This window comes from Podarcis vaucheri (genome assembly GCF_965113315.1).
Source record: "Podarcis vaucheri genome assembly, chromosome: 2".
NCBI lineage: Eukaryota > Metazoa > Chordata > Lepidosauria > Squamata > Lacertidae > Podarcis > Podarcis vaucheri.
The window spans coordinates 89803081-89947259 of record NC_138760.1 but is presented as its reverse complement, the minus strand read 5'-3'; the positions used below and the strand labels follow the sequence as shown (position 1 = coordinate 89947259).

General features: G+C 44.6%; 2 long non-coding RNA genes across 2 annotated transcripts; both read left to right on the top strand.

Annotated features, from left to right (window-relative positions):
- The first annotated feature begins 46489 nt into the window (after positions 1 to 46489).
- LOC309525356 lies at positions 46490 to 73490 on the top strand. Its single transcript, XR_014216161.1, has 5 exons — positions 46490 to 46504; positions 46876 to 47464; positions 59332 to 59425; positions 72199 to 72481; positions 73267 to 73490. It is a non-coding gene; the product is annotated as an uncharacterized lncRNA (long non-coding RNA).
- Positions 73491 to 84225: 10735 nt separating this feature from the next.
- On the top strand, positions 84226 to 140821 carry LOC309525465. The gene is made up of 4 exons (XR_014216314.1): positions 84226 to 84299; positions 84792 to 84888; positions 136892 to 138748; positions 140210 to 140821. It is a non-coding gene; the product is annotated as an uncharacterized lncRNA (long non-coding RNA).
- The last annotated feature ends 3358 nt before the right edge of the window (positions 140822 to 144179 follow it).

Genomic DNA, 144179 nt, shown 5'->3' with positions numbered 1-144179 from the left:
CCGATTATTTCCCAACTTTTGCCCTCATCTCCCTCCCTCCCTGTGCCAAACCACTCCTGGAGGTCTATGCTATCTGCCCCTTCCTCCTCTCTAGGTGATGCCTGGGGTGGCGGTCTCCACCATTCTTCTACATCTGCCCAGTCCCTGACAGCACCACTTGGTTTAGGAGGCCAGAGTGAACAAGCCAACATGGGGCCGTCCTGCAGTTGTGCGTGTGTTTACGCAGGTTATGCGCAGCTGGATCAGGGAGCCACCTAGTCCTCCCCATCTCACCTTCCCGCTGATATGCCCAGTGGCTACCCAAACCCACTGGAGCACTTTATCTTGCGCTCGCTGCTGCTGCTTTCTTTATTTATAGGCCTCAGGTCCCGATTGCTTTCCCAACAGCTCCCTTGCACTAGGTAGAGCCAGGCAAGAAAAGCGAGCGAGCGAGAACGAGCAACTGCGGCAGAAAGTGATTAAAAAGAATAATTAGCATTTGCCCTCGATAAATGAGCAAAGGCATTAATTAGACTGATTTACTCTTGGCTTTTTCGTTCCTCCCCCCTTCTCTCCTCCCCCCATTTCCACTTGCAGTATCCCCCCTCCCCTTCTTTATCAAATGGCAGCCTGTGACTGCCCCTTTGGTACGTTTTCATCAGCTTTCAGTGGTTGTCAGAGCTTAACACCCTCCTTTCCTGGAGCCCAGGCAGTCTGCTGGTGCTAATGGATATGGAATGCAGCCAGAGCTGATAGCTGCTAGATCTCCACTGGCTTACAGGTGTTTCCATCCTTGCTGCCATATTATCTGCCACCGTGTTCCCTTCTTTCCCTTCTCCTCCTCTTTTCTTTCATTCCCTTTCTTCTTCCCCTCACCCCCTTCTTCTTGCAGCCTTCCAGAAGTAATTACCTTTTTTTTTTTTACCCTGGCAGTTTTCTCCTCTCCTTCCCCCCACCCCTTTTTTCCAATTTTGTTTTATTTTATTTTGTGCGATGTCCCGGTGATCAAATCAAAAAATTTTTGGCATGGTGACAAGCAGCGATGCTGCTGCTGTTGCCTGTTTGAATGTAATTACTAGGATGAAAGGGAGAATTTTAATTAAGATAATTCCCCCCCCCAACACACACACACAAACCTATTTTTGTCCCTGTATTACAGTGAAGAACAGTAGGCTGCATTTTTTTTGTTATTTATTACTTAGGGATATTTGCATTATATCACATTATTTTCCAGCCCAAATGGAGGCAGAATCAAGGGGGTATGAAATTTTATTTCTGGACTTGCAAATGTGGGCTTAAATGCTTCACCGATGCAACTTGGGGAAAGGGTGCAGATTTGTTAAATGGACACATTGCTCTCTAAATATTGTGGGTGAAGCCAGTTGGAAGCACCCATGCTCCATTTTCATCCAGCTTTCTTGAGTATTCCTGTCTGAATGTGAAAAAGGTAGCTGTAGGCAGTAGGGGTGGAAGGCCCTGTCAGTTTCAGTTCTCTCACTTTCCTGTTTCCCCAGTCTTAAATTCAGTTCTTGACATTTTGCAACCATTTGTTGATTTACAGAAAGTCATGAAAATTTGTCAGCACTTTCATACAAATTTCTCCTAATGAACATATATTTACCGGTATATGCAGTTTTGACGAACATACACATTTTTGCAAACAATTTCCTAACATAATTTTTGGTGTCATTTTTGCCAGTGTGTTCTTTCTGTTTATGCCCCGAATATATGATTTTTTGTAAAGGTTGCTAGGCAAAGCAGCAAAATTCTTATAAGGGCAAATTTCAAAAGATGGCGCTGTTTCAGTTTGCATATCTTTTTGGAAAGTGCAAATTTGATGGATTTAGCTTCAAATCAGACCTGAATCAAACTTCATGCTCAACCCCAGCAGATAGTGCTGATTAGCCAGTGCCTATGATATCGCCATTACATAACAGTCTCTGTGGCAATTTTGCAACTATGTTTTTTTTATTTAAAAAAAGATATATGGATGGAATAAGAGGAGATGATAGTGCATAAAGACTTAGTAATACTGTTACTTGAAGCAGTCAAAGCAGAAGTCCTCCAATGCTGGAACACATCAAAGACACTCACTGCAAATGCCTTCATGGTTGGAGTGCGGCAGTTGACTTTACATGAGAAACTTAAAAAGGTAAAGGTAAAGGACCCCTGACAGTTAAATCCAGTCGCAGATGACTCTGGGGTTGCGGTGCTCATCTCGCTTTACAGGCTGAGGGAGCTGGCGTTTGTCTGCAGACAGTTTTTCCGGGTCATGTGGCCAGCATGACTAAGCCGCTTCTGGTGCAATGGAGCACCAAAACCAGAGCAATGCACGGAAACACCGTTTACCTTCCTGCCAGATCGGTACCTATTTATCTACTTGCACTTTTTTGGCGTGCTTTTGAACTGCTAGTTTGGCAGGAGCTGGGACTGAGCAACGGGATTCTAGTGTTGTGGGGATTCGAACCACCAACCTTCTGGTCGGCAAGCCCAAGAGGCTCAGTGGTTTAGACCACAGCACCACCCGCGTCCCTGTGAGAAACTTACTCATTTGTTATAGAGCTAGCAAAGGGCAAACATAGCAGGATGGGTTTGTGGACATGTGAGTGCCATTCCTACTGTGTTATAGGTAAGGGGTCCTATGGGATTGTGCCTCTCAGCCACCGTATTTGTTTCTGGACTGATCTATTCCCGCAACTGAGGGAGGGACCATAGGTTTCAAAGTCAGTATTACATTGTAACTTGGAGTGGTGACATGAGTGTGAAGACACTGTATTCTTCAGTGTACAGCGTTTGGACTTAGTTATTTTTTAAAATTCTAATCTCGATTTTGATTTGCATAGATCAAGAAACAATTAACTTTTTAAAAAGACTTTAGAATTTGCTTTTATAGGATATGGTGGTGGCAAACAACTTAGATGGCTTTAAAAAAGGGATTAGACAAATCCACAGATGGACTGTGGGAGTTTTAGTCTAGCAACATAACGTCAATCCTGGCCCAGCTGGACTGGCTGCCAATTAGTTTCTGGGCCCTGTCCAAGTGCTGGTCTTGACCTATAAAGCCTTACGTGGCTCAGGACTGCAATACCTCAAGGACCACCTCTCCCCATAGGAACCAACCCAGACCCTGCAATCATCATCTGAGACCCTTCATAGTGTCCCCCTCCATGAGAGGTCTGGAATGTGACAACACGAGAACAGGCCTTTTCTGTGGTGGCTCCCCATTTGTGGAATGCTCTCCCCAGTGCTATTTTTTTTTTTAGAAAAAGAGGTACTAGAACTCACCGTGGCTGCCTCTGTTGTTCTTCTATAATGACAATGGTGCCCACATGGGAGCTGCTGGGAACTGAGATCTGGCTGGAAAAAAGCCCTGGCTCTCCCCAGGAAGACTCGCATGAGGCAAAAACATTTCTCTCCTCCCAGGCCTTTGGCTAATTAAACAATCTATGGCGTTTCAAACTGTGTGGTGTGGTGTGGGTGGTGTTATTGTTTCTGTTTGTTATTATTATGGTATGTGTGCTTTCATGCATCCCTGTGATCTTCAGATGAAGGATGGTGTAGAAATTTAATAAATATTAATAGCAATATCTGGAGGGCTGCAGGTTCCCCAGTCCCTGCCCTGGGGATACAGAGGGCCACTGTGTGAAATAGGATGCTGGCCTAGATAGGCCTTTGATATGACCCAGCAGTGTTCTTCTTACATTATGAACATAGGAAGCTGCCTTATACTGAGTCAGGCCCCTGGTCCATCTATCTCAATATTGCCTACTGACTGGCTGCAGCTCTCTGGGATTTCAGAGAAATTCTCTCTCAGCTTTACCTGGAGAATCCAGGGATTGAAACGGAGACCTTCTGCGTGTAAAGCGATGTTCTACCACAGAGCTATGGCTCTTCCCAAAACTATGGAATAGTTTAGGAACCACTAAATCTTTAAAAGCTACTTTGAAGAGTAGATGACAGATATACCTTGGTTTTTGAATGTACCGTATTTTTTGCCCTATAGGACACACTTTTCCCCCTCCAAAAATGAAGGGGAAATGTGTGTGCGTCCTATGGGGCGAATGCAGGCTTTCGCTGAAGCCTGGAGAGCGAGAGGGGTCGGTGCGCACCGACCCCTCTTGCTCTCCAGGCTTCAGGAAGCTATCAGCAAGCCTTGCGAGCCCGGCAGGAGTTCCCGCTGGGCTCACAAGGCTTGCAGGCAGCAGCCTGCCGCTTGAAGCTCAGGGCGCGCTCCAGAGCACGCCCCGGGCTTCGAGCAGATGTCTGCAAGCCTTGCGAGCCCGGCGGAAGTTCCTGCCAGGCTCGCAAGGCTTGCGGATAGCAGCCTGTTCTGGGGGCTGGGGTCAGGGGAAGCTCAGGCTTCCTCCGCCCCAGCCCTGTGGCTGGGGGGGGGAAAATAATTTTTTTTATTCCCCCCCCCAAAAAAATAGGTGTGCCCTATGGGCCAGTGTGCCCTATAGGGCGAAAAATACGGTAATCTGTTCTGGAAGACCGTCTGACTTCTGAAACGTTAAAAAATCAAAGCATGCATTTCCGGAAGCATTTACGCCTGGAAAACTCAATACGGAAGCATTCGAAAACTGAAGCAGTTACTTCTGAGTTTTCAGCATTCGAAAGCCGAAACGTTCGACTTCTGAGACGTTCGAAAACTGAGGTACCACTGTATATCACATTTGTAAAACAACAACAACAGCAATTTAATAATAAGTCTCGCAGGCAGGGAGGGTGCAGAGTCTCATTACAAGACTTAAATCAGAAGTGCCTGAGACTAAAATTCATGGCTGGACTAGACCAGTGCTATTTTTCTAGAAAAAGAGGTGCCGGAATTCACCATGAACGCCTCCCTCATTCTCTTATAATGGCAATGGTGCCCACCTGAGAGGTGCTGGAACTGAGTCCCAGTGAGTTCCGGCTGAAAAAAAGCCCTGCATTGGACATGGTAAATTCCCGTTGAAAAGGATTTGTAAGGAGTCTTCTTGGATTTGCTTGTAATGGCTGGCCACAACTAAAAACAACTTTTTCTGTATATAAAAAAAACCACCACCCAGTAATTAAAACCAGACCCAGCTCTGTCCTTGCGCTGTGCAGGCGTGCAAGTCTAAAGCATTCATGACACAAGTTCAGGTCAGGAGGGGAGACGGAGAGAGGATGGGTAGGAGTGACAGCAAGACAGTCTCTCCCAGTTCCACAGTTAGTCTCGTAAACATCTTGGTTATTTCTCTTAACTTTTATTATCCATCCTCCCTTGCGTGTCTCGGAGAGCAGATGGCATGAGTATTAGGAAGCATCTAAATGCAGTTCAGACAAATAGCCTAGGGGAAAGTGTGGTCTGAAAGTCACGAGCTGCATTGCAGAAAGCTTCTGGAGAAGATTCCAGAGTTGGTGCCGCAAGCACAGTGGGGGAATGGATGTAGTTAGGATGTTCTGCCTGGGTGGCACCACCTGATGCTAGGGCTTTGCTGCAGCAGGGAAGGAAACCTGGGCAGGAGGTCATCATCCTGATCTGGCTGCCCAGCACATGGTTGATATGAGCCAAATGTTCAGTGGCAATACCCTTTGTTGCCCCTCAATGCAGGAATGTTGCAAAATAAAAGAGTTCTCACTAATAGCATATGTCTCCCCATTCAGGCACCCCATCACTATGGGGCACCCTTGAGTAGCTGCCAGGGATCTAGTGATCCAGCAAATCCCTCCGACTTAATGTTGGGCAGCACCATTTATATTTTCCACAATGCCTTCGGCATTAAAACGGCACCACTTAGCCTTCTGCTTCAAGAGACTTGCTGCCATCAGGGCCCACCAAGGAGTGAAGGGGGCAACCAGAAGGCATTTTGTTGAGTTTCTCTCAAAGTTGGAGCCATGCTGGCTGGGACCGAGTAGAATTGTAGTTCAAAACACCTGGAGGAAACCAGATTCTCCTCCACATTGTCTGCACAGTTGCTTTTGCACCGTGCCTGGGAAAAGCCATGTCTGGACGTATCTTCCTTGAAGCTAAGCAGGCCTCTGAGCCAAGTAGGTTAGAAAGATAGGAGAAGTAGTCCAGGCAAGAGGTGTAGAGCCATGCATAAAGTGGCAGAGCAGAGTGAACCAGCTTCTTTGTAGCGCTCTTGGGCTATTCCCATTCATTTCAATGACATTTGCACAGAAGAATGTCCTTTTGGACTGATGCTGCATAAACACCATACATTTGAAGCACATTTCCTCCTCCACCCCAAGAGTCATGGGAACTGCAGTTTGCTATGGGTGCTGGGAATTGTAACTCTTTGAGGGGTAAACCTTGGGGTGGAGGAGGAAATGTGCTCTAAATGTGTGGTCTGTATGGAGCCTGGGACACATCTGTAGATAGCTTTTCCTCCCTTACTTAGCTACCTTCTCTCTCCCCCATCCCACCCCATCCCCTGCCTATGGTAATTGTCTGTATGAAACATATATTTAAAAATAGTTGGGCAGGATCTAGATGATCACCTTTATCTAACTGATTAATGGTAGGCTAAGATGCCAAGTTGGCCTTGGTGACAGATCTTTAAGGCTAAGGCTGCATTCCTTAACACACTTCATAGGAAACAAGTAGGCATTTACTTCTGAGTAAGCATTCTCAGCATCACTCTTAGAACCTTTTCGGTGCGACACAGTTACCACTTTTGCAATGTACACTTATGAATTTATTTGATGGAAATGATAGATTGCCTTTTGTTCCTTCCGAGAGAGATGGAAATTCTTCCCCATGGGCTGCGGAAGGAGGAACAAGCAACACAGAGCAAACGAGACAGCCATTTTATTTGAATCTATAAGAATAAATTTAGATTCATGCAAGACTCTTTATCAGACTGCAGGTTTGGGGGAAGTGATACATTTTGCTGCTGTGTCAGGTTCTGTTTACTCACTAATCCCATGATTCAGCACAATCCTGAGTTCTGCCAAATATTCAGCCTCTCTTAGAGTCCTGTGTGATTCAAAAGTTTGCTTCTAGCATTTTTAGTACAGGATGATACAAAAGTTTGCTTTGTTCTGCTTGTTCCTCTTTCTACAGGTTATGTGGAAAGGCGACTTTTAAGATGCTCAGTAAGAAACAAACTTGAGTGACGGCATCTACGCTGGGTGCAAAAAAACAAAAAACCCCAAAACTACCCGAGTAAAATACAGTGACCCGATGCAAGTTCTCAGAATGTAAATTTTGCCAGGAGAGGCCCTTGGACCAGAAGCAGCGAGCTCTGTATTTAAATGGACAAGGTGGTTTCCTTAATCTTGGTGGGAGGTCAGGCTGTGGACAAACCAGTGAGACACAAAGGAAATCTCACAGAGGCCACAGCATTACACTCGAAAGCCCTTGGGGTCTCTCAAGCTAGCGAAGGAAACAGATTTGAGAGCTGGCAGCCATCCACGGCTCCTCGGGGGCACAAAAAAACCAAAACCTACCGTCTGTTTAGCAGGAGCATCTCAGCTTAGCATTTGAGGCAGCCTTTGAGAAGGGAAATGGCCGTTTCCCCAGCCCATGAGCTTTGCGTACCTGCGCTGGCTGGGTGGCTGGGGCCGGTGTGCTTGTGAGCGGGTGACAGGAACAAATCCCGGCTGTGTTAACGTTTTCTGCACATGTTCACCTTCCTCTGTCCCCGGCCTGGTTGGGTCTCACCAAGGTAGGCTCTGTGCCCGAGGTGAATGCGCTGGGAAGAATTTACGGGAAATGTTTCACGTTTTAAACAAATAAATCAGTGGGTATTCCTTTCATGCCTGCTGTCCTGCTCTTCCCATCCTGTTAAGCTAAATATTTGCACAGTAGTATTCGCGCAAATGTGGGGGTGGGCAGGGAGCTGAGCGAGGAACGAGTGCAGTTCATTTGGAGCCTTGTATATTGCCATCAGCTGCGCTCTCTCTCTTTCTCTCTCTCTCTCTCTCTCCGTCTGTGTGTTTTTCTAAGCGAGGTCAAGACGAGTTTCGCAGTCCGAACGGTTCACTGCAATTCTCTACAGGATATCCTCGTTTTACTTTAATGGGGAGGAAATTAATGAAACATACAGGCCCTGGGGCTTTGAATACTATACATTAATATTATCCCAACTCATTGTGGTATGCACTCTGTCTCAGACTAAACTTTACACTGGACGGAGGAAGCTGTGATCAGATTCAGGTGCCTGTGAAATTTAAGTTGGGGGGCTGGGAAGTGTGGGAGGAGGAGGCATGGAATGGGGGGGGGAGGGCGGCCTGGGGGGGGAGAAAAGCAGGACTTAAAGTTGTTTCCTTCCGTTTCAACTCTCATCAGTGTGAGAAGCAGGGAGGGCCGGTTGAGATCAAGTCAGTGCACAGCAGACAGGGACGTTTTGTTCCTTGCATAAGGGCCTTTGAGTACCAGATGCTTGGGGCAAACAATGGGGGGGGGGGCTTTAGAAAGGGATTCATCAAAATTAATGGAGGATGCGTCTAACAAGAGCTATTAGTTCTGATACCTAAGTGGAGCTTCCATTTGCAGGGGCAGTCTACCTCTGAATACCAGATGCTGGAAGACCAACAATATGGGAGGACTGTTGCGTTCATGCTAGGGACATCAGAGAACTTCATCAAAAATTCCTGCAATTCAGAAGTTCGTCAAAGGTCAGGAATGGAAATCACACAAGCGAATACAAGCAATATTCACTAATGATGGGTTTTTTTTTTGTTTTGTTCACGAACATTATATAACTACATTAGTTGTTGGCATCATTGTTTTTGACATTGTTTTGAAACACATGGTATTAATCACGTAGATTTCGATTATAGTGGATAGTGAAACAAATAATGTAGGATTTTGGCAGAAGCCTAGCATGAGTCCCGTGGAGATGTCCTGGAAAGGCTGGTCAGGTCAGGAAGGAGTGTGAGAGGAGCTCAAGGAGCTGGAGTCGGATGATCCCGGGAAGGTACCTTGCAGGTTGTCTTGTCCCCAGGAGGTCTCAGAGTTGTCAAAGCTGGAGATTTTGGGCACAGAGCCAGACCCCAGAGAGGAACCTAGTGGGTTGTTGGGATGGGGAGAAGCCCACTCAGGAGCTGCCAGATGCTCCTGATCAGCTCCCTTTCCCACTAGAACCTCCTCACCTTCTCTTGTAAATGAGTCTCCACCTGCAAGGGAGGTGTCTGAGCACAGGTCTGGTTCTGAGCCAGCACAGTCTCCTCCCCTGTTTCCTACAACACACAGACATCACTATGATAAGACCGCTCAGACCCAACCCACTCAAAGAAGTGTCCAAATCTGCCTAGTCCAAAGATGCTGTGCATGCCCCAGGGGGCGGGTCAATCGTTGGATCAATGTCTCAGCACGTCTAAGGCATGCAATACAACTGCTGCACCTTTACCCCTTGCCTTGGCTATGCACCGTAGTGATTTGTGCATTAAAGACTAAAAAGATTAAAGATTTTGGCAGAAGCAACAATCCAGATTTGATCTCTTCATTTAGCGAGAGCCAGGAGAAAGCTGAACTGCAGCAAAATGGAAACAGCGCAGATTGCAAGAGACCCAGGACCAGATGGAAATTTCTGCCTCCTTGTAAGAACGTAAAAACATAAGAGCCTGCTGGTCAGGCCCATCTTGTCCGGCATCCTGTTCTCACAGTGGCCAGAGGCCTGTGGGAAATCTACAAGCAGAACCTGAGCACAGCTGCAGTCTGCAAACCAGAATATCCCGATGATTGGTGTTCAGAGGCATAGCGCTCTGATACTGGAGGCAGAACATGGGCTTGGTGGCTAGCAGCTGTTGGTAGCTTTGTCCTCCTTTAATCTGTCTAATCCTCTTTTAAAGCCATCCAGGTTGGTGGCCATCACTGCCTCCTGTGGGAGCTCGTTCCATAGTTTAACTATGCACTGCATGAAGAAATATACAAGAGCATCCCTGTTTTCATTTGTGAAACAATTTGCTTTTTTATGCGTCTGTTGAAGGTGCAGGAGCTCTCTCCTTTCCTGCATCTGTTCTCCTTAGAGGGTATGCAGAGAAAACTTAAGATATTTGCAGAATGTCTATGGCATTTGTACAGCTGGGTTCCACACAGCATAATAACAGAGGACATGGAAGAGGAGAAATGTGGTTCACCACATTTCCCCTCAAGAACGATTGTGGATTGATTCCTAGGGAAATGCGATATTCTCCCAATAGAAGTGCAGCCATGAGAAAACTTTTCTGGACCACTCATAACAACAGGTCATTTATTGCATTAGAACAAGTAGATTGTGTAGCAAGGCCCTCAGGCACCTACCTATTTGTTTAATATATTTGTATAATAGAATTTCTGATATGCAAGTTCTAGAGGCATGTGCCCAATCCTGTTCCTAGCTAAGGTAAAGGGTAAAGGGACCCCTGACCATTAGGTCCAGTCGTGGCCGACTCTGGGGTTGTGGCGCTCATCTCGCTTTACTGGCCAAGGGAGCCGGCGTACAGCTTCCGGGTCATGTGGCCTGCATGACTAAGCCGCTTCTGGCGAACCAGAGCAGCGCACGGAAATGCCATTTACCTTCCCGCCGGAGCGGTACCTATTTATCTACTTGCACTTTGATATGCTTTCGAACTGCTAGGTTGGCAGGAGCAGGGACCAAGCAATGGGAGCTCACCCCGTCACGGGGATTCGAACCGCCAAACTTCTGATTGGCAAGTCCTAGGCTCTGTGGTTTAACCACAGCGCTACCCATGTCCTTATAAGTAATTCCGACTGTGTTCAGTGGAGCTAGGAAAAATGTGCCCAGTCAACCCCAACACATTATTGAGCAGGCCAATCCCATGCAGTGACCCACAGGCTCAGGAAGATGGCCTGATGCAAAAGTGGACAGGGCTATTCCCCCCTTAATAGAAGAGGGAATGTTGCAATTATGCCTTCTACACAGTTATTAAAGGTGCAGAAGCTACAGACAGGAGAATCTGGTGGGCTTCATTTCCAAAGCAAACTTATCTGATCCAATCCCCCAGGCCAATTTGCAAATTGGATCAGGGGTCCACCAGTGTCAGCACATTGCCAGATTCCTAGATTTCTTACGGATTTCCATTGTGAGTGGTCCAAGGGCTGCCTCTTTGACTCATTATTTGTTTTTTAAAACAAATTACTGTCACCTAGCAAGTGACTAGCTAGCGCGTTTGGATTCTGTCACCTTGTGCACTGAAAACCATTTAATCATATCCCTAGGAGTGGCAGGAGTTGATGACATGCTGCTGTTCTCAGTAAGATTTGTATAGAGCCGAGCTTTCCAAACTGTGTGTCGCGACCTGTTAGTGTGTTGGCTGCAGTGTTTCGCATGAATGCTCCCTGCACTCCTTCCAAGGTTGGAAAGGGGTGAGTTTAACCTCCAGTTTGCTAGTAAAACTAAATTACTGTATCACAAAATGGTGCATGTCTAAAAAAGTGTGCCACCAGCATGGAAAGTTTGGAAAGCTCTGGTATAGAGGGGAAAGGAAACATGGCTGCCCCCACAGAAACAGGACATTTGAGCCCTTTGCGAAACTGGGATGTAACTGATTTGAATGAAGCGTCCATCTCCAGAAGAGGGTCTGTCCTCTTCTCCACCTGTCCACTCTAATGTGAACTCAATGGGGAATAATCTTAAGTAACTGTAGCTTGGATTGCTAAGTGCAGAACAACCACATGCGTGATAACGTGAAAGAAAGTCACCCTGAGTTCATTGTGCTTTGCTCACCAATAGATGTGCATGGGATTGCGGCCTCACCCTCATTCATGGGCTGCCTCTCATATTACGATGTTGTGGCACAGAAGTACTCCCAGAATTTATTTCTCTGACAAAAAAGAATTAAAATAAAAAATTCCTTCCAGTAGCACCTTAGAGACCAACTAAGTTAGTTCTTGGTATGAGCTTTCGTGTGCATGCACACTTCTTCATAATTAGTAAGGGAAATATAAAGATTATTAATAAGCATTATGACCTCTGAGGAAGAGATTGTTATTCCTGAGCTGAGCAGCATAGCTAAGTCTTCCTATGGTTCCCCCTGCCCTTTTTAATGGAAGAGGTGGTAACCATAGTCACCTCAGGTCACACAGGAAGTTAATTGGCAGCCTAAGATCTTACTAGGATTTCCATTTACTAGCTATTTAAAAACGTCATGTTTAAAGGTTGCTTCCATTTCTCTGACTAGAGATCTTCAGTGTATAACTGTATCAGGCCCAGACCTGGCAATAGTGCTTTCAGTAATTGTTTTCTTTATCTTCTCTCCCCCCTCCCCCCGCCTTGGTGGTGCAAACCGACTCAGATTACAGTATTTGGTACTATCCTTCCATCAAAAGGGAACAAAATCCTTCACGTTTTTGACTGGGAGTTAGAGGAAGAAAGCTTGTTTGGAGAAATCAAGAAGAAAGAAACTGAAAGGTCGCCATGGCTTCTCTCTCTCTCAGGAATTATTGCACCATTTCCCTCCTCCAACTCAAATGTTCAAATGCTGGACATTTTCTATAGGCCTAAGAAAAGCAAAGGAGGGAAAATCACTCCTGAATCATAAGGTTCCCTCCATTTGATTTTAAACATTACTGATCTGTTTGCCTTGTGGAGAAGGGAGGGGGGAACCCACAACTTGAATATTACCACATTTCACAAACTGAAGGCTCTGCCTTGGGATACAGGGACAATTTATTAGTGGAAATATCTTTAATTAATTTGTGCACAAGTTCGTGTTTTTCTTTAATTCTTCTCCCCAGGCTCTTGACCCATAGTAATGAAATCTGAGAGCCCTTTTCAGAAAATGACTTTCTCAGCATTTTTGTTCCTTTTAAAGTTAAGTGTATCGCATAATGACCATGAAATGTTATCCTTTATTAGGAACACACTTTTCACTGAGAGTCTTCAAATAGACTTTATTACCAAGAGCTCTGCGCTAAGCTGCCATCCGCTTCCTTTGCCAGATTTGAAGAAGCCACTTCGTGTGTCCTAAAGCCTGTTGAGAGGATTTGCTGGACATCCCAGACGCCAACTTCGGGAAGTAATCAGGCAGCTCAGAGCTTCAGGGGCCCAGAGGCAGGCAGTGCAGTCAAGGTGTGCAGGCTGACTGAGGACACTGCTCTGCTGGTGCACAAGCCAGTGGCCAACAGTCACAGGTGCTTGAGATCACTGGACTGGTCTTCCACCAGCCAGATGAAGGTCAAGGAAGGTGCTCTATTAGTAGAGGTTCAGGGGATGCAACTAGGGTGCGCAGATGCAAAAGAGGGCAGGGAAACAACCCCAAAGAATAATAAAATGTCAAACATTTAAAAACTTCCCGATACAGGGCTGCCTTCAGGTGTCTTCTAAAAGTTGTGTAGTTCATTAACTCCTTGACATCTGATGGGAGGGTGTTCCACAGGGCGGGTGCCACTACTGAGAAAGCCATCTGCTTGGTTCCCTGTAACTTCACTTCTTGCAGTGAGGTAACTGCCAGAAGGCCCTCGGAGCTGGACCTCAGTGTCAGGACTGAACAATTGGGGTGGAGATGCTCCTTCTGGTATAAAGGGCCAAGGCTGTTTAGGTCTTTAAAGGTCAGACCAACACTTTGAATTGTGTTTGGAAATGTACGGAGAGCCAATGTAGATCCTTTAGGACTGGTGTTATATGGTCCCGGTGGCCACTCCCAGTCACCAGTCTAAACAAAATTTGCTTGACTGATTAAAAGGGGGGGGGGAGATTGACTGATTGATTGAACAACATCTGCTAAAAATGCTTCTTCTGTGCAACAATTAAAAGGTACTGAAGCTGTGTCCTCTTTTGCATCTGGTCCTCCTGGCTGGGACAGTTTTAGGGTCATCTGTGTTGAAACTTACTTCACTTCTGCATATCATACATTCAAGATGAATGATTAGATGAAATACTCAGTTTTTGAACAACTTGAGCTAATCCCAAATACCAGTTAAGCAGGATTCAGAATTGTTAGACCGTTGTCTCCAGTAGCGCACATCAGGGATAGCCAGATGTTGTTGGGCTCCAACTCTCATCAGCCTCAGCCAACCAAGGATGATGCAAGTTGGACTCTAGCATCTGGAAGGCATCACATTGGTTACCCCTGATGTAGATTTTTTCCACTGGCCTCTGTGTAGCTAGATTACTTCCTTTAAGGAGAATAGGGACAAGAGCTAATTTGAATCCTGTTTTTAGTTCTGTGGGGTGAGGGCTTCTATTGTAAGCCTTTTCCAAGTGTTCTAGGCAAGTAAAATGAGCTTTGGTGGGTGGGTAACACCATCACAAGAGTAGATTTCTCCCCCCTAGCCTACACATGCTCCTTGGAACATGCAGGGATATTTTCTAAGCCTGGAAGGCACGTCTAAACTTTTTCTAACAAACACATGGGGTGGGGTGGGGTGGAAAGAGAGCATGCTCTGCTACATGCTCTCACTGTACTTTGTTCAAATGCTGGAAAGGAGCTCCAAAACAGATTAGACAGAACCCTGAAAGATGGGTGTATCAGCGGCTATTCATTGTGATAGCCAAGCATTGAGGTGACTTGCTCAGAAACAATATACTTGCGATCACTACAGAGCAAACAACATTGGGATAGTTATCTCCATCATACGTTGTTTATGGGCTTCCCACAAATGTCCAACTGGCTGCCTTTCGTCTTATTTGAAGAACCCGGGGTTTCAGTGTTTATAGGCGATTAATCAGTTGGGTTCATCTATTAAAAAGATTTTAATTTGCTAAAGAAAAATAATGCTGTAAATGGCTTTTAAAAATGAAATGGACAAATTCATGGGGGATAGGGTTATCACTGGCTAGTAGCCATGATTCTAGCTGTATGCAGCCTCCATGTTCTGAGAAGCAGTATACGGCACTGAGTACCAGTTGCTGGAAGCAAGAGCAGAAGAGGCCTTTGAACTTCATTGCCCTCCCTACTAGCGAGCTTACCAGAGGCAGCTGGACGGCCACTGTGAGAAGCAGGACCTTTCATCTGATCCAGCAGGATTCGCCTTTGGTTTTGTGCCTCAAATTAATCAGCCAGCAACCTTCTTTCTTTTTTACATTTACTAATCCTTATGAAAACTGTTAATGGCAGGAACCACTTGCTTCACAGCATCCCTCTCTTATTCAAGTGCAATTTGAAAGGAAAGAAGGAAAGCAATTGGGTGTGAATGTGGGTGGGGACCAAAAACTTGCATTTCGTAAAAAGCTAAGCTGGAGTTTTGAGCCTGAGCATCACTCCATGTTTGCCTTGTCTTCCTTGTCAGATCACAGGCTGGGTGTGCAAACAATTTGTGTTGCTTTTGACAATCGACCACAGGATCATTGACTGCATGTGCTTTTCGTTTGGATGTTTCGTTCAGCAGCTGTTCTCATTGACATAACCCTGTTATGGCGGTCTGTGTTTCCGTTTGATTTTCTCTTGCCCGATGTTTTGTACCAGTCAGCTCTCATTGCCAACTCCTCTCTCTCTCTCTCTCTCTCTCTCTCTCTCTCTCTCTCAAAACCTCCTACACCGTTCACCCCCAACTGCCACCCCTTGACCTATTTGTTATTTCAACCTCCACGATTAAACTGGGACCCCAATTGTTATCAGGAAGATTCAGGAAGGTGGGTGAAAAAGGAAACATAATCTTATCTGAAAATAGAAAATATGATAAGGGCCCCCTATCTTGGAGCTGCAGTGTCCCTCGTGGTGGGGCTGCAGCAGTTCCTTTGAACATAATCGCTGACACCATCTCTGCTAAATCACCTTTCACACAGCTCGAGCCTTTGATACAAAGGCCTCTGGCAAAATTAGAGCAGGATTCTATTAGACCCCACAGCAAAAAAGTATTTAATACTTAGCTGATCAGAATTATACGGGGGCAACCAACTATAATTGCTATAATGGGAGAGGGGGGTTGTAGGGGCAGCATCAAGGTGGAGGGGGTTTGCATGCCTACTTTCTAGATGTACAAAGTGTGGCAAGGAGGTGGTTTGGCAGCAAGCAGAAGAAAATTACGTGGGCTGGTGCATATAAAGGATGCTTCAAAGGCTATCTCCCAGAACTGGGCAAAACTGTAACTGGAGTATAACCCATACGCAATCAGATTTTCTAACTTGCCATCTTTGGGGCGGACGTTCTTTTTTACTCCACTGTAAGAAAGTCAGTTATGTCACATCTTTATTTTGTTTAATCTCAGTCAGAATGGATGTAATTGTCGTGTATCCACACAGATGCCAGCCCTTTTCACACTTTCCCCTGCCAGTTTTGAAAAGTCAACAGTTTGGCAAGCTTAGAATCATAGGATTGTAGAGCTGGAAAGGACCACAAGGTTCGTGCAGGGGTCTTTTGCCCAGCTTGGGCTTCTTCTTGAACAGAATCTGGAACTATAAAGTGAATACATTTTGAGCAGGTTTTAGGACCAGAAGTGTTATATATAGGGAGTGTATTCCTGGAAGTATCCTTGAATGGAAATAGAGATATACTGTAGGATGGAGCAGGGATGGGGGCCTGTGGCCTTTCAGCTGTTGGACAACTCCCATCATCCCTGACCATTGTCCATACTGGCAGGGGCATCTGGGATTGGAATGCAACAATGTATGGCAGGGCACAAGTTCCCTACACACACACACACACACGGTTTCCCAGTGCTTTATCTGTTTTTCTTTATAACATAATGCGGTGGACTCCATATTCCCATAGATCCCCTGGTAACTAGGTGGAGATATGCTTCACTCATTTTGCCACTGTCTGTAAACTCAACAGGCAACTGCAGCCCATTATGAGTCTATGGCGAGTGTGCCTCTCTGACACATGTGTTTTCAAATGTTTGACACATTCACAGTATACATTTGTTGGTGGAGGTGTACCCTGGTAATGTGTGAACTGGCCCTGCATTTTCTTTACAGCGCTAGACCTATGAACCAGCTGCAAGATGCAACAAATTATTAATGTGCAGATCTGAGCAAGTAAACATGAGGACTGGGCTCTCAGGGACTTTTTATATGCTAAGAACATGAGAAGCATATACTGTAAGGAGAGTCCTGCTAGCTCATACTAGAGGTCTATTGAGTCCTGCATTCTGCTTCCAGCAGCAGCCACCCAAATACCTCTGGTGTTAGGAGCAAGCTAGCAATAAATTACATGGAGTAAGTGAAGTTAACTCTTACTTAGAAGAAACAGGATCTGTTCAGGAGTGCCAGGCCTAATGAGCACAGCAACTCTTCTTTGCTAGATCTTGCCCCTATGAGGCAGTTGTGGAGACTGAAGAGCTTTGCCTTCTCACAGCTACCTAAGCTGCCTCCTCTCCCAGATCTTTGCCAAGCAATCTGAGACTAAACTTGCCTTTGCTTCTCCCACTTCATGTCTCTCCTGGTCCTGGGAGACAAGCAGGGAGGGGAGCTTGTTGCAGCAGGAGAGGGAGACACCTGTACCTCTTCACCAGCATAACTCACCTCTGCCCTCCTGCTTCTGCTTCTGGACTTCTTTAGGCCACAGACTCTCCGTCCTTACTAAACCCTGTTGACTCTTCAGTTTCTGACACCTCCTTCTCCCAATCTTCTCCCTCTGACTACTCAGACCACTCCTTGGGGGTTGCTCAGCTGGTGCCTCCCACCATTCCTCTGTGTCCAGCCAGCCCATGACATCTGGTAAGTCCACAGGCATGACTTGAAGACAACAGGTTCCCCCCAATGTTTCTCCCCACCAGCCAGACGTAGTGCCATACTGCCTCTGAATCAAGCAGTTTCATGTAGCCATCATGGCTGATAGCTATTCATATCCTTATCCCCCACAATTTTGTCAGATGGTCTTTTAACACCACCTGACTCATGGCTATCGCCACATCCTGTGATGACAAATTCCATAAATGAACAACAGAGTGTCCAGTCACGGTTCCTAATTAAAGCCTCGTTTTTAAAATGGCTGTTCTTCCTGCTCAATTTAACCCAAACTATTTTCGTGTCTTCTGGGAACAATTTTGTTGTGGAGAGATGAAGGCACTGCAATGGCATTATAGTATGTCATGCTAATTTCATTTTTGAAGCCAGAAGTATTGTTATTTTAGAACATTTATAGAGCTTTCAAATGCTTTTTTTATGTCTTCAATTCATCCTCGCAACAGCTCTGTGCAGTGAAAGCACAGAGCTTCATCCTCATTAGGTACACAAACTGAAGCCTACTTCTGAACACATCCCCTTGCTGGGATGGGATGGTGTGGGGAGAATCTTTGCAAGGGGGGGAACCCCCAAGTTTCAGGTGCTTTAGATATATTGTTAGAGAACTGCAGTTGCTTTGAATTCATCTCCCCTAAAAGGTCCATTAGAAGTCACTATTTTGGCTTCAACAGGCAGCTAGTATAGACCTTGCCTGTCTAGTATAGACCTTTCAAAGCGTGTGGTGCACTCAGTTCTTATATAGGTAATTTGCAGCACCTATGGCTTTTGTTTCCTTTCTATAGCTTCCTGTGGCTGCAAAGACACTTTTTCTGTTTTCTTCTTAAGGGTCAATGGAAACCATTGTTCAGGAGCGCAATATACAAGAGGGACATCATCCAATTAAGTGCAATCTTTTCTCAAAAGTAACTCTCCTGTGAACCCACGTTGGTCTTTCTCTGGTGTGGCCAACCCACTGTCCAGAATCCCTTACATCTCCTACGTAAACAGGTAAGAGGAGGTCCATGGAAGTTGTGCCTGTGCACCATCAGTGTTGTAGGAATTAGAAACTCTGAGTCAGGTACCCATTGAGGAGGAATAGCTCTAAATGTTCGTGCATTGTTCATAGCGCTGGTTCATGCATTGGACTGGATACATTGGATTTTTTTCACCTTTGATCAATGGCAACTCAATGGCAACTCAATGTGTCAACTGCCTCCATTGAACACCATAATATTTGAGCTGATCTGAAGCAATGTGAAAGTGATGTTTGATCTAGAGTGGTTTAACCCATGATCACCCGTTTACACATGCAGGTTATCGCTTGATGAACATGCATGTGTAAACCAACCACAACGCATATGTGTATTTTGTAATTTGGATATCCAAATCAGAGTGCATAAAGAAATCTCTTCAGAACCAGCTCTAATTCCAAGACCAGCTTTTGAAGTCTCCTCCTGTAGTTTCAAATAAGAAACTGTCATTGACTGATGGTAATTTTCCTTACTGCTGTTAGTGAAGACTGGTGTCAGGAATCCCTGGAACTGTGAAGCCTGGCATTTTAAATCTCCCGTATAGTTAGCTGGAATAGCAGATTCCAGATCCGTAGACAGCTGGATCGAGGCGGGTCGGGGCTGCTGATTCTTCTAGATCTGTCAGCAGCTTTCGACATGGTCGATCACGAACTTTTGGACCACCGCCTCGCCGACGTGGGGATCCAGGGCGCAGTCCTTCAATGGCTGCGCTCGTTTCTCTCTGGTCGGGGACAGAGGGTGGCGCTTGGGGGGGAACTGTCATCCCGCCACTCCTTGGTGTGTGGAGTGCCTCAGGGTGCGATTCTCTCCCCGATGCTTTTTAACATCTTTATGCGCCCCCTCGCCCAGCTTGTCCGGAGTTTTGGGCTGGGCTGCCATCAGTATGCCGATGACACCCAACTCTATCTGTTGATGGATGGCCATCCTGACTCGGCCCCAGACACACTGATCAGATGCTTGGAAGCTGTGGCTGGATGGTTACGTGGGAGCCGGTTGAAGTTAAATCCTTCGAAGACAGAGTTCCTCTGGCTGGGACGGGACGATATGGGATTGAGGGGGCAACTCCCATCTCTTGCGGGGGTGCAATTAGTGCCAGCACCGTCCGTTAAGAGTTTGGGTGTAATCTTCGATACCTCCCTCTCTATGGAGGCGCAGATTGCAGCTATAACAAAGGCGGCATTTTTTCATCTCCGCCAAGCTAAGCAGTTGGCCCCTTACCTCTCTCGCCCTGACCTAGCCACTGTGATCCACACGACGGTCACCTCCAGACTGGATTATTGTAACTCGCTCTACGTGGGGCTGCCCTTGAGACTGACCCAGAAACTCCAGCGGGTGCAGAATGCCGCAGCGAGACTCCTTACGGGGTCTTCGCTGCGGGATCACATTCATCCGGTGCTATACCAGCTGCACTGGCTCCCAGTGGAGTACAGGATCAGGTTTAAGGTGCTGGTTTTAACCTTTAAAGCCCTATACGGCCTAGGACCCTCGTATCTACGGGACCGCCTCTCCTGGTATGCCCCACAGAGGAACTTACGGTCCTCTAATAAAAACATCTTGAAGGTCCCAGGCCACAGAGAGGTTAGGCTGGCCTCAACTAGAGCCAGGGCTTTTTCGGCTGCGGCTCCAACCTGGTGGAATGCTCTGTCACAAGAGACAAGGGCCCTGCAGGACTTGACATCTTTCCGCAGGGCCTGCAAGACAGAGCTGTTCCACCAGGCCTTTGGTTAGGGCACAGCCTGACTCCCTCCTTCAGCAATCTTTACAATACTTTAGTTTATGGTTGCCATTAATTTTGATTTTAATTAATTCTTATGATGTTTTTATATTGTTGCACTTTTTTAGTGTTGTTAGCCGCCCTGAGCCCGGCTTCGGCTGGGGAGGGCGGGATATAAATAAAAATTTATTATTATTATTATTATTATGATCCCCTGCCAGTCACATGCCAAACCAGCATCCCTTGGTCTCCACATTGCTGTCAGGTAGGAACAGCCTTTCTCCTAATTCTCACCTTATGGGAGGAACTGCTGGTGTTAATTGCCTCTTCCTCCAACATCCCCTGCCTACGGGGGACCCTCCACATTGGTCAATTGCCCTTCTGTCAATCACGATCATTTCAATTATACAGCATCATCCTTCCATTGCTTTGTCACACATCTTTCAACCATCTCCAGAGGCTACTGATGACAAAGTGACCCTAGGCAGAAGTCTGCTGCAACAAGGTGGTGCACCTGAAATGTCTAGACTGCAGGGATTAGAAATACATATTCAGTGTTCTGAATTTCTCGATATGAAACCTCCTGGATGAGTCCTTAGTCAATGCTGGTGAGGTCTGAACACTTTGTTAGATTGATTATGTGTAGGTTCGTGCATGCCTTCACACGTTATTTGTGTGACTGCAGTATCATGTGCAGACTTCCTGGTGTGAAATTGCCATGGCGGTTCAAACACCACCAATGGACCTTTTCTATTGTCACCAGTCAACTGAAATGCAACCCTTGCCAATGACGTCAGTTCACATATTCACCATGAGTCATCAAGTGATGAGCCATCAAGTCAGGTACATGCATTTGTGAATCAGCCCTAAGGCGATTCCCCAATGCGACAGAATTTGAGGAACCTCTTAATGTGGCACCTCTGGAACCCAGGCACCAAGAACCCAGGGAATTTCACTAGAAGCTGCATGGAATGTTGACTCATGAAGCCTGAAATGCAAATCCACACAAAATGATTCAGAGTAAACAGGGGGAAATAAAATCTTGCCTTGGAACAACATTAGTAGCAAAAGAGGGAGAACTTCTGAATTTATTTTAACACCCCCCCATAGGATCCTTTTCATGTTAGGATGAGAGTGGAACAAGTGAGTCTTGAAACACAGGCTGCGCTTCCGCTGCCCAGTCTCCCACCCTACAGGCTCTCTTACCAGAGGGGATCGCAGGGCGGTTGCTCAGCCAGTAACCTTCGTCTGCTTCCTGCCGAGCTTTCTCTCAAATTATTTTTTTTATCAAAAAGGCCCAGAAATTTGATAGGAGAGATGAGGAGATGGGCAACTACCAGGAAGGATAATAAAGAAGAACTGTCACTTCTCTAGCAGGAGCTTTGTTGGGCCTGCTGGTTTCTGCGATAAAGACACAGCAGCTGTTTTGGGTTCTATATCAAAAGGTTGATTGGGCTGCTTGATTATATACGAAGCATAGATTTTGAAGCTCAGCTTAGCATTCCCCGAAAGCGAATCAGTTGCGGGGTAGGAGCTTGACATGTTTGTTACAATCACCACAGAGCTTTGCTGAGCTGGTTGTGGCTCGAGGGGCGTTTGGAAGTACTTTGGGTTTGGTTTATTAAAAGCCACGTTGGATTGAAAGAGCTGATTTCATAACATTACTAAGGATTAATATTTTGATTACTCAAGGCTTTTGAGGCAACGTTTGAGTTTACCCTTTCATCACCCCGTGCTGCTGATTTAGAAAGAAAACAGGGGAAGGATACATGTAACTGCCTATCGTGTTGGGCTGCTGGCACGACAGTTTCCTTTTCTTCAGGGCTGTAGTTCGGTGGCAGGGCATCTGCCTTGAATGCAGAAAGTCCCATGTTTATTCCCTGGCATCTCCCAGTAGGGCTAGGAATGTCTCCTGTCTGAAACCCTGGAGAGTCATTGGCAGTCAGGGCACACAATACTGAGCTCAATGGCCTGCCTCATTCTAAGGCAACTTCCAGCGCTCCTGTGTTTCCACTGCTTCACACAACCAGGGAGTGAAGTGGTTTGTTGCTGTTGTTGTTTAATAGCCAGAGTCCATTATGTGAAACAGTCCAGCACTTAAAAGTGGAATGCCACCTGTGATGATGTCTGAATGGAACTCGGTTGCCAATAGTTGAACACATGAGGGCTGTTCACATCTGCAGAGAGGTGGGATGAGTAAGGCCACGTATCCCCAAACTCGGCCCTCCAGCTGTTTTGGGACTACAACTCCCATCATCCCTAGCTAACAGGACCAGGGGTCAGGGATGATGGGAACTGTAGTCCCAAAACAGCTGGAAGGCCTAGTTTGGGGATGCCTGAGTAAGGCCATGCCTACCAAGCCCTGCTGTTGGTGTGTCTGCGTTCTCAAAGCCCACACCCCTGCCGCTCTGCCCCTGGTGCCCATGCCCCTGACAACTACATGCCTGCTGCCTCCACCCTGAGGTGTGGACATCAGCACAGCAACAGTAAGGAAAGGGAAGCTGTACGTATCTACGTTTTCCATCCAGCTAGGAATCCTGAGCTTATGTTCCCATTTAGCTGAATGGGATGGTGTAGTGGGCTGGGTCACTGAGCCATAGAATCATAGAATTGTAGAGTTGAAAGGCTCTGGGGGGTCATCTAGTCCAACCCCCTGCAATGCAGGAATCTCAGCTAAAGCATCCAAGACAGATGGCCATCCAACCTCTGCTTGAAAACCTCCCAGGAAGGAGAACCCACAATCTCCCGAGGGAGACCATCCCACTGTCGAACACCTCTTACTGTCAGAAAGTTCTTCCTGGTGTTTAGTTGGAATCTCCTTTCTTGTAACACGAAGCCACTGGTTTGAGTCCTACCCTCCAGAGCAAGAGAAAACAAGCTTGCTCCATCTTCAGTGTGATAACCCTTAAGATATTTGAAGACAGCTGACGTATCTTGGGTGTGCAGTTGTCATGGGCGAGGGGTTTCCTTTATTCACCATCCTGCTCTCCCGTAGATGCATGGAGGGTAATAAATGATAAATCATCTACATGTGATCAGAAACCAAGAGTTCTGTTCAAGTCTTGTAGTCTTATGTTGGTAGCTAAGGGTTGGATCCTGACACCATAATTCTACCTCCTGTCTAGATGCATTCAGTCTACCTAGAATGAATGCCAGGGTGGGGGGAGAGGCTTCAGCTGGTTCCCCCTCTTTTTTCTACTAAGAAGCTTCCCCCACCCCCAAACATAGTTTTACTGAAGTTTTCAATACAGGAAAGAGTAATAAGCATGGCAACATGCCATTCAAATAGGCAAAAATGGTCCTGTAATAAGTTGTGGCACATATAAAGAATAACTTTCTCTCTATACATATACAATGAAACAGAATGGAGCATACATGCGTTTGCAAAAGCAATTACAGAAAGCAAATCATTTGAATTAAGAAAGTAATAGAAGGTGTTTCAGTAGCAAACAAACACAAGATGATGCTATGAAGGGTACATTAAGTAATCAAACAGGATAAAGACAATACAGAATAGAACAATTAGCCACAAAGAGCTCCCCACAAAGGCTTTGGTTGTTAAGTCAGTGCTTTTGTGTGCCTACTCTTCCCCAGACTTGCTTTGAGGAAGCTGTCCAAGGAAGTCATTCCTGCAACTGGGGCTCCAAGTTGGTAGGCTGATAGACTTCTTGGCCTTAAAAACCTGCATGTAAATACATTATTGTGATCTGCCTCTGAGAGAGCCTAAGTGCTTCCAGGGGAAAGAATTGCAAAGAAAATTGATTTATTTTTTAAAACATTATTTATTTAAAAAGGTATGCATTGCCTTTTAGGGGAATTTGTCCATACAAAGCTTACGGTTTCCAACAAAAAAAACTCTACCTAGCTATAAAAATGCAAACTACAGCGCGAGAACAATAAACCTGCATCAAAAGTGAAGTACAAAAATAGAACATGAAACATAATGAAGAGCATAAAAGGGTAGGAAAACATAAAAAACCCAACAAGAATTTAAAACTGCGGAAGGAAAATGCCTTCATTGTCTTCATAATACCAGCCAGTTTGTCTGCTGGCTTCTGTGTCTTCTGGAGGATAAACCAGACTGAGTGGAGTGAGGAGGTGCCACACTCAGGTGGTGGATGAGGAAAGGCAGCAGATCAGCCCCCAGTCAGCCATTCAGCATTATTTAACACTCTGGAATACTGTCAGCCCTTTGCAACTGCAGCATGAGAACACTGGAAGAGCTCATTGGATTCAGGCCAATATCCCATCTCGTCCAGCATCCTGTTCTCACCATGACCAGCCAAATGCCTGTAGGAGGACCACAGGCTGGACAAAGGCACTCTCCCTTCCTGGGGTTTCCAGCAACTGGTGTTCAGAAGTGGTTTCCCCCCTTCTGACAGCATTTTGAGTGTGGTGGTTGCCTGCACTGCTGCCATTTTGCTCTTGGCAAATACTATTTAAAGTTCAATACAACCAAAACCATTAGGGTTTGCCTTAAAAGTTATATAGCACTTGCTGCTGCTTCTGTAGGAAAGCAAGCACTCTTTGAAGCCTCCTCACCAGCAAATACTTTGCTCTGAAGAACTGATGCACTAGTCCTTCGATCCGCTTTGATTCCGCAAGCCTAAAGTTTACTCCAGCCACTGTGGTAAGTCAGGGAGACCTGTCAAAGTGGAAGGAAGAGACGGCCGAGGGAAAAACGTGTCCCTGGTCAGCGCCAAAATGCTCCTGCAAAGTTCAGCAGCCTGTTGACAGAGCAGCCATTGTAGTGCAGCCCTTGGAGGGTTACGGAATCTAGTTGGCTTCCTGAATCCCCTGGGGCTGGATGCAAGAAACTCAAAGAAGTTTTCCTGTTGCTGCTGCCATTTCATTTTTTCCCAGCCCAAGGCAAAAGATTGGGGGAAAGCAAGAAAAAACCCAACAACAACCCAAAAACGCTGGCTGATTTGAAGTTCACTCAGTGCTGCACATTCCCATTGTTCCCTTCTTTCTCTACCAATTGTTTACATTTAAGCCCCAGATGTTGCTGTGCATGCATTTTTACTTGCCAAATGCACTGCATTGCAGGGTTTGCAGTCTTTAAAGAAAGAGTTAAGTGATCACTCTTCTCCCCCAAGTCTGTAGAAGAGGAGAGTTTGGAGGAGAAGGGCACACATATTGCAAGTGATACAGAAGGAGGTTCAACATGGAAGGGCCCGGATACTGTAAGCATAAAGACACTTTGAGAATACAACATGCTTGTTTGTGTGCGGCTGAAAATGCTTGACCACGCCCTGGATGCTTAAACGTTACAGGTATTCTGATTCGATGCAGCCATGTATTTTGATATGTACTCTGCTACTGGTGGATTTCAATAGAAATGCTAACCCAAATTCACTTTGTCCTTTTAGATAGCCATCATGAGATGTGGGGGGAGCAGGGTGGTTTGGGGAAAGAATCAATGGGACCAGATGCCTTTTTGAATAAGATTTGAAACTTCAATTATCCAATTAAAAAGGTCTTAGCTAGCAAGGCTGGGAAAGCCTGAGGCCTCGGAAAGCCACCGCCAGAGTAGACGTTACCAGCTTAGATGGATCAGTGGTCTCACTCAATATAAAGAATCTCAGATGAATGCATCCTGCTCCACTAGTGCTCATTTAAAGACCCAGGTGTCCCTGTCCTCTGACACACATGCAAACTGTCTCTTGAATTCTGAAACCATCTATGTTACGTAAAAGATGCCTTCTTTCCAGTTTGTTCCTTTGGTGCTGATGTTGTTTCCTTCTCCATGTCTAGAGAAGAGAAGAGGGGGCTTTGCAGCTTCTAGCTGCTAGCCTGAGATGCCTAAAACCACAAAGCGCTCCTTTGAAGTTCAACTCCCTCCTGAAGTTTCTCCCCCTCTTGCTTGTGAAATGCAGATTTTTTGTGCATGTTAAACAAATGACCGCCTTGAGCCAAAGGCTTTTTTAATGGAAGGTATGTGCTGAACTGACTCCTTCCAAAACCACTCTTTTACTTTATTTTAATAGCAATATCATGTGTAATGGTTTCTCTGAGCCTTGTTGTCATAGCTTCTGAACCACCCTGCTTAATTCTTGCTCGGTACGTTTGAACATGAAATTTGCTTATCATTCCAGGGCATGTGAACAACGGCAAATAACAGGGTGTAATTACCGTGTTTGTTAAACAGGATCCATTTGAAGCTATTGAGATATGTTTCTTCTCCTTTTCTTTTCCCCTCCTGTGGCTTTTAGGGCTCATCCATGCTTACCTTTTGCCCAGCTCTTTCCAGACACAGGCCTGCACTTTAAAACTCAGTGACCTAGCACTCAAGGACATGGAGCTTTAAAGCATGAACATTGGTGTGTCCGTCACCTCCGCTCTGATGGGGAACTGCCTCCCTTGCGCATGAGGGTTCCACTGCAAGCACAAGCACCGGCTCATCCTCTTCCCCGAGCTCAGTGGTGGCAGCATTTGGATGGGGGGAACGGGACGCTCTGGGATCACATCAGAATCTGGGATGGTTTCTGTAATTCTTGGAACGTCCCAGGAAAACCAGGACACCTGAAGGGTATGAGGGTTCCATAATCTCTAGGTAGGGATGGCAAAGACTTCTTTCTGGAAAACCTGGAGAGCCACAGCTAGGCAGGGCAGCTAATACCAAGCTAGATTTGACTATTTTTCTGACTCGGTATAAGGCAGCTTGCTGTGTTCCCACAGGCTTACAGAACTAGGCTTAAGTCGCATTTGGCAATTTGAGCAATTAAGGATGTGACCCTGTAGCGCTTCCCCGGGAAGTACGCTCCACTGAGCTCAAGAGGCCTTACTCTGTGACTGTGCTCTTTGATGTATAGATAGAGGAAGATGAGATACGGATATTAAAGGTTCATCCTTGACAGGAGAGTTGAACGCAACGCCTACGCTGCTGTGGCCTGTTGTGCTCTGTGTGTTGTGTAACTTAGATGCCAGATGCAGGCTCTCCCTGTAATTACTCATTTAAGCGAGAGTGGTATCAAGTGACTTTGCTGACAGCCTTGGAGCTGCTGACCTTAATGTATTTTAAAAGTTTATCGGATACTGAACCTCAGCTAACCCGTGGCTGGATCTGGCATAATAATTTCCATAATCCCCAATTCATTATCTTAAGAGGGAACGTATTGTTTTCCTAATTAAGTCCATGCACACGCTCCGCTTCTTCCCATGCAAATACACTGTTGCACAAACTAATTAAAGAGAATATACAGCTATAAGGACTCGAGCTGTCTTTTATGTAAGCTCTTTAAATGGTAGAAAATCTCTTCCTCCTGTTCCTGGCAAATAATAATATAAAAACTTGCAACGAAACAATGAAGCCATCTTGTTGGCCGGCTTGTTCAGAATCAATGCTTTGTTGCTTGCCTGAGTTTTGAAGCCCCATCTGAGATCAATATCCATTTGTACTAAGTGTTGTTTTCTGTGCAGAAAAAAGGTTGTGTGTGTCTGGTGTTTGTTGACCTGACCTGCCTCCCTTGCAGGGCTGCTGCTAGGATTACTTAGATCATGTATATGAACACTCTAAAGCTCTATATGATTTACCTTTCGGAAATTTGCTCTGTATTTCTAGATGGTGTTTTAACACATGGTTTGAAATCTCTTCAGCTCTGATTGCATGTTTGGGTTTATTGCTCCGTTGTTATATAATTATTTATTATAGTGATGGCTTTATTATATGGTCCGCCCCCCCCTCCCCGATTTGTGATCTGCTCTGGATGCCCTTTAGAGTAAGAAAATAGGAAGAGTCAAGTCTCACTAGTTGTGTATCTGTTTTGCATCCCAGATTCTATCCTGCCTCAAACCCTGGAGAGCAGCTGCCAGTCATTGCAGACTATACTGAGCTAGAGAGACCAATATTCTGACTTGGTATAAGTTAGCTTCCTATGCTTCCTAGGGATCATTACCTTCATGATACTGACCTACATAATGTGCACTGTGAGATGCGCTCATTAAGCATCTTGTCTGCACACACATGGACTGACTCAGTGCCGTTTACACTGCCACAAAAGTGGGATCAGTACATGGTCCTGCTGTCTTAAACCATTCCTAGGTAAAATGTTTATGATTCTCTTACAGGTCTTTTTCCTGCTTCTGCCAGTATATGACCAAGGGCAACCAACAGCAAAAATTAGGGGTAGCAGATTTTGTTTACTTAGGTGCCAGAAGTGTAGGTCTGTTGTGACTAGTCCTAGACATAGGTAAAAAAGGTAAATGACCCCTGTATGGTTAGGTCAAGTCAAAGGTGACTATGGGGTGTGGTGCTCATCTCGTTTCAGGCTGAGGGAGCCGGGTCATGTGGGCAGCATGACTAAACCACTTCTGGTGCAATGGGACACCGTGACGGAAGCCAGAGCGCATGGAAATGCCATTTACCTTCCCGCTGCAGTGGTACCTATTTATCTACTTGCACTGGCATGCTTTCAAACTGCTAGGTTGGCAGAAGCTGGGACAGAGCAAAGGGAGCTCACCCCATCATGCGGATTCAAACTGCCAACCTTCCAATCAGCAAGCCCAAGAGGCTCAGTGGCTTAGACCACAGTGCCACCTGCATCCTGGCCCCAGGCATACATAAGGTAATGTCAAAGGTCAGTTGTGATGAAGGCACAGATACTGGGCACAGATGACATCCATAATCTTAGGGACACATTGCTTGGCCTCTGAGATCATGGCCGTTGTGGCTGGTCAATAACTGTGATCACTAGTCTCTCATACACTGTCTACACATGCAAGCATATGGTAACAAAAAACTGAGTGCCATGGCATGCTGGTGGGTAACTGTTTATTGAGAGTTTGAAGTTGGTGGTAAATCAGGAATGCAGAACCTCTGGCCCTCCAGATGTTGTTAGACTAAATTTTTCATCAAGCCCCAGCCAGTATAGCCAATAGTGAGGGCTGATGGGAGTTGTAGTTCTAGCAACATCTGGAGAGCCACAGGTTCCTCACTCTTGTACTATATACAGAAGAGGACTGAGGTGAAAGTTGGCACCTACTGGAACATGAGTTGAGCTACAGTGGAAGATAAACCAAAGTAACAAGGTGAGAACTAAATATAACAGGAATACAGTAACAGGAACACATCCTAATAGCTGGGGTGTGAAACATAAATACAATCGCATCATCTAAACATGTGTGAGAGCATATTTTTCTTCGTGCAAATGATTAGTGGCTTGGGGGTGAGTGCAGAAATCATTTATTCTTCATGCTATTTATATTTCCTTCCTGAGCCATAGAGTTTAGGGTGAACCAATAGCACAAAATAGCTAAATGAACAACTTCATGTTCTGCATTGTATGGGCAGACATAAAACTGCACCTACTTGGGTTCAACAGATTTTTTACATGAGGATTATGGGAGTGAGTTGCATTTTGCATAGCTAATAAGTGAAGTAGTGGAAACAGATGCATCTCAGTGGTCAACATCTTGCACACACTACAAATAGTCCCAAGTGCTTTTCTTAACTGGCATCCTCTAAGCAACCATAGTTAATTTCCTTTTTTCATCTAGTAGCTAAGCCAGGATTTTGGGGGTAAATAATCAGTCATTTATAGTCTTCTGATGGCAATAAAGTTATTTGATTGGGGAAGTGTGTTGCATTGTTGCCAGATAAATCAATATTCTCAGCAGTGCACAGCTGCTTTGATCCACAAAGCAGCCCATTGCTGAAGCCCATTCAGCTGAATGGTTATAGTACTGGTGGGGTAATTTGAAGACTCATGTCTTTGGCATGTCTCCCTTACATACGAAACTGCAAACTACCAGTATGGCTCTGCAAGGGATTGTGGGTATATCATATGAGAGGTTTTAGGCTCTGTAACACACTGTCGTCAGCACTAAGATACCTTAAGGGAAGTCATGAAATTTAAACTGGTATAAATCTGGCTGATGTGCATGGATTCAATGCACCCTTAGCGTGCTTTTGATCTCCAACTTCCCATTCTCCCCAATCAGTGATGTAACTAAGGTCTTGCATAAAGGCTGGCGCAGATGTTGGCAATTGTTTGCATCCATCTGTCTCGGGAGACAATGGAGGAGTGCGCCTTTGTGGGCGAAGTCAAACCAATGGCGAGTTACAGCGTCTGCTGTGGCTGTAGAGGCCAATTTGGGAGAGACATGTTTTGTTGCAGCTGGGGCAGATGAAGGTTTCCGGTTGTGCTGATGCAGATGTTGGCAAGTCAACTTGGAAAAGAGAGGGCAGGGGAACAAGCATGAATTGTGCCAGTCATTTTTATTTATGTATCTCTTCCTTTCAAGTATAAAGTGGGGCAAGAGGTTCTAATTTTGACATCCAAAGGGGCGCAAGGGTGAGAGGAGCCGAACCATCCCTGATCTTATTTCTCCATCTCCCACTGCTTCTCCATTGTTTACTTTAGATGTGAAGGAAGGAGGCATGGCATCACCTATAAACATGGCTGACACTGTCACACCTAGTATCTGGTCCTTGGTTGAGTCAGTTGTCTCTGAACCCTGACTAAATGAGAAGAAGCACATTTCTCTATGCCAGAGACCTGTTGTGAAGCTCAGTGTTTTAAAGGATGCAGGGTGCTGAAGCATCACACACCATTAATAGGTGTTTTGTGCTAGGTATACTGATTGAGTGGTATTTTGTTTTTCTGCTATATTGAGCAATTAGCAGGCTTTTCCTCTCTCCTACATTCCATATGGTGGAATGTAGGATTTCCCTGACCGGTCCGGCTTTGTGCTTCATAGATAGGCCTTCCAAAGTGGCAGATTTCATAAGGGCGCCCCTTTGAAACTGAAAGAGCAAAATACATTTTCTCGTCTTTGTAGCAGGCGTCCATGTAGCGGGAGCAGGATGCCTTGAGGCCCCAACAACAGAGCTTCAAAACCAGAGAATGAGCAAGCATGCCATTTTCCAGTCTCCTCTTATCTGATGTAGTCTCCAGAACAGACAGACAGGACTCCAGCAGTTAGTATGAGGGGAATGTGGGAGTTGGTAAATATACTAAGGCACACAGAAAATGAAATGAGCCTTCATTTCTAGGATGCTTCCAGCTCCCTAGTCCTCAGTTGCAGCAAGTGGGAGCATCCTTGATTCCACGCTCAAGAGGAGAGATGAAAGAATGCCCCATATTTGACACTTTGCGAGTTGGCTGAACCCTACAGCATGGTCTTCATAAAAATCCGAAGTCCATAGCTTCAAAGCCTTTTCTTGACTGGTGAAAGCCCTAAAAATTCCTGGAAGGACTGCCAAAGGCCAACAGGTCTTGATTCCATCAACTGCTTTCGGTTAGAGCCGGGCTCTGTTATTTATGAGGGCCAAGGGGAGGCGAGATGATTCCAGATGGGTGGCGGAATCAAATATAGCTGTGATAAAAATCAAGGCACTCATGCGAAAGGGAAAACATGTCTGCAATGGAAGGACTGCAGCAGGCACACACATTGCAGCTCCTCTTAGGGTAGTTATGAATAGCTTGGTATCTTCTATGGAGTAGTCCCTGTGCTTTGTCACAGTGTTGCCTATGGGGGATTGTGGCTCAACCACCACAAGGTGAGGGAATAAAATGGCAGGTGTTTAATGACTGCCAACCAGCAGTTAGGAATTCTTGAAGCAGGAAGTGAGGAGCAAAAGGACTGGGTTGTTAGAATATCACTGCTGAACTGTGAGGATGGTAAAATGACAGCACCTCGGCTCTGGCAGAAAATGCCAACAATTGTTAAGTGAGGACTGAATGCCTTGTCCTTTTTGTCGTACATAGTTCTCTCCAAATGCAGTGCTGGACATTGTGGGTAGAGCTTCTTTGGCATCAAGAGGAGGTATGGGGAGAGGCAAAGAAACTCACCATCTTTGATGGGCTGGTGAAATTCAGAGAAATTTTCTGCTGCTCTACTTAGGGTCACCTATGTACCCAAAAGAACAGTAACAACAACAACAACAACAACAACAATTTTATTATGGGTGCCTCCAGACTGTCAATATTTTGCAGGAGGGATTCAAGCACATTGGAACATTAGGATTGTGCAGGTAAAGTAAATTAAAGGGCTTTGTCATCCTAGCTCACCAAATCCACTTCACACGGACACAGCATTTTTGCAGATTGGAAAGTAGCAGGGAAATGCATTGGAAAGTGTGGGGAGAACAAATGGGCCCCTGCTGAGTTTCTCAGCTTATCACAGGAATATTGTACCACTTTTGGTGACATCCATTTTGTTCCAGGTTCAGTTCAAAGTGCTGCTGTTTGACCTTTAAATGTCAGAATGCTTTGGAATCAGGATTTCTTTTCTCCTATGAGCAGGAGGAAGCCCTGCTTTATATATAGGCCCCAAGGTCTCCCCTGTGGTGGCTCCAGGATTTGGACTCTCACCTGCCACAGGAAGCACAGAAAGCCCCCTCCCCCTTATTGCTTTCTGCTGATAAGAGTAAAAGTCAGCCTTTCAAAAGGCATGAGTATCATCAGAAGCTGCCTTATACTGAGTCAGACCATTGGTTCATCTAGCTCAGTGTTGTCTGCACTGACTGGCAGAAGCTTTCCAGGATTTAAGCCAGGGGCCTCTTCTCTGCCTTGCCTGGAGATTGAATTTGGGAAAGTTCTAACACAGCTACAGCCCTTCTGGGTTAAAGAAACCTCTGGTTTTTGTCTCTTAAGGCTTTTATTATTGTCACTGCTGTTTTAGTGCTGGGTAGTTTATTGCCATTTTAATAGTTTTATATTGTTTTGTTGGATTTTTGGTTTGTTGGGGTTGTTAGACTCCTAAGAGTCCTTTTTTTGGGGGGGGAGGTATCAGACTGGTTTTCTCCTTCCATGTTTTTGCATCAGAGGCCTAAACAGCCTGTGATCTGCCAAGCTCAAGGCAATCCACTAGATCTGCATTGGGACCTGACAGGTGCTTGCCCAAGCCCAGCCCAGCCCAGCCTTCTCTCTTTTTTTTTATAGCTCTGTGCAGGCAGCAAAGCCAGGAGATCCCTGAAAGTCCCAGTGGGTCACCCACCACCCACAGTGGTGAACTGCATTGTTCAGTTGTTGGGTTTCATGCTTAGGTAGTGTTTAAAAGCTACATCTAATGAATGAATGAGCACACAGTCATTTATTTCCACTGACCTTTGTTTTTGTTTCCATATGCGTTTTCCCACATCCTTAAGCTGCATCAAGCTCAGAAACTTAATTTTTAAAATAAATCCTGGTTGGAATCAGAAGGACCCTGAGGGGTGGATAGGTGTTTCTGCCAAAGCTACCCAACATGGCAAAACTGTGAATATATATATATATGTAGTTTCAATTAAGTTATCTCAGGGCCTAATTACACATCATATGCAAATGCATATAATGAAACCCTGCTAACAACCTTGGGGGGGGCAGGGAGAGAAGCTGCTTTGGGAAGTGCAATCTTATCTACTCAAAAGTAAAACCATGTAAGTGTGTGCAGGATTGCATTGTTGCAGGTAAGGAAGTGGCAAAGGGTAAAGAACCTTCTCCATACTTTCACTGTTCCTTTGCTCTAAATCAGCTTTTCTCTTGCAGAGAGAAGGGGAGGCCACCTGAGTTTTGGGGGACACATTTGTAGGCACAATTTAGTTAGGCTGTATTCTTAACCCCACTTACCGGGGAGCAAGCCCCACTGAAGTACGTAGGGCTAACTTCTGAGTGGACATGTTTAGGAACGATTATACTGTTAACCTGTTCATCAGTCCTTAATGCTACTCAGTAGTGTGTCAATAATGGTTGTTTCTACTTCAGTGTCAGCATAGAAAATACTTGGTCAATGTGTAAATTGGGGCAGGGAGTCCTGAGAAGTACTGGACGGCGGTAGTCTTCTTCATGACTTCCAGTGCCTCTGAGACTTTCATGCAATGTACACACAGGGGCATTCTGGGTAAACTAAAATGCTGGAGGATGCCACAACTGCCTCACCTGGTGCTTCTCTTCTCTGTGCCTGGCTGACCCATCCCTATGGTAGTCTGTTACCACCCACCACTTCCCATCCCCATCCATCCCTTCTGTCAACTCTGCACCCCCATTAAGCTCATTGAGAGGGACATCAGGGTATAACTCGGGGGGGGGGGGCAGGGGCTTTAAGTGTCTTTAGTAAACCATGCTGCAGCTGTTCCATGATAGCTGTCTCATTGCAGCTATCCCATGGGCACTTGCTTCCAAGGAAAGGCAAACTGCCATGAAGTTAACTCTTGGGTGATGAATGGGAAGAAAGTGCCTGATCAAGAATCCACAGAGGTGGCTTCAAAGAAGCAGTGTATACATTTCAAGTAGTGTTGGCCTTTGGGGAGAGTGGTTGGCTCAGCTTTCCTCCCCTCCTCAATTGTAACAAGAGGAGGGTCTTTTCCTCTACTGTTCAGAAAACCCACAGGACAAAAAGCATTTCTTCTTCTTTGGTGTGAACCAAGTCATAGCCCTTCAGTAAATAAGTTGTTCCAGGGGACCATGTTGTATGTGATCATAATTGCATTCATTTTTTAAAAAATAATAATAAACACTCTTGTTTTCTAAGACCCAGCAAAACTGATTTCAAACAATCAATTTAATTTGAATGGTGTGTGTGTGTGTGTGTGTGTGTGTGTGTGTGAGAGAGAGAGAGAGAGAGAGAGAGAGCATTTTGTTTGTTTAGCATCTCTCCAGCCTTATCCAAAGAGAACCAAACAATGCATTAAAAAAAATACACACACAGGAGGAAGAAGAAACAAGAATGAGGGGGAAAACATTGGAGAACTTTAAAAGACTCTAACGCTAGGAAGGTGGGATCAGCTAATTTGTCCCTCTTTTGTGTCATTTATTAAGCCTTTTGTTCTGGAACGCATGGGTTCAGTGGGAAAGCGTTTTTGATATATAATGTATTTACTTTTTGCTAATTAATTAAAGCAGTATTCATATGAAAATGTCGGCTGATAATGGCTTTCACAGCAACAACTGTGTTGTTGTTGGGGTTTTTGTTGTGCCTTTTTTTTTTAAAGTAGCAACTTTTTAATTACAAATTGACTGGCAGAAATATATAAACCCCAAATATTGTTTCGCTGATTTCCTTTTAACTGTGTTACTCTTGCTTGATTTATCGGATTAGGGCTTTTCACACATAGTGCGTACAAGATATTGTTTTTAATGAGAAATTAAAAGATTACCAACAATACCCATAAACCATTAAAAACACAAACCCTAGATGAATGGTAATTAGACGGAGTGATTTGAGACTGATAAATTGAAAGCAATTAATGTATTTGTTTAGGATTTAGGAGATATTCTGTGAGTGTTGCAAAATGCATCTAAAAGGTTCGGATTTGGAAATCGGTGACATATGGAGATGCTTTCCTTGCTCCAAACCCTTTTCTGATTTTCAGCATGTTGTGGGTATTGCTGCAGCAACATCCATCTGGGTATTCTCAGCCACGTCTCTTGCTTACTTACTAATTTTAAGTATTCAGGCCTGTTTTTCAGTATTTTGGACCCCTCTCTCTGTGTGTGTGTGTGTGCTCCCCACCACACACACATGCCATTACCTGCTGGGTTAAGCCTTGTCTGGAAAGGGAAGCCTTTACAACTTTGCAGAACAGTCTTCGCAGCAAAGGACCAAGGAAAGGGAGTTACTTTATTTTGTTGTGACCGGAGGGCATAATCAAGATGCACACCCAGTGGTGGATCTACATTTTTGGGTGCCCTGAATCTTGAACAGTCATGTGGGCTCCTTTGCAGCCAGCAATGGGGTCTGGGTAACCGCGGTTCTCTTCTTCAGTAGGGTTGCTCCATGACTGATCATCACACTTTTACAACATCTGTGCTGCTGACTCTCAAACTTGGGAATTATTGAAATATACACAACAACAAAAATGATCAATTTGAGTTGTGCTATTCACATTGGGTCTACTAGACCCATTTTTAAAAAAGCAATGTGGACTTAAGTCCCTTCTGTGGCCCCTCTGGAATTAGGGCCCCTGAAGCTTAAGCTTCATTAGTTTCATAGTAGAGCCATCCCTGTGCACACCTACATTGGAAGACATGCCGGAGAGTAACCCAGGAGTTTCTGCTTCCTTCTGAGAGAAGTACGGCAGCTTCAGGAACTGATTCCAGAGCCTTCCTTGTACACAGATCGTTTCTGTGTAATATATACCCAGATACATGCATCTGTTAATTTTCAAATTATCTTTTCATGTATCTTCATGAGTGTGGGTCTTCATAACACATTTGGCTTAAAATGAAAAACAGCTCTCATCCTATAAATACTTAAGCAAGATAGGAAGGTGACAGTGGGGAGGAAGAATCAATTGTGAGGCTGTTTGTTTCACTGCCTACCTTGAGAGCACAAACCTACCCCATGGAGGAGGTAAGGTGTCCAGGCTGTACCTCAGGGGAGGCTAACCTGTGGCCTTCCAGACGTTGTTGGACAACAACTCCCTTCAGCCACATCTGTGACGTTAACATAAGACAGAGTGCTGGAGGTAAATAGTTAAACAGGTTGCCCAGTCAGGACCTAGGGGAGTGGAGTCAGTGGGACTATAAAACCAGTTCTGGGAGGAGTTCGTTGGGAGTTGTTGGTGGGCAGTGGGTTGGCTGGTTGGGAAAGGCAGTTGGTAATAGAGAGACAGTTAGGGCAGCGGGTTCTTGAGTGTGGGGAGGTAGAAGAGATAGAGAGAGGAAAGTAAAGAGCAACAACGTTTGGAATGCCGTAAAAGTTTTGTTTGTGTCTGGAATAAAATGCACTCTTCTTTATTAATTGAGAAGCTGACTGAGACTGAAGTGATTTTACCAGGGAGGACCTGGTTGGTGGCAGCGGATTAGTGGTGTACTGGTCAATAGTCCGTGAGACGACCGGGGGCTCCGGACGAACACCACAGCATCCGGTATGGCCAATGGTTAAGGATGATGGGAATTGTAGTCCAACAACATTAGGAGATCCACAGGTTCCCCGCCAGTGGCAAAGCGCATTGCCCTGGTGCTGCGGTCTCCTTGAAAACCATGTTCCTTCTTAGCTAGTTCAAGCAGTCTTCCAAAGGGACCCTGAATAGCTCAGTCAGTAGAACATGATACTCTTAATCTCAGGGTCGCGGGTTCCAGCCCCACGTTGGGCAAAAGATCCCTGCACTGCAAGGGGATGGACTAGATGGCCCTTGTGGTCCCTTCCAACACAACAATTCTATGTTTCCCCCATTCCATCTACTCGCTATATGGCAAGCAGCCCATCAAGAGATTCAGAATGCTAGGGAATGCCTGTCTTTACCCTAAAGGTTGCTTCATCCTGCTGCACGGCAAGCCTTAGAGGACAGGCAGCATTCCCGTTTTCTTTGGGGCTTATCCTTCAATGTCTTGGCTATGGCATGTCTCCCAATTGCTGAAGAGAAACATGATTGCAAAGTTCAAAGGAACTGAGTCCCTTTATAGAAATCTTAGTAATTAGCACCTTGCTGCAGAAAAAAGAATACCAGAACATAATCTTCCAAATTAATTTGAATTAATATGCAGCCCCCCTGCTCCCCAAAACCCCCCTCTGTATTTGAAGAAGTGTTGGGCAGTTTCCGAGAATATTGTTAGCTCTTCCTAATAGCCAGAGCCTTGTTCCATAGCCAGTGAAATGAACAGAGGCAGGGACAGATACTATTGCTTTGCTAGCCTCCTTTCTGGAAAAGGTGCTTTTATGACACATGCTGCTATAGCACAATCTCTTTCTCACTCTGATTCTTACCCTATAATGTACACTATACTGTTCTTAGAAGTCCATCCCTACCTCTTTGTGAGATTGTATTGCAATCTGCTGTTCTTAGCGCTGAGGGCCGAGGGGGAGAGGCGCAAGGTAGAAGGTGGTAGAGACACTCAGTGAAGGGGGGAGGCTTCCCTGTGCCAAAGACAACAGTATGAAAGTTGCACGTTTCACATGCAATGAGCAAATGCTGTTCAGCACACCAGAAAGCTCAAGCAATGGCATTTTGCCATTTTGGAAAGGTTACCAGTTGCCTATTGAGTCGTCCTGATGTTTAGATACCCAAAGTTTTTAGCTTTTTTTTAACAGCCCCCCTTTTTTTCTTACAACAAATCATTTTGGGAAGGAGTGGTAAAACACACAAACATACTTTGATGCTTCCTGCATCTTTACCGCTCCAATGTCACCCTTAGCAGTTTCATGTTTTAAAACGGTATCGCACTGGAAGCCACCCCGGCCAGCTTCAACGCAGGGTGTGCCTTCTCTTGCCGCTGCTGGAAAAGCTGGGCAGCGACTTTTACTCAGGCTTATACGAGTTTGGCACATCTGTGCAGAAGTGTGTGCTGCAACTCATCAAGGTCTGCAATGGAATATTAGCTTCACCTAATATTTCTCCGACCCAGCGAGCATCATTTTAAGATCAAAGCCCTTTGGAAGACAGGGTTTTCCTCGACTTCCTCTCAGGATGCACTCCCGGAGCATAGCACAACTGTCTCCTGAGAGGAGGAGCCAGTTTCGTCTTCCCATCAGTGTGACTGGCCTGCTTTCTTTCTGGGGGTTTCATCAGGCTGTTGCATAGAGTTTCCTAGGGGAGGACAATTCCGGAGGGGATTCCAGGGGGCCTGGTTTTGAGCAGAGTGAAATGGCCCATGAATCCTTAAGGGCCGATTCAGGTCTAGAACACTTCTGTTCCAGGCTTACAGCACTCTGACTTGCCTCTCAGATTAGTTGACACTGCTGGCGATGTGCAAATCCTATTGTGACATCAGCTTGAGCAAATCCACAAATGTTGAGATTTTTGGAACTGCATTTAGAGATCATATCTGATTGGGTGCTGGATATTCTTGTCTCCAAACGGTAGAGGATGGGAGAAGCTGTGGCCCTCCAGCTCTTATTGGACTGAACTCCCTTTGACCCCCCCCCAATATAGTACAGCTGGTAGTCAGGTGTTATGGGAGTTTATTTATTTATTTATAGCCCATTTCTGAAAAGGCAGCCCAGAGCAACTTACAACATTAAACCCTTAAAGCACAAGAGAACCAAGGAATAAACAGCAATAAAAACCAGCAAAATTTCATTACAGCAAATTACCGGCAATGACTCATCCCAAGGCCTGGGTGAATAGGTGAGCTTTGAAAACACTTAATGGTCAGGGTCAGACCTTCTTTTAGGAATTCCATAATGGGGCTGCTTGTACAAAGAACCCTGGGTAGTCTCTGCATACCCAATTTCAGGGTGGTGCAATGCAAACCAAGAAACCATCCCCACCAGATCTCAAAGTATGGGCAGAATTATATGGAAGCAGGCATTTTGCCAGTATCTACGTCCCAAGCTGGTATGGGCTTTGTTGGTGAAGGCTGTTTTACCTAGCTGCAAAATGGCTGGTCCCAAAAGTCCCGCAATTCCTTGACAGCAGATCTGTCTTCGGGGCACTTGATGCAAGGCCTCATCTCAGCCTGCAACTTGTCGCTTGTCATTGACTCTGTGTCTGCAGCCTAGCACAGTCAAACACATTTGGTTCCTGAATATTGCTGGCGAAAGAGGAGAAAATTGGAGACATTTGACTCTAGACTTGTTTGTTTTGCACAATAGTGGCAGAAGCCAATCTAATAACAACGGTGCATAGAGTTGATGCATGAAGAAAGGAGAGGGGGTTAATGTCTATTGGTCCTGCCTCTGACCTCCACACATCCACCCAAAAGTCAGAAAAGAACCCAAATGTCTACAACATATATGAGTGTCGACTCAGTATGTTGCATGATGCAAAGTCCCTAAACAGGCAGAGAGAGCCCATGTGTCTACACATTGTAGTGCATAGGCTCTGTTCTGACCTCCAAGTGACTGTGGTGGAGGTCAGGGTGCAGGGCAGCCACGCAATACTTCTCCCTGCATTCATTGTGTAAAAAGGGCATACGTGAGCAGTGAAAAGTTGAATACCCTTTAAAAACTTGGAATACCCACGGCTACTCTTAATTCACTCCAGAGTTTACCAATCATGCTCCACCACAGAGGTCATTCCAGGGGTAACTCCTGTTTTATACTTGTAACCTCTTATCTATTACATATAATCTCCCAGATGATTTTTTTTTAAACTTGCGAAGTTCCAGATTCAGGGCAGTGGGCTGTACAGCAGGAAGCTTTTTCCTGGGCATGCAAATTATTAGTGACGTGGCATTTCCTCGCTTTGCCTGGATCCAGATGGCCATGTGTGATACAGTGGCTGCTTATAAATTCATCACAGGGTGGCATGGACAGTTATGTGCTGCTGCTGCTGCTGCATCCTGCTCCATAACGAGGCAAACAGATGTCACGTCCTCCATATTTCCATACGTTGTACAGTGTTGGCCTGGAGTTATTGGAGGCCCGTGGGCATGGTGCCCTCTGTGGATCCCCCTTCCTGAGTGAGCTCCCCATTTCCTCACTCACTTTCTACTAGGCTGTGTAACCTACATCCTGGTGCCAAGAGCAGCTGGCATGATGCAGCCCTCACCACACTGGCATTGCTGCAGCTTACCTGTATGGGACTGCAGTGGGGCAGGATGGGGTAAGGTTGGGGCTGGGAGGATGCACTGGCAAAGGGTACAGATTTGCTGCAGCAATGCACCTGCCAAACCCTGACCTTGCTGCATTCTAGCCCCATCCAGGTAAAGGGCAGTGATAACAGGTGCCCCACCACACTGGCCGCTCCTGCCTGGGTCCCATTTTCCACTGGACAAAACTATATACCTGTCTCTCTCACTATCTTCCTTCAGTCAGTCTGCTGCTGGTGCCTTTTTATCCCCTCCCACATTACGAGCCTGCTCTGGTCTGCTGCCATTTTTTGATCTGCATCGGCTGTTAGGATTAGGTGGGAATTTTATCATGGTGCTTTAAAAATCTTATTTTTAGAATTGTTTTTATATGGTTGGTTTTAGAGGATCAGGGGAGAGCGTGAATATATACAAATTAACAGCTGTCCAGTACAAAAGCTGGTATGGATCAGCCTCAAATGGTAACTGGGATTGTTACAGAATGCCTCCTTCTTAGTACTCCAAACAAGTGTACTCTAAGAAGTTAGTGCTTCTCCACTGTGTAACCTAAAAGATATTGCTTTGATTAATACCCTGACTTTATAGAAATAGGTTATCCTATTGGGATTATTTGGGAATTGGACCTGTGCCTGTGGCTCTGGAACATGTAAGGACATGAGAATGGGTGATGGCATGATGACAGTAGACCTATTCGGGTAGAACCAAGTGAGCAAAGGGACATGAGGAGTGCACAGGGCTCGCCCTGCCCCTTCGTAAGGACATAAAACAAGAGATAGACATTGTGAGACGGTGTAGAGGAAGGTGTCCCCCAGCTGATGTGGGAATACTGGGAATTGAGCTTGGAACTTTCTGCATGCAGAGTGGATGCGTAACCACTCAGCTATGACCTTTCTTGTGATTTGCATGGGGTGGAGGTGGATGAAAGGGTGCTGGGATGGGGCTGGTGGGTATGGTCTTACTTTCCCCTTCTTGGGCTCCTTTGGAAGGACAGGCTCTAAGTTTAATTATTATTACTGTAACTAATAATACTGTACACATGTGGACGGCTAGCAAGTAAGTAACAGTCAAGTGCAGTGCAATCAAAGGTGAAGCAGGCCCTAGGGTAGTAATCAGATGATTAAATAACTCACCTGTCAGATTTGTTTCCCCCTAACCTGAGTTAGGTAACATGGTGCCCTGCAAATACTGTTAGACTACCATTGGCCATTCTGGCTGTATATGGCGGAAGTTGGAGTACATGTGGTGGTGTCATGAGGAGTGGATACAAGGGAGTGGAAGGAGGCACCAGCAGGGGAAGAAGACTCAGAGCCAGGGGAGTGGTGGTAGGATGATGATGAGTGGTCAGAGGGAGCAGACTGGGAGGAGGAGGTGTCAGAAGCAGAGGAGGTAGCAGGGTTTAGTGAGCAGGAAGAGGCTGTGTCAGAGAGCAGTGCAGACTCCAAGGCTGAAGCAGAGGCTGAAGCGGAGGGCGACCAAGAGGCAGAGTTGAGACAGGCTGCTGAAGAATTCAGGGAGTCTTCCCCTCCTGTTTGTGACTGCTTGGGAAAGACCCTGGAGAGGAGGAGCCTTAGAGAGCAGTGGGAAGATGGGGGCCTTCAGTCCTCTCAACTGCCTCATTGGGGCAAGACCTACTGGGAAGAGTTGCTGGAATCACTAGGGCTGCACTGTTTTGGTTTCTTTAAGAGTTAACTTCACTGACACCATGCTTTTTATTGACGACCTTTGCTTGACTCCAGCTTCTGACAGGTGGGCACCATATTGGCTATCCCTACCCTAACCCTAAAACAAGGCAGCCCTGTTTAGGGAAGTTTTTAATGTTTGAAGTTTTATTCTGTTTTCAGTCCTCTGGAGCCGCCCAGATTGGTTGGGGAAACCCAGCCAGATGGGTGAGGTATAAATAATAAAATTGTTGTTGTTGTTGTTGTTAATTAGACAAAATATTTAGGATTGGAACATTGCCTTATGCAAGGGACCTTGGGACCCTCTGGTCCTCCAAAGAGTCACATCACAACATGCACAGTGAGAGTTCGCATAGCAGTTATCCCGTTTGGCACTTGATTTAGTTTATTGTGCAGCACTCGCCTAAAAACTAAATCCCAGTGAATTTTCCACAGTGTTATTGCAGAAGTTATCGAGAGTGATAGATGCCTGAATGTGAACACAGGCTAGCCTAGATAAACCATATCAAGCTCGGAAGATTTCATTTCACCCAGACACTGATCAGAGGCTGTAGCTGAAATAAGGGACCTGGCCACTTAACTCCTGTCTCACCCCACAGAGGCCAATATATTAAGAGAGAGAAAAGGTTGGGCAGAGGAATTGTTGAGAAACTTGTGATATGCAAACATTATCTGTCTCTAAAATATTGGTCTGTTCCACAGCAGCTAGGATTTGGTCTCCCTGTCAATGGATTAGATGCAAGGGATCTAAAACAAAATGCTCCTACAAAGAAAAATGAAAAGCTAGCCTTTTCTTTCCCAAATGCAGGCTGAGCAACCCAGCAAATTCTTTTTTTCAGGTTAATCTACACTTTTACAACCTGATAACAGGCCGGAGCTTTCTTCTAACCACCCTTGATTGAATTTGGAAGGTTTCTTCCCAAGAGGAGAACCTGTTCGGCTTTTATTTCTGTAAACATGATTTAGTGCATAGCCCGCACACTTACTTCCAGTTTTGTTTTGTTCTGAATTTTGGAATTGTGTGTGTGTGTTGGTGTTTTTATTTATTATTAAGCTAGTGGTTTTTTTATATAAAAAATAAAAATAAAAATCAATTTCAACAGCTGGAATTAATTTTCCTGTTCCTGAGTCTTCACTCGGGCCTGTCACAGAGCAGGAGGCTTTCTATTAGCATAAACATAACTGAAAGCTCTGGTATTTGCATTAATGTACTTTTAACAAGTTGACAGGCTTCTGGCACATATTCCTGAGATCTGAGAAGCAAGGGGTGGCGAGGGGGGAAGACTCCATTATACCTTACACTGGCTGGATTGTACGAAGCTGTCAGGTAAAAGAACCCAAAACCCTCAGGTTTCTTTTCCCACTACAGAAAATGTGGGGCAAAGTATCCACTCCTAAGCAGGTGCACAAATCTGACTCTCTCTCTCTCTCTCTCTCTCTCTCTCTCTCTCTCTCTCTCTCTGTGTGTGTGTGCTTGCACACTAAAACTCCTTGCAGCAAAGCTCCTCCCCCCTTGAGGAGTACTGAAGTCCTTACAACTGAGATCTTGGATGAAGGGTAGTATACAAAGTTAAATGAATGAATGAATGAAGATTTGCACATTAGGCTTGCTGGAGGCACTCCTAATACAAAAGTCTCTCCTTTTGTTTGCTGGTTAAAGGTGTGTGTGTGTGTGTGTGTGTGTGTGTGTGTGAGAGAGAGAGAGAGAGAGAGAGAGAGAGAGAGAGAGAGATACATACTATATAGATGGATAGTATACATACTATATACACAAACAAACATACATACATTCTCTCTCTCTCTCTCTCTCTCTCTCTCTCTCTCTCTCTCTCTGTGTGTGTGTGTGTGTGTGTGTGTCCCTTGCAGACCACATCGCCTGGAGACAGGCAGTCAAGTCATGTATCCATAGCAGCGACCAGAGCAGGAATATCTGCTGGGAGGAGCACAGAGAGAAGAAATGCCATGGTGCATCTGCAGCAACAGAACTGGGTGCCTTCATCTGCCCCAGCTGCAACAAAACATGTCTCTCCTACGTCAGCCACAGCAGGCGCTGCAACCTTCCAACAGCTTGATCTCACCCCCAAAGGCACACTCCTCCATTGTTTTCTGAGGCAGACCATGGCCAACATCTATCTATCTATCTATCTATCTATCTATCTATCTATCTATCTATCTATCTATCATCTATCTATCTATCTATCTATCTATCTATCTATCTATCCAGATAGAGGGGTGTAACTCGATTTCAGTAGATTTCAGAAGATATTGCAAGATATGGGGTTATTTAAAAGTTAAGCAGCATTCTTCGGTGCATTGAAAACTGGTGGTGCTATTCAGGGCAACTTTCCAGGAGCCACATGTCAGTGGTGGGCGGGGCCAGAGGCTATAGCAGGTGAAGGAGCAAATGTATTTTTTCTCTTTGTACACTAGAGTTACTTCTGTGCACTTACACACCCCCTGTCTTTCATCCAGAGAAGCAGGAGGCATTATCAGAGTTCAGGGACATATTCTAGCCAGGCAAAAAGGAAGGTGCAAAGCAAGGAAAGTGAGGAATGTGGGCCAGGAAGAGTCCCAAGGGTCAGTCAGAGAAGCTTGGAGGACCACATTTGACCCCTGGGCCTCCCACCCCTATTTTAGACCCCTAGATGTGGGCAAGGCAGAATATGGTTTTGCTTTAGTAGCTTCCATAGTTTCAGCCTCATAGTTTCACCCACAAATGCAAAGAAGGCAACACCTCAGGAAACGTTCCACTTCATGTTTCCAGTCCTTCTTTGCATCTCACATTGGTGTGTATGTTAGCCAGGGCTATGGTGCCTCTTTTACCTTCCACCTTCACCTTTCCCCATGCACTGCGAATCCAATCTGCAGGAACTGAGGCCCACTCAAGCCCTGGAATTCTGTCAAAGTACCTGAACTGTAACGTGAGGCGTCCATCCTGTTGCAGCCCTGGGATCGCCGCAGTCCTGGCTCACAAATAAGGCCTGCCCATGTGTAGGCAAACACCAACAGCTGGGCTAGATAACATGCAGATTATAAAGTTACTCTGTGGTGGCCCTAAGCCAATGGAAAGAAGGCCTTAAGCTATCAGACATGAGGCTGAAGTTGGGCTTGGCAGGAATACCCGAGATCCTCCAAGTTATTTTCATAAGGTTTGTATATGTCCCCTTTTGAACAGCTTATTTGTTGAGCGCCCGACCCAAGCATATACACAGAGTATTTTCACATTAATGCCAAGAAAAATGAAGCCTGGAAAGTGCCCTTTTAATTCTGTGGAGTATAAGCAGTAACAAGGCCTTCTGCACGGCCAGATCCATTGCAATATTTGCTAATATTTCTACTGTTGTATAAACACTTGTCCAGATTTTCTCACTGCCCTGAGAAGTCTCCAATATATATTAGGCAAGGAAATACCTTACTCATTTGTTACTGTTGTGAGCTTGAGGAGATGTACAAGTGTGTGTGAAAATGAAGAGAGCCATATTTAGGAAGAAAAATAATAATGATGAAACCTGATAAAGGCTATTTCTTACATTAATTTAGGATCAGATGGGGAAATAGTATTTTTCCCCGTGTAACAGGGCTTTATCGATAAGCACCAGCCTATGATGAAAAGTAGAGGCAAAAGCAGCCATCAATGGGAGAGAACACAGGAAATGAAATGTGAAATTTCACTGAGTAAAGTATTGATGATGCGTGAGGAGGAGGAAGCAGCAAGTCTGTACTTCTTGACAAGACTGAAGGGATTTAAAAAACAAACAAACAATGAGTTGATCCAGGAATGGGCAACCCAAGAATGGTGAAAACCCCGTAAGAGTGAAATTGGAAGACAACAAAAGCCACATTCATAGACATGGAGGGGGAACAATGGGTTCTTGATCGGTGGGGGTAGGACCTTTTCCAGACTGAGCACCACCTTCCCTTCTAGGCAACATGTCTATGGTGGGCTAGGCAATAAGCAAGTGAGGGGAGCAACAAATGTTCAATTTTTGTACAGCAGATTTATTTCTGCACACTCGTCTCTGTCCTGCATCCAAGCAAGGAAGAAGCATTGACGGAGCTCAAGGGCACATTCAAACCAGGGAAAGTGGGGCCAGTGAGGAGAGCCTTGAGGGCCAGAGAGAGAAGCCTAGAGGGCCACATTCCCCATCCCTGCTCTAGATTAAGAGCTGCAGTACTATGACAGCATACGGTAAACATAAATCAGATGGCGGTGAAAGTGAAGCTATTGTAAAATACACAGTTTTGGAGTGTTGTGAAGTAGTATGAGAGGTCAAAAAGGTGGTAAGAACGCACAGAGAGAAAAACTTACACCAAAAAACAGTTCACTTATTGGCATTCATCTGTCTCGAAAAACTATTGAGTTTATAAAGGGATTGTTACAAATAAAATAAAGTAGATGGATTTCTGCATTCTCTCAAAATGGATGGGTTTGAGGAGACCCACAGCCATGCTTACATAAGAAGGGGCTTTTTGAGCTTTTCATGTTGATTGGTTGAACATATCTAACTGCCGTATTTTAAGTAATGTTGAAAAAGATATTATCTTGAAATATGATTGCAGGGGAGGAGATACAGAATACAGCCTTTTACTTCACAGCTTGTTTTCCGTTGCTTTCAAAAGCTCCCAGATTCGCCTGCTCACTTCTTCACAAGTACAACCCAGACCCAAAAGAAAAACCAACAGGTTGTATCCAATCCTAGTCCTATACAAAGTAGGCCCAATGAAGTTAACAGATGTATCTAACTTAAGCTTCATTAATTTCAGCAGGTGTGTTCTGAGAAGAGCTTTGCTTAAGGAGAAGGGGGTTAATTACAATAAGTTTTTTTTTAAGGGCAAGCTACAAATTCAGTTGGGTGGAGCCAGCCACTGATGTCATAAAGCCAGTGGCAAGAATGTTCTAGAAGTGTGCTTGGCAGGCATCAGATCTCGTTAAGCTCTCTGCCCTCTTATCTCAAGGAGCCCTTTCAGTTCCTATTTACCTGCTTCCACAAACGGCAAGAACCAAGGGAGCCCTCCACCCCACCAAACCAGAAATAGGCAGGTGAAGAAAACTGACAAAGAAACGGGGAAGAGCCGTGAGCCCAAAAGTGATGAAGCAACAGTTTTTCTAATCGAACAAACTGAGGCCTTCATCCTGCAAACCCCAAGTGTGAGTGCTCCCCATTATCAACCTCAATCTGGACATGGGCATGAGGGTGGGTAGAGTTGGAGGGGAAAGGGGGTGTTGTTGCTGAGAAAACGATGCAGGGGAAAGGAAAGGGCTTCCGGTTTAGAGATAGTGTCTTCTGGTGCCGTGCTGATTCATGAGCTTTAATCAGATCTCTGTTTTCTTTCCCCACCCGTATCTTTTGTGGGTGTCTGTTGCTGTTTTTTTTTAAAGAATTTATCTTTCATGTCTGAGCTGGGTTTCCCCACCTTGTTGCTCTGCTGTATTGGAAGGGGGGGGGGAAATACATATTTAAAAGCAAAGTACTCTCCTATGAAGCCTGTCTTTGCTCTCTTTTCAGTGATAAGTTTCAATCTGTGCAAAATTCTCTGTCCCCAACCCCAAATTAAAGTTCCACATAGAGCCTTGTTCCCACATCAACATTTTGCATTCTTTGCCCGCCCCCTTGATTCCTTCTCGTGCCACACAGCTCTGGTGTTGTTACTCAGGGCCAACAACATTCATGGTTGAAAATAACGTGTATCGTGAGGATAACTTCCCTCAGCAGGCCAACCAAAGAGTTCATTACTTGATGGCTCTTTTCTGGTTCTTAGCTGGCATAGCCTCCAACATTTCTCCCGATGAAAATAGGGACATCGTAAGGAAAAGCAGGGCATTCCAGTATCAAATCTGAAACCGAGACGGCTTCTGTAAAATTTGGGACTGTCCTTGCAATATAGGGACACTTGGAGGGTCTGAACTGGCGGCTTGCCACATAAAGTTATGTGGCCTTGAAATGACCACTTGGGCAAGTTCTGTTTGAATTCTCCTCAGGATGCAAATATCTGACCAACTCACAAAGGCCAGACGCTTGCCCTTTATGCTCCTGCAGTCTCATCTGATCAGAATAAAACTCGTATGGACGTGAGTTGGTAGGAGTTTTGTGACCCATAGCAGCCTCTGTCGACTGCCAAGCATTCCAAGTGGAAAATGGGCTCCAGTATTAAGAATTTATTTGCTGGCTGTGGGCCCCTCTCTCTGATTCTTGTCCTACAGGCACTTTTAACAATGCAGAGGAGCTGCTTGATCATTGGGAAGTTTGTGTGCTGAAGGTGCTGAGCTGTGCACAGCTCCTTTGGCTAAGCTTCTGTGTAAACATCATCTGTTGTTAATTCAGTCCAGAATTTTTGCAAACAAAATTTTCATTTCTCTTTCCCTCTCAAGACAACCTCCCCTCCATCCACAAACCTGCCTTTTTCTTTTTCGTCTTCTCTCTCAATTATTATTTACATTCTTAGAAGGGAAGATTTTCATATGCAAATGACAAGAGTTATTTGAACAAGGTGCAAAGATTCCCTTTATGGTATAATATTATATCCTGGCAGCATATATTGGAGGAGCTCCACAATGCTGGATGTGGACATAAGAGATGCTGACCAGTCCAATAGGTACTTCAGAAAAGAAGCAAAGTGGAAAATGAGAGAGAGGGGTGGACAGCCAGGAAGTAACACTGAGCTGATTTGGATTTAACATTGCCCACCCTTTCCCATGTTATTTCATATGTGAATGTAAGGATCCAAACCTGCGTATTGTGAATTGTGGCTTGAAGCACAGCAGGGACTATTTGGACCTCAAAATAATTGTTTATAATTTGATATCTAAAGGATAGGGTGGGTGTTTGGGTTCCAAAGATGGCATGAAAGATTCCAAATGAAGGTGTGGTTGCTGGAAAAATCAGCTTCCAAAGCTAATGTACTATTTTGTTTAGCTGGTTGGATTGTATTGGTTGGATAGTATTGTTGGTTTAACAAGATAGATTTTAAAAAAGAGTTAGCACTTCCTAGTAAAACTGCCTGAATGTGATGCAAAGACGTTTGGGTCATAATTTGGAGATGTTGAACCAAGCTGAACATAATGGGTATCTAAATCAAAAGCCTACCAGTGGGCTCATCAAACCCCCTGGTTCTGCTGCATGCAAACCAGGTGGTGGTAGGTTGTCAAGGCCAAACTGGAGGACTCTCAGGAAGAATTGATGGATCACAGGTTGTATAGTGCCTGAGCTAAGCCATAACCTTTCTCTTTCCTTGATGTGCTTGGTTTCTAAAGCCAGAAAATGTATATGTGTGGGGGTGGGGAGCAGTCAAACCTAATCATACACCAGTATAGCCTGAACTAGCACACCATAGCAAGAGTTGCACCATGTGATTCTGTGGATCATGTTGCTTAGCTCTTAGAGAAGGTCCTGAGGAGTAGGACTCTTAATAAGAAAAAAATAAAACAATAAAACTTGCAAGATTTAGGAAATAACAAGCAGAATGACCGTGAGATCACATTGCCGTGTCCATCTTCTCTTCTAGAAGGGCTTTAGCATCCCTTATCAAGATATGTCAGAATTTGGACTGCAGGTTCTCCAGGGTAGGATAGAACTTATTTCTAATCAGTGCACAGCACATAACTATGGTACCCTCTAATTAGTAAAGCACTTATCTCCTTAAGCCAAATGAAATACAGTAAGCACCAGCTCTATTGGGGTTATACCATTGTGCTGCATTCCGTTATGTGTGTGAATCAGGCCAGAGTGACCTGTTGCGATGCGAGGGTTTCTGCTTATTTTTGCACTAGAGGTCTGCTGGAGCAGGCTTCAAGGTACAGAACAGGCTATAGCTTTTCAGTGACAAACTGCTCCCCAAGAAACTTAAGTGGCAGAACATTCAGGGTGGTCTGAAGAGTGTAGCTCTTCACACAACCCAATACTAATGAGTGGAGTTCACGACCACAAGGTGTGATGATGGTCACCAGTTAAATGACTAGATGGTTAGGGAAATTTGCAGAAGATAGGTCTGGTGATGACCATGACGGCTATATGGAATCTCCATGAACATAGGCAGCATGATACTGAATTCCCATTGCAGGTGGGAAGGTGGGGAACAACAGTGAAGGACAGCTATTTATTACCTTCATGCTCTGCTCAAAGACTTCCTGATAGTATCCCTACTATGGGAAGTGGGATGCTGGGCTTGATGGACATCTGACCTGGCAAAGTTGTCCCTAGTTTCTTATCCATTTAGTGCAACAGAAGCATTAGGACAGAGGCAGACAACCTGTTGTTGAGTTCCAAGTCCCATCATATCAGGCCATAGACCACAGTGGCTGGAGTTGATAGGAGCTAGAGCCTAACAGGTTAGCCACCCATGATTTAGGAGGTGGGACTTTCATTAGGCATTGACCTGCAATGGATGATATCCAGTGTTTGCTTGAAGGAGTGTTGTATCCTTGCTTTGTAGGACTGGCTGCGCACCTAAGGTCTGGAGCATCTCAGCACACCAAAGGCCAGTTTTGCACATGATCCTTCATGAGGGATCTTGCTACAGCTGGCTTTGCAAGGAAAATATAAACCTTTCACCAATCAGAATGCTCATTTGCATCACAAATGCCTGCCCCCCCTTATGCACAGTTAGGTGGCATTGGCATAAATAGGAGATGTTTCATTCTGGATTGTTTTATTTGGTGTTTTAATGTGTTGCTAAACACTTTGAGATTTTTTTCTTAAAAATATAAAACAGTATAGAAATGAAATGAATAATAAAAATAAAATAAAATAAAAAGTTGATGATTATAATAAGTTGATGATTATAGTATATAGACGGAGTCATATAGAATGGGGATTGGCCCAGAGAGCACTAGCTGATTTGTTCATTGCATTGAAACCAGAAGTCAGAGTGATCCAGAAATTCAGCAAATGTTCCAGAACCTGTTACTTGTTCCAGTTGTTGCAAAGTAATTTTTCCAAGATTTGTTGTGTGCTTTCCCAGACGTACAAAACAATACCATTGGGCAAATGACACTGTGCCCAAATAGCTCAGGAAGTGGCCGGTTTGAGCTGCGTACCTGGAAAAATGATGCAGAGGGGGGCCTCAGAAATAATTAGTTGGCGCTAATCAGTATGACAGGCCTGGGTTTTTTTTTTAACATCATATGGAAGATAAGTCTCTGATGCCTGATTCTGTTCAGTTCTCTTCCAGGCTGTGATAAGAAGGTGGTTGCTTTGTCAGGGTTACTCACTCTCTTCTGAGCAGTTTACTCAGCCCTGAGCTCGTTTAGATAAGACAAACATCTAAACGCCATTTCCGGAGATCCACGCCATGCTTTGCACTCAGGCAATGCTTAAACCTTGTGGTTGGTTACCAGAGACTGAAGCCAGTGATCTCGAAAACAGTCTTTTAAAGGCTCTGCCGTAACCCTTTCTGAATCTATATAAAAATCCTCCCTTCCAGAGAATCCCACCACCTCCGGTTCAGAGGAGCAGAAACAATTAGTGCCTGCTTTAATGTGCCTTGCATTACTGGTTCCCTGCCTCAAACACTTACACAGACTTTCTTCGGGGCAGTCTTGGGGTCTAGCAAAATACTGTGCGTCATGCAGGAATCTTCCTCTTTTTCTGTTTTAGCCAGATCTGTGCGGAACCTAAGAACATGAGTTTGTGACATTCCTGATACAGATACCATAAAAAAAATCTAAAAATAGTTTAAAGAACAGTGCAAATTAAGCATCTAAGGCAGAGAGCTTTTCATCCAGCCGGAAAATCCACTTTAATTGCCTAAGCCTAAGGTTCTGGTATGTGCTTGAATCCTTCCTGGAAAATGGCGACTGTCTGAGGGCACCCTAAGACTTAAGGAGGAGGAAGCTGACAGGCAGTGCCACCCTCTGGACTGGTTGTAAGATAGAGGGCAGGCAGGTGGGGCAGGTGGCTGATGTGGGCAGGCTGAGACCCCAATGGGCCTCCACTAAGTTCCACCATGATAGGGAGCGTTAGCACTTGCCTAGGTGCTGAAGAACGAATCTCTCTCTCTCTCTCTCTCTCTCTCTCTCTCTCTCTCTTGTCAAAGTCAGGTTGACCTAGCTGCTGCATTGCACCCACTCTCGCACAGAGCATCTACTGCCTCCGTCTCACATGAGGGAGCTGCCGTCAAATATTAAAAAGGCAGCAGGAGCATTAAATTATTCGCCAACAGAACACTGTCATCCCTCCCATAAAACTATTTTGACCTGTAGTTTTCTGTGGAGTCTATTGCTCTTAAATGTGCAATGAGAAAGGAAATTAAAAATTAATCTTTATTTCCATCTCAGCAGAAAAACCTTAATTCTCTGCATTGAAATTATACTCATAGTCCAGGACAATAAATTATACTTTTAATTGCAGCTAGTCACGGCCAGTCAAACTGGCAACCCCCACCCCTGCCTGCCTTCTCTTTCTAGATTTCACTCCTCTGTCCTAAAAAAATTCATGTAGTGATGGAGAGAGAGAAATCATGTGTACAAAAACCTAAGAAACCAGGACACCTGGCTTCAAAAGTAACTTTTTTTTAAATCCTCTCTTTTCCCCTCCTTGTCCCCCACCCCACCCCCAGGAAATTAGTCTGAGAGCTACAGGTCACAAGTTGCTCACAGTTTATTCAGTGTTGCATGCGGATATAACATATATAGGTACTACAAAAGTACAATTTAGTGTGATGTTCTGAACTCTGCTCTCAGAGAGTGTATATTGGGAGGCATCAACAAGTCCTTCTTCAGCAGCTTTCCAGCAGATAAGTGACCTAACCTCAGTGCAAATGCACCGCTTATCCAATGGTGGATACAAACCATCATTTTTCCATCCACTTAAAACTATAGTTTCATACTTGTAACAAATACTTAACCATAGTTTCCATAGCTAGATTAACCATGGTTAATGAAAACATTACAGCTGCGTAAGACCTTAGCATGGCCATTTAGATTGGTGTCAAATCTTGGATTCAGTTTTTGCTTTTTATGATAGTGGTTGCTGTTGTCTCTTCTAGGCTGTGTTGATTCTGGCATTTTGTGTGTGTTCCCCATCTTTACAGGCCCTTGCATATGCACAGCTCACAGGCAGATCCAGGGAAAGTTTCTTGTGTATTTTGTCCCACATATTGTGAAGATTTCCTCTCCTTACTCCCCACTTCTCTCTCTCTCTCCCACCCTCTCTTTCCCCCCATATCAATCATTCCCCACCTTGAAAGCTTCCTTGGTTAACTGCTTATTTCAAAATCATTATTAATGAATTTGCTCAGGGATTTTGGAATTTAATTAGCCTCTTTTGAACCGCTCTCTTACCGTGTTTGACTAGAGAAACAGAAAATCCCTCCATGACTTGTTTGCTTTCCTCCTCCTTTTTATTCTCCATCTAGAAGTGCAAAAATATAACCAGGGAGGGTGGGCTGTGTGTGTGTGTGTGTGTGTGTGATTGGTTGCTTGGAGCAGTTCACTTGGTTCGGTTTGGTGTTGCTTTTCAGGATATAAATTAGAAGGATCCCTGGAAGCAAGCTACTTGCTTTCTGAGATGAAGAGGCAAGATAACATTGCTTTTGGTAGAAGGCACAGAAACCTCATTTTGCACCTCTATATAGCATTTGTCAAGCTGATGACATGTTGCGACAGCCCCATGGTTATTATGGCAGCCATGAAGTCCCAAGCCATCCCAGAGCTAACCACTTTGGCTGCATTGGCTGAGCAAGAGGGATACTGCGGCTGCAGTCCAAGCCTGTGCCTTCGCTTAGTTGTTCCTCTTCCCACCCCACCCTACCCTCTTCGATTCCCCTTGACAAAGGTATCTGTCAGGAAGAGTCTCTTTCAAAGACAATGGACACCCTTGAAAAACAATGCACACCCTTCAGGTAGATTACCAGTGATTGCTCTTTTCAGGTGTGTTGCCTTTCCTTTAGCTTGGTGTGTAAGGAAAGTGGGTAAATGCAGGTTCTTGAGTTCTGGTGGATTTATGTTATATATCTTTGGCAGGGTACTTCCAAACAGGTGCATATTGTGAGATCAGTGCTGCTCATCCACACAAGCTTTCCATTTATTTATTGCATTTATATTTGACCTTTTCTCCAAGAAGCTCAAGGTGCTGTATATGATTCTCCCTCTCCTCACTTAAACCCCACAACAACCCTATGAAGTAGGTTAAGCCGAGAGACAGTGGCTGGCCCAAGGCCATGAGAAGAGCTTGCTGGATCAGACCAATGGCCCATTCAGTCCAGCATCCTGGACTTACACAGAGGTCAACCAGATGAGCTTCATGGCTGAGTGGGGATTTGAACCCTGGTCTCCATGGTTGGTCCTAGTCCAACACTCTGACCACTGCATAACACTGGCTCTCAGTATCCACGTAACATTGTTGGCATCAAAATGCCAACCATTTACCCATTCCCTGGAAAATCTAGTAAGTTAGGGGGGAAAACATACCAAAAGTCTCTTGCTAAGGATCTGTTCCTGTAGCCCTCTTAGTTAAAGTTTTTTTCGTATTCTGCGTTTTAGCTATTTGGGCTCTGCCCCCCAAACAGCCTGCGTACAGTTCAAATATAGTCAAAGCAAAATGAAAATCACGAGTTACAGTAATCAAAATTCAATAAATTGCAACACAGGTGTCTGCTACAGGTGCTGCTTGCAACAAAACACAGTTAGTCCATAAGTACATGGGATCAATTCCAATCTGTTACCTCCGAGGATGTGGACAGGCTGCTTGGACACTTGTCTCCTTGATCCTTGCCCATCCTAGCTGATAAAAGCGAGCCGGGAAGGGCTGGGCAATGGGCTCTGCGGGGTGGTGAATGCTTCCCTCTGTGAGGGAGCCTTCCCAGACCGGCTGAAAGAGGCACAGGTTAATTCTGTGTCCAGGGCAGCTGTCTACCAGCTCCACCTGGTACTCAGGCTAAGACCCTACCTGCCTGCGGACTGTCTTGCCAGAGTGGTGCATGCTCTAGTTATCTCCCGCTTAGACTACTGCAACGCGCTCTACGTGGGGCTACCTTTGAAGGTGACCCGGAAACTGCAATTAATCCAGAATGCGGCAGCTAGACTGGTGACTGGGAGTGGCCGCCGGGACCACATAACACCGGTTCTGAGAGATCTGCATTGGCTCCCAGTACGTTTCCGAGCACAATTCAAAGTGTTGGTGCTGACCTTTAAAGCCCTAAACGGCCTCGGTCCAGTATACCTGAAGGAGCGTCTCCACCTCCATTGTTCAGCCCGGTCACTGAGATCCAGCACCGAGGGCCTTCTGGCGGTTACCTCATTGCGAGAAGTAAGGTTACAGGGAACCAGGCAGGGGGCCTTCTCGGTAGTGGCGCCCGCCCTGTGGAACGCCCTCCCAGCAGATGTCAAAGCAATAAACAACTATTTTACTTTTAAAAGTCATCTGAAGGCAGCCCTCTTTAGGGAAGTTTTTAATGTTTGATGCTGTACTGTTTTTAATATTCAGTTGGAAGCCGCCCAGAGTGGCTGGGGAAACCCAGCCAGATGGGCAGGGTATAAATAATAAATTATTATTATTATTATTATAAGTAGCAGAATCGATGAAAAGTCCTCATTGCTTAAAACCCTTGCTGCTGTTAGATAAATAGCCTTACATATTTCCCTACAAACTTATATTACTGTAAGCCTTACAACAAAGGGAACAGTAAGAAAGGCTAGTACTGTTCCCCTAACAGTATGCAGATGCTTGTATACTAAGACTGATGGCCTTTTAAGACTGCCCACTGAGATCTCAGTGACTCAGGCTAGAGCCACTCATGGTGCAGAGGAGGGAGAAAATCTGTACTTACATGACACTGTGAGTTAGGGACAATTTCTTCCCAACTCCATATATGGCAGCAACACAAATATGATAACAAAATTAACTCACTGAGACAGTCAAGGGGAATTTTTCTTTTCTTTCTGGCCCTAGTCCACCCAAATCTGGTGTTTCGGCCCCAGTTGTAGGGCTGATACTCTACTTCCCAATCAGAAAAATTGGCAGAAGAAGCTTGTCTTTCCCCAAGAGGGGCAATGAGGTGGATTTCGCACTTAAGTGCTTCCAGGTATTTGGGTGTCAAGAGCTGTACAACCAGGAGCGCACACTGTTAATTGTTCTGCCTCATTTTGCTGAGTGGGCCGTGTGCCAGAGTGCCTGTGTGTCCCTGGTGAGTGCTTTAAATGGCACAGTGTTTACTTGGAGATTTGCCTAGGACATGCAGATTGCTTCAGCATTTGATGTCCCCATCTCTGCGGCTGCAAATTTCAGCTTCAGGTTAGGTGCTCTGCCTTCTTTGAACTGAAGCAGACGGACACCCTTTCTCACTCCAGCCCATTCCTCAACAGACACTGAAGAGCCAGAGACAAAGTGCTTGTGTGGTTGCCATTATTGTTGTCCAATTTACTTTATTGGATTATCTTTCTGACGGACGTTTATGAGTCACTGATGTTTTCCCCTGCCTCTGTAACTGAAAGGAAGACTGGCCAAGGGAAAGAAGAAAGCATAAGGGGAGGTTGATCTTAACCAAGATTTCTCTAGAAACATGCATTTGTCTTCACTGCCAGAGTCAGCACCAGGCATCAGCATTGGGGTGCACCTGCTGTTTGAGTCCCAGGCCACAGTCGGGGACCCACTGCCAATATTTGGAGCCCCTGGTTTCCTCTACTCCTCTTCCTCCACTTTGCTCTTTCCTGTTGCTGCCTGCCTGTTCACCCTCTCTAAGCAAACAAGTAGTGAAATGAGTGAAGCCTGTCCATAAGTTGCACCCTCTCCTGCAGGGAGCTAATGTGGATTGAACTCAGAGATAGAGGCAAGCAATAAGGTGGCCATGTGTTCCGCTTTACACAGGACAGTGCCCTGTTTGAAGACATCCTCAATTTGAAGGGCAGTCTGACCTAATGGTTGTATCACTGCATTCACAGAACAACTTCTGTGAGCGCAGCAGAACTGCCCCCTCTCCCCCAAGCATGTCCTGCCTCCAGATCTGCTCTGGAGGGATGGTAGGACATTCTCTTGTGGGGTGTCATTTTTTTAACAAATTCCCTGCATCTTTGGTGCTCCCTCGTCACAAGAAACAACAGTCCATGTTCCCAACTGCAGGAAATGCTAGAATGCAATGGGAGGCTATGCCAGCATGAAGAGTAAAGCTCCCGACACTGTGCAAGATTTGAAGACGGGATGCAATGGACAAAGAGAGCCGAGTGCTATGTCTATTGTGTAGAAGCATGCCTGGTCCCACAATGTAATAAATATAAATATGCATCGGCCTATAAGCTCCTCTGCCTTTAACACTGGCCACTCGCTGGGTGTGCTACGTGAAACCACAATTAATCAACCCTGCAACGGTTTCAATAGGGACTGACTTCCTCACATCAGAAATGGGTGCAGATAAAATTTTAACCGGAAACAGGATGTCACGTAGAACATGCAGCTGGTGCTTTCTATTATGCTGTTGCTTTGTTTATAAAATTTATATATCCCCTTTCTTCCATACTTCTCTCCCCACAATTTCCAAGGCAGTGTTGCCTTTATTTGGCCAGAGTTACAGATGCTGGAAGATCATTTGAAAAACACAAAACCTCAGAGTTGGAGTTTAGTGTTTAGTGCAGAAGGATGCTCTGTCAAACGTTGTGGCCGTGTCTTATGGTGCAAAACATCTGGAGTGGGATATAGAGCAAGTCAGGCAGCTGTAGTTTTACCTTTACAGTATTATTAAAAGTCCGGATGAGGATGTGCTTTTCCTGCTGACTACAAGACTTGCAACGGTGAGGTTCCTGGTATGAACAGGTCTGACCATTTGCTTTGGCTGAAAAAATGACTTATCAGCTGAAAGTGACCAGAGGAGAAATGTGGTCCATGGCATAGTTTTATAATATGCACCCAGTCAGGAGAGCATAGATGCATCTCCCACAGACACATAGCAGGCTGTAATGGTTCTAGGGGTTCCTCGTGCGTAAATCGTCGCCAGACCTGGCTGGGTTGCCCGGGTGAACCCTTTCTGTCTGGACAGCCACTCGCCCGTGGCTGTCTCAATCGCTGGCAGAATCCGTCAGTGGGCGTTTCTTGAACTTCTTCCAGCAAAGAAGCTCTTTGACGCCTAGTCTCCGCCTAGTCTCCCTGCGCGGAAGCCTTCTGCGCAGGGAGGGTGTGGGCAGCGGAGGACCCGTGCTCTCCCCGCTGGTCCCCGGTGAGGAGTCGTGGAGCCTCCTTGCCGATTCCCCCATCTTCCCCCCTTCTCCACTGGTGCTACGCTGATTTCCTTCCCCAGAAGATGTGCTGCTTCTCTCCCTCCCGGGACGCTCTCCGGAAACCCTCTGGAGCCCTCCCTCTCCCTCAGGCTCCAATGGCAGTTACCTGACACAGGCTATGGAGAGACCCACTTGGATGACTGGGAAAATGTACCACCATCACTGCCTAACTCTTGTTGCTCACTGTAATATGCAGGTGGTTTTTACAAGCCTAGTTTTGGTTTTGTTATATGTAAAAATTGGTACTTTAGAGAACTGTTTGTCACAAAGCTTTTAAATAAAATAATAATAAAGTTACTCTATACCAGGCAAAAGTGACTTAAGTTTCTTCCAAGTGCTGCGGTAAAAGCAAGATTTTGTGGCTGGGACATTTGGCTACATTTCAATGCAAAATCTTCATGGTTGTTTTAAATCCTCTGTGTTCTTCATGGATACTTCACTGTGGAGGAAAATGTTGGGAATGTTACTGAGCCTTTTACTTCTGTCACAAATTGCTTTGTGATTTTTTCAGCAGTGTCTGGAAGGAGAATCCATATAATCACAAGGATGCAAGGTTAATATCACTTGTATCCTGCTGCCCCAAGGGTAGCAGAGTGATACTGTAAAATACAAAGCAGTACGCCACTGATACACAGTATTGATTTTGTTAATACATTACATTTGTTATCAGGCAAAGGACAAGTGGTTTCTTCTAAATAATTAATATTGTGATCTAAAGCACTGGATAAAAGAGGCAAAAAATCTCTTAGAACCTCCTCCTAATGCCTTTCCTTTTTTTTTTTTTTTTTTGGCTTACTCATTTCTCCCCCCTTCAGTTCCAGTGAGGAATGGTTTAACGTTGAGGAGGAGAGGAGGAAGAAGATTATTAAACAAGAAAAAATAACTGGCCAGGAGACCATCTGAGCAAAGGTAAGGAAGGCCATTGGGACAAATGTTTCACAGAAACTGGTGCAATTTAGATATGGAACTGGGACTGACAAATCATAATTTCAAAAATGAAAGATGCTGCGGATTAGAATTTTGAGTGAGGTGTTCAGTTTTCAGAGTTCTTCGTGCTAGAAGGCTGACACAGTTTGTGAACAAGAGATGTGTAAAAATCTATAGGAACAGGATAATGAAAGGCTTAGATCTCTACTTATGATTTAATAATTGTGTTGTAATAATAATAATAATAATAATACCCCACCCATCTGGCTGAGTTTCCCCAGCCACTCTGGGCAGCTTACAACACATATAAAAACATAGTAAAACGTCAAACATTAAAAACAGGGCTGCCTTCAGATATCTTCTAAGAGTTGTGTAGAATAAGAATAATTATTTTATTATGTCTCGGAAACATAGTCATTATCCTAGCAAATGGGTGTTGAGTAATGGCTAAGGGACCTCTTAACAATGTATTAAGTAAGAAGCCACCTGGTTTGAATTGTGCCTCTGCTCTGCTCTCACTAGGTGGCCTTAGCATCTCATCCTCATCTGCAGTATTGATATTGGCTTACCTTACAAGCTTGTTGTACGGCAAGTTTTTGTATATAGTACACCTAGGACCCCTGCCTTTGGCTGCTTGAATTACAGGCAAAGAGTACGCACCACCATTACCTTTTTTTTGCCACCCATAAGAATATAAGCAGAGTCATGCTGGATCCTGTTCTCACCATGACCAACTAGATGCCCATGGGAAGCCCCCAAGCAGAACCTGAACAGCACTCTCCTCACTTTACAAATGCTCCCCAGAAACCAGTGTTCAGAGGCACACTGCCTTCAGCAGTAGAGGTAGAACTATTATGAAGGGCATACCTGGGGGTTGGCCAGGCTGGCTCCTGCCAAGGGCACAAGCCCAGGAGGGCACAAAAATTGCCTATCTCCACTCTGGCTCAGAGTGACTAGGAGCCTACCCACCCACCCACCCACTCATCCACACACTTCCCAGGCTGCTCCTCCGCTGCTCTGGGTGGCCAACATCTCCTTGCCAAGGGTGCAAGGGATGGGGAAAGGGCGATGGATTTGGATTTGATATCCCACTTTATCACTACCCGAAGGAGTCTCAAAGCAGCTAACATTCTCCTTTCCCTTCCTCCCCCACAACAAACACTCTGTGAGGTGAGTGAAGCTGAGAGACTTCAAAGAAGTGTGACTAGCCCAAGGTCACCCAGCAGCTGCATGTGGAGGAGCGGAGACGCGAACCCGGTTCCCCAGATTACAAGACTACCGCTCTTAACCACTACACCATACTGGCTCAAGAGATGAGGGTGCCAATACTTCTTCCAAGGGTGCAAGAGAGCCTAGTTATGCCTCTGGCCATTATAGCTAGTAACCCTAGGTAGCTCCATCCTCTCTGAATTTGTCTAATCCTCTTCATTTAAACCAATCCAAGTTGGTGGCCATCACTCCGTCTTGAATCCTATAGTTTAACTATGTGTTGTGTGAACAAGTGCTTTCTGGATCTTCCAAGGTTGAGCTCCATTGGATGTCCCCAAGTTCTAGTATTATGAGACAGAGAAAACCTTCTTCTCCCTATCCACTTTCTCCATACTGTGCATCATTTTATACACCTCCATCCTGCTCCCTCTTCACCCTCCTTAGCTACTGTTTTCAGGAGGCTGCAGGAGGGACTGGAGGTTAGCTTAAATAGAGGGGGAGATTCATAGTGTGAGGCTTAGCAATTTCATTAAGGGCCCACATGCCATTGCCCCCTTTACCACTGCTGCCATCCTGTGCATGCTTACTAGAAAGTAGGTCTGATTGAATTCAGTGGGGTTTACTTCTGGGGCGCAACGCATTTGCTGTCTCCCTCACCTCTTCAGTTTCCTCCCATCCACATTCCCTCCAATGACACTGCAGCTGGACACACCAGTGAGGAGTAACTCTCAGCAGGCTGTGAGTAATGAGGTGCTGAGGGGAGCTCTCATCCCACATCCCAGGTTCCTCAGCATCGGCTCCACTTCTGACCGGGCCTCTGAGTCTTTCAAAGTGGCATTGCTACCGGCAGCTCCAGCTCACTTTCCTCTGCCTACATTCTTTGCTATGAGGACACATGCTCTGCAGCCTCCAGAGCTAAAAGGGGCTGCCCGCAACCAATAACTTAATTGAAAACATCAAACGAGACCAAAAAAGAAAGAAAGGAAGAATTGCACAAGATGATGGGACACTGCTGTCGAGCTAAGCTTTAACCTTGCTGTTGTTTGCCAAGGTTTCCTCCTACCATCGTTGAAAAAACAACAGTGGCGGACGTGGGAGGCTACATAAGTACCATAAGTACAATCAGAGCAGCAGGGAGCACTTAGCATCTAGCAAACGTCAGTAGCCTCAGCATGTGTGTCTTTGACCTGTGCCTAAACAGGCTTCTAAAGGCCTTTGTTCAAGGGTAGCATTTCTCCATCAAACCCCCTCGGCAGCACAAACCCATAACACGTCCGCTCAGAATAGAAGTAAGGCCCATCAGGTTCAATGAGGAAATCAAGGCAGTCTGCAGAGACCCCTGCCTAACCACCCACAAGTCCCGCCCCCCCCGCCCCCACTCCTTGGCTTTTAATGAAATCTGTCTGATAAGGTAAAGGTAAAGGGACCCCTGACCATTAGGTCCAGTTGTGACCAACTCTGGGGTTGCGGCGCTCATCTCGCTTTACTGGCCGAGGGAGTTGGTGTACAGCTTCCGGGTCATGTGGCCAGCATGACTAAGCCGCTTTTGGCAAACCAGAGCAGCACACGGAAACACCGTTTACCTTCCCACTGGAGTGGTACCTATTTATCTACTTGCACTTTGACGTGATTTCGAACTGCTAGGTTGGCAGGAGCAGGGACCGAGCAACGGGAGCTCACCCCATTGTGGGGATTCGAACCGCCGACTTTCTGATTGGCAAGTCCTAGGCTCTGTGGTTTAACCCACAGCGCCACTACCCAAGAGTAAATACAGTTTACACCTCTTCTCCTCTCTGGGCTAAGTGCCCGTCTCTGAAGTTTTCCTATTTTGGTGACCTGCCTTGTGCTGCTCCAGGCTCTCTCCCCATTGGTGGGCTTTCTCCCAATTTACTGCCCAACATTTTGGTCAGGTGATTTTTACTAGCTTTCACCTTCATCAGAACATTGTGAAGATTTGTGTATGGTCCAGGCAAGTTGAACCTCATAATTTGCACAAATAATAACTTAACTTGTGTTTGTGGCAATGGGGATGCACATACACACAAACAAACAAACAAACAAACAAGCAAACACATACACACACTTTCATTTTTGGAGGGGAAAGGGGGGTATTTTTGCCTGCCCACATTGCCTCACTCAGCATTAGAACGAGGCCCCTGGAAGGCTGGGCAAGTTCTGAGCCTCAGGCTGATATAGGTTCCCTATCCCTGGGTAGATGCAACCAATTAAAAAAATGATTAAATGAAATGGGTGTGTGCTGTATGGTGGGTCTCAGGTCTGAAAAAGACTGACGTCTGTTGCTGCTTTACATACAGAAGGTCTCAGTTTCGATCCCTGGCTTCTTTAGCTAAAAAGTGTAAAGGTAGCAGGTGAAGGGAAAGATATCCTCTGCCTGGGAGTTGCTGCCAGTCAGAGTAGAGTAGACCATACTGGCCTGGATCAGCAAATAGTCTTACCTGGCCTATGCAGCCCATGTCTGAAACCTTAAATATACCGGTAGGTTGTGTGAACTGGCCCAGAATCAGTTATCACTTCTTTTGCTACCGCCACTTCTTTTTTTAAAAAAAGAAGAGTTTCTCTTTCTAAAGGGTTTCATTCATAGGGAGGAGACAAATATCATTCCTATCACAAATAATTAGAATGTTTTGCAATTCTATACAGCCTTCCATCAAAATATCTTAAATAGGAATGTTTCACATCTTGGAAGCATCCTCATCATTAATAGTACCATGTGCTTTCAGAAAAAAATGGGCACCTACATCAGGAGAGCTGCAGGAGTGTGTGTGTGTGTGGGGATAACTCCCTGCTGAGCTCTCTACCAGTCCATTTGTGGGTGCATCAAAACCTTGGGTTTTGTGAAAAGTTGTTAAATAAGCTCCCGGGCAAAAATAAAGGATCAAAGGGGATCTAATTAGCTGCAGTCTGCTTATGAATTGTGGATGTTCACCTAGCTTTATAAATTGACACATTTAACATTAAAACTCAAAGCAAAAAATGATGTAATTATTCCCCCCTCCTTTTTTCTGAGGCTTAGGTTTAATATCTTTATTGAAAATTGGGTGCTTCTATTGCATCTCAAGATGCTTTATTCTATGCAATCTGGAGCGAGTCATTTTTCATGTTGAATTGTAATATGGTTTAAATGATAAGGGCCTGATTCAGAAAGCTTTTGCCTCTGCTGGTAGTCTGACAAGAAAGCTCACAGCCCAGTAATAACCTGAAGATAATCTACAATTTGATTCTTTGTGCTCCTCTTCACTGTTTCGAGAGGGGTGGCGGGGTGGGAAGAAGGTGGGATTTAAGCTTGACACTGGGACATTATAAACCACAGGCTTTATTAATATTATCACTTCTTTTGCTCTTACAGCATGACAGTGCTTTACAAGCCTTTTTTATTTATTATTCCTCATTCAAAACAGTCCTGTGAGGTAGATCACTATTGTTCCCAAGCCTATGGCAGGGACAGGAGCTGAACTCAGGTCTCCAAAATGCCAAACCCAACACTCTACCCATTGGTGGGGAGGGTAGAATTGAAGCAGATATGTTTACATTAATTTTTTGTAGATATAGTTTTATTTAAAAAATAATTTTCATTTTGGAAGTTGAGGAAGCAAAATTGTTATGTAACACCGCCCACCAAGACGAGTGGGACAGCCTGCAGTGTGAATGAAGAAGGACTGAAAGAATATAGCATCAGATACAGTAATAGATGGAGATGGGATATGGGTACTATGGGCTGCTGACGTAGATTGTCTTGGTGTCTCCTCCTCAGTATGACTGGGTCGGGGGATTTTTAAGAAGTAAGCAATGGATGACCTAATATATTTTAGTTAAAAGAAGGGAGAAGAGCATTGAGGAGACAATTGTTTCAGAGATTTCTCCCATGTTTTTGTTTGCTGGACTTGGTTGTGTGTTTCATTTGTTGCTCTCTGATCATTTGCCTGCACTGTGTCTAATGGATTTTCATGGATTAAATCTTTCCTGTTGGCTGAATTTGGCACCAGAACCATGAGCAGTGCAGGGAATGCAAGAAGGAAACGTCACATTATTTTAATCCTGGTCAAGAGCAGTAGATGTTGATGATGATTTTACCCTGGAGAAGGAAATCAAATGGAATAATAGATATTCTTACTCTTCCTTCCTTCCACAAATTTTAATCCCACTTTTCCATAAGTGGCAAAATTATAGAGCAAGTAAAAAAAAGTTACATTTTTTTACAGCAGGCTAGTTTCTACATACACTCATTCCTTTTTCCCTATCTGCCACCCAAGCAAGCAAGACGCATTATCTGAGTTCAAGGAGACCCATCAGGCAAAAACCCTCAAGGAGGGAGTGAAGCAATGCCAATGAGGGGTGTGGACTGGAGAGGGGGGTTTGGCCTGGGGGGTAGTCTCAAAGGCCAGATAGAGATGTCTGGAGGATTGCATCTGGCCCCTAGGTCTAAAGTACTCTGCCATTACTTAGAACCACCCAAGGTCACCCAGGGAATTTCCTGGGGATTTGAACCCGCACCTCCCTTATCTGTGTCCAGTTCTTCCTCCATTTATCCCAGACTGGATTTCCCACGTTTGCCCATGTTTGGCACTAAGCACAGAATCATGCAAAATTCATGGTTGTCCTTGGGAGATAAATAAAAGTTTTCACATAAAGAAGGTCACTTATTATTATGGGCTTCTTGTGAATTGAACGTTTGCCCTCCTTGCTGTCAATTATTACCTTGGCTTTTCAAGGGTTCTGAAAAGTATGAGAACTTCTTAAGGCTATTCTGAAGTGATAATAATCAAGCAGAGGTCCAGAGAAGCAATTGAGTGATATTCCAGTAAGTGGCCAGACTTTCTCTCTCTCTAGAGAATACCCAGAGGTGCTGCTTAATGACCCGAGCTTAATGACTATGGGTATAATTCAACAATAAGCAGTTTTAGGTCCCATTGATTTCAGCAAGCGTACAGTTTGCATGAGCAAAGACCAAGGCTCACAAATGTTTGATGCAGCAACACCCAATTTTTCAGAGAAACATTTTAAAGCCTCAGAGAACGTAGAATGTGCTACAACAGAGATCCATGGGTTACATGGATTCCCCTATCACCCAGCATCCAGGATCTGAGAGCTATTCTGCACACCCATTTTTTGGGACAATCATTCCACTGAAACCTGAAGCAACATGAAGGAGCATGAAGGTTGCACAGGAAATTTTATTTATGCATATACTTATACACTGCCAACTCATAGAAAACATCAAGTACTATGAAATGTAAAACACCACAAAAACATTACAAAATAATCGTACAAACCACTGGCAACTCAAGAACATTATAAACATTTTGACACAAAAAGGCCTTCAAGAAGTACCTGAAAGTCAAAGGCCAAATCTCTGCTGGAAGAATGTCCCAAAGCATGAGACAAACACACTACATACCCAGCTTCTAGTTGAAGACAGCTGGGCCTCTGAAATTCAGGGGACAACTAACGGTGGTCCTCCGTATGATATTGGTGACTGAGCAGTGATGTAAGGGCTCAGATGGTTGTCAAGGTATCCTAGACCAAACGTGCTCAGGGCTTTATATATTAACACAAGAACCTTGAACCTGTTCATATGAATAGCCAGTACAGATGTTTTAGCAGAGGTGTTAGGTGCTGTCAGCCATCTGCCCCATCTGCAGCCTTACATAGATAGAGCACATCGCAGTAACCCATTACCAATGAATGGACTATAGTGGGCATGTTTTCTAGATACAGCTGTGGCTCGCACACCAGGCGAAGCTGGTAAAAGACACTCCAAGCCACAGAGGTCTCTTGGACCTCTAACAACAAAGATGTGTCCAGGAGTAGCTCTAAACTACATACATGCTCCTTTAGAGGGAATGCAACCCTAACCAGAACAGGCAATTGGTCTATCTTCCAAGCACAGAACCACTTTTGAGGATTTCCAGACCAATGAAGTTTCCTTCTCATGGTGTGATGTCTGTTTATATAGCACTCTTTTTTCCTGTATGTCCACACCTGGGTCACCATGAGTGCAAGTGAGTATAGTGATGTAACTTGTGAAGTCATTTTGCTCTGTTTTAATGTGTGTGTGTGAAGCCCATCCTGTTTTGCACGTTGCTTCCCTTTCATAATTTTGATGCTCTTTCATAAGCTTTTGGAAATATTTTCAAGAACTTTGACGTGTGTTTTGCAGCACGAATTCCAGCCATAGAATAGAATCATAGAATCATAGAGTTGGAAGAGACCACAAGGGCCATCGAGTCCAACCCCCTGCCAAGCAGGAAACACCATCAGAGCACTCCTGACATATGGTTGTCAAGCCTCTGCTTAAAGACCTCCAAAGTAGGAGACTCTACCACACTCCTTGGCAGCAAATTCCACTGTCGAACAGCTCTTACTGTCATGTAGCCCATAACACATTTTGGTTTATAAAATTTTACTACACACATACGATATATGTGTATCTGAAAAGGGGATGGAAAGTGAAACTACTGCAGCAGGATTTATTATTATGAAAAGAAAAAGTTTTTCAAAAGTATATATTTTGAAAATCGTACTGTCCCATGGTCGCAGAGTTCCAGTCAATGTATGCTTGCTATGATGAGGGCACCAAATGCCGTATTAATGTGATATTTCATAAGCAATTTCAAAACACGGGAACCTTGTTCACATCCCTAGGTGAGAGAGAAAGAAATAGACATTTTCTGGGGCTTGTTGCAGCAACACAGAAGACTTGTAATGGACTCATATTGTCCCTGTTGAGAGACATTGTGCTTGAAGTGGGGGCAGGAGAGGCAGGGAAGCCTGGCTGCAGCTGGGCTGTGAGGGCTGCCTTCAGGTAGGCATGAGTGACTTACCAATGTACATGTGTTACCAAAGGACAGCAATTTTGCAGCCTGAAAGGGCAGCTCGTTGTTCCTTGGTCACTGAGCATGACCAGTCTTCAGGGTAACTCACTGGGGGGTGGAGGAGCGGAGGTAGAGAATACGTTCTTGTCAACAGAACTACAGGGTTACTATTTAATGAACCAGATAGGCAGGTAGAACGTTAAACAGCAGTTACACATCAAAAGTGAGCAACTTGTCCTTTGTTTTCTGCAGGACGGGTGTGTGTGTGTGTAAGTAATTATTTACACTGCAGGGGCTTTGAATCAGGTAGGTTGGTAGACAGACAGATAGATATGCTTAGATTTCATTGTCAAGGCAATTGTTAGGATTCTTCCACAGCAAATAGCCCCATGCTGAAACTCTGGAAATGTTTTTTTAGACTTGCTGAGTTTTATTTTAATGGGTTCCCCACCCCCCTCATTCTAAAGCTTTATATTGCAGTGTTGTATTTTTAATTTTTAATGCACTTACGAGGCTGTTACTCATTTTTTTAAGTTACTGTGTGTGAAACACTTGAAATATTTGCCCTCTGTGTTGGCCCTGCAGTATTAAGAACTTACATTTCCCCCTTTTATGTTATTATTACATTTCTATCCCACCTTTCCTCCAAGGAACTCATGGTGGCCTACATGCCTCTCCTGCCCCCCCCCCATCATCACAACAACCCTGTGAGGTGGCTCAGGCTCAGGAAGGTTTTGGGGTGTTTCCTTACCCTTGCCATAACTGATACGCAATCCTTCTGCTTTTCTGGAGTTTTTACTCTGGTGTTTTTAATTGATGTACTGCTTGCTTGAAATCTATAATTTTCTTAGCGCTTATGGCTTGTTTGTTAGCTTCCTTGAACTATACCGTACAAGAAAAAGTGAGATATAAGGTTGAGATCCATGACGGGATTCCCTTCCTCACCTGTAGTCACCTGTCTGCTCTGGACAGTTCCCCTGCTGGATCAGGTCGATGGGTCATTCAGTCCAGAATCCTGTTCTCATAGAGGCCAACTTGATGGCCATGGGACCAGAATGCAACAGCCCTCTCCCCATTTCTGGTTCCCAGCAACTGGCAATCAGAGGCTGCCTCTGAGAGTAGAGGTAGAATATAATCATTACTGCCAGTAGCCATCAATAGCCTTATTTCCCATGAATTTGCCTGACCCTCTTTCAAAGCCAATCCAAGTTGGTGTCTATCGCTATACCTTATAGTTAGAATTTAGGGCAGAGGGGCTGCAAGGGAAAGGGGAAGATTTTTTTTATTGTTACTTCATCTTCTTCATCATCAGCATTCCTTTCAGAGTTGTATGGTTGCTGGAGATGCCCTATATAATGCAGTATGCTTTGCACACTTAAAAATGCACTCTATAAATTCCCCAACCCAGCAAAGGTTGGCTATGATGAAGGCTGCAGCTCTTTGCACACATGCCATATTTTTCCATGTGTAAGATGAGCTTTTTTGACCCAAAAATGAGGTTTGGAATTTAGGGTTGTCATATACACTGGTAGTGCTGAGGGGTGACAGGTGAATGGTTTTTTGGCGCAAGCAGTGATTGGCCGCTTGATTGGGGGGGGGGGAGATGCCAAAAATTGCTCACCCGCCGGAACGAAGCTCGAGATTGGAAGCGGCAATTGTAAGCGACGTGAGCAATTGTGTGCTGCGTTCTGGCGGGTGAGTGATTTTCAACATCCCCCCAAATAATCTTCCCCCAAAGTTTATTCCCCCATTTTCTAAATTTTGAGGCCCCCAAAATAGGGGGTGTCCCATAGACGGAAGAGTACGAATTGTGGAAGTAAGCCCCCTTGAATACAGTGGGGCTTACTTTTGAGTAAATGTGCACAGGACTGGGCTCTGTGTGAACAGCTCAAGCCATTGGTGTCAACAAGCTCTGCAGCTGAAACCTACCTATTTGTAATTGGGAGTAAGCAAGTATCACAGAGTTCAGCTGAACTTATTTCCAAGAAAAGGTGCCTAGGAAAGGGCCTTGTGTCACAGATAACGTTTGCTAGACTGGGACCAAAGCCTGAAATCCTGTGTGTTCCTCTTGAGGTGCATGTTTCACTAAACTCAGTGTGGCATTCAGCTAGATTTCACCGTATTTTTCGCCCTATAGGACGCACTTTTCCCCCTCCAAAAATGAAGGGGAAATGCGTGTGCGTCCTATGGGGCGAATGCAGGCTTTCGCTGAAGCCTGGAGAGCGAGAGGGGTCGGTGCGCATGGACCCCTCTCGCTCTCCAGGCTTCAGGAAGCTATCTGCAAGCCTTGGGAGCCTGCGGGAGTTCCCGTCGGGCTCCCTAGGCTTGCGGATAGCAGCTTGCATCTTGAAGCCTGGGGCGCACTGCACAGCGCGCCCCGGGCTTTGTGCAGATATCGGGCAGCCCCACAAGCTTGGGGGACAGCGGGGAGGCGGAGCGCCGCCATCCCACTGTTCCCCAACCTGGTTTGCGGAGTTGCCTGCATCCCGAAGAGAGATGCCTGCATCCTGAAGCCTTCGGGCAGATATCTGTAAGCCTGGGGAGACTGGTGCGACTTCCTGCGGGCTCCCTAGGCTTGCAGATAGCAGCCTCTTCTGGGGGCTGGGGTTGGGGGAAGCTCGGGCTTCCCCCGCCCCAGCCCCGCGCCTGGGGAGGAAATAAAATTCTTTTTCTTTATTTCCCCCCCAAAAAACTAGGTGCACCCTATGGGCTGGTGTGCCCTATGGGGCGAAAAATACGGTACTTGGACTAAGTTGGGCTCATTAATTACAGTGGTCTGCTCTGAATAAAACATAATACTAACAAGTGGGAATTAATTACAATTAAACATGTCATTTATTTATTTCATGGCATTTATATCCTACCTTTCCTCTGCCATGCAACAATTTGCATCAAAGTGGTTCCTATGTGGTCACCCATCCAGGCACTGACCCGAGCTGGACCTAGTTAGCTTCAGCAAGGCGGTGGCTTTCATCTGCCAGGATGGGGCTACAAGGCTGCTTGTTTTACTGTCACATCTTGCTGTTAAACAGTGAAGCATATCCTTCCCAGATACCCAGTTCCTACAGCAAACAGTACCCCCCCCCGGAAGATTCTGCACACATGGAATTGCAGAATATAAATACTCCACCCACTTTGCCCCCCTCTCTCCTGCTGTTCTCGCCCTCTGCCCAGTGGCTCTGCTCCACACTTTTATATGACAAGCACCCAGCACCATCTCTTCCTCCTTCCAGCGTGGCTCCCCTTGCATTGACATCGTTCTCTTCTGTAGTTCTCCTTGCTGACTGTTTATGTCATCACTGTTTCATAATGTGGAAAGAACAAGAATCCCCGTGTTGCTTTTTGAGTGCCTCTGAGCCATCGGTATCCTGCCCTGTTCATCACGCAGGCGTTCAGAGTGAATGCACATTGGAAGTATGACAGCACTGCAGTCGGTTTTTATTTAAGAACATTTTAACTTAAATCTTTATTTGCAAATTTAACAAAGAGGGGAAGGAAAAATAAAAGAATTAGAAATAAGAAATAAGAAATGATAGAAAATAATAATAATAATAATAATAATAATAATAAGAAGAAGAAGAAGAAGAAGAAGAAGAATTAATAATACCCGTGACAGCAGCTCACATTAATGATACAACAGCCATCAATGCATCCGTCTTCTGTTAAACATATAAGTTAATGTAAGCCCTCCAAATGTCCAGATAGTTATCCCCACAAAACTGATGTCCATAAGAAATGTGTTCAAATGTAGCCAGGGTGGTGGTTTCCTCAGACCATTACTTGATAGACATAGTGAGGGTAGCCTGCGTTTTAGCAATCCAAGAGCAGGAACCTAAAATACAACAACTGGCAGTGGCAGCTGGCAACATTGTACAAGAGACCTGTATGGAAAGAGTAGCAAAAGAAGTCCAAGTAGAATCAAAGGTGTGAGAATAGGTGGAGGAAGGAGATACAAGGGGATCAGAGGTGAAAATACAAAGTATTGCAAACTTGATATTGATTCTGAGGTGTGCTGGAAGCCAGCCTAGGGACTTGGGGGAAAATAGCACTTGGGTTTGTCTAAGGTCTACTCAAAGAAGACCCACTATAATGAATGAACCTAAGTTAGTTGTGTGTGTGACCTTTCATGGATCTACTCAAAGTAGGGCTAACATTGGATATAACCCATGGTCACTTGAAGATTGACTTGTCCTGCCCTCCCTGTCTTGGTGTCCAGAGGCTGAAACGCCCATCATCCTTCACCACTGGCCATGCTGATTGGGCTGGTGGGAGTTGGGAGTCCAGAAACATCTTATTTGTCATAAGAACGTGAGATGAGCCTGCTGGATCAGGCCAAAGGCCCATCCAGTCCAGCATCCTGTTTTCACAGCGCCAGTGGTATTAAAGCATTACCTGCAATGCATATCTATTCCATTGCTGATGAACCCACAACATCCTGAATACATTGTTCCATGGCAGGGGCATAGGAACCTTTGTTCACAGTTGTTTTCTCAGATGTGATGAGAGGGAAGGGATTTAGCTGTCCCACATGCCATCAGGGAATGTTGATTTTTCCAGCCCCCAGGCAAAGGACTTTAGGAAGCCTTCTTGGATGCCTCTACCTGGCAATCTTTACAATTAGGGGTGGTGACATATATTGCCAGAGGTTCAGAGTGACAAATGCCAGTCCAAGACTCTCAGATTCTGATAAACGGTGTGTGTGTGTGTTTATAGCTACACAACAAAGCAATCAAGAGCAGACACGGAAGCAGGAACAAAGGGAAAAGGCTGAGAAATGTCACGTGGGAAAGAAAGAACAAATGTACCCCAAAGAGAAGCAGAAGAAGCAGCTGAAGCCAAGGCCAAATTACCAGCAGTCAAACTGAAGGCATCAGAAGCCAGCACAGGGCCAAAGACAGAAACAGCAAAAGAGGCAAGGTCCGACGCAATAGCCAGAGCCGCAGAGAAGGTGGCAAGATCACAAATTGCATTGGTTTTGCAATCGGCAAAAGCAGAGGTAGAGCTTAGACCTTTATATATTATTGCTGTTGTAACTGTTGTGATTATTATGCCGCCAATGTACAAAGTGCTTTTCAGATTAACAGCAAGCAGGTTCTGCCCTTGAGAAGCTTATAATCTTAATTTCAGCAGTGGGAGTCACAAAGCAGTTACATGTACTGAGGCTGTTTTGGTTGAGGAGTGAGCAAAAGGCTCAAAGGAAAAGGTGGATTTTGAGGAGGCGTTCTCGGTGGGGGGGGGGTTGGATTAATTATGGCGAGAGGACAGAAAGAAAGAGAAACCAAAGGACTCTTGAATGGCTGGGGAAGGACTGTAGCTTAGTGGCAGAACACCTGCCAAGCATGCAGAAGGTCCCAGGTTCAATCCCCAGCATATTCAGGTAGGGCTGGGAATGTCCCTGTTTGAAACCCTGGAGAACAGCTGCCACTCAGCTGTTCCCTGGACCGTTAAGTCCAGTCAAAGGCAACTGTGGGGTGCGGCGCTCATCTCACTTCAGGCCGAGGGAGCTGGCATTTGTCCACAGACAGCTTTCTGGGTCATGTGGCTAGCATGATGTAGGCATTGCTGAGCTGGGTGGTATTAGTCTGGCAGCTCCTTACATCCCTATCTTGGCTTGGACCGTGATGTCAGTGCAATATGAGCACATACTTCAAAGCCAAACTCATTCTCCAACATCGCTGTTTTGCCTAACAAGAGTAGACCGGAGAATCTCTTAGAATACCCCAGAGCAAAGTTCTGATATTTGCATTGACAATTCTGATAAATCTGTTGCTGACTTTTTAGCTGAGGCACAGAAGAAGAAATCCAAGCTTGAGACAAAAGGATACTCTTCTGAACAACTTGGAGGAAAACGGAATAAATGAGACTGAAATGCAATGAAGGCAGAATGTGATCAGTAGATCCATGGTATGTAGTGGGAACAAGTGAACCTTCTTTGAGTAATAGCAAATCACACCTATTAATGGTGTGTCTTCCTTGGGAAACATCAATAAACATTGATCCATAAAGATGCACAGAATTCTGAAGTTTATTGTCTAAGCGTTTGGAAGGCTGGTGCCATAGTACCGTTTTCAATGCAGGGAGAACATCAGAAGGATAATGGGGCAGATGAAACAAGCTTTGGTGAAGGCAGCATGTTCCTGGATTCAGCTGGTGCACCGCAACTTTGGACTTCGGTGTTCATGTGTTTACTGCAATACCAAAACCCTTTTCGCAACTTCCCTCCACATATAGAGGAAATGCAAAGAGAGGGGAATGAGACCATACCCACTCCTTACCCCCCACCATGTTAGCAGCTGACCCAGTTCTGAACTTTGCATGTAGAGCTGAAGGCCTGGAAAGGGCCACCTGGGTGCATACGGTTGTGTGTGCATAGGTGTCATCAGGATTTGCAATTGTCTGACACATCCATGGACACCCATCTTTTATGTACCCAGGTGCATCTTTTCAGACCTCCAACTCTAGGGTGCAAGGCCAGTGGGGCACAGCAGTCTTGGGGGCATAGCCCCATTTCCTTCTCTACATTTGGAGGGAGTCTATGAACAGTGATGACTTCAGTGTTCAAAAGGACCACCACAGATTCAGTTCTGCAGGTAAATTGTTTGGATCACTTCAAACACGATGCCTTGCAGTGTAGCCTGTCCACACATTCAGCTGCCAGTCATCAAGGGTACAGTAATTTTGTAGAGAAATCAAGTGACGTACCTGTAGGTGTGATGGTCTGAAAAAAGCTGTTGTGATTTGTTATCAAGTCTGCAGCACACATTTTCCTTTACAAAGATTGTCCTCTTGTAGGAAAACTGTGATGAGGCTATCAAATGACACTCAGTGGGCAGAGACCTCAGGGTCTTGCCTGAAATCCCCAGTCAGTACTGTGTACATAGTCACACACAACCTGAGCTCATAGGGACACTTTTGAAGGAGCGTTTCACCTGCATTAAAACCTGAAATTGGATGGATTCATCTTACATCTTGACATGCTGAAAAGGTCTTGTGAATGGAGTCCATGACTGTATAACCAGGTCCTGGGGCACGTTGCAACAATAAAACACAACAATAAAAACAGTTTAAAACAACTTACAATAATAAAAACAAGGTTAGTGATTATTGTTGGAGTAGGAGTAAGGAGACCCAGGTTCAGAGCCCATCTGAACCTTGAAGCTCATTGGCTGGCTTTGGGCTAGCCGCAATCTCTCAGCCTGCCCCACTTCACAAGGATAAAATGAGTTGTGGGGGTGTACGATGTGAGCCTTGCAAACCTGTCTCTGTGTTCTGATAATCCTGACCTGCACTGGTCCTGTAAGCACTCAGAATAGCCCTGCTGGGCAGCTGCTTGAGGATACAATGGTGCCAGCGAAGTCATCTTTCTTCACTGACGTCACTGTAGGCACGGCTCTGCACTCTAACCTGTGTTCGATCAGCTTCGGTATGAGACTTGTACAACTTGTGCTGTAGCCACCATCCAACCTATTGATCTAATTCAGGGGTGGCTAATCCATAGCCCACATCCCCCCTCATAGGCACCCCCACCCCAATTTGTCATTTTTTAACTTAAAAAAATATAGTGGCTTTTTTTATTAAAAAAAGACTTCTCCCATGGGTCACCTGCTGTGATGCCATTATGGTAAAATATATTTTAATTAAATCAAACATTTTTTAAAATTAAAAGAAAAGCTAGCCCCCCTCTGCGATGTTAAGAGGTGATTTAGTTGGCACTGGAAGACCTTACCACCATTAGTCCATTTTTAAAATTTAACAAATACATTTTACTGACTACTCTTGCAGGTCCATTGCTGTGAGGCCAAAAGGTTTTTGCAAATTGACACCTTCTCAAAGTCTGTCCTTCTAAGATAAAAAAATTCCTTCTAGTAGCACCTTAAAGACCAACTAAGTTAGTTCTTGGTATGAGCTTTCGTGTGCATGCACACTTCTTCAGATACACTGAAACAGAAGTTGCCAGATCCTTCTATATAGTGAGAAGGTGGGGAGGGGTATTACTCAGAAGGGTGGTGGGAATGGGAGATTGGCAGATAGCTGAGATGAGCCTGTTGACGACTCTTAACGACTGCAATAGGTCTTACAGGAAAAGGCAAGGGGTCTTTCTAAGAGACAGAGAGAAAGAGAGGACCTGACTTTAACAATGAATATTGAACGATTTTTTAAAATCAAAAAAAGTTAAAATAGTGAAGAATAAGGCTTTTCCAAGGCAGCCTCAAGAACTGTAGTTCTCACCCCACCCGCTTTTGCAAGTATGCCTCAGGGTGTTGATCACGGGCCAGTGCTGCCCTTGGCCCCAAGAAAGTTAACCTCATGCACTGATCTAATATATTGATATGAGTTTGCGGTGGTGATAGGCTGTATGCCTGGGCCCCTTCTAATTCCTGGGTCCACCATGAATTCAATTCCTGGAACAGCCAGGCTATCTTCCTGGTGAGGTAATGGCCCTCTAAGTATGGGCCATTATGGTAACAAAGGAAGAGACTGTGTGCCCGATGGAAAATGGGTGGGCCTCCCTCCTTCAACTCGCTGATAATTAGACAAAGGCAGAGTTGGTGTGAGAGAGGTAGAAGCAAGAAACAAGGCTGCAGGCTGGGCAGCTGGGAGAGTTAACCATGCCTGATTTCTGCTGGAATCTAAGACTGTGGCTCTGGGAGAACCAAGACCTTTGTGGGGTGTTAATGCTGTAAGTGCCTCCATCATAAGCTCAGGTTGTGTATATGTGTAAATAAACCATATATCATAAAGACACCACTGTTTCTGCTGTCCCTCATTGTATGGAAGCCGAACCCTGGTTGAGTGCCTGGAACCCCCTGGAATATGAGGTTGTGGTGGTGCGAAACAGCATTGATCAGAAGCGTAACTTCTTGGCTAAGGAAGTCCAAGCCAGAGAATGACCAGAGAATATACATCCTTTTTTGTTTCAGTTTGCAGCTGCACAGAAATGGCCTCAAAGAACATTAATTACAGATTTCCTTAGGCAATGACCTAAGGCAAGTTGCCTCTTTAGAGATGGTGGGCTTGGAGCATTCCTCACCCTCCCTCCTCTTCCCTTGAGCTTCAGATAATGGAATAAAGTTCCAACCTCAATAGCATCTCCAGTAGAGGTCTCTTTCATGGATTCCCACCAAATTTAGCCCTTCAGGCCAGGCTTCCCCTGTTAAAGAAAGCCAGATGGGAAACATCAACGGAAAATCTCATTTTTTAGTAAAGTGATAATGTACTGCACTTCCCTTTCATTCGGTGCTGGATTAACACCCTTGCCTAGTGAGAGGTAATGCCTGGTGCCTTAATGACTCTGAGAGATTATTAATATGTTATGGTGTGTTGTACAAATACCCAGTGGGTATCCCTTAATGTGTGAACACTGAGAATGTGTTATGCAAATGGCAAAGGTAGGACTGTCCCAAGAATTCTGTTTGGGGCAGATATGAAACAGCTGCCCTGTTCTACCCAAGGCATGCCTCTATATTTCATTGCTGAGATCAGTTCCAACAATGTACTTGGTAAAGCAATTCAGGACTTCTTATTTTGAATAGAAAAGGAGTACAGGGCTTGCTTATAAGATGAGCTTTCCTAAACAGGATAATTTCATAATTGACTTCATTTGTTGGCTACTTTACAGCAGCCTTCTTCGACTTGGCACCCTCTTGATGCTTTGGAATATAGTTCCCATCAACCCTAGCCTGGCTGCTGTAAGTTGTAGTCCAAAATATCTGGAGGGTACCGGGTTGCCAAAGGTTGGTTTGCAGGATTAAGACGTTAGTCAAAGACTTGCCATGAGTAAATTTTGTGTAAGAGCCGCTGGATAATTAGAGGGCTCTTTGACTTTTCTGCTTCTTTTTGGGGTAAATGAGACCAGTGCATATGGCAGCCAATTCATCATTTGTAGGGGGTGCAGAGGAGCATAGGGTTCAATAATGGAAGCTATGAGGAAATGAGCCAAAAAAAGTATAGCTGATGCCTGGGCATTCTCTGCTATCCATATTGACAGTCTTCACAGTGTGAGTCCACCTCCAGCAACTAAAGCCTCTCCTACCTATAAACAAGCCTACAGACCCAGTGGTGGCTGACACCCATTGAGACTGGTAGGGCGAAAGTCAGGGAGCCCAACATTAGGTGGCGCTAGAGCCCATGACAGGCAGAGCAAACCAATTCTGGTTTTATCCCAATCCTTCCTGCTGAGTTCTGCAAGGGCAACACTGAGATTTAAGAAAGATACAACTGGCAGGCAGCGCTACCCACCAGATTAGTTGTAGGTCAGGGCTGGCTGAGGGCAGGCAGGTTGGTGGGGCAGACCCCAAAGGATTCTTACTAGCTTTATTACTGACTTAGGAAAATCTGTGTCTTTGCATACTTATGGAGCCCCTGGCTCTGTTCTTTCAGTGAAGCCCAGGTGAAGGAGAACCTTGCACTCATCTTTATAGAACCACTTTCCCAGCTGCAACTGAAGTCATTCTTCCCCTGATACCCCACCCCCTGATGTGGCCAGAGTGGGCTCTGTCTATGTTAACTGGCAGGCACGGTTGGGGGGCAAGGGAGGAAGGCGGAACAGCAGCATTTGATTAAAACTCAGCCCCTCTGGCCTTAGATCTAAGCAGACACAGCCAGTCCAACCCCCTCTTTTTTAACAAATGATTTTATTTTATTACAGAAAGGGCCAGTATTTAAAAAAAGAAAAGAAAAAAAGCAAGCTCTTGATTATGTTTTCTGTTCACCAAGACTTTTCCTGTATTTGACCTTTGGATAACCTCCAAGCCTTACAAACATTTGAAAGGAGTAAAGGAGCTCATTTTATTACGGGGCCTCAGCATACATTCTTTCCAGCCTATCTTTAACATCAGTTGACAAGAATTATATAATTGCAGTCTGTGATCCCTTTAAGGCTAAAACATATTCGTTTTCCCTCGCAGAACACTTCAGGTTTCAGACTTAGATGTATACATTTTCTCTCCAGCTAGGTCAGTATGTAAAAAGACGGTGTCCCTTGAAACCGAGCCATTCCCATTCTACAGAGATGCCCCGATTTAATCGCCCACCCCCTTTGAAGTCAGAAAGCAGAAGGGACAGCAGCACCCACCCATCTCGCTTGTGTGTCTTCATTTCCTGCGACTCTTATGAGCCACTTCACGCATGGCGTGCTCCTGCCATGAGCACCGCGGGAGGGCCTGGTTTTACCACCAAGCTTGTGCCCTTGTTTTGCTCGGTCCCTGCTCCTGCCAACCTAGCAGTTCGAAAGCACATCAAGGTGCAAGTAGATAAATAGGTACCGCTCCGGCGGGAAGGTAAACGGCGTTTCCATGTGCTGCTCTGGTTCTCCAGAAGTGGCTTAGTCATGCTGGCCACATGACCCGGAAGCTGTATGCCGGCTCCCTTGGCCAATAAAGCAAAATGAGCACCACAACCCCAGAGTCGGTCAAAACTGGACCTAATGGTCAGGGGTCCCTTTACCTTTACTACTCTGTTTAGATGGTGTCCATGTATCCCACCATGTTTTCTGCAGTGGTGGTGGCTTTGGGCTGGTCATGTGTCGTCTTGGGTTGGTTGTGTCTCATCTAGGAATGCTGGTTCACAGGGGGGGGGGAACCCACCTCCATATTAATCTGTTCATGCATCTGCTTGTGGCCCCATAATGTGATTCTTAGGCCATTAACACGTTACCAGCTTAAAACACAGCGAGGTTGTTCCATGCCCCTCCTCAAACACACCATGTCAAATTGCACTTGCGCATCCAAATCCTCCACTGTTTGCCCACTTCATCGAGTAGAAAAGGGGCAATAAAGTATCCATGGGCTTACATTTCCAAATTGGAGTGAAGCTGATTTAGGGGATACACATCCAAACATCGTATTTCTCAAGAAACTACCAGACAGATGTGGATTGTGGTTCGTGGTATGTGCGCTCTGCTTCTGAAACAAGTGGTGGGAGGACACTGGATGCAGAGTAAATGGGAAACTCTGCCAGGCTGACAGAGAAAAAACACGTTTTCTCTTCCCCTGCCAATTTCATGTGGTTCCTTTTTTAATATTTCCATTTTTATTGCATACATCAATGATGCCACAGCAACCCAATAATTTCCACAGTACAGTTTTTCTTTACTTCTGTGTCACTCCCCTGTGAACCTGCTCTGAGGTAGTGCAAGCACACTCCTTGCTCCCTTTGCTTCTATAGGCCTGGGCATGAGAATCTGCATTGTCAGGGGAGCCACCAAGACTTTCCTTTTGTCTTTGGGGAGACTGAAATAGGATACTTTATTGATTTAGAGAGGTTCTGAAGGACAATTAGAGCTCTCCAGGCCTAGTATACCTAGTTCTTGGCTATAGAAGGAGTCAGAATAGCGAAAATCACATGTTTCATGGAGCAAACATATCACCTTTTCAGGAGACAGTTCCTGGGCTCCTGCAATAATTGCTTTTAACCATCGCATTTTGGTCCATTCCACACCTAGGCTTGCCATTGAATGTACATAGATCCAGCAGGGCATGAAAACCTATCTCGAAGATACTCAGGTAAGGCCTATTTGCTACAGCATCCAGGTGGAAGCCAAATGAAGTTATTCTGCTATGATGGCCATTATCTCATGCGATATACACTGTTCACCATGCAGTTAGGCTGTCCTTGCTTACACCAACACAATCCACTTCATTTATTCCTGGCATGGAGAAAACTGCTACAGGGGCATGGCAAATGACTCAAGAATAACAGCTTACTACATTATTTAAATAATATTTCATATAGCAACTCCCAAATTTGGGCTTGGGCAATTCTGTTTTTCAGAATTGGGGAGCAATCGCACCCTTGTAGTTAAGAGGGCATAAGAAGTGTGTCGGATCAGTGGAAAGGACCAATCAGTCCAGCATCTTGTTCTCCCAGCAGCCAACCAGATGCCTATGATTCCTACCCAGCAGCTGGTACCCAGAGGCATACTGCTTTCAACAGTGGCACTGATGGCTTTATATAAAAAGGTAAAGGGGACCCTTGACCATTAGGTCCAGTCGCGGACGACTCTGGGGTTGCGGCGCTCATCTCTCTTTATTGGCCGAGGGAGCCGGTGTACAGCTTCCGGGTCATGTGGCCAGCATGACTAAGCTGCTTCTGGCGAACCAGAGCAGCGCACGGAAACACCGTTTACCTTCCCGCCGGAGCGGTGCCTATTTATCTACTTGCACTTTGATGTGCTTTCGAACTGCTAGGTTGGCAGGAGCAGAGACCGAGCAACGGGAGCTCACCCCGTCGTGGGGATTCGAACCGCCGACCTTCTGATCAGCAAGTCCTAGGCTCTGTGGTTTAACCCACAGCACCACCCGTGTCCCTTGCCACCCGTGTCCCTTGATGGCTTTATATACCCTCTATGAATTTGTCTAATCTTTTAATGCCATCCGAGTCAGCACCCATCGCTACATCGTGTACGAGTTCAACCATAGTTTAACTGTCCTACAACCTGGTGCAGAAAGGGGAAAGGTTGGGGGAAGAGGTTTGAAAGTGATACGAAACAGCTACCATGAACAGCAGTGAGGATGCATAGACACTTTTCTTTTATCCCGCTGCCACATTTGGTCAAGCAGCTTTTACAGGCTTTTAGCGTGCGACACAAAAGTACAAAGCTGGCTTACCAAATGTGGGCTGATTGTACATGCTGTTGGCAACAATGCCTCTTTCATAGCACCTTCAACTTTTCAGTCCATAGCAAGCAAGATCTAAAGGTGTATACTGTATATACACGATGCTAGGGATTGGTTGGCCGGGGGGGGGGCGGGAGAGAGGGAGACATACCAATAAGCGATTACAGTATGGCTAAAGGGAAGTTTGCTCAGCTCATTGCTTTCCTCAACAGGGTTATTTATTTATTTATTTTGCAGACAGGACACAGCTGTAATACCCTCTGCTGCTCTAAAAAAGGAAAATCTCAGGTTTGCTAAGCTCTTCCCCGCTTCCAGTGGTGTCTCTGTATCAGCCGCACACATTCTTGTTTCTGTTTCAAACCAGAGACAAGTTTACAAGGCAAGTTTCTCCTCCGCGATCGCAAGAGGCTTTCTTCCCTCTTTCTCTCTCTGCGAGACAGAGGATTAGGTCATCAGTAATACCATTTGCTTCTCTCTCTCACTTGCTCTCTTTTGGTTAATCTCCTCTCCAAGATGTCCGTGTTACAAGAGAAATAAAAGGTTTTAAGTGAGCACATGATCTCCCTCCCACCCTCCCTCACCTCAGCACTCCAGCAGAGAGGGTGGTTTTAGAAAGAAATCGCCACATGGCAATGCTTTAAAAACAGAATTTCAGGCGCTTGCGAGACAAAAGGTGGGGGAGGCAGCCGCAGTGGCTTGCTTTGGAGAAAGCTGCCATTGCCAGACCATTGGCCCATCTAGAACAGGACAGCCTCCTAGGCAGTGAGTGGCAGCTGCTCTCCAGGGTTTCAGACAGGACCCAGCATTGAACTTGTGGCCTCATAAATGAAAAGCAGATCCACTACCACTAGGCCACGACCCCTGCTCACAGCCTGGGTGTGGGGCAAGGTGCAGGAGTGATTGGCTCCTGCCTGCCACCCACCATTAATGAAGGATAATGTGTGATTCATGGATAGGCATAGACCCCCATCATATGATCCCCACACCCCTTTCGAGTGGTGGTAGGTCACTGCTCTTGAGCCTATGTCTTTGGGCTGTGCCCCACATAAAGGGGGTGAGAAGGCTTTCCCCGTTCCCTTCCTTTTCTCATTTCTCTTTGCCCTGCACTCTGTTTCTTCTGAATCCTGGTTTGATGCGGAGAATTTCTCACATTAATTCTAGAGCTGCAACATGTGCCGTTTGACACTGTGTTCAAGTCCATCAGTTCACTGGCACACAGCCACATGCTTCACTACAATACCATTGCAACACATGTGCATTGATAAAACGCAGCAAAAATAGCTGGGCAAATAAAGAAGCGGGTTTGAATAAATAATAAACAACTGCAAAGGCAATCTGGATGCGATTATACGTCGGAATCTTGGATTTTTCTCTAAAGTTGTGAGTGGCAAGAGCGGCTGTCCATTTTCATCTTGAAGTTGCTTGACTACATATGTTGTTGTCATTGCAAAAGTTATGTTGCAGTTATACCGTCGGAAGATTGGGACAAAAGCATGAGAACTGAGGCTGCAGCTCCGAGCGCATTTATCTGAATGCAACAGGACTCACTTGGCTAGGGTTGCAAGGAGACTCATACATCCCAGGGCTTTCAAGTTGCTGGTTCTCAGAGAGGGGAGGCACCACTGTTGCAGTCAGGGTTTTCGTTTTCTTAGCCATAACTCAGTTCTGGCACCTCTCAGGTGAATGCCATTGCCATTATAAGAGAAAGAGGGAGGTGTTCATGGTGAGCATCTTTTTTCCAGAAAAACAGGAACCAGGAAATCCGTGAACCAGGAAGTAGCATTTGAAGAAGAAGAAGAGTTTGGATTTGATATCCCGCCTTTCACTCCCCTTCAGGAGTCTCAAAGCGGCTAACATTCTCCTTTCCCTTCCTCCCCCACAACAAGCACTCTGTGAGGTGAGTGGGGCTGAGAGACTTCACAGAAGTGTGACTGGCCCAAGGTCACCCAGCAGCTGCAGGTGGAGGAGCGGAGACGCGAACCCGGCTCCCCAGATTATGAGACTACCGCTCTTAACCACTACACCACACTGGCTCTCACTTGCTTTTGCACTCTTGCACTTGCTTTTACCATGAACTCAGTCGGCAGGCTTGTTCCTGGGTTAAGAGACTGGAGGCTCAATCCATCCCTGAAATACCTTAAGGGTTTTATTTTTTATGTGGGGGGAGTAATTATGCAGCACTTCTATCGGGTACAATCAATCACTGTTTTATTTAAAAGGTGTTTAACAACTGAATGTGAACTAGGAGTGCTGCAGAACGCGAATACAACAGAGTTAGTGCCCAGTGGGCTTACCGACGAAGAGAGATATGTATAAAATGTAAATACCTGGCCCAAGGTCATGCACAAAGGCAGTAGTAATAAGGGTGACAAGTAGATTTTTGGTCTCCCGACGCTCAACTCTTAACTAGATACAGGGGCTGCTGCAACTGTATCTATGTATCTCCCTCCATATACACAAAAGAGCCTTTGTAGGGTATGCTGTGCACACATTATTGATGGTTATATCATATCAGTGGAAAGATAATTGTTGCTGTTCTGTCTGTCTGTGTGTACTGTACAGCTTCAATTATCTATCCATAATAGGGAGAGAGGGCAGCACTGGAGAATTTTAGGTAATCAACCTCTCCGAAAACGGAGGGGAGTTTTCAAGGCAATTACGAGGCATTGCGGGAGGTGGCCCAGTTTTTGAAAGGCAGAGAGTTTTCGCTAACCGGTCAACTGAGCTTCCTATCAAAATGTTCAGTACTTGATTTGGCTTCTTAATGTTTATAAATTGAAAATACAGATAATCTCTAAATAAACACACACACACACACACACACACAGAGAGAGAGAGAGAGAGAGAGAGAGAGAGAGAGAGGTGTTGTTCTGCATTATAGAAGCAATAACATCAGATTGGTCCTCTCCGCCTTGTCCCCCTGCATTCAGAGGCATACTTCCTCCTCTGATCATGACATGAAGCTGCCGATAGCCAGCTCCTCCATGAATGTGTCCAATCTGCTTTTTTTCTCCTGCCTTCAGCCATTTAGCTTTTAACGAGAATAAATCAACAAACATCCATTCAAAGCTAGACGACACTGATGTCAGAAACTTTATTTCTGATTCCCTTTTTCTATTTTTCTAGAAAAAGAGGTGTCAGAACCCACCATGAACACCTGCCTCGTTCCCACGTGAGAAGTGCCGGAACTGAGTTCTGGTGAGTTCTGGCTGAATAAAAGCCCTGACTAAGAAACTGACATTTCTATGCACATTGCACAGAATTGTCTGTTTGTGGTGGTCCTGAATGGCTTTTCACCAACTTCTTGGGAAATAAAGGTCAAAGCAGGAATGCTTGAATTGCTAGTTCTTGCTTGACACATGCAACCTGACTAGCCTGTCAGGTTTTAACTTGCTATATCATCTGCCAATGAGTGGCTGAGCAACTGTCTTCTAAATGGGTCTATGTAGGCAGAAGTATCAGGACTGCTGCCTATCACTGGCTTAGCTGCAGTGATGTCACAGAGAGGCGTGGCAGCCTTGCCGTAGGCAACTGAGGTTTGAGGGGGACTTAGGAGGCCATTCCTAAAGCCAATCTGTAACTTAATTTACATTTGAATTTTCTCATCATAAGCCTAACCAAAGCTAACCATGCTAAAGTCCCGTTGATTCCAGAGGAAAAGCATGAATCACACATTTGATTCTCTTGCAGAAACAGCTGAGACTAATAGGGATTGGCAGGATTGTGCCACAGCTGAAAGCAACTGACTACAAATTTTTAAAAAGAAAAACCAACGAGGAAAGGGAAGGTAAGAGAGGGGAGGGGAGAGAATAAGTAACTTAAAAATAAATAAATTAAAGGACATTAGGGATTTCAAACGGTGCCTTATTGTTGTGGGCCGAGTAGCTGAGCAGCCTGTGACTAGGAGGCCATTGGTCACAGATAGCTGACTTTTCCTTTATAGGGTGTGAAGGATTTTTGGCTTTAACATGTGATCTGAGTGTCTCTAGGTGTTAATGAGCACCATGCCCTGAACCATACAAGCAAACAAACATAAGATCTTCGCGGCTGGCCAAAACAGTTTTAATTTACAGGGATAAATCTCATTAAGCCAGATCCATTACATTCTACCTTTTTTCTATTTATTTGTCGTGAATTCAAGCAGCTATCTCAAATAGCATGACCAAACTGAAAACACATTTCACGTTGCCACTCGGGGTCCCCATCCACGTCTCAGGCTCTCGCGGCCAGCACATTACAACCCCGAGCAGAATTGCTAGAATGTGTGAAAGAGATGCAGATGTCCACGGCTGTGATTCTGGCGTGTGCTTGTGACAAGCCATCAAGGTTTATAACAGGGTCATAAAGGCAAAAGAGTTGAGAACTGTGTCTCCTTAACTTTATCTATTTTCCGAAAGTAATGAGGATCAGAGAGATTAAACTGAAGTTAAGGGGTTTGTTTTTAATTCAGGGTGTCCCCCCTTCCCTCCATGAACTTTCTTTACATCACCAATATGGCAAACTTTTGTTTTTGTGGGACAAAAACAACATCAACAAGCACCCCTCAATGTTCTTCCAACTCATAGGAACAATAGCTAAAAGGAATTGTGAACAGGAAAGATGTTCTGGAAGATGGAGCCATATTCCCTGAGCCACCATCTTCCTCTTGAAAAATCACAAAACTCTTGGGCTTCGCCAACTTTTTGCCTTGCTCCACCTCTCCCTCTATGTACTAATTGCCCACTGCCCTTTGGAGCCCATATATAAACTTCTTCCTGCTAGCAGACTTGTCTATACCACAAAGCACCTCCTGCATGGAGCTTGGCTGCAGGATGTCCCCTTATGACTACTTTGCTAGTCCCCTCCCTCCATGTTTGGCCACACCTCTGGTTCTGCAGAGAAATGTTGGATCCATCAGAAGCAGGAAATGTTTTGAATTCTGTTAGCGTTTCCCCTCAGCCCAAATAGCAGTTTTAGGCAGGGCTTTTTTTCCAGCCAGAACTCAGTTCCGACACCTCTCAGGTGGGCACCGTTGTCATTATAAGAGAACAAGGGAGGCTTTCATGGTGAGTTCTGGCACCTCTTTTTCTAGAAAAATAGCACTGGATTAAGGGCTTCTACCATTAACCTGCCTCGGTCACAGTCAGTAATATCACAAACCTTCCAGGAAGGGATTGAGTGATGGTGCCTCAAACTAGGGCGATGGGGACCATGCAACTTACTCCCCATAAATAAATAGCAAGCCTGGCTCAAACAAGTGAAAGCTACCAGCCACACGCTCTGCAGTCATGTGGATGGACTCTGAAGACAAACGGGGGCGTTTACCTTGCACAAGAAACACAGAGAACCCATGCTGCATTCAGGTTTTTAAAACTTTTTTATTTTTTATTTGCAACAAGGCCTTTCCAGCAAGCTGCCTGCAGCAATTCTGCACTGGTATTCCTGAGCTGTAACTCTTCCCATCTCTCCTTTTCCTCCCTGCTGCTCTCCTTCGGTTTCACTGAGCCCTGTATCTTTCGCCTGGCTTTTGAGCTTCTTTTGCATGAATTTCCTTCCCCGCTTCTCAGTTTCCTGGATAGGCTCTATCACTTATCTGGATCATTTCATAGCACATAAATAAAGTGGTGAGATAAAAGCACAAAGGGTTCTTGATAAAGTCCAAGTTTTGTTTAACAGTTAAGATAGTGAAAGTTTACAAGAGTTGTTCTGGGAGAGATCTGTGTTGTGAATAGAGCTATTATTGCCATTATCACATTGTTTAGACTGCTGGGCAAAAAACACAGGCATTTTCATACTTGTTTAACAGCTTCATCAGGCTGTATATTTTCATTGTCCTTTGGACTCAGTTGTCATGGGGATGAAAATGACACAATAAAAAGAATCACTGATTCCTTCATGACAACTGATAGGTCCAAGAAGTCTTTAATTAGCAGGCAGAAGAGATTAAGGATGTCAGACCCCCTCATTCTCCGTAAACTTCTCTCCAGGAGTCTGATTTTCTCCCCACAGGCCAATAGAGGGCAGTGCTATCCTGCTTCTTTTGATGCTAGATATGTGTGTGTGTGTGTGTGTGTGTGTGTGTGTGTGTGTGTGTGTGAGAGAGAGAGAGAGAGAGAGAGAGAGAGAGAGAGAGAGAATCCAAAAATAAACCTCCACTTTTGCTACACTGGCCTATAAACTGGACATATGAGGGAATAATAATATATTTTTGCACAGAAGTAATATCTTTGTATTTATAATGTATTTCTAGTTGCAATTCATACCCGATTTTCAGGATGAAATCACCACAATTCCAATTTGTTATGTCACTGAGAAAAATGAAGGCAACTTATCCCCCCCCCATGGAACATGCTACTCAACTTCTACCCAAATCACAGAGCAAATGGGTATGATGTTGTAACAGAATGATTCTTCCAGAAAGGGTTTGATTAATGAATAGAACACATAAACATAGATGTGTTCACTTAAGTCATAGAAATGGCTGTATGGGTGTGTGTGTGTGTGTGTGTGTGTGTGTGTGTGTGTGTAATTGCTGGTGTTCCCCATTGTTAAGGTAAGATATACCATCTGTTGAAGATGTTCCGATTCATTTCATATAAATGAACACGTTTAAAAATAAAAGCTCTTGTATAATTATGATTAAAATGTTGTTACACTTAGCAAACAAGTTAGTAGATGAGTTCTTGCTCCTAAGTTTTTTTTTGTTTTTTTTTTTTTAAATCCATAAACAGATATGAGAAGAGTCAAAAACTGTCAATACCAATGAGCATTTATTTGGCCAATTCCATCATTTTGCGCGCACGCATACACCTCTCACTCATTCACTCTCACACACCAATTTACTTCCTGTTATTTTTTTTAAGTAAACATCCAGGGTGGTCAGAATGAATTACTTTTAATGCTCAGTGTATAAATACACAGGAGCCTCTTCCTGTTCTTGAGTCACAATCCAAAGCAAAGGTTGGCATCTTGCTCCTTTGGATTGTTTGATTATTGTTACTATTCATGCTTTTAAACCATTCCTTCCAGAGCCAGGGGAATTTACCAGCTACCACTTTTTCAGACCATGTCGCCATTTAAAGTCTTGGGATTCTAGGAGCTATATAGCATTTTCATGGTTTGCGATTCAAGAAAAATGATTTATGTCCTAGGCTGTTTCGTTAGACCAGCATCCTAAAGAGAAACTGAAGCAGTGGAATTATACTATTTGTTTGAGTGCCGTCATGTTCATACTATTATCATGCAACAGAAACAACAATTTCAGATCTTCAAAGGTCTTGCAGGTTTTTAATCTTCTCACAGGTCATAGCTGAAGCAATCAACAAACTGGTGATAATTGTTTTGCCTACACTTGAGCTGGCTTCACATCTTTTAATATGCATATCCAGGAGAACAACTATTTACTGAATAGTAAACATGACTTGTGCTAATTCAATATGCAGCGATTGCAGACCATCCTTTTTTAAAAGTCTTAAATATCTTCCAACCTAAGGCACCTAAAATTGTAATTCACTACCTGTGCATCACTCTTCACAAGCCTTTGCTTTGTGAAGTTTGCTAGCTTTGACTTATGTGGCCAACTTTCAGCAGATACAGGTATGATGAGTCTCAACAGTACTCATTTTTACTTCACTGTGGTTTGCATTAAATCAGAATGAATTGTTCAGAATGCATTAATTTTTGAAATTTAAAAACAGGTATCTTAAAGTTTGGGGCAAACACCAGATGCTGACAACATTATGCATATGATAAGGCCTATCAGACTTGGGATTGCTCACATGAGTAAAGGAGCAGGCTCTGAGAAGAAATATTCATCCTACAGAGTTTACAATCTCATTTCTCTCTAATAAGACTATTTGGCCAATTCCTAACAGGTAGTGGTTGGGCCAAAGCTTGCAGTCTGTAGCAAGATTCCCATAAAACCAAATTCTCCTCTGATTTTTGCAGCCTCTGTGGAGTGCAAAGTTACCCCAATTAATTGCAGCCAGAATCGTAGACTCTGGGTCTGCAGGATTTGTTCTCTATTTATTTAGATGAAGGCGTTATCAGCAAAAGGAGCTGATCTTGAAGGCATGTTTACCGCCAAGATGATATATCCTGCATTACGTTATCTATAAGTATTTTTGCTATTATAGAAACTTTTCCTCCTGGCTGGAGCATTTTGCTGCAGCAAATTGCAGAGCCAAAAAAAAAGGGGGGGGGGAGGAAGGGACCTTCATTTGGCGGCACAGAAAATTTGCATAAAATATTGCTCTAAGCACTGGAGGATCTTATTACATAGGGTTTTGATGATAATCTTTGTTGAAATAATATTTAACACATGCTGCACTTTTAATTAAGTATCTGAATAATCTCAAATTAATACCAGAGGTTTAAAAATAAGTTTTCATTTTAGTGAACTGTAACATAATAGCAGGCACCATGGCCATTTCTCTCTCCCTTACCCTTTGATTTAATTAAATGCCCCTTTGTGTCTTTCTTGTCACTTCAGAAATGAGCATGAAGAAAACAGGGCCAGAAACAATTTTTAAATGCTTTTTTTTTTTTGCTTTTTGCACACGTCTCATTATGGTTGTTGTTGTTGTTGCTAATAATAATGATGGTGACGATGATGATGATACATTTTGCTTCTGGAATTCAGTGTTCTTTGATGAGGATGTTTAATTGGAATCAACTGGATTGGTGCTTTGCAATTTGCCTGCACACTCAAAGGGCAATTACAACATGTTGTTACCTTTGTGAAGATGTTTCGGTATATTGGTGCTGAGACAAAAGTCAGTGTTTGGGAGCAGCAGTCTGTGGCGGTGAAGTTGGTTCTGGTGCGCGGGTGCACACACGCACACACACACACACACACACACAACTGCAGACTGTTCAGTCTCAGCAGTTTGCACAACATAGGCATACTCTGAAGATTATTATGCTGTTGAAGTTGGAATGCAAAGTAAAAGGGAGGGCTTAATGTTTCCTGAGAGGAATCAAGCGGTTGCAAATAAATTCACGTTTATTCTATTTATTTTTTCAAATTAAAAAGCCCTGATCTGACAGATTTGTTTGCCTTCCACTTGGGCATATTTGACAATCAGTGCTTCATTATTTCATCTTAAGAAATTTCATTTGAATAAAGGTTCATGGGAGTGAGAGTTTTCTATTGCAGCCACTTTGGTCTCTCTCACGGCTCTCTCACACACAGGGAAGCACATTGTTTGCTCTGCATAAGGCGGTGGGGGCGGGTGGGGTGGGGGGAAGAATATTCACCATTTGGAACAGAGAGGATGTAATCAGACAGGCTTTGAAGGTTTTCTGTTAGATTCCCCCTTTATCCCATCCCATCTATCATTGTAAAGGAGACATATATAACTGCTGCAGTTTGTATATTGAGGGGAGCTGCCTGCTTTTTTCCCTTTGCTGAGATAATGACACTGTGGGTTGTTGACTGCTGTTATCTCTGATGACAGCCTTATCTGCATGGCTCTGATTCTAGCGCACAGAGTCGGGAGATATACAGTACTTATGAAACTGACCAGTGCTCCAATTATATGGGAGAAAAAGAAAAAAGAAAAATTCAGAACCCATTTCGACACAGCAGGAAAATGTTCATGATTTGTACCTCCTAAATTTTCATTTCCTTTTTTTAAAAAAAGGAAAATTAAATATAAAATCCTTCTGGGACATGAAGCAGCGATCAAGGCCAGACCAAAGAGAGGCGGTGGCCCCCCCATCCCAGTAACAGCAATCCACGTGTCACGTGCGGGTTACACATGCAGATCTGTTACAGCGCAGGTCAGTTGTGGGGATCAAACTTACATGTACCTCCTCCTCCTTTGGGTAAGCTGAGAGTACAAAGTGGTACCCAGATTCTGCCTGCCAGGCAAGTTAGCACCACTGCCTCCCTGATCACTCCGCTGAATCAGGACTAAATCGCTTCAGTCAATTCATTCAGCCAAAATGATCTCTCTGTTGGCCAACGCTAATGCAGCACAGTAGAGTTGTAAACAGAAATCTTCACAAGGCCCTGCCATGCTGCGCCACTTCCTTTTCTCCAGATCTCCAGGCACCTTAATAAGCAGTTATGATACAGCTTGACTCCATTCCCATGCTGGAAATCAACCACTTTGGTCTGTCTGTACATAAAATCTTTGTTTCTGATTTAATCTGATGAAGGCTTGGCGTACTTGAACCGCTTTATTTCTCATTTGTGAGGTAACATTTAAACATGGTTCGTATTGCAGCGATGAGGTGAACCAGATGATTAAGTCTAATTTGCAGTTACCTGCCTGCACAATAAGAGGCAGCTGCCTGAGACCCTGTAAACCTTACAAGTTACCAGCATGCATTAGTCCTTTCAGATAAGTAGGGTCTCAGATAACCAGGGATAACACAGGTTCGGCATTACAAAATTACAGTGTATTAGAAACATGAAGTGGCAAGCCTTGCTCCCTCTCTCAAAACTTGCTTCGTGTACAAACTTTTGTCCCCGGTACTAAGCGAAGTTCCAAAACAAGTAATGTTTGTCACTATCTGAGGGTGTGTGCTCCAAAGTCCAGAATGTCCAGATGGGCAAAAGTTAGGTACCACGGTATAAATGTACTCCAGAGACTCGTTTGCATTATCTCTGCAAGGAATTAGCATAACTTGGATGAATATAGTAAGCAGAAGATGTTGCAATGAATAAGGGCCCAAGCTTGCTATCTGTGCATGGTGATTCAGCTCCTTTCATCACAGAGATGAATTTACAGATCCTGCAAGCCAGCAACAAATACAAGACTCTTGTTATCTGCCATCCAGCCACTAAGCTTCTAAAGCAAGTGACATTCATGGTTTTGAGGTACTTGTATTGACTTACAAAGATGTATACAGCTTTGGGCCCGGATCCCTGAATGCCTTCTCTCATGCTGATGGTGCTCCAGCTTCTGGAATTTTGTCTTCTCTGAGATATGCAATGGCTGGTACTTACTCTTTAAAGCTGTTGATGCCAGCCTTTTGCTGGGGGTCAGAACTTATGTCTATTTTAATGTTGGCTGGTTAGAATTTATCTGCCCCCACCCCGGTGATTATTATTATGTTGATCTGTTTTAATAGTTACCTAGTCTAGAACTGCACTGGCAATGAAGAGTGGGTTGGAAATGTCATTCATTCGTAAATAAAGCAAGCTTATAAAATAAAGTTGCAATTAATGAAGAAAGGAAGTTGAGATTCCCAACACGAAACCGAAAACTGCAGCAACAGCAGCTTGTTTCAAGGAAGTGTGTGATGTGCAATGCTTTTCTTGACACAATCGCTGCCATTTCAGCAGGATCAACTTTGAATGCAAGTGTTATGCAGTGAAAAATTATCAGAAATGAGAGGTTGCATCCAATGTTGCAGTTTGGCTGGCACATCAGACTGCTGTGCACCCAACAGAGCTCCCTCTTCCTTTCCTGTCCCCTGTGCAGACTTAAAATCAGCACTAAGTGGTTTGGGGGCCGTCTGGAGCAGATTTTGGGTTCATGCAACAGAAGAAGCCCCACTGCACCAGCGGAACACTATACAAAAAGACACTGGTTACAACCCTAGGCTTGGGAGTATGGCCTGTATTGTACGCTATGAAAACAACAGTGTATTTTCCTGAAAATCAGAGTGTGTGAACAATCTGCAGGACACCAAAGAAGGACAGAGCCAAAGCCTCAACATCTCTTTTGACCCACTGCTTTCTTTTCGGAGCAACAGGTTTATTGTCTAGCAACTGACTGGAGCATTTCAGTTTCAAACAATAGAGCTGGGTTTGCAATGGTTATTAAGCCAGTTTTGCTGTGGGATGGAAACTTTCCCCTCTGCAGCCTCAAAACATATGCTCCCCCCCCCACTCCAGCACGTGCCCTCCCTGACCACAAATGGTCACTTTTCAGCAAAATTGCTTAGAAATGATGTCAGTAATTAAAACCATTCTCCCCTAATAGACTTCGACGTTCCTTCATGAGGGAGAAAGCTGGTCTCTCACGTCATGACGCCTCAGCCATGGTGGGGCTGCTCTTTCCTTTCGCCCGGCCTATAGGCGCTAGGAGCAGCCTGTATCTGCAGACCATGGGAGACGCTTCCATTTTGGGTTGTAAACCTAGGCAGGCAAAGTGAAGTCAGCTGTCCTTTCTGGAACAGTGAAGGAAATGTATTCCAGCAAAGGGCAGTTTGAAATGAAGCATACTAACAGCAGGCTCTAGGAAAAAACTGAAGGGAAATGGGGGGGGGGAAGGCATGGCACACAGAGGGATTGTTGTTTGGATACCAAAAACATGCAGCTACCCCAAAAATGCCCTTGTTTGTTTGCAGGCTATGAAATAGAGGCTTTCCCAGCATTTTAGTGACTTCCACACTACTCCTGCCTGATCTGGATGGTCTGTTTTCTAGTCATCAGAATGAAACTATGCAACAGGCATCTAAAGACCGTCATATACCAGAGGCATCAATGCTCGCCTACATGCTTCCAGCTACCACAAAAAACACACTACATGAGCCGTCATCTACAGCCACAGCAGCTGATGAAAGTCTCTGCCACAGGACTCGGATGACTGGAAGCAGAAGGGGTCTGGTACTGTTGCCTGAGTATGGTTTAGTTCAGACTGGAAAACAAGTCCAGAGGAGTCACACTTGTCCAGAAAAGAATGTTACTGGCCCTACCGCTTGCACATATCTCTGTCATCAGAGACCCGGATGACAAGAAGAATAAAACTCACTTGCAGCAAGCAGTTTACAGGTGTGCAATGGGCACAAATCGAAGTGCTATTTTTGACTTTAGAAACATCAGGGAAACAGAATTGCCTGCTCTTTTACTAGCATCCCTGGTGGCCCTCCTTCAGGTGGGCTTATACTTTCTACGGCCTGATGAACTCTTCATGACAAGAGGTCCAGCTGCTACCTTCCCAATTTTGTTTTAGGTGTCAGACGGTCCCATTTACCTTGGCTTTATGGAGTATTGCTCAAGCTCAGTTTGTTCCTTCTGTTTTTTTTAATTGGAGCCACTTTGATTTGGTAGATGGGCTGCTGGAGCTGTTTCAGTTTGTAGTGGCCTGCTTTTTCTGCAGCTTAGCTGGCCCATTGGATATAGAATTGGTTTGGGCTGGTTGTTTTCCTACTTATTTTTATGCTCCCCTCATAGGAACATAGGAAATTGCCTTGGACTCAGACCATTCATCCATCTAAGCTCAACATTGTCTACACTGAGTAGCAGCAAACTCTCTAGGATTTCAGGTAGGAGAAATTCCCATCTCTAACTGGAGATGGCAGGGACTGAACCTGGGAACTTCTCCAGGCAATGCAAGATGCTCTTTCACTGAACTACAGCCATTCTCTGTATGCTGTTGACACTTTATTGTGTTTTATCTGTTAATGGAGCCCACCCCCCCCTACCCACTCCCAACTGGCCTTTTTACAGTAAGCAAATGTGCTGCAAAGTGTGGGATAACAATCACCTGACATGATGTCATACAATCGCTGCAAAACAAAAGTGCAGAATGAATGGATAAACGTATAAACTTCAGACAAACTTTGTAAAAACAAATCGGGATGAATGCGCCATAAACAAGTTGTCTGGAAGAGCTTTAGGTGACCCCGGCTCTCTTAGCCTCAGCCCCCCCCCACTTGCAAAATTGGGGGGGGAATAATACTGGCTAACTTGGCTTCTTAACAACAACAACAACAACAACAACAACAACAACAACAACAACAGGGAGGTTGCAAGGAGCACTGTATAAATATAAAGTATGTGTTAGTGATGATGAAAATAATGTGATTATCCACCTTGAATGACATCCGGATAGTGAAAATAAATAAGAAAGAGAAAGACAAACTCAGGAATACTTCAAACATGGCACCAAAGGGTAGAATGGGCGTGAAGACTGCATTTCATTTTGAAGAAGTATTTTAACCAGTTTTGTACTTTGATGTCATTGTACTACGATGTCAAGCAGAAACAGTAGTGCACTTTCATCTACCTAGCCTAATACTCCTGAGCTTTGTAAAGCACTTGCCTTCCTCAGACCAAAGGTTTTAGACAGGGCAAAAAATGTATCTGTAAAGGCTATATTCTTCTGCTATAATGCCGAAACGTTCTTAAGTTCTGAAGAGATGCTCCATGTTTCCACATCCTTCTCTTGAATTTTTCCCTATGTAGAAGAATTTTGTTGCCGGTTTGAACATATAATGATGGCAATCAAAGCAAACAATGCAAACAATTTCCACAGCCAAATTTCTAGACAGAGACACAGTGAAAATAAGCAAGATACACAGGGTGCTGCTGGGGGAGGGGAAGCAAATCTGTCTGCCAGGACATATATATCCCCTTAGCAAATTATGATAAAACACTGAAAAACAGCACCTGCAAGTCCAGTAAAATTTTATGTAGGGTGCTTCCACACTGGTTTATTGTGGATTTGGTGCTGCTCATTAATTTTTTTCAGAGTTTCCAAATGGCATCTTCCTCACCAAAACATCTATACCCCCCTCCCCCCATTTAACCCAAAATTACTATCAGATTTTCTGCAGTCCTGATTAAATGGGAAAACAATATGGAGCAATATTTTGAGGTCATTGCACATAATATGAACAACGCCCCGGGGGGGTGGGTCTCGGGGGGGTGGGAGAACGACGTGGAGAAAGATCTCGGGGGGGGGGTGGGAGAACGACGTGGAGAGAGGGAGGGAGGGAGGAGAGAGGGGAGGAGAGCTTGAGGGGGGGACCAGAAAGGGAAGGAGGAGCAGAGGGTGGGGAGGAAGAGGAAGAGGGGGAGGAAGGGGAGGAGGAAGAAATCGAAGAGCAAATAGAAGAAGAACCCAACCGAATTTAAACCGGTGAAACTTAAACTGGGAATTTACTGACTTGCTAGCAGATAAAAATGACAAGGAATCTTAAAATTGTGTCTTGGAATGTAAATGGTTTGAACGAAAAAGCTAAAAGGAATAAAATTGCGAATGTGTTGAAAAAGGAAAAAATGGATGTAATCTGTATCCAAGAAACTCATGTAGCTAAAAAGCATAAACATGTCTTAACAGACAAGTATTTGGGTATGGAATTTATAAACTCTACGGAGGAGGAAAAAAAAAGGAGTGGTAATATATGTGAAGGAAAAATGGGAACCAAAATTGATATATAAAGATGAAGAGGGGAGGATACTAGGGGTTCAAATCAACTTCCAGGGAGAAAAGATCAATGTAGTTAATATATATGCTCCAAATACAAATAGACCTGAGTTTTTTAAGAAATTGGAACAAGCCCTAACAGATTTAGATGACAACAAGATGATACTACTGGGAGACTTCAACGCGGTGCCGGTTCCAGAAATTGACAGACAAACCGAAAACAGAAAACGAAATCAAGGAAAGTTGCCGAAATCGTTCCAAGACCTGGAAGAAAACCTAGACCTAATAGACATATGGAGACATCTACACCCAACAGAAAAACAGTTCACCTTTTTTTCAGAAGTGCATAAAAGTTGGGGTAGAATAGATCAAATTTGGACCTCGAGAACACTCACCCTAAGAGCAACAAGCTGTGAAATCCACCCAAGAACACTATCAGATCATAATTTGATAACTTTAGAAATTAAAGGTGCAACACAGGGAAGCTTCAGATGGAGACTAAACGAATATTTACTAGAAAATGAGGAGATCATTGAAAAGGCCAAAATTACCCTAAAAGAGTACTTTGACTTGAATCTGAACACAGGAACAAACACAGAAGTGGTATGGGACGCCAGTAAGGCGGTAGTAAGAGGCTTATTCATTCAGCAAATAACTATAAGAGGAAGATAAGACAGCAGAAGGAAGAAATACTTAAGCAACTAAGAGAGTATGAGAAAAAATTAATAGATCACCCGAAGGATGAACAAAGTATTCGAACAATAAAAATCCTACAAACACAATTTTTGATGCTGACGAATCAAGAAATTGAATGGAAAATCAAACAAATGAAGCAAAGATACTTCGAGTCAGCGAATAAAATAGGGAAATTTTTGGCCTGGCAACTGAGAAAAAGACAGAAGCAGAATACGATAAACAAAATAAAGGTAGAGGAAGATCTGATAGTAGACCCAATAAGAATACGAAAGAAGTTTCTCGAGTTCTATGAGGAATTATACAAAAAAGGGGAAGAGGATACAACACAAATAGACAGATATTTGAAGAGACATAAAGGGAAGACCATTACAGAGGAAGAAAGACTCCAACTAAATAAACCCATAAGTATAGAAGAGGTCCAGTATGCTATAAAAAAAATGAAAATAGGAAAAGCTCCAGGCCCGGATGGTCTCTCGGCTAAATATTATAAAGTCCTAGAAAGTCAATTATCACCGACACTATGTGATACCTTGAACAATATCTTAAGGGGAGGAAAAATACCTGAGTCGTGGAGGGAAGCTTTTATAACATTAATCCCAAAACCGGATACGGATAAAACGCACATTAAAAACTACAGGCCAATATCTTTATTGAACAACGATTATAAAATATATGCCGATATTATGGCAAGCAGATTAAAAAAATGCCTGATACATCTAATACACAAAGACCAAGCAGGCTTCTTACCGAATAGATTCCTGAAAGACAATGTGAGACACACCATAAATTTAATCGAATATTTGGAAATTAACAATGACATACCAGCGGCTTTGATTTTTATAGACGCAGAAAAAGCGTTTGATAATGTCTCTTGGACGTTTTTATTAAAGACCATGGAAGAAGCGGGAATAGAGGGAGAATTTCTGAAAGGAATACAGGCAATATACTCAAAACAAACGGCCAAACTGGTAATAAATAACACTCTTACAGATACATTCCAAATTGAAAAAGGAACCAGGCAGGGCTGCCCCCTCTCCCCGCTTTTATTCATTATAGTATTAGAAGTCCTGGCAAATATAATAAGATCAACATCTGACATCTGAGGAATCAAAATAGGATCAAGGGAGTTTAAACTAAAAGCCTACGCAGATGACCTGATGTTATCTTTAGAAGAACCGGAAAGGAGCACCGAGAAGGCGTTGGAAATATTAGAAGAATATGGCAGACTAGCAGGATTCAAATTGAACAGATCAAAGACCAAGATATTAACAAAGAATTTGAAAAATGAGGTAAAAGAAAAACTAGAGAGACAACATGGAATTGAAGTAACTAAGAAAATAAAATATTTAGGTATTTGGCTCACATCTAAAAATATAAATTTAATTGAAGATAATTATACAACGACCTGGAATAAAGTTAAAAAAGATTTGGATGTCTGGAATAGAGTAAACCTTTCGTGGCTCGGCAGGATGGAGGCAATAAAAATGAATATCTTATCTAAGATGTTGTTCCTTTTCCAAAATATCCCGGTTATTAGAGGGACTAAAATATTCAAAGACTGGCAGAAAGTCCTCTCAAGGTTTATATGGCAGGGAAGGAGGCCAAGGATTAGATACAAACTACTTACGGATCGAAAAGAGAGAGGAGGACTGGCGGTACCCAACCTAAGATTGTATTATGAAGCGGCCTGCTTATGCTGGGTGAAAGATTGGATAACTCTCGAAAACAAGGATCTACTGGAACTCGAAGGGGTGGAAAACAGGTTTGGCTGGCATGCCTACCTTTGGTCAAGTAAAGGAAAAGTACATAAGAGCTTTTCGAACCACATTATCAGAGGCCCGATATACGAAGTTTGGGAAAGAAACAGAAAACTGCTAGAACCCAAAACACCCTGGTGGCTGTCCCCAATAGATATTTTATCATTTAAGAAAACAAATTTGGATGAACAAAGTTTAACATATGAAGATCTACTGACAAGTTCCCATGAAGGCTGGAAATTAAGGCCGTATGAGGAGTTGAAAGAAAAATTGAAGGGTTGGCTACATTACCATCAAATTAATGCAAGATGGACGGAAGACAAGAAAGTAGGAATGAGCAAAAAGAAATCAAAATTCCAAATCGAAATAATTGAAAGTAAATCTAAGTTACTATCCAAATTGTATAATATTTTATTAGAACATGACACAAAAGATGTAGAAATTAAAGAAGTTACGGTAAAATGGGCAAGAGACTTGGGGCACAATATAGAACATGAGAAATGGTTAAAACTATGGAATGAGGGAATAAAATTTACAGCAAGTGCGGCAATTAGAGAAAACTTAGAAAAAATGATATACAGATGGTATTTAACCCCAGAAAAACTAAATATGATGTATAAGACCGGTAACAAGGCCTGCTGGAAATGCAAAACAAATGAAGGGAACTTCATACATATGTGGTGGACGTGTGAGGGAATAAAAAAATTCTGGAATCAGATATATGATGAATTGAAAAAAAATTTTAGACTCACATTTCCCAAAAAACCAGAGGCCTTTTTACTAGGGATGGTGGGAAAAGAAATACCGGAAAAAGATAAAACCCTCTTCCAATATGCAACAGCCGCAGCTAGAATGCTAATTGCCCAAAATTGGAAAAACCCAACTTTACCAACGGTGAAAGATTGGCAACTGAAACTCTATGGCTTTATAGAAATGGCAAAAATGACGCAAAGAATTAGAAATCAAAAAAATACAAAGTTAAAAGAAGATTGGAATAAATTTATGGTATATATTGAAGGTAATCTTAGTAACTTACCAACTACAGTAGGTCTGACTTAAATCTTCCAATGTTACAAACTAAAAACCTACACCAGCTGTATGATGAAATCATTAAAGGTAGAAATCCGAAATCAGGAGGGAAGGAAGTCGCTTTTAGTAAATTGTCTGTATGTATACTTTTTTCTTTCTTCTTTTTTTTCTTACTTTTCTAACTCTTTTTTCTTATTTAATGTCTTTTTAATGTATATTGGCTGTGTTTATTCTTGGAAGTGTGTGATGAAGAAAATTTAATAAAAAGCATTTTTTTAAAAAAATGAACAACGCCCCTGTGTGTGGAAACACTGTTAGCTTATTAACATTTTGTTTTATTATTTTCAGAATAATTTTAGGAAGTGGGATCAACTGGGTTAGGGAGAGATTCACATGATAGTGAGCGGGAACTTGAAATTCAAAGTATCCATTGTTCTATCCTGGAAGAAAATTCCTTAAGAAAGCAAATAGATTGGGGGGGAGGGGGATCCATCACTTGTAGTAACTGGCAATCTACTAACCCAAATAGGTTCAAATACTGTAGCTCCCCCCCTTTTTTTTAAAAAAAGTTAAGAATGTGTTTATTTTAAACGATACTTCTTTCATGGCAATTTCTAATAATTGATGCAATCAATGCAATAAAACCAACACTTTATTGGCTATTTACAACAGTGGGTCCGAATGCAGGACTTGCATGGCTTCAGACCAGCAACATTTGGCAGCAGGCGTTTTTGGAGGCCCAGGAAACCCCCCCCCAGTACTTTTCTTTGAACTTTAGGCCAGCTTTTAGCCCTGGCCTGCCTGTATTTATCTGCGCTGACAGTGAATGGGAATTGGAAAATGGAAAGGAGAGAATGGCTGCTACTTTTTAAAAAGCTAATTTAAAAGCAGGCGCAGTCTTCTGTAAAGATGATTCTGATTGTCCCCAGCTCTTTCGAAGGGACAAGGTTAAATCCATTTGTATTCAGAATGTGGGATTAGACACTCACACAAAATGAACAACATCTTCCTTATTTATTCCATATTTAAATGGCCCCCGGAAGTATAAGCCAGTCGATTCCCAGCTGTTTGGGAATGCCAAGGGATCTTCTCCGCTCCCACTCCCCCTCTTCCAAAAAACATCAGCAAAATTCCTAAAACCCCACTAACTCTTTTCTGCCCAGTCCCCCAGCACAAGGACGCACATTGTATGTCATCCCTAAAGTTACATGTAAAGTAAGTGCAGCTTTATTCCAAAGTGGTGGAGTGGAATGCAATCCAATATGGTGCATCACCCTAATACCAGATGTCCTTGCATGACCTCATTCTGTTTGTTAGAAAAGATGGATTGTATGCATTTGAGCAAATAACTACCGTTTTTTTTCGAAGCCTCTTGATTTTACAGGGCATCTTCCTGTAAAAGCACCGCTGTGGCCTGGGGGAGAAGGGTTAGAGCATTTTATAATTTTCATTTATGTCCTGCTTCTGCTCCAGCGAGCACAAGGGCAGCAGACATGGCTCTCCCCATCCCCACTTCATATTCACAACAATCCTGAGAGGTAAGCCTGGCTGAGAGATAGCAACTGGCTCAAGGTCACCCAAAGAGGTGTATGTTGAGCAGGGGATTTGAACCCTGGGTCTCCCCACTCCTGGTTCGACACTCCCAACTTCATCTTCAGAAAGTTTGCCTGCATGCATTAAGAGGCTGATTGCTACTCTGGGTTATCAATTTGATCCTGCAAAGTACAGTGGTACCTCGGGTTAAGTACTTAATTTGTTCCGGAGGTCCGTTCTTAACCTGAAACTGTTCTTAACCTGAAGCACCAATGTCAGGGAACTGACATCGGAGCCAGAGGCGGAGGCGAGGCTCTCAAACGATGCTGGAGAAGGGCCCAGCAGGGGGAGAGGCGGCTCACCAGCTGGGGAAGGAAATCAGCGTAACACCAGGGATAAAGGGGGGCAGATGGGGGAATCGGCGAGGGGGCTCCAGGACTCCTCGCCAGAGATCAGCGAGGAGAGCACGGGTCCTCCGCTACCCACGCCCTCCCTGCGCAGAAGACTTCCGCGCAGGGAGAGTAGGAGGAGACTTGGAGTCAAACAACTTTTATGCTGGAAAAGGTTTAAGAAACGCCCACTGACGGATATTCTGCTAGCGACTGAACAGCCACGAAGTGTAGGGCTGTCCAGACAGAAAAGGTTTAACAAGGCAAACTAGCCAGGAGTGGCACCAACTTGCGCACGAGTAACCCCTACATTTATTACAACCACTTTAGCTAATAGGGCCTCCAAGCAACTGCAGCCACGTAACACCTAGGTTTGCAACAGCAGCATTAGCTGGGGGGAAATGGCATCAAACTCAGCAACGAAGGATTACATTTGAGTGCTAAGAAAATGTGATTTCCCCACAATGTTCACTTTGGTGATAGCCATCTGGAAAAGTATTTTGGGTTCCCTATAGTAACCTCTGCATAAAACTGAGAATGGGAAACCTGTAGTACTCCAGATGATATTGGACTGCAGTTCTCATCATCCCTGACCACTGGCCCCACCAGCAGGGACTGATGGGACTTGGGAGTCCAACCAGAGAATCACAGATTCCCCATCCCTGGTGCAAACTCATCTCCAACCTCAATGATCTGTGTGCAACGTGTAATTCCACTTGCTCATACACATTAGGATAGGATACATGTTTTGGGCTTGTAAATGGCAGCCATTAGGAAGCCTGAGCAGCTTTTGAACTGTGGAAGGTGGGGAAGTGAAGAGTGTTTGAGGACATGCACAGGAAAACCAAAATTCTTGTTTACAAAGCTATTGAACTACCAACTTTACTGTACGCTTATGAAACATGGACCACTTATAAACACCATCTCCAACTTCTCAACTGATTCCATCAATGGTTTCTCCGAAAAAATGTACACATCACTTGGGAAGACAGGCAAACTAATATCAGTGTACTGGAAGAAGAAAAGATCACCAGTGTCAAAGCAATGATTCTTCAACATCAACTTTGTTTGACGGGTCATGTTGTTCAGATGCCTATTTACCGTCTTCCAAAGCAACTACTCTATTCCCAACTTAAGAACGGAAAGCAAAATACTGGTGGACAACAAAAGAGGTTTAAAGATTCTCTCAAGACAAACATAAAAAAATGTAGTACAGTTGTACCTTGGTTCTCAAACGGAATCTGTTCCGGAAGTCCATTCGACTTCCGAAAACATTTGAAAACCAAGGCCCGGCTTCCGATTGGCTGCAGGAGCATCCTGGACTCAATTGGAAGCCACGTCAGATGTTCGGTTTCCAAAAGACGTTCGCAAACCGGAACACTCACTTCTCACTTTGGAGCATTTGGGAGCCAAAACGTTCAAGTCGCAAGGCATTTGAGACCCAAGGTATGTCTGTATAAGCACTGATAACTGGAAAACACTGGCCTGCGAACACTCCAACTGGAGAAAAGCCTTTACCAAAGGTGTCATGGACTTTGAAGAAGCACAAACTCAGGGTGAAAAGGAAAAATGAGCTAAGAGGAAGGCACGTTTGGCAAACCCTCACCGTGATCAACTCCCACCCGGAAACCTGTATTCCCACTGTGGAAGGACATGTGGATCCAGAATTGGCCTCCAGTCACTTATGGGCTCATTGTTAAGACCATTTTCATGGAAGACAATCTTACTCAGCTAAGAGTGATCGCCAAAGAAAGACCACTTCTGCGTAACCCCTTGTATTATCCAGATTGTGCTGCCTTCACAGACAGGCAATTGCTGGGCTCTGCAGTGTGGACCCTTGCCTCCAAACAGAACATCATAAAATCTCTGGGAGAAGTGCTCAAAGCATAATTAGTTGCATTGTCAATCCTGCAAGAACTGTTCTGAGTGAATCCTCCTGAACTGAAGTAAGATTCTGTTATGCTGCTCTTGCCTCTCCCCACCCCACCAAAAAAGAAGCTGAAATCTAAATAAGCCTTCAATCCTTGTATCTTTATTTCAATTCTTTCTTGTTCCAGTCAAGCAGTAAATAAGGAAGCACGGATACTCCATGCCTACTGCAGTACAACTTGCCAATGCTTCTAAACTGCTCCTCTGAGCTCCTGCCAAAGCCCCTTATTCAGATACTATGTAAAGCCTGTTGTTTTTTCTTGGGTATATTCCAGTTGTTCGTAGGTTCTTCTCAATTCCCCCACACTGGAGTTTCAGTTCTGGGAAATCCTATCTGATTGATTAATCATCCCTGTTGCATAAGGAGAACTACCCTAGAAAACAACTGGGTCTCCAAAATGAAGCAGCTCCCTGTGACAGCAATCCTTAAACATGTACAAGCACTGCAAATACATCCTTTTAGGACGTCTCTCTTTCCAAGAGTTACAATGCATTTGGACACATTTTGGGTGGCAATGCACTGGAAACCCCACTTTGATATGACATGGTCTATGAGGCCAAAGATCTCTTACTATTGCCGTTTCTGAGTTCTTACTAGATGGAATGGTAAGAATGGAAGAATTGTAGTTATTATTATTTTACTGAATTGTATTGTTTTGATGAATTTGTTGTTTGCTTTATTTATGTTACTATGTTTGATATTATAGTGTTTATAATGGTTTGCCCCTCAACAATGCTATTGCAATTATTGTGAACTGCTTTGAGCTCAACATTTGTTGTTCACAAAGTGGAATAAAATATTAAATCAAATTGAATCAAAAGCTAACTGTACTGCTTTGACCTGGTTTTTGCTTTCTTAGGAATTATTCTGGTCATATGGAATTTTCATTTGAGTAAGTTTTAGTCTTTGTAACCCATGCATGACCTACAAGTAACATTGCTCCTCATGGAGAGAGGGTCACAGATCACCAGGCTGTATGTCTATCGCTGCATGCAACAGGGTCCGGTCTTCAAAAATAACCAAAATAGTAAGTTAAAATGGATTATAACTCATGACAGTGTCTACCTATCTGGATAGGCTTGCCTTAAGAAAGTTTTTTTTTAGCAGGGGCCAGAAAAGAGTGCAAAGTGTGGGTGCCACCCACCTTTCTTGCACTGTATAGTGCAAGAGTGCCCCTCCAGAGGGAAACCATATGGTAACACTGGAGAGGATGAAGAACAATAAATGAAGCAGGAGGATATGTGGCGGGTCCACTACAAATCCACTACTAACGTGCTATTAACTGTATGAAGTATGTATTGCGGAAAACAGCCACCATGAAATGCGCGAGTCTGAAGGGGCCCATAAACCTTTAGCCTTCGCGCAAACTTTGTGAAAACAGTAATCAGTATAAAGGTCGCCTGGGAAAGGGCGAACTGAGGGAGATTTCGCTTTGCTTTTTTGTTTTTGTTTAGGGAAACGGGCGCCGCGGCCTGCGTCTGGCACTAGCTGGCTAACGAAGCTTAAGGGGTTTTGAAGGGCCTGAATGGGAGAAAAAAACCAGTCGGGCGAGGAATTTGGGCTGAATGCTCCCACACGCTTCATTGTGCAGAGCGGGGGGGGGGCGGCGGCGAGGGCTGCAGCCTGCAAGGCAGAAGGGCCGCCCAGGCTCCCTACGCGAGGGAAGAGGCTCTGGAGCCCGCGAGCGCCTCCCGCCATGACGCGCCGAGCTGGGCCCGTCTCCTGCCCCAGACCTCCTTCCCCTTTGAAGTAAGCCACGTGCGTTGGCAGCGCCCGGCCGCCTCGGCCTGCGGGCCGCGGATCATCCAGGCATTGAAGAAGGGCAAGAAAAATGCAAAGCCCTGTCCCGAACACCATTAGCCCCTTTGCAACTTGCCTCTCCCTTGCTAATTCCTGGCCTTGTGGCTCCACGACGGCAGCCGCCGCCTTGCAAACACCTGCAGCTTTCCCTTTCTTTCTTTCTTTCTTCTAAACCGTAGGGGTATTCAAAGTCTTTTCCTTTTTTTACCCCTTCCCCTCCCTCTCTCTGGCGAACTTCGCTTGCTTCCTTTTCTTTGGCCCTTTCACTAACTAAATACAGCTGATCCAGACCCGGCCCCTCCGCACGTGCCAGATGAATAAATCGCACGCCTCGCCCCCTCCCGGGTTTAAATCTTCCCCCTGCTGCTGTGTTTGCTCATTCTCATTGCAGCTGTGGGGTTGCTAGAGAGAGAGAGAGATGACCTATGGGCTGGCTGGATTGCTATATTGCTGGTGTGCAATCCCGCAGCCCCTTTGAAAGCAAGGGTTGTAAACCCTCGCTTGCTGGCTTTTTCATGTATTGTGCTGTAGTACTTGCCTTTTGTTGCAAAGTGCAAACACAAACACGCCCGCTCTGCAAACCGGGAGGGGTGGCGAAGGAGAAGGCGCAGGAGCCCCTTTGCAATATATATTGCCCTGTCCAAAGCCTACGGGTTAAAACAAACATCAACAGTGCGTCAAATAGTTTGCCCGTAAGACTCTTTTGTTATGAAGATAAGCTTGTTATCTCTTTCATTCAGATTTTAATCTGACAGGTCATTTGCATACTGCCAGCTGACTTCAGGGTGTGCATTAGATCCACTTTGCATTTAAATCTTCTGTCACTCAGCAAAATTAAAAAGAGAGAGTAAAAAAAGCCCTTCTTTCAGTTCCATTACTTTTTGTCTGGGTGTAATCGACTAAAAGGAAGTGCCCCCGCCTCCCCAGTATCTTGAACATCTCTCTTTATTTTCATGGCAAACCCAAAATAGAGATACTAGTTAGATTTATATTTGAAATGGCTGCAGAGTGAGAAGTCTGCAAAGTGCATCTTGTCTCCAACCTCACACTTGCAGAAGCAATAGACAATAAACTAAGCATCATAGGTGCACTGAAGGTAATGCGTCATCACACTGTGGCAAAAATAAGAGCAGTCAGATATTTGGGCAGCCAGTGGAGGGAAGGTGTGCACTCCCCCTTCAGAAGTACAGCCAGAGATCATAGCTCCCCAATCTCTTGCTTTGTCATGTTTAGAGGTTCCATTGTTTGGAGGTTGAAAAATGAGCTAAACATCAAACCTACTGTCTAAAAAAGAGAGTTCTCTCCTAGATGCCTACCATTTTGCCTTGCCATGAAATTGCCTCTTCCTGGCTTCCAAACAGAGAGAACTTGCAGACAGCTGTCATTAAGCATACAAACTTCCTCAAACTTCTTGAAAAAGTGTTTCTGTCTCCATAAATTAATAGATCAGAATGTTCAAGGTCACATAAATCCAAACAAATGAAATGCATGCTGTTAAATTTGTGCTCAGTCTAGCCTCTGTGAGGAGCTTCACATAATTTATTCTTAGTTTATTTATTTTATTTTATTTCTCCAAGGAGCACATGGTTCCCACCCCCTACTCATTCAATCTCCACAACAACCCTGTGAGGTAAGTTAGGCTGAGATGCAGTAGGTGACCCAAGGTCACCCAGTGACCTTCATAGCGGCATTGCAGTTTGAACCTGAGAAACCGTTTAAACAAACACTACAAAAACCATTTCATAATAACAGCAAAACAATAACATAGTAGTACCATCTAGCTTCCCTACAAACAAATCTGGAAGCGATCGGGGACAATGCTGGTCACCATCAGACCAAACTGAAGAAGGTACTTAAGAAGATAAATGCAGTGGCCCAGTCCTGAAACATGACTTTTGTACAATGCAGGACTTGTCCACACGAGTTTACTGTGTATTTGCAGATGTTTGCATTCCCATTCAGTTTGGTTAATCTACATGATGATACCCTCAAACAACAGCCATCTTAATGCTATCTCCCCTGTAAATTCAAGCTTGCCTGATACAGTGGTGTTCTAGTAAACTGGGGAAATTGGTTCCAAACTACTCCACTCTGGGCTCTCACTAACTTTCGGTGATTTTGGGTGGGTGGATCAGTTGTCACTTTTTGCTACTCTCCTTTTTATGTTCACTGCTTCTCCAATGATTTCATTGCTTTTCCAGTTGAGATCTTGGAAGATCTTTGTTGTTGTTTGCACAAAACCAGAAAAACTGCTCAAGAAAATTTACAATTGCCTGTATGCTTTTGCACATTCGGGGGGGGGGGGTAATTTTTCTTTAAAAGTAAGGTGTACACACAGCTGTCTGCACACATACTCTGTTGGTACTTAATCAATACAGTGGTACCTCGGGTTAAGTACTTAATTAATTCCAGAGGTCTGTTCTTAACCTGAAACTGTTCTTAACCTGAAGCACCACTTTAGCTAATTGGGCCTCCTCCTGCTGCTGTGCCGCCGGAGCATGATTACTGTTCTCATCCTGAAGCAAAGTTCTTAACCCGAGGTAATATTTCTGGGTGAGCGGAGTCTGTAACCTGAAGCGTATGTAACCTGAAGCGTATGTAACCTGAAGCGTATGTAACCCGAGGTACCACTGTATAACGGAATCAACAAGTTAGAAGGCAAGGACAAACACAAAAGGGAATCTCCGCTAGTATGAACCAGGCCTGCTATATGCCAGGGAAATTCCTGACATGTCCTGGTTTTCAGGTGTAAAAATGGCGCTGGGGGAAATTTTGCTGAATTGGCAAAATGTCAGGGAAAACCCGGATGTATGTCAACATGATGGAAAAAGCAACGGAAACAGCTCCAAAAACTTAAAATCACTTTTGGGGGGAGACTTCCCAAGGTTTGTTTCCAAGAAAAGCTCAACAAATTTGCGGGTGTCAGGAATTTTACTTTTTGAAATATGGCAACCCCCCCTCGTATGAACAAGAAAGACTGAAGTTGCTCATCGTTTACACACTCAGATACATGCTGGTGTGGACTCTGCTGGTCTAATTTGAATGGGGTGGGAGAATGCATTAACGGCTGAATCATACTCAAAGCTGGACACCCTTTGCTTTCTTCTGGTTCTTCTTCCCTCCCTTGCATCTGGTCTAGCACTCCAGTTGGAAAGCAGCACCTGGACAAGTAGAGTGAAAGTGAGGGGCCGTGTCGGCACCAACCAGTTTCTGGCGCAAGGAGGGGTGAAAGGGTTTCCCCCCCCTTACTTTGTCTTTCCTTCCCTGGGCGAGTTCCTGTGCTGCTCTTTCCACATGTGCAGCCCACATGCCCAAAGCTGTAGCACAGAAATTACGTGTTAAGAGGTCTGTTGGATCACTTACTCACAAGCAGATCTACTCATAAGGAAAGGTTATATGGCCGGCTGGTAGGGCAGATGCCCATCCCTCTCAACAAACCTCTTCACAAGGAAAGCAGCTGCTATGACCAGCGATGAGAGCGGATTTCATATTTTGATGAAACTTGTATAGCATTACACTGGTATTCTAAGCTTAGTTGGTGATCGATGAGAGCAAGATGTTGTGCCTGCCAGTACAGTGGTACCTCGGGTTACATACGCTTCAGGTTACACACTCCGCTAACCCAGAAATAGTGACAGATAGGTAGCCGTGTTGGTCTGCCATAGTCAAAATAAAAAAATTCCTTCCAGTAGCACCTTAAAGACCAACTAAGTTAGTTCTTGGTGTGAGCTTTCGTGTGCATGCACACTTCTTCAGATACACTGAAACAGAAGTTGCCAGATCCTTCTATATAGTGAGAAGGTGGGGAGGGGTATTACTCAGAAGGGTGGTGGGAATGGGAGATTGGCAGATAGCTGAGATGAGCCTGTTGACGACTCTTAACAACTGTAATAGGTCTTACAGGAAAAGGCAAGGGGTGAGAAGGTGAGAAATGGCTTAGTCATGTATAATGGGATAAGAATCCAATGTCTTTGTTCAAACCAGGTCTCTCCATGGTTTTAAGTTTGGTAATGAGTTGCAATTCAGCAGCTTCTCTTTCCAGTCTATTTCTGAAATTCCTTTGTAGTAAAACAGCTACTTTGAGATCTTGTATAGAGATCCAGAAATAGTGCTTCAGGATGAGAACAGAAATGGGGCTCCGGCGGTGTGTCGGCAGCTGGAGGCCCCATTAGCTAAAGTGGTGCTTCAGGTTAAGAACAGTTTCAGGTTAAGAACAGACCTCCGGAACGAATTAAGTACTTAACCCGAGGTACCACTGTATTGCATTGGGTGTGTGTTTGTTTTAATCAAAACTCTAAAACTCTGGCTGCTTTATGTGTCCAACGACAGAACTTCCTTGTCTGGTGGTGGAAGATATGGTGAAGCTTTGGAGGAACAGCTGCAGCTTACTTAGTTGCACCAAGAAGCCCATGTTGTCTCCTCCTTGTGAGCAGGTAGAGGATGGAGCAATATCCATTGCTGTGTCTCTTCCAACCCTATGAGGAACCTTGCAGGGCAGGGATGGTGAACCCACAGCCCTCCAGGCATTGCTGGTAGACTACAACTTCCATCATCCCTGTCCATTGGACATGCTAGTTGGAGCTGGAGGGATGTGGGGTACAATGACGCTTGAAGTTCTGCAGGTTCGGGTCTATATTAAGCAGTATAGAAATTAAAGAATCAGTCACAAGAAGAGCCTGTTGGATCAGGCCAATGGTCCATCTACTCCAGCATCCTCTTCTCCCAGAGGCCACCCAGATGCCTGTAGGAATTCCTCAAGCAGGAGCCAGCTACAAGAATAGTCTCCCCTCCTGCAGTTTCCAGCAACTGGCATTGAGAAGCATTACTGCCTGTGACCGTGGATCCAGCTATCGCAATCCCAAGCAAGTCGCATAAAAGTTCATTTGTGGTGGGAGCCCGAGCAGACATAATTTTGGTGCTCGCTGGGTTACAGTTATTTCTATCACCTTTGTATTATTCAGCTTCACTCACACTGAACTCAAATTGAAATTTCTGATCCAGAGTTCCTGGCATCGCTTCTGGCTCATTCAGTGTTCATTCAGTCCTCTGGCATTTTAGGAAGCAGCCGGAATTAAGAAGAAGAAGAAGAAGAAGTAAGGCTGTTAATTTAGATGGCAAAAACTGCAACCCTCAACCACCATGTGCACTCTCAGGAACTCACAGCATGGTTTTTCCTTGCAAACACATCTATAAAAGGGGGGGGGGACTGTAGCTCTGTAAGTTTTGGCTTTCATAAGTTTTACTAAATTCATAACTATGGTATGATTATTTATCACAATAATATTTTGTTTTGTTTCTTAAAAAGGAAATAAATACTGAGCATTCCTTCTGATTTGTTTGCAGGGAAGTTCTGTGACATTTTGTCAAGCAAGTGTTATCCCACACTCTGCAGCGCATTTCCCCATCACCTTCCTGGTCTCAAAAAAGTCTGGTTTTTTTTATTTTCTTTTGCGGGTTGGAGTGCATAGATTTGCTGCTCAAGAATGCCAAATCAACTTTACCTGCTCAACCAGAATTTAGCAAAAGTCTAGAAGAGCCCTGATTCTTCAGCAGACTGTGGCACTCTTTACTCAAGGAAACAAAAATGGTCATTTCCCTGGTGAAATTTGGATGCTGGCTTAAAAGGGAATCCTTCCATTTCCTTTTGACTTAGCTGCTCTCTCTGTGTTTTTGATTGGTACTAAGTGAAACTCTCTTTGCTGTATATTAATGCCATACTACTTAGATTATGCATTTTATTTTAACTTCGGTTCGCAGCTCTAGGATTCTTGTTGTTGCAACATAATGCTGGGCTATAAATACTTTAATAAACAAACAAATATTTCCAAACTTCTAAACCTTTCTTCTATAACTAGCATAAGGGATAGAAACGTGTGTGTGCGTATTCTCAAGATATCTCTATCTATTCAATATACACACAGCACAGAACTGTTGAAGATGCACCAAATCTGTGCTGTCTAAGATAGGATGCAAATGGGAAAGGGCACTGGTAGTGTTGACTTTATAAATGATCTGATCCTAAGCCTTAGGACTCTTCTAAACATCTTTTTAATTGTGCAATCACAATTATTAGTGCTGATGATGGTATCAGGGTGGTCACGCCTGATCCTACTTCAGATACTATTTGCACCTGCAAAGATTTTGGGGCATGGGCATAGCTGAGGGCAGCTGCCTCCCCGCAATCAAGTAAATTAAAAAAATGCTTAACTAACTGACCAATTGCATCACAAATAACTCAATTCTGCCCCCCTAACAAAAGCCTGCCGCCCTAAAATAAATCCTATCTAAGCCCATGTTTTGGGGTAGTATTGCTTCTTTTCCAACCAGTACATATCCTCTAACTTCTTGCTGAAATCTCATAACTTCTGGGGGGCCTCTAGATGGGCATGTTCTGGACACGATAATAGTGCAGTAGTAGAGGATTCCTTCTGCTTTAGTTTGATCTGTGATGCTTCCATGATGCTTCTTCCTCATTGCTATCACAATACTGTTATCTGGAGGAGCTACGGGACAACAAAAGCAGAGCAAAAACAAACCGGAACATCTGTGGTACAAAAGGTTATGGGATTTAACAGGATGTTATGGGATATGCACTGATTAGAAATGAAGCAGTATGACTGGTCCAGAAATTTTGCTGGTGCAAACAGTATTGAAAGTGGGGTGTGTGACCTCCCCAATATCATCATGAGCACAAAGCATCATGAATGGACAATAAAGAGATTCCTGGAGGGACCCTTTATACCACAATTGTTCTGGAGGTTCTTGGTCCCACTTTCATTCTGCTATAGTGCCTCTGGCCCGAAATCACAGAACAACCAACTTTTATTGTGTCACAAACATGTTGCAGAATACACGTGCAACAAAACCATCCACCTGGAAGGGCCTTTGGGATGCCCCTGCTGCTTTTTCAAGCATCCTTGCTCAATGCTACAAGCTTCCTGTCCTTCATTCCCTTCCCCCTTCCTTCAGCGGCAAGGCCACCTCCGTCCTTGCTGCATTTCCACATCTGACAATTTTTATTAACACAGGAAATTGCCTCAGAATTGATACCGATTTGGTGTTCTGGGCCTAGAATGGTCATTTCAGTTGTTATCGAAAACAGTGATGGCGGAATGAGTTCCAGGGACTCTGGACTGAAAAAGACGAATTGGATTAAATTTAAAGTGGAAAGTGAGAGATTGTAGTTCACATGCAATTTACGGGGAAACAATCAAATGTGTAACTTGCAGCAACAAAATGTGTCAGCCAGAAACCACAACATCTTTGAGAAATCATTTACTCATGTGAGCGCTTTCCAGTGCTTGATGCCCTTCCAACGCGTACGCTGCAGCTGACAGAACATGAAGGAATGGTTTATGGCAGGGGGATCATTTTTTTTAACACTCATGCTAACATCTGTCCAACGGAGCCCCTCATTAATGATATGATGGAATGATTCCGTAAAGACTTGAGAAGTTTCAGCCATCATCACCAAGCTGATGATATAGTCAGCATTTTCGCTCAGCTTGGAAGAGATGGGTGATGGTATTGAAAAGGCAGTGTTAAGAATTCTATCGTGGCCACAATCTTGCCCATTGTCATATGGTGCACAGCAGGCATTGTGGTGAAGGGAAGATACCAACACAAAACCAGAAACAATACACAGCAATTTCTGAACATGTTAAACTGAAGTGCATTACAATTCCCTAAAGAGTTGCTTGTTCGCAGACTGCTGTTCTTTAGTTCATAACATACGTTCCTATAATACACAGCTGTGGAAGATACGTTTGCATCAGTCTGAGGTCTGCAACCACATTAACAAATGCTCGTGGTGGAGGCTGCAGATGCTCACAGTAGTTCTCTATTTGCTGCATTTTCCTCAGGTCGATTTGTGCACTCTGGTCCTCTGCATTTTTACACTGAAGTAAGCCTCATTGGTTTTTATTCAAATGTAACAATGAGTCATAGCAAGGTTTGGACTCATCCTGGGTGCTCCCTCTAGTTCTCTGTGGAGGCCAGTAGGAGTTTGGAAGCCCCCCCCCCCATTTTAGATTAGCTACAGTTAAGCATTATGCCCCAACCATCTGTAGTTAGTCATAACTATGGTTACTTGAAACAAGCCAACTTTAATAATAATAATAATAATAATAATAATAATAATAATAATAATAATTTATTATTTGTACCCCGCCCATCTGACTGGGTTTCCCCAGCCACTCTGGGCGGCTTCCAACAAAGATGAAAGATACACTAAAATGTCACATATTAAAAACTTCCCTGAACAGGGCTGCCTTCAGATGTCTTCTGAATGTCAGGTAGATGTTTATCGCTTTGACATCTGATGGGAGGGCGTTCCACAGGGCGGGCGCCACTACCGAGAAGGCCCTCTGCCTGGTTCCCTGTAACTTGGCCTCTCGCAGTGAGGGAACCGCCAGAAGGCCCTCGGAGCTGGACCTCAGTGTCCGGGCAGAACGATGGGGGAGGAGACGCTCCTTCAGATATACTGGACCGAGGCCGTTTAGGGCTTTAAAGGTCAGCACCAACACTTTGAATTGTGCTCGGAAACGTACTGGGAGCCAATGTAGGTCTTTCAAGACTAGTGTTATATGGTCTCGGCGGCCACTCCCAGTCACCAGTCTAGCTGCCGCATTCTGGATTAGTTGTAGTTTCTGGGTCACCTTCAAAGGTAGCCCCACGTAGAGCGCATTGCAGTAGCCCAAGCGGGAGATAACCAGAGCATGTACCACTCTGGCGAGACAGTCTGCAGGCAGATAGGGTCTCAGCCTACGTACCAGATGGAGCTGGTAAACAGCTGCCCTGGATACAGATTTGACCTGCGCCTCCGTGGACAGCTGTGAGTCCAAAATGACTCCCAGGCTGCGCACCTGGTCCTTCAGGGGCACAGTTACCCCATTCAGGACCAGGGAATCCTCCACACCTGCTCGCCTCCTGTCCCCCCCAAAACAGTACTTCTGTCTTGTCAGGATTCAACCTCAATCTGTTAGCCGCCATCCATCCTCTAACCGCTTCCAGACGCTCACACAGGACCTTCACCGCCTTCACTGGTTCTGATTTAAAAGAGAGGTAGAGCTGGGTATCATCCGCATACTGATGAACACCCAGCCCAAACCTCCTGATGATCTCTCCCAGTGGCTGCATGTAAATGTTGAAAAGCATAGGGGAGAGGACAGAACCCTGAGGCACCCACAAGTGAGAGCCCAGGGGTCTGAACACTCATCCCCCACCACCACTTTCTGAACACGGCCCAGGAGGAAGGAGCATAACCACTGTATGACAGTGCCCCCAGCTCCCAGCCCCTCAAGACGGTCCAGAAGGATGTTATGGTCGATGGTATCAAACGCCGCTGAGAGATCCAGCAGAACTAGGAAACAGCTCTCACCTTTGTCCCTAGCCCGCCGGAGATCATCAACCAGTGTGACCAAGGCAGTTTCAGTCCCATGATGAGGCCTGAATCCTGACTGGAAGGGATCCAAATGGTCTGCTTCTTCCAGGCGTGCCTGGAGTTGTTCAGCAACCACTCGCTCAGTCACCTTGCCCAAGAATGGAAGATTTGAGACTGGGCGATAATTGGCCATCGTGGCCGCATCTAAAGATGGTTTTTTAAAGAAGCGGTTTAATAACCGCCTCTTTCAGCAGGTCTGGGAAGGCTCCCTCACGGAGGGAAGCATTCACCACCCCACGAAGCCCATCGCCCAGTCCTTCCCGGTTAGCTTTTATAAGCCAGGATGGGCAAGGATCCAGGAGACAGGTGGTTGGCTTAACTCGTCCAAGCAGCCTGTCCACATCCTCGGAGGTAACAGATTGGAATTGATCCCACACAACTTGACTAGACAGGACTCTAGCACTCTCCCGCCCTGGCCCTGCTCTCACGGTGGAGTCTACTTCTTTCCGAATTTGAGCGATTTTATCTGCAAAAAACTTTGCAAAGTCATTGCAGGAGATCATGTGGCCAGTACTGGGCCCCGATGTCGCAGGTGGTTCCGCTAAATTGTGAACCACCTGAAAAAGTCTCCTGCTGCTGTTTTCTGCAGATGCAATAGAGGCATAAACCATGGTTTACGAGGTTTTGACTAGCTACGGTTAAGATTAACCACAGTTTAGGGTCCACACACAAAACTAAACTGTGGTTTGCTTTAAATCAGACGCAAATGCTTACCATTTTCTCCTTGCAGCCTTGCAAGGAGAGGCCAAGGCTCTTGAATGTAACAATATACAAATTGTTTATTGTTACATCTACTGGGTCTTTGAGTTTAGTGAGGATTACTATAAAGCAAGTGTGCATTGGATTGCAGACTACTGGCTTGATTCTGTGTATGTTTACTTGGAAGTTAGTCCCACTGAGTTCAACAGGACCTATTCCTAAATAAGATTTCAGGCTTCATTGTGCAAAGAATGTGTTCGCATGTTATATATTCATTGTTTTGGAACTCATGGCAAGAGGGCATCCTCCAGAGTAAAAGTTGTGGTGGTGCCCCCTCTAAAGACTCAGCTACTGTTCACATGGGTTTAAAGTGCCCTTTGCCTGGTAATGGAAGAACAAGTATTTCCCACCTTCCCTGTCAGGGAGGCCAGTCTGGGAGTGACTTCTTAAATAGCCAACAACTGCCACCATCCACATTTGACTTGCACTCGCAACTCTGCAGCATTTTGTGAAGAAGAAGACACCAACTGCATTCAGTAACCTTCAACTTAAGAGTTACCGACCAGATAGTTTAAACTTGATCAGCCAATCAAAGGGATGCTGTGAGGTAGCACAGTTATTCAGACAACCTCAAACTTCTAATTCAAGATTTTATGCAGTGTTTTAAGATAAGTAAGTGGGAGAAATACCCACAAAAGAAAAACAAACAATTAATTTTTAGGTAACCACACACTGACCCTATTCTTATGTTACTTTCAGAAACTTTTAATACAGCACAACAGCTTCCCCATATTTGCAGAGGTGCACAGGATGTATTTGGAAGTTGAAGAGGCAGAATTCTTCAAGGCATACAAGGTCAAAAACCATACTAAAAGCACCCCCTTTTTTATGCTACGTCCCACGAGGGGAGGACTGGGGATTGCACTCAACTGTGCTATCGAAAAAGCCCTGTGCTGGATGTTGCACGTTTCCCATTCACAAACTAAGGAAAGAGAGCTGTGAATTGGGAAGAATCTCCTCTTGGGTTCCCTCTTGGAATTAACTAAGGGGAAAACACTGTCTTGTCTTGAGTAGTTAGGCAAAGATCAGGATCTATATGTTTCCTTTGAGGCAAAGGGTGCCTCCAGACCATCACTATTTTTGAGTGGGGTTCAGGTTGCACAGCATAATGCAGGTGGTGCAATTATAGTTGATTAGGAGGTATTGTGCCACAAACCTGTTTGCATAAAAGGTCAGACTTTTGAAATGAGGAAAGTGATGGGGGAAATGCCCTGGAAAGTGTGGGATAACACTTGCTTCAACGCTATGTCATCTAACCTCACAGCAAGCAAGTCAGGATGAACGCTCACTAAACAAGTAACCTCATCTAACCTCCCCACAAACCAGCAGGAATGCTCACCAAATAGTCAACATCAAGCCATGTTATGTACCACCTGCTTTGATGCAATGTCGCCAACTTCCCATGCAAACAAATCAGAATGAATATGCAAAGCCCATCTAGAATCCTTAAAGGAACAGAAGGGCTGGACATAGCTCTCCATCACAGCTCAAGTCTTGGTTTGTGTGTGAGTGTGTCAACAGGCAGAGCCAAAGAGCCTGGCCCTTCAGCCATTCCTTAGTTTAAGATGACTGGGCAAGTAGATCCTACAGTCAGTTAAATGAACTCTGGATTAAATTGGTTTCCATTTTGGTACTTAAAAAAACAACACCTCTCTGCCTTTTATGCTGTTCTTGCACACCTACATGCTCTAGAGAAAGAATATCAGCTTCATGGTATTGCATGCCAGCAATGCTAATGCTTTCAAGATTCCTTAAAAGTTTATTTAGGCATTTCAAAGAAAGAAAGAAAGAAAAAAAGAAAGAGGTATCCCCACAGTCTTAAGTAGATGGGGTGCAGATGGGTTCCAGAACTACTGATCTGGGGCTTTGCAGTACATTGGTTTCAAGTTAAGGAAGAGGCAAAACATTAAATGCTATGATTGCAAGATGCCTAACAAACTGCAGGAAATAAGAGCTAAGTCAAGAAAAGATCTGAGTTCCATAAAAAGGGTCCCGTGGTCTGTGCAGAAGAGAATTGGGCTTCAGCCAGTGAGTTACTTAAAACATACAAGAAACAAAGACAAATGATTATGACCTTGAGATAAAACTGCATTACTCTATATCCAGAAAGTTGTCAGTCATCTGTATATGAAACATAGATTCATATGCTTACTTGCCCCACTGACGTCTGTGGTTTTCCTTCCCTTCCCTTCCTTGAATTACAATCCCTGTATGATCTTGCCACTCCGCTAAATCTCGCTTCTCTGTTGTTGTGTGTTTACAATTTTACTGAGCATTTTTTTGCTGTATGGGGAAATTGCACACTGCAGTGCTAATATTGAATTATAGGTGGGGATCTGCCTTCTCAGGGTGTTACAGTGCCTTGGGAAGGTAGGCACTATGTGGCATTCAAAGCAAAGATTGGCTCTGACAACAGTAGGTAGGAAAATGTGTCTGTACCTTGCATTTGGGCAGTGCAGAGATAAACTATCTTTTCTGCACCCTAAAAAGGCAAAAAGGCTGTGCATCTGTACACTAAAATGGCATGTCAGAATAGGGCTTACATAAAGGAAATCCAATGCATGTAGACCAAAACTGCATGGCCATCCCCACGATTTTGGCCTACACACATTGGAATACATATATATGCATAAAAATCCAATGTGCCATCCCTGTGTGGACAGCTGGTGGTTGTAGAAGCAGCCAATGTGCCAGGGAAGGGAGGGGAGTGTGTGTTCCCATTGACACCACAGGCCAGATGTGAGGGGGAAAGAGCATGTACCGGTAATCCTGCCCAATAATTTTAACAATTGCAGGGATAGGCAACTGTCAGCCCAAGGCTCCTTTTGGACATTCTTTGGACTCTTCCAAGAAATGGAACTTTTTAATCACCCTGTGATAAATGCTGAGCCCACAGCCCTGTCTCTTTAAGAATTTGTGTGTCTGCCAAAACCCCTTTCTGCCATAACAACAAAGCAGACAAACTGAGTCTCTGAGTTTTTCTGGAAGACATGAGAGACATTTTCCAGGAAATTGTCATCCTGCCTATATATTGGGCCTCAAAAAACACCAAGTATGACTGGATGCTTGCTTCTCTGTCCCTCCTGCCCCAGTCAAGCAGTGCCCCCCCAAAAAAAAACTCATCATAAAAATGGAGTAGTTTTAATATTGCCTCTGTCTCCATGCCTGAAAAAGCTCTGCCAATTACTTCAGTCTCAAATCTGGTCCTGTACATTTTTGGTGCATGCAAGAATGTTACGCCTAGTTGCCTAGTTGCTGAACTTAAGTTAGGGACTGTTACAGTGTAAGGATTAGGTAGAAACAACTGTTTATTTCCTTTTAATGCAGCTTCGTATTTCTCCTTCTCTCTTATCTTGAATCCTTTAACAAATTGTTGAATTAGACGCCTGAAGTTGACTGAGCAGCTACTGCTCCCTTGCTGAATTGGCCTAGCCCAAGTGTTGGCTGCTGGTGTCTCAAAGAGAATTAAAGATGCCTATGTCTGTGCTGCCTCTCCAAGAGATTGCCAGTCTGGGCTCCTGTGTGCTCAGACTAAGGCAACACACTTAGGCAGTGCTTCTCAGCCTGGTTTGCCTCACAAGGAAGGTAAGAGTGTGGTCTCTTCACCACATACCTCTGTGCAGATGCTTTGGGAGGTGCCTTCTTCTTCTTCCATACACAGCTGAGACACAGCCAAACGTTCCACAATGTCTCTCACCTGGCTAATAGCAACAGAGGACCCATCTGTTGGAGATGCACATAGGAAGATGTTTATCAGAGTTTCTACTGCTTTCAAACTGGGGGAGAAAGGTGGTTAAAGAATGCTGTCACTGGGAAAGAGCCAAGGCCCAGTGTTGCTGGTCTTTTTTCCTAGAGCCATTCCAAATACAATCCCCATTTGATTTTTGGTTTTGTAAAAGGTTTTTTTTTTAAAAAGCCAATCAGTTGGGTGGTACTACTGCTGCTCTTCATCAATTATTATTTACACAAGAAGAACACTACTTGTGGCTAAGGACCGGCAAACCTGCCAATTTCATTTTCTCTCATTTCCCATCTCCACATCAGTTTGTGGGTTAAAAAAAGAAGAATGAGAATTCACCAACATTTTAAGTGTGATTTTCTCCTGTTATATGCACATTTTTCTATGCATTTTTGCAAACCAATCTTTCCTAATTTAGTCCATTTTTGTTTGTTGTCTTCACTGTTACATGCATTTTGTATATATCACTTGGTTAGAGAACTACATTGCAAAATTCATAGACAAAAAATTCAAAAGTACAGCTGTGTTTCAGTTTGCGTATTGTTTTGGAAAGTGTGGATTCTATAGATGCCCCCTGAACCGAGTTGACATTTACCCCCATCGCTGCCTCTTGCACCTGGCTGCACAGCCAAAGTCCAAAACGATTTCGGGTCACCTTCCTTCCCTCCGCGTTCAGGGGAGAAACTTTGCTGCGCAGTCAAGGGAAGCCTTCCAGGATCAAACTCAGCAGAGGCAAGTTTTAACTGGACTTTAAACTGCCGAAGGAGTCAGTGGGGATTGTTTGAAGGACTGGCCAAGATGTGATCTTGCTTTGTAGGCATGAGGTGCTTCGTGTGTGCTGCTGGGCTGCTAGAAACCTGGAGGCCAGTGGGCTGTGGATTGCAACAGAGGGGCTTGACTGCTCGAGGCACAGTTTGGAAAGAAAGCTAACTGTCTGGGCGCTCACCCTGGTGGTTAAAATGAGCTTGAGCCACCTTATCTAATCTCTCTCCTGATATTTGCTGGGTGAAAGCATTTATTGCATCATGTTACTCCATGAGTACTTGCTGGCTGCCCCTGCTTTGCGAGTGTGTGTGTGCTTGCGCCTATTGATGCAGAGGGCGATAAGGAAAGGAGGCCTCCCCAATTTTATGGATCAGTCAATCCAAACTGGTCTCACTGGCAGATGGAGCCGCGCTTGTTACCTGTGGGCAGTGTGTTATCAGGGGTGTAAATCAGCAGAGCAAAGCTCTGTTTATATACAAAGCTCTGTTTATATATATTGCCCCCATCTGACAGTTTTAATACTGTCCTGACTCTTTTACCCTGAGCCAGGGGATAGACAAACGGATCGGCAGCCAAGGTATTGGGAAGCCGAGCAGCTGACTCACCGAGAGAAAGGGCCTGGCATTCTTTCAAGCCTGGACTGTGGCAGCGAGTTGACTTTTCTGCAGGCTTGACCACTGATGCATGTGTGCACCCCTGGAGGGGGAGAAAGGCTGTTGAAATAGACCAGTCAAGCAGGAAGTCATCTGTTCTCCCTCTTTGCTAAATTAGTACCTGGAGAGCCAGTGACTAGGCACAGAAATGGGGAACTGTGTCTGTTTCCCTAGGGACATGATTCCTAAACTGAAGGTTTGGTTGAGGCAAGGGCAAAAAGCAGGAGTGTGTTGCTTCATTGCAGTGAATTGTGCAACTTGGAAGTTAAATGTCTTGCCTGACTTGTCTTGTCCTCCTCCCTTTCCTTCAAGCGCTCTCCCCGCACCCCCATAAAAGCTTTGTGGTTGCCTATGTTCGCGCTGAAGGAACTTTCCAGATAGTCATTCATTCCTCTGTATTTGTTATACTTGTCGCCAAAGTGTGTATGCGTGTGCCCAAATATACTACAGTATTGGTTTGGCAAGTCCATTTTGGAGGGACTTGCATTATTCCAGCGATAATTTGCCATATTTTGTTATAGAGAATGAGATTCTGCCACACCTCATGCATCTCTTGTTATGGGTACTGCAGTTCGGCCCAGGGTAACTTCCCAGGTTCATGTTTTATCTTTCTCCAGACAAACCATGAGCTCTAACCAAAGTTTGCCCTATGGTTTAGAGGGTGTGATTGTCTGGAAGAGCTAAACAAGGAGCTCGGGTCCAGATGACACGCTCAGGTGAAACATGGCTTAGCTCAGTGCAATGTAGCAGCAGAACAACTGAGGAGGAACAAAGGAGCTGGGATCTGCCCTCTGGGAGCCAGCACATTTGCTTGTGTGCACTAAGCCATGGTTTGGCTTAGTGTTTTGTTTTCCAGTGAGGACAAAACGAAGCTTTAAACTTTGGCATTCCCCCTCCCCCACACTTTGTGCTGATTTAGTTTTGAGTATGCCTGTCGCTTGCCAGAAGGTTGACTTTTCAAACATCATGGGCATATGAACTTTGTTGTTGTCCCACATTCTCATCCAGCAAAGGGTTCAAGTGGTGGTCGTAGATTGCCCTGCAGCCACATCCTAGACAGCTCCATTACTCAGATGAAGTAAATACTGGCACTCTCTTCAGCCTTCCCCAGAACAGGTGATCAGTGCTATCAAACCACAAGCATCATTGTCGATAATCCCACCCACCCACTTCTCTGGAAGCGTGCTAACAGGTACACTGCTGCATGCTTGTAAATTACATTAGTATTCCTTATTTACTGTTGAGCAGAAATTGGAGTGGGGAAAATAGGTTTCTTTGAAAGCAAAACAGAAGAAACCTAGAAATAATTGTAATTAGAACTGAAAATTTTTGCAGCCAGCCTGACAGCCTGCTTTGACAAGTCTCCTGTTCCCTGAAATGCCCTGGATAGGGTTTTCATCTTTCCTCCAGAATATTTTGACATTTGTGCTTTCCTGGCTCTGTTTCTGAAGCCCAGTGGAACCTGCAGCCTAATGAAAATGAGGGTCATTATTTTTTTCCTTTCCTTTTGGAGGATAATAATAGCTTTGACAATATAAAAAAGAAATCAGAATTAATCTGTTTACTCTAAGCTGTCTGCTTCCTGACCTGGCTTCAGCACCTGAGGGGACAGAGGGAGAACAAATTAGGGTAAGATTTAAATAGAAAACAAGGAGAGTGTGCCGAGTGCACTCCCCTCCCCTCTTAACACACACACACACACACACACACACACACACAAATGTTCCACCCAAAAAGCACCAAGCAGAACACTCAATAATTAGTTTCCTGCATCAAGCCAAAGTTTAACAGCAGTCAGCCCAAATCAGGGCTAGCAGATCAATCAAAACCTGTTTCACTGAGGCATTTAGATTGGGCAGAGGTGTCCCTCCACCCAGAGAGGAGCCAACTCCTAGGGACTGGTATCCCTTCAGCCCCCCCTAAAATATTTGAGAGGGCTGCCCCCCAGTTGATGAGCACTGCCATTCAAATGGTGTGTGTGTACCACATATTGTGATCAGTTTTTTGAGGCAAGGCTTATCAGCTCCCCCCAATATTGTATTCAGGTTGGCACCCCTGCTGCCCAGCCCTGTCAAGTCTCCAGCAGACTCCCATTGGATGCCACTGGCATCACTTTGCCAGTGCAGAGCTCCCCCTTCTATCCAACAAATGGGTGAGTGGAAGTGCCACTGGCTGGATCCCCAGGCTCAGCCAGGCTCAGATCATTGTGGGAAATAAAATGGCTCCCTTAGTCTTGCCACTGGTGTTGCTTGGATTTCTGGGTTCAGAAATCTGTTTAAGGTGGAGGCCCAACACGTGAAGCAACTGTGGCTTCTACTAGAGTATTAGGGTTCTGCCAACCACCCAAAGTTGGAAATAATGCTATAGTTGTTTCCATTTTGTTCATTCCTGATTTTTTCTCTCTCTTTTGACTTCCTAATCAAAAGCTTCTGGTGTTGAACTTATATTATTTTGTTGTTATTGTCTGTTTTTGTTGTTCAATAAAATAATATAAAAGAGATGAATAGTGCCAATGCTGACCCTTTGACCCTGATTTCTCTTACAACGAGAAGCAGGACAATGGAGGTAGACGACCTTCCTGTTTTATGTCCTTCCACCACCCCCACCACCCAAAAAATATGGTATTGAGAGATATACTGCCTCTGTACATAATGGATCCATTTATTTATTTATAAAAATATTTATATACCACTATTCATTTAAAAAAATTGGAGTGGTTTCCAACAGCGATATAGAAAACCATACAATTAAAAATATATATGAAAAAGTTTTTTTTTAAAAAAAAGAAATAAGCACTGTATTATGGGAAGTATGCATTCTTCATTGCCTGCATGAGCCCAACGGAATAGAATAATTCTGAGCAAGTGTTTAAAAGTTGAAAGGCATATGCTGAATCTCTGTTGTCAGAGTATTCCACAAGACTAGGCTGATGACACTAAAGGCTTGGTTCCTTCTTGCTGTCAAATGAGCCTCACCATTGCGGGGAACTAACATGGCTCATAGGGGTTGAGAGTGTCAACCTCCATGAATTTGATCTAATTTAAATAACCAGCAGTTCTGTGGGTGTTGGGAGGGGAGTGGTGGGTAGTGGAAAACAGGAGAGGGAATGAAATAGGGTGACCCCTGCCAGCACTGGGTTGGCAAAGCCTGGCTTAATGTAATCCCATTACATTCTTGGAGATGTCTTGTTACCTTTTACATCTCCTCACAAAAAGGCAGCTGTACTTTTACTATTCACTGTACTTCAGCTCACCCCTCGATTCACTTCACTTTGTGTCTGGCTGAACAAAATATATGCTCCCTTAGTTCAGAACTTGCGTTGTGGGACAATTCAGGGCCTTTCAGTGATCATAAAGGGGTAAGGAACCTTTTCCAGTTCAAGGGCCACATTGCCTTCTGGGCAACCTGCCAGGGGCCATAGGCAAAAGTGGGAGGAGCAACAAGGATAAATCTTACCATCAGCTGGTTTCTATACACTCACAGCCCCTTCTCTATCCTTCACCCAGGCAAGCAAGAAATATTATCCGAGTCCCAGGGCACATTTCAGCCAGGCCAAAAGACTCATGGCAAATGCAAAGCAGGTCTGGTGAGGGGTGCAGCTGAGGAGGCTGTGTGGCTCTGTGAGAGTCCCAAGGGCCAGAGATAAAAGGCTGCAGGACTGCATTTGGCCCTCAGGGCTGACGTTCCCCACCCCAAATTAGCGCAAGAGGGAATGCAAATGCAACTTAATGGGAAGGGACCCTTTTTCTATACCATTTGTGCCATGTCTTTGGCTATCACGTCTGGGACTGAAAAGAAGTTCATATCAGAAAATGAGGTAATGAGGGAACTTGAATCCCAAGAGGCCCATTTGGCTTTTTTCTGAAGTTAACATGAAGACATTCCTTTTCCAAAGGCATTTGGAGAGGTGAGAGTTAATCTTAAGCAGTGTTGTGTAAACTTGTTTTCTTTTTTAAAAATAGTTATATTATTGTTTTCATTGTTCTACGGATTTGTAACCTACTTCTAGATAAAGGAAGGCTGGAAGTCTACCAAATAAGTAACAGAGAGGACTGGAGTCCAGCTTTTGCAGGAGAATCTCTGAGTTTGAGTTATGAACTTGACCCTGGGAAGTTTCTTGGTCTGATTATGAAATAAATGGTGGCTAGATTTGGAATTGAACTACAGGGAGCACACAACTGCCTGTGTGCAAGTCCAGTTGACTCCAGTGGGACTTAGATCTGAGTAATACAAACCTAGAAGTACACTGTCACTGTTCTTTGTGCCACCTGCCCAACCTGCCTTAGACTAATGACTAAAAGACTAAGTGCTGCTCTTTGTTTTGATACTCTGAATAAGATGCAAAGACTCCAAGGAGAGCAAGGACTCTTCACAGGAATGCGGTGGCCTCATATCTTTGGCTATACGTCTTAACTCATAAGGAGGTCCAGCTCCGAGGGCCTTCTGGTGGTTCCCTCACTGCAAGAAGTGAGGTTACAGGGAACCAGGCAGAGGGCCTTCTCGGTAGTGGCGCCCGCCTTGTGGAATGCCCTCCCATCTGATGTCAAGGAAATAAACAACTATCTCACTTTTAGAAAACATCTGAAGGCAGCCCTGTTCAGGGAAGTTTTTAATGTTTGAAGCTTTATTGTATTTTTAATATTTTGTTGGAAGCCGCCCAGAGTGGCTGGGGAAACCCAGCCAGATGGGCCGGGTAGAAATAATAAATGATGTTGTTGATGATGAATATACTAGAACCTTGCATGGTTGCTTCTTGTGCTAATCCTTACCATAAGCAGAGGACATCAACCTTCACCTAGCTTTCTGCTCCATTTAAGACAGTTAAGCTGTAATCCCACATGACTTCCCCCAAAGAATCATGGGAGCTGTAGTTTCCTCTCACAGAACTGCAGTTCCCAGCACCCTAAAGCACTGAATGTACTTTAAATGCATGGCGTGGATTTGCCGTCTTCAACCATGGATAAGATTCCCCCCTATATGGGGACCTTATGAGGATTTCTTTGTATGTGGGCACTGTGCCTGCACATGAACGGATTGTCCCACGAAAGTGCTATTTTAATGATTATTGATTAGCAATAATTACAGATGAACTGTAATTACAGTGATTGCTGATTTCCAGCTGGCTCATATACACTCCTAATCAGCTGAGGAAATAATCACTCCTTCCAACAGCAAATGCAGGTGCTGAGTGCTGCCAGGATTGAAGCCAAAATGAGAAACAAGAGGGGGAGGCATCAGCATGCTGGGGGAGAACTCTGAGAGGTCTCTCTGTTTATTTCAGAGCATTTTTTTAATGGTATAAGCAAGAAGGCAACCCCTTAAAACAACAGCCCCATGAGAACAGAGCAAGCTCACAAGCAAGAGACAGAATATTGACCTTTTATATTAAATTGAAGTAATTTGGTTTGATTTGTAATAATTTGGAAATTAATAAAAATAATAAAAAAACAGAATATTGACTGTTGGGAAATAAAAATAGAAAAAAGAGCAGGAGGCAGGGGGCAATGGAGTTTCCACAAGGATGGCATGGCTGGCTGGACCTCTGAACCACTCCTGTTAGGAAGCAAGGATATACAGCAATGTTTTGTTGCCAGTCCCACTTGTACAAGGCTTGATCCATAGCTGTCAACTTTTCCTTTTTCTTGCGAGGAATCCTATTCGGAATAAGGGAATTTCCCTTGAAAAAAAGGGAAAACTTGACAGCTATGGCTTGATCCCAACACCCTATTTGCTGAGCACCCTATTGGGGAAGGACCATACATCCATGACAGAGCATCTCCTTTGCATGCAGAAAGTCCTAGGTTTGAGCCCCGAAATCTCCAGGGAGGATTTGGAGAGTTCTCTTCCCCAAACCCCGGAGAGCCTCTGCCAGCCAGCATAGACAGCCCTGAGCAAAATGGCCCAATGATCTAACTCGGTATAAGGCAGATTCCTACATCCCTTCAGTGCTGGCTGTCCCTCCAGCAGACGCTGCAACACTCTGGGGTAGGAGGGAATGGCGAGAGGAAGCTGTGCCCTCCTGGCTGCATGAGGATTTACCGTCTCCCTCCCGCCCCCGTGGAAGATGATGACATTCACATGGATTGACCCGCAGAGCCGCAGAAGTCCAGGTGAAGTCTTAAGGTGTAAGTCCCCCATTTGGACGAGCTTGCTCTCGGCTTGCCCTCGTCGGCCCACAATGGTGCCTAATGCCTTTTCAATTTGGCAGCCTGATGGCAGCAGTGAACCAGCAGCCAGTGGGCTTGTCAAAGGCATTCCTTCACTTTAATCCTATTGACAGAGGCTGCTGCCTGGAACAGGAACTGCAGGGTGAGCCATGTCAACAGCAGATTCTTATTACAGATAATATTGATGGGGCCTTTACTTGAATAATGAAGGGAAGAGCCCTCTGCTTTGACGTTTGTCTCCAAAACCTAGAATTACCAAGAGTTTAAACAGCGGAGGGGAGCTTAAGATAGTTGCATCTTAAAGGATCTGCTTTCTTGTCGCTTTCAGGGCTGGGGAAAGGAGTTTAGCCCATACGCCGCAAGCTCCGCACTGACCTTTTCACTCCTCTTAATAAATGTTACAGTTAAATAAAGTCTGATGGATTTTCCTATCTGCTGTAATGTGTTATCCACTTTCCAAAAAAGAAAGCTCCCAAATCCCTATTTAATATCAGTGTTACTCATTATCTTTGTTAGCTGTGGGGCAAAAGGCAGGGCAGGGACGAGACCACTCAGCCGGCATTATCCGTGGAAGTTCTCGCCACTGCCTCTTTTTATATGGGCAAGGCTCCGGGTGTATTATTTGGGAGGCAGTGAAACAAGGTTTGCATCAACCAAGCCACAGTTTGTTGTGGAATTCAGTCCAGAAGCAGCACCAAATGGTTGCCTTGTCCCATCAGTGCAAACATTTCTTGGAACCACCTCCGTCTTATCTGGATTGAGCTACAGTTTGTTGGCTCTCATCCAGTCCATTACCAAGACAAGACAATGGCCCAGCACTTCCACTGCCTCACTTGAAGATGTAAATGTCATAAGAAGATTGCTGACAACGTACTCCAAAACTCCAGATGACCCCACTCAGCAGTTTCATGTCGATGTTAAATAGCACAGGGGATACAGTTCAGCCCTGAGGAACTCTACCCTTCTTTTACAAGAGGGGAAATGATGACAAAAGAGGGAGGAGCACCAAAATACAGGGAATGGGGCACTGTTATTTGTTAGGTACTCTTTGTCCCACCTGTTTCTTTACATGGCAATGGAGATGGGGTGATGTAGAGAACACAGTAGCCTGTTTTGATGCAGATAACATATCCAGAGAGACGTCTACTGAGCCGAGAGGTGTGCACTTCACAAACCCCTGAAACCACCGAAGGTTTCACTCTACTATAACTGCCTGCTAGGACTGAGTTTGGGGCAGTTAGTCCAGAACTCAAAATGGGTTATAGACCACAAGTGGCTGGTCTTCAGCACCGTCATCTGCTGTTCCAGCTTTAAGAAATGAGTGAATTGCAAACAAACTGCCTTCCCTCCCAGTGGAGATTTATGCTTTCTGACTTCCTGACGACCGAGGTGTGGCATATAAACTACTCCTTGCTTCTCATAATAACTGGGGACAATTGAACAGGGCTTGCCTTGACGTCACCAAGTCTCCTTGTACAAGGCGTTCGCGTCCCAAAAGGAATAGGACTGGGGACTGGCTGGCTCGAGGGAGGGTTTCTGAAAGGACCGAATGGCTCTGTGCCACCTGGGGCCCAGGCTGGCTGGAAGAAAACCGAATGGTTCTGATTACTCCTTTTTAAGAGAGCAAAAGTATTCAGCATTTGGGACACAGAGGGGCAGAAAGGTTACCTGTTGAGGAGCTTGCTGGAAAAAATAGCACATGGAGGTCCTTCTGAAGCCCAGCCAAACTCCCATTGATAGGTTTGGAGAGCCAAAGACAGCTGCACCAACCTGGAACATAAGAAGCAGCCTTTTACTGAGTCAGACCATTGGTCCATCTAGTCCTTTGATGCATCTCACAGTGCACACAATGAGTGTGTCAGTATCATGTTAATAATGACAACTAGGAAACACAGGAAGCTGACCTATAACAGGATATGGGTCCATCTAGCTCAGTGTTGTCTATTGACCGGCAGCAGCTCTCTGGGGTTTCAGACAGGAGATATTCCCAGCCCAGCCTGGAGTTGCTAAGGGTTGAACCTGGGACTTTCTGCTGGAAAGGCAGATGCTCTACAACTGATCTCTATGGGCCTCTGAATTACAGTCCTTCTCCAACTGCCCTAAGGAAGCAGCAGGCTTGGGCACCAAAGGTCCCTGCCCCACAGGACTGAAAGAAAACAACCTGCCTGCTAGTCTGGGTTTAGGAGGGTGTTTTTTTTTCTGGGCACACGTATGTGTTTTTCAGTCTGCTTCAATGTTTGAGCAGCAGGAGCTCATTTGGACAAGCTCAGAATTTGGAGCACAGGGAGGGGTGATGGCAGATACTTCTTGATGTCTTCTTGACAGCCTCTCTGTGTTACTGCAGGACTCAGTAGCGGCATCTTAACAGTCAGGGCCAGCCCACCCATGAGGCCAAGTGGGACAACTGCCTCAGGTGGCAAGATCCACTGGGGCGGCAGATCCTAATGTTGAGCTTTCTTAGACATACACACACAAACCTTGTTCCTGATGTAGCTCTTCCCTCATCCCATCTTCCCTGGCAGAAGGGGGGGACACCATTTTGGAGATTACCTCAGGTGCTGGCCCTGTTAACAGTTTCAGGTCTTCATTTTGTCATTTTTCTGGATGTCTCCCTATTCCTCTCTAGTCAAAACCAGAATGCCCTCTGGCCCATTGCAGTTTCTATGTATTGAGGAGCCCTCCAAGGGTGTGCTGTCCTTTGGGGTGTGCTTCTGTGAGTGTCAAGGGGTGCTGTGTGGAAAAAACTGTGGGGTGAGGTGAAGGTAAACACCTGACACTTCTGTACACCACAAGCAGATTGGCAATAGCCAATGTGGTGCCCTGGAGATGTTTTCTAGGCTACAACTCCCATCATCCCTGACTAATCAGAATACAGTGATACCTCGGGTTACAGACACTTCAGGTTACAGACTCTTCAGGTTACAGACTCCGCTAACCCAGAAATATTTCCTCAGGTTAAGAACTTTGCTTCAGGATGAGAACAGAAATCGTGTGGCTGCGGTGCGGCAGCAGCGGGAGGCCCCATTAGCTAAAGTAGTACCTCAGGTTTCAGGTTAAGAACGGACCTCCAGAACGAATTAAGTTCTTAACCTGAGGTACTACTGTATAATAGCCTGCTGGATCAGATCAATGGTCCATCTAGTCCAGATTCTTGTCCTCAAAGTGGAGAACCAGATGCCTGTGGGAAACCAAGGAGCAGAACATAAGCAGAAGAGCACTTTCTCCTTCTGCGGTTTCCAGCAACTGGTATTGCTGCCTCCAACTGTGGAGGCAGACCAGAGCCATCATCTCTAGTACCATTGATAGCCCTCCTCTCCATGAATTTGTCTATCCTCTTTTGGCCATGCTGCTGGGGCTGCTGTGAGCTGGAGTCCAGCAACATCTGGAGGGCCCCACTTTGGCTTCCCTTGAAATAGACTTTTGCCTCCTCGGCAGCCGTGACTGTCTGCTTGCCGTGGATCGAGAAACTCTCACTTCTCCCAACAGGTGAGAAGCACTATCAAAGCTGAGCATCTTTTATTTCTCTTTCTCTCTCTTTACATAAGAGAAATGGGATACACGAGCTAGCATTTATGTAGCCTGAAATTTGAGAATTGCCAGCAATTTAAAAAAGCAATATTCCTAGCATAGTTGGAAAGCTGCGAATGTATTAAGTAACATTTTGTATTTCCTCCTGCCAGGGTTCTAGTACAATTATCAGATCTGTGTGGATTAACCCTTGGATTTTATAGGAATTTAGCAGCTATTTAATATGTGTGACACTATCCTTGCATGTAATGTGTCAGTTCCTCTTTTTTTATGCCTCTTGCCTTCACGTAGCCATTCTGAAATATAATGGTATAGAATGACTGTGGAGAAAGCAAAGTTCATTGGTTGTGCTGTGTGTTCAAACTTCCATAGTTAGCATAATACCCAGAATATGCAAGTCTCGGCTTCATTTGAAACATTATATAGTTGATAAGGAAGTCATGCTATAGTGTGTGTGTGTGTGTGTGTGTGTGTGTGTGTATTCAGTCATTTAAAAAACCCCTCTACATAATTAGCCTGCCAGATAAGAACAACTGTGACTCTCTCCATCAATGTATGTGTTTGATTTTTTAAAAGTAAAGCTTTAGATTGTACAGATGCGTTTCAGAGATGAAGAGCCACGTGGCACTTTAAAAGGGGTTCTAGTGACAGATCATCTCCTTTAAGTACAAAGCCCCCACAAAACTGGTCCCCGTGCCGAATTGGTTCTCATAATAGATTCTCACAGAAAATGGAAAATGTACTAATTAAAAAGAATGCTGACAAGGGAGAATTCTGATGAGAAAGTTCTATCTGGAGCTTGTTAATTGCAGGGAAGGGACTCTCCCTGGTTTCATAGGAAGGATTGGGTGGGTGGGGGGGATGCCCTAAGAAGCGAGAACCTCAACAAGTCTGAGCCAAACCTCTCCACAAAGTTCTAGCACTGATGAGAATGAAGCTGTTGAAGTAATTCGGGTTAAGGACATGAGCACTTCCCTAAACTGATTTTAGGGACCTAGGAAGCTTCCTTCTACCTAGTGTTGTTGTCAATGGTGGTTAGTGCCCATTGGGGCTGGAGTGGAGAAGGCAGGGAGGCCAACAGTAGGTGGCGCCAGAGCCAATGACAGGTCTGAGTCAGCATAAGGTAGCTTCTATAATCCTCTTGCTGTGGTTACATGAGGTCCTTCCTGATTCCATTGTCCCAGCATAGCCCCCTTTCAGAGCTATCTTTCCTTATTCCCCCATGAACTGATGCTATTCTGTGACTGTGCTGGACTGATTTATAGCCACTTCCTGATGTCTTCTGTAAGTTCCATTCCAATGTCCTAAACGTATCCATCTTACTGTATCAGTCTCCATCAAAAGCTTGTGGTGCTCATTGCCTAATATACCTGCAAAGTATTCCCTAATGGTCTTAAGAATTCTAGTTGCAGAGATCGTACAGTATTCTTCTTCTTCTTCTTCTTCTTCTTCTTCTTCTTCTTCTTCTTCTTCATTACAACATATGAAATATAGGTTACTATAATCTAGGGGATAAGAAGGGTCTCCTTTGCATAATATTATTATTATGTTCCATTGGCAAGTGTGAGGTGGAGAATCCACTTTGTTACTAAGTAGATATAAATTGCACACATCTTTTAGCACACTGTTTTGACCAAAGCTTTGCAGGGCAGGATTTTTCCTGTGAATATCTTGCTTCTAATATCATTCTGAAGATATGGTGTGCAGCAGACAAAGAGAACAGAACAGACTTTCCCCTTTAAATGTGGAGGACCCAACTAACTCTTGGTCACCAGTCTTCTTTTCTGCCTTGCATTCCCTTGCCCTCCCTCCCTCCCTCCCTCCCTCCCTCCCTCCCTCCCTCTCTTTGTGCCTGTAGCTGGCAGCCTGCTACTTCTTTGGGTACCCAGTCATGTTTTCCTGCATTCTCCCCCCAATGGAAAAAGCCAGAATCCCTTAGGATGTCTCAGTATGCTTTGCTTCCCGGTATTTTCGTCTGGGAACCACAAAAAAACGCTCAAAATCTAAATAGCAGGAAACAAAATGCAGACCTAGAGACACTTCAATACAGTTGCTGAACTAAAGCATAGTGCAAGAGGGATTTATTTGTAAATAGAATATGAAGGGTGTTTATTCCTTATTGATGAAGTGATTTATTGCACGAGGTCATAAAAGTCATTAATAAAAGCATATTGGAAGGAAAGTTCAGTGGCGTAGCGTGGGGGGTGCAGGGGGGCCGGCCGCACCGGGAGCAACATCTGGGGGTTAGGGTTAGGGGGCGCAAATCCACGGGTTAGGGGGCACAAATTACTTGCCTTGCCCCGGGTGCTGACAACCCACGCTATGCCACTGGGAAAGTTGCACCAGAGAAAAACTGTTGGTTTTTTGTTGTTTAGTCGTTTAGTCATGTCCGAATCTTCGTGACCCCATGGACCAGAGCACGCCAGGCACCCCTGTCTTCCACTGCCTCCCGCAGCTTGGTCAGACTCATGTTTGTCGCTTCAAGAACACTGTCCAACCATCTCGTCCTCTGTTGTCCCCTTCTCCTTGTGCCCTCCATCTTTCCCAACATCAGGGTCTTTTCCAGGGAGTCTTCTCTTCTCATGAGGTGGCCAAAGTATTGGAGCCTCAGCTTCACGAACTGTCCTTCCAGTGAGCACCCAGGGCTAATTTCCTTAAGAATGGATGCATTTGATCTTCTTGCAGTCCACGGGACTCTCAAGAGTCTCCTCCAGCACCATAATTCAAAAGCATCAATTCTTTGGCGATCAGCCTTCTTTATGGTCCAGCTCTCACTTCCATACATTACTACTGGGAAAACCATGGCTTTAACTATACGGACCTTTGTTGGCAAGGTGATGTCTCTGCTTTTTAATATGCTGCCTAGGTTGCCATCGCCTTTCTCCCAAGGAGCAGGCGTCTTTTAATTTCATGACTGCTATCACCATCTGCAGTGATCATGGAGCCCAAGAAAGTAAAATCTCTCACTGCCTCCAATTCTTCCCCTTCTATTTGCCAGGAGGTGATGGGACCAGTGGCCATGATCTTCGTTTTTTTGATGTTGAGCTTCAGACCGCTTTTTGTAAGGCCTCTTTTGACAGCCACTTTGCTTTCTTGCATTTCCTTTTCGTTGGGATGGTTTTGGTTGCTGCCTCCTGTATAATGTTACGAGCCTCCATCCATAGTTCTTCAGGCACTCTGTCCACCAACTCTAAATCCTTAAACCTGTTCCTCACTTCCACTGTGTATTCATAAGGGATTTGACTTAGACCCAAGCTTGAATTTTGCTATAAGAAGCTGATGATCTGAGCCACAGTCAGCTCCAGGTCTTGTTTTTGCTGACTGTATAGAGCTTCTCCATCTTTGGCTGCAGAGAATATAATCAATCTGATTTCGATGCTGCCCATCTGGTGATGTCCATGTGTAAAGTCGTCTCTTGTGTTGTTGGAAGAGAGTGTTTGTGATGACCAGAACTCTGTTAGCCTTTGCCCTGCTTCATTTTGAACTCCAAGGCCAAACTTGCCAGTTGTTCCTTTTATCTCTTGACTCCCTACTTTAGCATTCCAATCCCCTATAATGAGAAGAACATCCTTCTTTGGTGTCATTTCTATAAGGTGTTGTAAGTCTTCATAGAACTGGTCAATTTCAGTTTCTTCAGCACCAGTGGTTGGTGCATAAACTTGGATTACTGTGATGTTAAAAGGTTTGCCTTGGATTCGTATCGAGATCATTCTATCATTTTTGAGATTGCATCCCAGTACAGCTTTCGCCACTCTTTTGTTGACTATGAAGGCCACACCATTTCTTTTACAGGATTCTTGCCCACAGTAGTAGATATGATAGTCATCCGAACTGAATTCGCCCATTCCCATCCATTTTAGTTCACTGATGCCCAAGATGTCAATATTTATTCTTGCCATCTCATTTTTGACCACATCCAACTTACCCAGGTTCATGGTTCTTACATTCCAGGTTCCTATGCAATATTTTTCTTTACAGCATTGGACTTTCCTTTCGCTTCCAGGCATATCCGCAACTGAGCATCCTTTCGGCTTTGGCCCAGCCGCTTCATCAGCTCTGAGTCTACTTGTACTTGTCCTCCGCAGCATGTTGGACGCCTTCCGACCTGCGGGGCTCATCTTCCAGCGTCATAACTTTTATATGCCTGTTGCCTTTGTCCATGGAGTTTTCTTGGCGGGGATACTGGAGTGGCTTGCCGGTTCCTGCTCCAGGTGGATCACGTTTGGTCAAAACTCTCCACCATGACCTGTCCATCTTGGGTGGCCCTGCATGGCATAGCTCATAGCTTCTCTGAGTTATTCAAGCCCCTTCGCCATGGCAAGGCAGTGATCTATGAAGGGGGTTGGTTTTTTTATGTCCTGTTAATTCCAAGTCATGTTATTTGGGATGATCTGACATGCCAAGCTCCCCTCAGTTATAGGTAAAAGCATTTACTGAGTCAGACTATTTGTCTATATAGTCCAGTATTGCTTACTCTGACTGGCAATAGCTCTTCTAGGACTCGAACAGAGGTCCTTTCACAGCCTTAACAGAGCTTCTTTTAAGTTGAAGTGCAGGGAATTGAAGAGACCCTTTACACTGGGATCAATTAGTACCGGACAAGATGAATGGAAGGAAATGGCAGGTTTTAAGGGTCTGTGTGTCTGAAAATGCAGCATGGGAGTTGGCACACCATGCATCTGACTGCTCAGGAGTTGGAAGCCAGCAGCATCCTTAGAGTCCGTTCCAAATTCTTGGTTGCTGAATATGACCAGATGGAAATGGGTGTTGGCTGTGCAAGAGCAACAGGTTGAGGATATTTAAGATTCTCATCTTCAGACAGCAGAGGGAAATAAAGGGGGAATAAATGTGAGACACTTCCAGGCATCTCCTGCCCTCTTACTTCCAAGCATGCCCACCTGGAAATAAATGCCATTTCATGAGTTGCTTTGGAAAGGAGTCTGCCACGCCTGGGGGAAGGCTGAGCTGCTGCCCATGATTTTTGGAGGTTTCTGGGAGATCTGACAAATAGAAACAGGAACCAGATGGGATTCACGGCTGCGAGAAAGGAAGAAAGATCCATAACCCATGTTGAAAAGTGAAGACACTTTAGTTTTCTTTTGGAAACATTCTTCCATTGGTCGTCGTTTTCAGATTCCCTCGCTCCCCCTTTGCTTGGCTGAGCAGCACAGGAGATTTCCTGTTTATTATTATACAGTGGTGCTTTAGTGGAGAGGCCACTGGGTTCTTCAATGGCCCGTGTATTTTATTTTTAGGAAATATTTTCTTGCAGAACAAGAGTCACTGTATGCCTTTGTTTGCTTTATAGTATTCTTCATGTCGTCGGCCTGTCAATCCGTGTCCTAATTTCTTTCCCCTTAGGCATTTTGCATGGAATGCAAATGAAGCACTGACTTGCTGTTTGTTCCAGGGGCTTGGACAGAGATAACAATAAGGATAGCAATGGATTGGTTGTAGCTCACTTCCTACAACCAATTCACCTATGTTGAACATGGGGGGGGGGTTGTGCCCACCACTTCACCTCCAACCTCTGCGTCTTTATCTGAACCTCTGAACAGAATCAACCTGTGTATAAGCTCTGTGTATTGGCTCTTTCTGGCTACAGACTGTGCATTGGTTCTCTTCAGAGCTCCAGTTATGGGTAAGATCCTATTCAGAGGTTCAGCTAAAGCAGGACTGGGGAACTTTCAGGTGCTGCTAAACTATAACCCCCATCACCCCTGACCATTGGCCATAGTGCCTGGGGCTGATGGGAGTTGGAATGGAACAAAATCTGGAGGCCCCCACTCCTGGATCGGAGCAAGCCAGAGGCCATGGTCAGCCTTCATGCTTGCATTCAATGATGATTCTTCACCTCAATTCGACTTTACTCTTCTGAAACACCTAAACCCAGTGCCCTAAATATGAATGACAGCCTATCTTGCCAAATATGAGAGGGGAGGGGAAGAAACATTATTCTGAAGGTTGTTACCTCTTTTTCTAATACTGTACAGAGATGGGGGAATTGTTTTGTTCACCAGAGAAAGGTAAACATGACCAGGTTCAATTGAGCTTAATAATGTACTTCAGGGTAGTCAATGTTTCCAATAGTAAGGGATGGTGGCAGTTGTAGTCCAAATTATCTGGAGGATTTCCTGGAGGAGCTGTAGTCCGAAACATCTGATTTTCTAGATCCATTTCAGTCTGGATTTAGGCCTACTTTGGATACAGAAACTGCCTTGGTTGCCCTTTACGGTGACCTTTGTCAGGAGAAAGACACGGGGGAGTGTGAGGGCACTGTGTGTTGTGTTGTTTCTGCTCCTACTTGGGTGGTTGGCTCCAGAAGGTGGTGCTTGAAGATATTGCTCTGCCCTGTGGGTTCTCTGGTTTGGGATACTGCAGTGGTTGGTCTTGTCCTTCATGCTGTTTAACAGCTACATGAAACCACTGCGTGGGGTCATACAGAGTTTTGGAGCACACTTTCATCAGTATGCTGAACACACATAGCTCTTTTTCTCCTTTTCATCTTCTACAGGTGAGGCAGTGGATGTGCTGAACTGGTGCCTGGTTGTGATAATGGACTGGATGAAGGCCAATAGGATGAAGCTTAATCCAGATGGGACCGAGATGCTGCTGAAGCTTTTTGTTGGCTTCTGCTGGGCCTGTTGATGGTTATTGAAATGGTTTTATTGAAATGTATTGTTTTGGTTATATGTCTAGGGATGATGGGAGTTGTAGTTCAGCAACATATAGAGGGCCAGTGGTTTCACACATCTGTTTTATGTTATGCCTTTTTGGTGCTTAATCTTTTTGTAAGTACAGTAACTGAGATATATTTTTTTTGCAGTGAGCAATGGATAAGTCCAGCAATAGAAAATATGAATTAAATGTTAAATGACCTTAGTCAATTTCCCATTTTACATCCTTGTGAAGACACTATAGTTGCATACACACCACACATTTAAAGCACATGGCTCCCCCCACCAAGACTCCTGGGAACTGTAGTTTACCCTTCACAAGACTACAATAACGCAGTGCCCTTTTCCATGGACCATGGTCTCCACTTCCTTGAGGACTGAATTCTAGGGGGTGACCCAGAGGTCCTGAGCAATGAGATTTTTCTGCTGTGTTCCAGATCTCCTGATCCTTCCCCATTAAACACAACAACTAATGACCCCCCCCCCGCCCTTTTTGTTTCATTCAGTCTTACAACCACCCTATTCCATTGAATGAAAGGTGGAATATGAATGTTTAAATACAGAAAATAAATATTAGCTAGGCTTTCATTATTATTTTTATTTTGCAAAAGGAGGAGAACTGAGGTTCAGAGATCATAGCCAATTAGCAGCTGGGCAGGGTGGAATCATGCAATTCCCCTACCACAAGACTATTTTAGATACCCTTCCTGTTGGGAAGCTGTACTCTGGAATACTGCTTGACAAATATTTCTTGGGAAGTTCTAGCAATGTATTGGCTCCCCGGAACAATGAAACACATGCTTCAGTTTAAGCTAAAGAGAAACCCCCTGCTTGTATCAACTAGGTTACTTAGTTAAAAGCATGTGCTTAAATACTTCTCTAGGCCTGGGGTGGGGTGAGAACTGTTTCGTGCTGAGCCCCATTGAGGTGGCCACACCCGTGACCCATCCTCGCTTAGCACCGCTGTGTGGAAAAGTCCCTTGCCTTTGCACACTGCAGAAAGATGTTACGAAATCCTGGCCCTGACAGAGAGCAGATGCATTATTGGGAAGCCCTCAGGTCACAAGAGGGCTAATAGTCACATTCCTGGCTGCAATGGCAAAAGATTTACACCCCATGCTCGCTTGCCTCACCCTGCACCAGGCTGAGGGCTCCCGGCCTAACCAGCCCCCTTGGCTTTAATTGTTGTGTTAATGGCCCTTTTATTTGAAGCAGATCCCCTGGCTTACAGAGGAGAATGTCATTATGTTGTATTTTAGATGTATTTACATTCAACTTGCCACAGGGATAACATTCTAATTATTTTCTATAGCTGACAGCACTAGCGTCTGCTGGTATTATAGACCCCCTTAGACCTGATTACATGGTCTGTTTTTCTTCAAATCACCCACAAATGACACTGTGGAGCAGGTTTATTATCGACTGGCGTACCTTTGCTTAACACGGCCCGCTCCTGAAACAAATGCACAGAGAAGGCAATGCATGTTTGGAGCTTGCCTCTTTGTCTTCAGGAAGGCAGAGGGGCTTAGAAAGGTTAAGCCCACAGTTAACCTCCTCTTCTTCTTAAACCTTTAGCACATACCCCTAAAGAGATGGAGGCACTATTGCACGGAATAAGACCGGTCTTGCGTAGCACACTTCCTATATCAACAGCATCCCACGGCAATTGACAAGGAGGGCCGTGAAGCCCAGAGGTAGCTAGTTAAGTCATAAATAACAATAGCAAGTTGTAAAGTCGAAGGGAAAGGACCCAAAGGGTGGTGTCAGGTTGGTTTAGATCACAGATTAGGAGGAGGAACCTTCAATAGGGCAAGGTGACAACTGATAGGACAGAGGAGCAGTCACATTTTAGAAGAATGGCTTCGGTTTTTCTTTCTTGCCCCTGCGAGAGGGTTAACAGTTGCACTGTGTAATTGGTAATGGCTGGAGATAAGGGGCTCAAGGAGCCTTCAGACAAAGGCATTAAGAGATGTCAAGGTGACAGAAGATGGAGGTGTGTTTGAAGACTTCTTCAGTCAAGGGTGATGGGGAGGGTGTGGCGCCTTTAATAAATAAGGAACACAAGGGAAAGAAGAATCTGGGTTGAAATGTCTATGGTAAATTGATTGCCCCTTCCGTCTATGATTCTATGATCATCTATGGTCTATGACTGTGGCTGGCCTGCTTGGGTAGTTTAAAGGCTAGCAGCATGATCCTGTACATGCTTATTCCGAAGTTACGGTAAGTCTCATTGTTTCCAGGTTGGCTTACTCCCAGGTAAGCATGGCACTGCAAACTCAGATTCGGTATAAGCAGGAAATACAATTGCATCCTCTTGTCTGGGCTCATGTGTTTCCGGAGCCAGCATGAGATTTCTCAATTAGAAATGATTATTTCATTTTTTTAAAAAAATCTTTTTAAAAAACAACAATGGTGATGTGTCGTTCCGGAATTTCCTGACTCTAATGAGCCCAGTAAATGAACCTGTCTCCTCCTCCACCCCCAGTGCTTAATATGCAATTGTACAGTTGCATGTGGAGGCTGACTGGGGATGAAACGCATCAGGTCATGATGCAAAATTCATGTGAAATGTTCAAGAAAGATCTATGGCCAGAGGATTAGAGCCTGATCCTCAGATATAAGCTCTATGGAGGTCAAAGGGAGTTACATACAGCAAGCGAGTGAAGGATTTCAGGTTTCAGTGCCTTCTTGTACCTGCTAATAAAACTTTCCAACGCTTTCATTTCCCCCCTATATGTTTACCTGAGGAAAAATGTTGGCATAATCTCTGAACTGAATATTAATGTTAGTATGAGCATAAGAGTAGGCTTTAATACAAAAGATATTGTATGTGATAAGTTAATGAAGCTGGAAATTGGGGCAGGGAACCAGATGCTGTTGGAATACAACTCCCATCATCCCTGGCCATTTACCATGCTGGCTGGGGCTAATGGGACTTGAAATCCAACAATATCTGGAGGGGCACATGCTCCACAACCCTGCTGTTGATTGGCAGGAGTCTCCAAAGGGTAGCACCACCTTGCTTTGCTTAATAGCTGTCTAATGGTCCATATGTGAGAGAGTGGCAGGAGAGGCACTGTTGTTCTTTCAGTGGATGTAGGTCTGGGAAGCCAGTATATGGTTCCTCACAGTTCTTCCTTTTTTCTTCTTTCCAGGTGCTGGTTAAACAGCTCAAACCAGGAATCTATACAGCAATTGTCAGCCTCATATATGAGTACAGTTGACTGTCTGTCTACCCACTCGGTCTTAATTATTCTTAATTTTATGTGTGTGTGTGTGTGAATGGTTTGCAACTTTGAAACTTGCCAACAAAACATCTATAGGGCTATCTAAGAATGACAGATTATGAAAGCTAATCCTTTCCTAATTTGCTCATGATTAATGTTTAGAATTTCCATTGATTTTGACTAACCCCTCCTCCTCTCTTCTTGCATTTGTGCTGAAACGTGGTTTGGACATGGAGTGCAGAAATCAAGAGGGGAAAGTCTTACATATCTGCAGGGCATTTGTTGATTTCATGTACAGTCGGTTAAATTGTGGTCTCTTCGCCTCACTAATCCTATGTAAGGATTCTATGTTGTGCATTCTTTCAACAAAGAATTGTTGAACCCCGGTCACTTGAAACCCCAGACTGCCTTTGATCATAAAATAAGTTGATAAGCGGTCATGGAGTGGTGGGGGTTTTGTGTGTGTTTGTGGGATTTGAATTCTTCTGTATATGAAATGTTTTGTCTGTGAAAATGTTTTATATGTTTTTATTCTCAATGTTATTGTTGTTAAATCACTCTGAGAAGTTTAATAGTTTAATAGGAAGTCATCCAGAAATGGAAATAAATGAATGAGCTTCTTTTAAAAAGTTACATGGAGCATTCCCTATTCCTCACCTCCTGCCACAGAACCACCGGCACTGCACCACCCAAGCCTCTCTGCAGGGCCGTGCATTGTTCTCCTCAACAATGTGGGATGGCTTGTAGGGATGTCCTAAGCACAACCAGCCCAAGGATGACAAACAACCAGTAGCTTAATTCTTTATTGACAAAGCACAAACTTACAATAGCCTCTGAGGTGCACACACACACTTCTGGTGACTAAGCAGCAGGCACCCCTCCTTGGGCTTTGTCAGGAGTCCAGGTTCCCAGCTTGATAACACACTAAGTAAAGGTAAAGGACCCCTGACCATTAGGTCCAGTCGCGGATGACTCTGGGGTTGCGGCGCTCATCTCGCTTTATTGGCCGAGGGAGCCGGCATACAGCTTCTGGGTCATGTGGCCAGCATGACTAAGCCGCTTCTGGCGAACCAGAACAGCGCACGGAAACACCGTTTACCTTCCTGCCGGAGTGGTACCTATTTATCTACTTGCACTTTGATGTGCTTTTGAACTGCTAGGTTGGCAGGAGCAGGGACAGAGCAACGGGAGCTCACCCTGTCGCAGGAATTTGAACCCTCTGACCTTCTGGTCAGCAAGTCCTAGACTCTGTGGTTTAACCCACAGCGCCACCCGCGTCCTTGATAACACAGTAAGCATAGTTAATTAAAAAGGTGGATTTATTGCAAAACAAACAGATAGCTCCGGACGGCTCTAACAAAGCCTCCAGCACCATTACTCAAGATGACCCTTCTGAAGCCTCCTTCCAGTATCTACAGAAGATATTGAACTTTTGCTTCTTATGCCTTTTGTTTTGCTTCCTATCTTGCAGTCCTCCCATTCACCGACTCCTCGGACTTAGTGGGTCAGCTCCTGCCTCTTCTCCATTCTCCAAGAGGCTGTCTCTTAACTCTTTCCTGCCTATTTGTGCTTCTGGTGAGTTTTGACTGCGTTCTAGCCTGCTCTCTGCTATTGTCTTATCAGCTTGCACGTCACAGTCAGGAGGCGCTGGAGTATGCAGCTGCCAGCTCTCCCCTGTCTGACTAACATCAAAGCAGCCTCTCTGTTCCTGGCTGCTTTCTGCAGTTAGCTGCAAACCTTCACTTAGAGCTGGCTCATTCCTGACAAGCTTGTGCTCTGAGCTGGTCTGTTGGAACATTGGTGTGGCCACGCCTACACCCAAACTTAAGTACCTTTGTTTGACAGCACAAGCAGGAGGAAGCCGCGACTTCTACTTCGAAATTCTTGCTGTGTCAGCCTCTTTGAGCTCCTTCTGGTCCTGGGGGACAGCCAGTAGGCGATGGAGGGGATTCTGCCCCCCACTTCAGGCCACGTCTCTCCCACTGCTCCTGGAATGTTCTGTCTGTCCTCGCCCACATCCTGCGCCACCTCCCCCTTCTCCAACTGCTCAGACTCCTCTCCATCCTCCAGCTCTGGCCCCTAACTTATGGGAGGCACAGAATCCCATAAATGGCTACCCCCTTCCCCTAGATCAGCCTCTGGCCCTTGCTACCTCTTCCACTCACTCCTCAGAGTCAGTCCTTCTGATGCAAGTCCCTGACATGGGGCAAGGGAGAATTACCCAAGTCAGATGGAATTTTAGCGATAGTGCAGGGGGCTGTTGGGCAGAGGGGGTGGCACGAAACTTTCCACCTTCCATAAATTAAACTTCCATTAATTAACTTATCACACTTCTCCACTGTGGCTTGGAGTAGCTAGGGACTTGCATGCTCCCCAGGCTGCTCCTCCACTACTCTGGGCCACGGAGAAAATCACGGGTCGGAGGGCTAAAAGTGACAAAAAGCAAACTGGGTTTCTGGTCCATGGTGAGGTCGGGCACCAATACATCTCCTTGGGTGCAAGAGATTGGGGGGGGGGCACCAATACAGCCCCTTGCCAAGGGCACAAGGGAGCCTAGGTATGCCTCTGTCTGTACTATTATTCATTTAAATGCATAGCTTACTCTCTCCCTAAGGCTCAGGGCAAGTAACATTCTTTCTCTGTGAACAAGGACAGCTGGTGCCTCCAAAAAGTTGTTCCAGGAAGTCAGTATGTTTCCAACCTAAGGCTTACAACAGTAATCATCTCCCTAGCGGGTAAAATGCCTTACATCAAAGTCTGCAAAATTGAACCTAAAATCTCACTTGTTTTCTTTTCCGATTTCAACATTCATGCCCTAATAACATTACAGACTCAAAAGGCAAATGACCACACACACACACACACACACACACAGAGAGAGAGAGAGAGAGAGAGAGAGAGAGAGAGAGAAAGACAGTTCCCCACCCCCGTTAAAACAAATATTAACTGAAAACTGAAATAAAGTTTGAATTGTATTTTGCTTGATGGGTGAATCCCTTTCCATTTGAGCCGAACCAGTTCACCCTGTCGTATTTGACATTTTAAAGTGTAGTTCCTGCGATGATGAATGACCACATAATTTGACAGCTGGTACAGAAAAACTGTGTTTCCCAAGGATCCGTTTCTGAGATCATAGGAAAGAAAACAGTGAAAGTATTATTTGAGGTAATAAAGAAGATTTTGTACTGGATTCCTACCCAGATAAGTAGTGTGTGTGTGGGGGTTGTATTTGTGTGTCGCTGAGGTATGAACAGACTGTAAGTTTCATCAAAATGTGAAACTGAGCCATGGGTGCTTCCAGACTGTCACTACTTTGGGGTGGGATTCAATCACATACAGTGGTACCTCAGATTAAGTATTTAATTCGTTCCGGAGGTCTGTTCTTAACCTGAAACTGTTCTTAACCTGAAGCACCACTTTAGCTAATGGGGCCTCCTGCTGCCGCTGTGCCGCTGGAGCACAATTTCTGTTCTCATCCTGAAGCAAAGTTCTTAACCCGAGGTACTATTTCTGGGTTAGCGGAATCTGTAACCTGAAGCGTATGTAATCCGAGGTACTACTGTGCTGGCAAATTCCAGTTATGCCGTTGAAGTTGATTTGGAGCTCTCGTGCAACAAACCTGCGCAAGACTTTTTGCAACAAGGAGAGCAATGGGGAAATGCACTTGGAAAATGTGGGGTGACACCAGCTTTGACACAACACTCTGCTTGGCAGGCACAAAGAAATGATCTTCTGTTTGCTTTTCTTAAAGTGCTAATGGAACCATAGAATCAACAAATAACAATGGTCTTTCCTAAGGCTGTGGAAGACTATCTTGGAATTCAGCTGTACAGGTTATAGTGACAAGAAAGCTGAAATATACTCGGAGTCGAGTGTGGATTTGATGCTCTTTATTCAG